Raw genomic sequence first — 144,179 nt, forward strand, 5'->3', positions numbered from 1 at the left:
CACTACCCACACGGTACAAGAAATGGTGAAATCAGTCCTGTTTGACATATGTCTATTTTCTCAGAAGAAAACAGTAGGGGAAAAAATCTTAGAAAAATGCTAGGAACCACTCTCATTTTTATTCTAGGGTCCATAACAAAAATTGCTGAATATGAGAACCATTTTTGCTTGCTCTATAGAGTTAGGTGAGATTAAGAATCAATTTAATATGGATACAATGAGCATCTAGAGAGTGTGGTGGAGCAAAAAAAAAAATTTTTTTTTTTTTACAATATAGAATGTTAATTTCTATAGGAAGCCCCAGAATTTGAATCATTTCCTGAAAAATTACTTCTGTTTTGTCAAGTTTCCTGCTACCAGTTTAGTTAGTAGGCTGTTTCTTTACTGACAGGTCTTCTCATACTTCTATAATTTAACTCTCTTAACTCAATGTGAAAGATATTAGGTGGAGATGACTGACAGTGCTATTTATTCCATGTTAGAGTTGCCTACCACAGCACAAGTCGAGAATGACTACAGATCACAGCAAAAAGGTGAGTTAACCAAGTTAGCTTGGAAGCTGTGTGTAGTGACTCTAGACCATAGATTAATAAGAAGTAGAATAATTTTGGAGTAGAGGGTACAGAAAAATTGAGGATAATCTGAAGAAATACTTTGGGTTCAGTCTGAAGTCATGAATTGGAGTATGGAAATTTGGTATATGGTATGGAATATGTTAGTAGTTCTCAGATAAACTTTTTTTCTAGCCATTTACTTCTATTATCACATCTAATGCCTGGCTAGGACAGTGCATTATTTTTTTTTTATTGCCTCTGAACTAAAGCAAGAACTGTATTGGGAAAAGTTTCTCTCTTTAATCATGTTTGGAGTAAACTTGGACCAGTTATTTAATTTCTAAACATGTTGTTTTTATATGAAATGAGGAAGAGACCAATAATTTTGCTAATTGGTAATGGTAAGATTTTGTCAGAAAAGAAATGAATTCACATTTGTAGGTGTTTTTTCCCCTCATTCTAGTATAGTACCAGAATGGTAATGAGGGATGAAAAGGTGAGAACACTACAGATAAGCAGTCCCTGTGATTCAGGGGATGTTGAGGGCAAACAAACAAACAAACAACCCCCCCCCCCAAAAAAAAAAAAAAAAAAACCTTTATGTAGAATCCTGACAGAACACTGAGACAGATAATAGGGTAAATGCCAAAATTAATATTTGATTTTATATATTAAGCAGATAAGTTCCAGAAGAATATATTCTTTAGTGTAGTTCTTTAAGCTTTCTTATTGCTACATAGTCTTATTGATAATGATTTTTAATGTTGTCTGTCAAAAGCATTGCCAAGGGCTGGGGATGTGGCTCAAGTGCGCTCGCCTGGCATGCGCAGGGCGCTGGGTTCAATCCTTAACACCACATAAAAATAAAATAAAGATGTTGTGTCCACCGAAAACTTAAAAACATAACTATTAAAAAATTCTCTCTCTCTCTCTTAAAAAAAAAAAAAGCATTTCCAAAATATGCTAAATCATTCCCATATACTTGGGCAGTTAGATTTATTTTTATTGCTATAATTATATAGCACATTTTATTTGTGTATTCTTTTCCTTCTTTTGGATTATATCTGTGCTAATTTCTAAGGACTAAAAATATTAATATACATCTTGAAGTATAAGTTCAATTTATCATATAACTGGTGATAAATTGGAACTTAATAGTTGGAACTAGTATAATATAATATGTAATTAATATAAATTAAGAAATCTATTTTACTTTCTCAAATTGGATGGTGTTGTACAACAAAATATAATTATGTTTTGATAAAATTTTATCATTTAACATAACATCTAAAATGAATGTTTATTTCATTAAATGTTCTTGTATGGTTCAAATATATTTAAAAAAAATTTTTTTTTTAGTTGTAGATGGACCTTTATTTTATTTATATACGGTGCTGAGAATTGAACCCAGTGCCTCACACATACTAGGCAAGTGCTCTACCACTGATCCACAACCCCAGTCCTACAAATCTATTTTTTTATGTCACTAGAAATCTAGTGTTTCTGGATTCATCAGTCAAAATATTTGTCATGTGGAATTCTCTCTTTCTAAAGGCATCTCTCTCTGTGAATTTCTTTTAAGCAATTCAGAACAGTTCATAGATACGCATATATACAGAATAATTTATCTAAAATTTAAACAGAAAAATGAGGTACAAATGGGCAAAATTGATTTCCTAATTAAAAGCTTATCAAATAAAGGAGTCAAAACTAGAAGTTGAATGTCTTAAGTTTACATAATTTCACTCTTTACATGTAATTCCTACAGTATCTGACTATGAGACACCTACGATTTTGAAATGAAAAGTTTTGGGGAAAATACTTCCACTTTTCAAACTGAAAGATCATTCTTAGATATAAGTTGTATGCAGCATAATTAATATGAAGTAATGTTTCATCTTTGAGCATTCTTTTTTTCTTTTCATCTTTAAACATTCTGTCAACCTAAACTCACGGTGCTTCCAATAATGGGAGTTTACAAAGCAAAAGGAATTTTTTTTCATTCACTTCTGAGATGCAAGTTATTTTATTTTTGTTTAAATTTTGTTTATTTAAAGATTGAGTAGCTAATACATTCACATGGTTCAAAATTCAAAAGGTACAAAAGAAAATAAGGTAAAAAGTCTCTGTCCTATCTCTATCCCTCCCCATTTGTCTTCTCCAGAGGCAAACAACATATCAGATTCTTGCACAAATCTTAGTACATCCTGTTTGGGGAATGATTCTTTGTTGTTGTTTTTTTGTTTGTTTGTTTTTGAGACAGGGTTTCAATATGTTGCCCAGGCTGGTCTCAAATTTGTGATCCTCCTGACACAGCCTCCAGAATAGCTGGGATTAAAGCATGTGCCACAGCTCCTGGCTTAGAATTCTTTCCCATAACTATATATTTTAAGAATCACTCCTTATCAGCAACAAATAAACAAAACACCCCAAATATTCTGTTGTTAGAAGCTGCAAACACACTTTAGGGGAATATCAAAATATATATGGCCTTTTTTAATATTAATCTTTTAGTTTTAAGTGGACATGATATTTTTATTTTATTTTTTTATGTGGTGCTGAGGATAGAACCCAATGCTTCATGCATGCTAGGTGAACACTCTACCACTGAGCTGCAACCCCAGCCCTATATTTGGTCTTTTATTGATTGGCATTTAGGTTGTATTAAATTTTTTCATTCCACAAAGATAACTGACATGAATAGCCTTGTAAATATGACATTTTGCACATGTTTACGTATCTATAGAAAAATTTTCTTAAAGAGAAATTGCTGGGCTGAAGGGTAAATACCTTTACAATTTTGGTAAATATTGCCAAATTTTCCTTCAACCTCTAAAGAGGTTATACCAACTTGTATTCTCACTACCAAAGTATAAGAACAAGTCACCCACAATTTCAAAGGAAAAAAAGTCTTCTTTAACTTCGTAAAAAAGTATCTTTCTTGAAACAGGTGTTTGTGGTACTTTAGACTTTAAAGCAAGTCCCTGAGAGATTCAGGAAAGAAATCTTTTTTTTTTTTTTAATTGGTACATTATATTTGCTCATAATAGTTGGATTTGTTCTTTTATATTCATAAATGCACACAATAAAGCAATATAATTTGGTTAATATCATTCCTCCAACCCCACCCTTCTTTTCCTTTTTCCTTTCTAGCTTCTACATTTGAGAGAAAATATATGACCCTTGACTTTCTGAGTTTGGTTTATTCAGAAATCTTCATGGCCTGTGTCTTAGTTTCCACTAGACCCAGTTACTTCAAGATCCCATATACAATTCCCTTATCTTTCTTCTGAGGATTTTGTGTTGGATTCTGTTTTTGTAGCTTCTTCCAGGCCTTCTCTTGCTTGCCTTGTGGCCATAGCTCTGGGGCTTCTGAATGCAATTCTTATGAGTTTACTGCTATACCAATGGATTCAGTGCCAGGGTAAGTGCTAATTTAAGGTAAAATTAATCTTTCATTTTATCCATTTTACATTATAAAATGGTATAACATTTGAAAAATGAAAAATAATTCAAATAAAATAAGTTGCCAACTGTATACAACTACTTCCTAAGTGTAGCCTCCTCATTTTTGACAATATGCATTTATATGAGTGTTTATTCTCTTAACAATATTGCAAACAAGTCTTTTTAAAATCTCTCTAATCCTCCCCACCCCAAAACAAGGCTTGGAATAGTTTTGACCATAGAATACTTATAATGTTGAATATTGTTTTTTGGTTTTCCATATTGTGTCATAATAGCTTCCTACTTATTACCACATTTATCATATTTAAATTATAGAATTTATGGTGTTTAACTACTCACATAAGCATTTGGTTGCTTTCATATTTTCTAAAACTAGTTTTCCAAGACTTAGTTCTTTAAGGTCCTTAAATCTGATGATTCAGAGGACTGAGTTTATTTTTTCACAGTCAGGTTCCTAACTTAGGTTTATGTAATGGGGGATAATTAATGCCAAATTACATAGAACTTATTCATTAGGATTCTAAGGGTTCAGCCTCAGGACTCTACCTCACACCAAGTCCTACTTCAACAAAACAAATGGGGAATTTTTGATACAAAGTGGGTCATGATTGTTCGGAAAAAGCACAGATCTATAAGGTGCCAATTTAATAGTCTGAAGTGCTGAACCCTCTATTGGTCCCATGTCAGGCCTTCCCATAGAGAGTCACCTGATCTTCATAGGAGAAGGGCTACCTACTCTACTCCTCTTAAATCTGGAGTAGATATGTGAGTTATTCTGCTATTATTATTATTATGCTAGGGATCAAACCTAGAGCCTTGCAAGAACTCTACCACTGAGCTACATCCACAGTCCTCTGTTCTGCAATCATACATCTACACATATGCTTATGTGATATAATGACACATGCTTGCTCATTGTAGAATTGTGCTTATATGATGAGTTTTTTCAAATATGTGTCATGGAAGTAGAAAATCAATAAAATTATGGAATCTTGTCTGAAATTATCTTGAAAGCTTATTCACTTCTCCTATTTTTCACACTTTTAAATTGGTGCATTTTAGTTGTACATAATGAGGACTTGTTGTTACATGAACACAATATAATAATATGACTTGGCCAATATCACTCTCCCTCTTATTTTTTAAAATATATTTTTTAGTTGTTGATGTACCTTTATTTTTTATTTATTTATATGTGGTGCTGAGGATCAAACCCAGTGCCTCACACATGCTAGGCAAGTGCTCTACCACTGGGCCACAACCTCAGCCCTCCCTCTTATTTTTAAAAGAACTATAATCTAATCATTTTAAAGGAATGAAGATTGTCTATTTAAAAGAACTCAGGAAAATTCTATGCTTTTCACTTTAGCATTAGATATTAGATATGTAACATTAGATATGTTTCTCTGTTAGAATTTTTTTCTTTCTTTCTTTCTTTCTTTTTTTGTAGTACTAGGGATTAAGCCTAGGATCTGGCACAAGCTAAGTAAGTGCTCTACCACTGAGCAACATCCCAGCTCTTTTTATTTTTATTCTGAGACAGGGTTTTGCTAAATTGCCGGGTTGGTTTTGAACTTGTGATTTTCCTGCCTCTGCCTACTGAGTAGGTGGGATTGCAGGTGTGCACTGTTGCACTCAGCAGAAAAAAAGGTTTAAATACCTACAGTAAATCACTTGTGCAGAAGTATAAGTATTTTGTTCAGTTTCCAATGGTGACAGTCATTTTTTTTTTTTTTTTTTTTTTTTTTTTGGTATTGGGGATTGAACTCAGAGGCACTCAACCACTGAGCCACATTCCCAGCCCTATTTTGTATTTTATTTTGAGACAGGGTTTCACTGAGTTACTTAGCACCTCACTTTTACTGAGGCTGGCTTTAAACTTGCGATCCTCCTTACTCAGCCTCCTGAGCCACTGGGATTATAGGTGTGCACCACCGTGCCCAGCTGACAATCTTTAATAATCAACCTTTCATTCTAGTTGTTTGTTCTTTCTAGTTTCTTTCCTTTTTTTAATACACCATATGGGATATCATGTTGACGTTGGATATCCTGAATGATTCTGCCTGATTTAAGAATATACATTATGAAGTTATACAATGTATGTGTCAAACATAAACAGTAAACAGATATGTATCATGCAAATGCAGATTTATTTTATCTGGTAAATATATATCACATGTGCATAGAGGTCTCTGGTGTGAATAATATGCTCTCCACAGTCCCAGGCATGTGTACTACTTTTTCTTTTCTGCTCTTCACAGGCACATCTTTGCCTGGTGAAGAGAAGGCTAGTGGTGTGAAGCATTGTGTTTGAGGCCACACATTATTACGCATTTCTCTAAACCTCAACCTGAAGGTGGTGGGACAAGGAAGACACTGAGAATGCCATATTTCCTTTTATCGTCCTTTTCATTTCCAAATCTATTTGTTCTATAAAGATATGAAACAGGTCTTCTTCCTTTCTAGGGTCCAACTGCTTTACTTATGCCAGCTGTCCTAGCTGCCCAGATCTCTGGATGAGACATGGTAACCATTGTTATTATTTTTCAATGAAGAAAATGAACTGGAATTCTAGTCTGCACTTTTGTTTAGCTGAAGACTCAGATCTCCTGATGATAACGGACAACCAGGAAATGGTAAATACAAACATTTAGAAAATGTAGTTTTTATTTTTTAATGATTGCTGTTCAAATGTGCCAGGTATCTTCTTTAAGCAGCAAAAGGAGCCTGTGATCTTGGGGGAGGCTGTATTCTTCCCTTTCCCTCTCCTCCTCTTGTTTTCTCCGGCTCCACTCTTGCCTTTTCCCCTCTCCTTCCCTACTCCTTAACTACTATCTGACCTAATTACCCTCAGATATAGCAACCAGGTGCTGTGTAGGTATATATGTGTATGTGTGTAAGTGTTGGAGGTGACAGGATTGGGAGTATTACAGAGAGGAAATAGAACTGAAGTCCGGGTCTAACTAAAACAAGCATCTGGGCTTGTAGGTTCAGTGATCTCGTGTTTGGGGTGGGTAGATCATTTGAGCCTTGGAATTTGAGTACAACTGGGCAACATAGTGAGACCCTGTCTCAAAAAGAAAAAGGAAAACACACACACACACAAAAAAAAAAAAAAAAAAAAAAGAAAGAAAGAAAGAAAGAAGAAAAAAAAAAGAAAAAAAAGAAAGAAAAAAGGAAAAGAAAAAAAAAGGGAGAAAAAGATTTGGGCATGGTAGTGCTTGCCTGTAATCCCAGTGGCTCTGGAGGCTGAGGCAGGAGGATGGTAGAGTTTAAAGCCAGCCTCAGAAACTTAGTGAGGCCCTAAGCAATTTAGCAAGATCCTGTCTCAAAATAAAAATAAAAAGGGCTGGGGCTGGGGCTGAGTGGTTAGCACCCCTGAGTTCAATCTGTGGTACAAAAAAAAAAAAAAAAAAAAAAGAAAAAAAAAAGAAACATAAGAACTAAAAACAAGAAGGTAGCAAGTTCCTATACAAAAGTCAGTGAATTTGGGAAGGAGTGGAAAAAGAAAGATCCTAGGGGTAAAAAGATCATGGCAGGGGCTTAAATGTCTTCTTTTTAAATATTTTTTCATTCATTGAAATTCAGTAAGTTTCAGACTGGGAAACAATGTCCAAAAAGTTGGATGGAAGAAAGGAAACTGTGTGTGTGTATGTGTGTGTGTGTGTGTGTGTGCGCACATGTGTGTGTGCATGTATGATCATGAACATCTTGCAGAATTCAGCAGTTGGGATTCCATTTCCTATAGTCCTCTCAAATCCTTCATATCCACCTAACATCTGTTAGTCCTATGGCATCTCAAGGCAATACAAGGAATTCATGTTCCAGGCACAAAAATCAATCAACTTCAATCCTAATATGAAGAAAATAAGAAATCCTAGCTTGATTTTTAGGATTTAGAAATCCTAGTGTGATTTTTTGATTTTTCATGCTGACTTTTATATGTTTTGATAGTCACATTTTCTTTTTTTGAGTAGAATCATGTCACAGAGAACACTTTATTATGAATTAAACTGTATTAACATCCCTTGGAGAAATCCAGAGAGGCAATTTCTCTATAGCACTTACGTAGAACATATAGCCCCTAATTTTTATAGCTTCCTATTTTAAGAAAAGATTAAAGAATTTTGATTCTTATTTTCAAATAGACAAAAATTTCTATGAAAGGAATACTCCATGATTTGAAATTCTTGATAGAATTTAAACTTCAAATCATTCCACCTCTGTGATTGATGTATCCTTTATGTCTTCCCTGAGCTAAGGCAGAATGCATTGGGCTCTATTAATTAGATGTGAAATCTTTGTTTTATGGTTTCTGATAATAATAGCCTGGTTTTCTGGACTTCATGGCAGCACTCCTACTCTCATTCTGATGTAGCTGCATCTGAGGACCTGAGCTGACTGCAGCCAATAGCAGAAGTGAGCAACGAGCTTGAAACATTTGCCCAACATTGCAAATACCAATAAACAGGAGTACTGAGTCATAATGAAACACATTGCCACAGAAAATTGTGATATGACAGCTACTTAAATTATACAGTGTGACAATGAGAGATAAGGAGGGAAAAGAATAGGGTAGAGAATATCTGGGAGTTGGAGATACTTCTGTTTCTCTGAGGTATTCAGAGGAAGAAAGAGACCTACAGGGATTTTGTCCTTCCTTTCTTTCCTTACATCCCTTGCATCTGTGTCCACTGTTGGGTAAAGTGAACAGAGTTAAATTGGCTGCATTTTCAAGATGAGACTATTTTCTCTTAAGACCTTTGGTTCAAGTCAGTATTGGAAAGGGTAAATATCTCCGTTAGATTTAATAACCATAGATAAGTTTTACTTTTGACATTCCTGAGGATTCTTGCTTGATTCTCTGTGTTCTTTTTCTCCAGCTTTTGTCATATTCTGCAGAACCAAATTTACATATCCAATTTTCAGAGTCTCTTGTCCTAGCATTGTTATTCTTTTGATCTTAAGGCAAGGTTTATATACTATTTTAGGATATGTGTGATGTTCCTAGTATTATGCTTGGGTCTGAACAGTTACCAAAAGAACATATTTTTTAAAAAAGATGTGTATCTGGCCTGGTTAAGACAGAAGTTTTTCAAACTGGCATTCCATTGGTGAATATTGCTAGAGAATGACGTGCTATATGCTGGAGGCTAAATGCCTGTTAAGAAAACTCTTTTTACACTTTTAAGTAATATGTTCAGTGTTCTTCTTCTTCAGCCTCCAGACGTTTGTGAAATACCTCTAAAGTTAAAGCAGTAGATCCAATCAATTTTAAATTTTATGAGTACTCTGTATTGTACTTTTTTTCAAGTCAATTACATTCATTACCTCAAATTGTTTACAAAAATAAGTGTCTGAAGAAAAATTTAGTAATGATATTAGAAAATATGAGACTGTTTAAAAACACATGGGTTTCTACTGTTTTGGAACATCCTGCATTTTATGTTCTGCTTTTATCACATAACATTATTTCTTCTTTTTTTTTAATTTGTTCTAAGTAGTTATAATGACATTATCTCATTCCTGTTTTTTTCTAACACTAAATTATTTCAGGCAATTTTTAAAAATTATGAAATATTTATTTAAAAAAATTATTTTTAATAATTCTGCATTACTCTGCTTTGCTTAAATATTTTCACATTAGACAAAATTCTGTCTATGCCCAATTATTATGATCTATGAGCATATTTATATAAATTATTTTTATTGGGGTCATTTATATTATTTTATATTAGAATCCCTAAAGTTAGGTTGGTTAATAAAAAATGACTCATTTAATAGCTTTGATATGTTATCAGTTATTATTTTTTTTTTTTAAAGAAAGAGTGAGAGAGAGTGAGAAAGAGGGAGAGAGAGAGAGAGAATTTTTTTTAATATTTATTTTTTAGTATTTGGCGGACACAACATCTTTGTCTGTATGTGGTGCTGAGGATCGAACCCGGGCCGCACGCATGCCAGGCGAGCGTGCTACCGCTTGAGCCACATCCCCAGCCCTATCAGTTATTCTTGATAGTTGAATAATATAGATGCTTTATATAAACCATGTTAATTTTGTCAGTTTAAGGAGTTTGTTTTGTGCCTTAATAGTATTTTAATTTCAATTTAAAATATTACTTACAAAAAATGTGTGTCTGTGTGTGTATGTCTGTGTGTATAAGGTAAAAATATCAACCTACAAAAAAATGAAAGAAAAGAAAAAATGAATCTGATTTAATTTGTTTGAGTCCTGTCTTTACCTTGCTTGTTACTTCTAGTTCTTGCAAGTTTTTTTTCAACAATAAAAATGAGTATTACTAAAGTGATGCAGCTCTTAAGTGCTCTAGTTCATACACTCTCTGGGGGATAATATTTCTGAGTTAACACCTTTATACTTTCATGCTTTTTTTTTTTTTTTGCCACACACATGCATACACGCATACATGCACCCACACACAAATTTGCTGAGTACATAGAAAAGTAATTGCACTCTGGGTTGAAGGCTCTTCCAAATAGGAAGATTTTCAAGTGAAAGTGATGCAGTAAAAATTTTCAATATATAGCCTCAGCAGTAGGAAGTAGTAAAAAGAAGTGCTCAGGTGGCTCAGAATTATATGGGTACTGAAAATTACATAGTGCAGGAATGGAGTTTGTAAGTGGGCATCAATTAATCCTAGCTTTTCAGATGCTAACTGAAAAATCTGAGAAGAGCTTTATCCATTTTGCCATTCCCCCTCTGTCTGGGAAGGTCTCATTTGAGTTGAGACTGAGACCTAAATGACAGCCACATGAGAACCTAGGGGAAGGTATTGCAGATAGAGGGAAAAGCTATGCAAAGACCCTAGAGGAAGAATGCATTTGGCATGTTAAAGGAGCAGAAAGAAAGTGCATGGGGCTGGAATTTAGTAAGTGAGTAAATAGTTGGTAAGGGCCAGACTAAGCAAGACTGTATACATAGTGAAAATTTTAGATTTTTAGGACCAAAACCTAAAGAAGAGAAAATAGAAATTATTTAGACATGGAAAATACCACAAAAGCTTCTTGTACTTCCTATAGCATCTTTTCTGGGAGTGCAAAGAGATTTCATGCCTTTCCTGACTTTATAATAGGAAGTCTTTATTTTCTGATAAGAAGTCCAATTAGTTAAAAGGAAATGGCTCAGTGTAGCCCACGAATCCTTATTGTTCAGCAATCATTTTCCAGGAGTAGAATAAAAATGACATAAAAATGGGATGTCTGCTGGTATCATAATCACTACATTGAGTTGGAATTTTACTGCTTTCTTGGTTTCTGAATAAAAAGCACTGTTTCCTCCTAAAGAAATTATCAACTGATTCAATTCATATTCGAGTGATTAAGCTGTCTTTAGAAAATATTTAAAGTGTAATCATTCATTATGCTAACAGCAATTCTTACACCAAAATTAATCTTCTTGAATTTATCTTTTATGTATAGAGGTAATTCCCATAGGATATAAACTTTAAGAACTGTAAAACCATACAGAGTAAAGCATCGTTTATCTGTTCCTTTGGAGAGCATGACACATATAAGTGGTGTAACCAATTTAAATTTGCCTTAGTCTTGTTCTCTTGAGAATGTTTTTTTTCTCGTCATATATAAGATTGATGAGGATTTGGAAAATGAGCTTGGTGAGAAAACACAAGTGTATTGCTATAGGATCAATCATAAGTTATGCATTCAGTGATGAGAAAGAGGACTGCGTCTGCAACAATGTTTGGTTTCTTTCTTTTCAGTACCTATCAGGTGTTCCATCTAATCAAGGAGGAAGTTGCAATGAAAGGTAGAGATGTAGCATTATCTTATCTCTCACATCAGAATATAATATAGACATAAAGGTCAATTGTAGGAAGCTGCTCCTCCTTGCAATCAATAGATCTCTAGAATTAGAAATTAAAAGAGGGATGAGTTATTTAGGGTGGATGCTTGTTGTAGTCAGGTTGGGCTGGTAAAATAAAATCCCTTAGCATGAGTGGCTTGAACAACAGGCATTTATTTATCTCTCACAATTCTGGAGGCTGGGAAGTTCAAGATCAAGGTACTCGTAAATTTAGTTCCTGATGGGTGCCACTTCCAGTTTACAGAGGGCTCCCTTTTTGTTGTGTCTTCATTTGGTGCAAAGAGAGCTTAGGTCTCTTATTTAAGGGCACATAAGCCACCGGAGCTCTACCTTCATCACTTCACGTAAACCTAATTACCTCTTAAAGATTCCACCTTCCCAAGCCTTGCCATTGAGGGCTGGGGCTTAAACATATGGATTTTGTGAAAGGTGGACCAAAACTTTCAGTCTTCCACAGCGGCAATGGGGGAGGTCTGAAGAATAATTATTCACCATGACAACAGAACCTCTTTAATTTGCTGCATCTTTCTCATCTTTCCTCATCATCTTCAATCTCCCCTTTAGAGCTTGCTTAAAGATTTCATCCGTGAGAATTTTCACTGGATTGGTCTGAGGAATAATTCTGGCTGGAGGTGGGAAGATGGATCAGCTTTAAACTTGTCAAGGTAAAGGGCTTCAAAGGAGTGAAACAAAATAACAAGGAGGAGGAAGCTGAGGGAAAGAAAAAAATGACATGACTCAGGGCTTGATAAATAGATGAAGGATAGCAGGTACAGAGGAGAGGAAAGGCTGTGAGGAGAAGAAAATAAGGGCCAAAAAAGGGAATGAAGAGTGGGTGGACAGCGGGAAAGGGGGAAAAAGGGTGATTTTTATTTTTTTTTATTTTTTAGTTGTAGTTGGACACAATACCTTTATTTTATTTATTTATTTTATGTGGTGCTGAGGATTGAACCCAGGTTCTTCCATGTGATAGGTGAGCCACAACCCCCGATCCCCAAAAGTGATATTTTAGAGGGAGGCTAATGAAAATTTTTAAAAATATTTATTTTTATGTGGTGCTGAGGATTGAACCCAGGACCTTGCATGTGCTAGACAGGCACTCTACTGCTGAGCCACAACCCCAGCCCTGAAAAATTTTTATTCTTCTATTGTTTCGGGAGTTGAGTGAGAAAGAATTTGCTCAATTTTTATCCTTTCATGCTTTTCAACTCCCTTACTGTACATGTTGCCACAAGTGATGGACTTTTCTGAATTCTTACAGGATTATTTCTAATAGCTGGATACAGACGTGTGGTGCCATCAATGAAGATGGTCTTCAAGCTTCCAGCTGTGAAGTTCCTTTGCAGTACATCTGTAAGAAGGTCAGACGTTGATGCAAGGCAGAACTGTACTGAATCTCTGATCTGTCATGTATATTTGAAAAGAGGGGAGTGGCCATTGGGCTTCTGGGCCATGAGAATATATTTAGTGAATGCAAAGCCTACTAACATAATGGTATTAGATGAAAGACTAATGTGGCCTCTAGAGATTGATACTGTACTGCTGGTTTCTCTTAGAGACAATTTAAGTATTATGTTAATAATAATACTTAAAGATCATATTTAGGCAAATTTATAAAATAGATAAAAGTTTGCTTTTAGTAGTTTCACGCTATCTGCTCATGCTGGTTCCCATATTCCCCACCTCTACCATCTCTGTCAAAGCTATACCTATTCTTCTATCAAAGGCTGAATGGATCAAGAAATGTTGTATACATACATAGTGGAAAATTATTCAGCCATCAAAAGAATGAAATCCTATCATTTATAGTAACATGGATGAGCCTGGAGGACATTATGTTAAGAGAAATAAATCAGACACAGAAAGACAAATACCTTATGTTCTCATGTGTGAAAACTAAAAAAGGTTGATCTCATATTTGTAGAAAGTAGAATAGTGGACCAGAGGCTGTGAAGGGAGGAGGGTGGTAGAATTTAGTTAACCATTAGATTGAGGAGTAATTTCTAGTGTTCCATAAAACAGTAGGTTGACTAGGTTAACAACAATTTATTGTGGATTTCAAAACAGCCAGAAGAGAGGACTTTGAATGTTTCTATGTGTTTGATATGATGGCTATGTTTATTAGCCTGGATTGATCATTATACATTTTATGCATGAATTGAAATATTACACTCTACTCTACAAATATGTATGATTAATATGTGTCAATTAAAAATAAAAACCAAAGACGACATAAACTTTTCTGTGTTTTATTTATTATGAGCTGATCTGAAGAAATCTCTGTAAATATGTATTATTGCTCATGTCCTAGAGAGGTTTTATGTTTTGATGGGTTACTATGTTAACTTCCTCTTGAGCATATATTTTTTGTCCTAACGCTGACCCTTTGCAGATAAAATTATATTCTAAAGAATATTGCCAACTGTGAGAAAATACACAGTGGAAAGTGGGTGAGAAGCTTTGTGTTTCTCAGCTCTTCACACTTACATAAAGACTGAGTCTGGTTTTTCTGAGCATTCATAGATGTGGTTGAATAACCCAAGGTGTGACTATCTTTTCTATGCAGCTGATATGTGATTTGTGTATTGATTTCATGACAGTTGTTAATCTAATAAGGCATTTTCATAGATGAAAGTTTACAGAAGCAGTTTATATGGTTGGGTTTCCAAATTTTTTTAGGCACTAATGCAGCAAAAATGAGAAAACTTCATTATTTCTCCATAGTGGAGTCTGGACATACATAAGGAGAAAAGGTGCTGTTTAAAGATACAAGAGACATTACTTAAATAGGCCAAAATTCTGTGATGTTTTTACCAGATTGTCATTTGTTTTGTTTCTTTCATCATTCATACTTTTTATAAAAATATTTTTTTTAAATTATAGATGGACACAATATCTTTATTTTTGTTTATTTTCTTTATTTTTGTTTATTTATTTTTATGTGATGCTGAGGATTGAACCCAGGGCCTCATGCGTGTGAGGCAGGCACTCTACCACTGAGCTATAACTCCAGCCCCTTATACTTTTTTTTTTCTACCACTGCATCTCAAACACCTAAGATAGTGCTTACATTCAGTGAATATTAAATAAATACATGGATGAATAAAAGAAATAAACTTAAAAATATCCTAGCTGTTTTTGTTAACCCATCAGTTAGAAGTATTAAAGGCAAGAAAAACAGGATATCCTAATCCTCTCTTAACTACCCATTAACTAGGTCAGTAGCTGACTCTAAAAAGGCAAAGGGTAAGATTAATCTGGATATTATGCTCACAGAAAGAAGTAGTAGAAACAAGCTGCTTATAACCTCTTAACTTTGGTTCTGGAGCAAGGGTGTCCCTGCTTTATGGATATGATCGTAATGACATCAACTTTGTTAAGGATGTAATGATAGTGATTTCATTTGGGCCACTGCTTGGTTGCCACAGGCTGCACAGTTTCATTCATTTAAATGAATGAAGGGGCATTGCTAAGCCTTTAGATTCTCACCTGAGCAAGCAGGATATATGTGCTTTCCTTTGTAAGGTAAGCTCAGACTTCTTGTAAGCTTTTCTTAGCTGTTGTGAGGTTGGGTTGTATTCATCACTGCTTAGTCTTCATTAAGGATGTTACAATAGAATTAGCAGTTGTTTATTTATTCCTTAGACTTATTACTTAGGAGCTAAGTTTAGTTATTGACTCAGCTCCTTTACTTTGCCTGATGTAATAAAGTTTGGTAAAAACTAGCAACTGAATATTTTCTCTCAGGATCTAAATTTCACAGTTGATTCCTTTGATGAACATCATACAATAAACATATCTAGGATGTGCAATATTTAGAATAAAACATTATTAAGACAGTAACACAGCAGTAACAAAATGGGAATGAAGAAAATCCAGAGAGGGAAAAAACCTCTATGGAGGCTACTCATATATTTAAGGCTCAGTAGGGAAAGATTAGATAATCCTTTTAATATAGCAAGAACCTAAGCTCTTGTCCTTTTCATCTTTTGTTATTTTATTTTACTTTAATAATTGTTTTTTGGACCTTGGGTACAGCCACTAGAGTTAATCAATCAAACTCCTCATTTTGTGAAGTCAGCTTCTTTCACATATATGTGTCTCTCAGGGTCTGTTTATCTTTCCGTTTCTTTCTGTATACCCACATCCATTCACCTTTCCTGCAAAGGAGCACACTTTGCTGTTAGATTCCTTAAGTGTGCTTGTTTCCTTATGAAATAGTTTTCATCTTCCTTTGTTTCATATTTAATTAAATGATTTTAAATATATCTCACTGTTTTCTTTTTTCACCAGTGTTAAGTTTTTGAAATCTATCCATGTTGCTCTATGTGCTTGTAATTCATCCTTTTATCTGCTGTGTAGTATATCCATTTGATGTATCCATTCTCTCAATGACAGACATTCAGTTTGCCTTTGTTTCTCTATTTCCAAAAATGCAGGAATGAATATCCTCTACATATTCCTACTCCCAACTCTTCCTCCACCTCAAGTAATGGTCCTACTCTGTTATTTAGATAACAAACTAGAGAGTTTACTGATTGATTCTTTCCTTTCTTCCTTTCCTTCCCACTCTGTTCATTCCTTTATCCTTTTTCTCTCCCTTTCCCCTCTCCCTCCCTCTCCATCCTCCCTCCCTTCCTTCTCTTTCTCTTTCTCTTCTCTTCCCTCCCTCCCTCCCTCTTTTTCTTTCTGTCCTTCCCCTCCCTCCTTTCTTTCTTCCTTCTTTTTCTTTCCCAGGAAGCCTGTTGCACTGAGCTACAAACCCACCATTAAAAAAAAAAAACCCAAAACAGTTCTGTTGAGGTACATTTGACATACAGTTAAGTGGAACATTTTATTATATATAATTTATTTTATATACAATTTTATTAATTTTAATATATATCTCTCCGTGAAATCATCAACACAATCAAGATAGTGAATGTGTCAATTACTCACAATGGGTTCCTTGTGATGTTTTGTATTTCTTTTCTTTCTCCTTCTGTCCCCTAGTTCTTCCATTTTCTTAGGAAATTCCCATTCTAATTTCTGTCACTATATATGAAATTGTATATTCTGAAGTTTTATAGTATGTAGAGAAACATTCACTATGTACTCATTTTTTTTTACAAATTTTATGATTCATCCTTGTATTTATCAATATTTTAGATTTTTATTGCTAATAATCTATTGTATGGATTTATCATATCATATTAACTGTTCAATTATTTATGAAAATTTAGGTTGTTTCTACTAAATAATTGAATTAACTGTTCAATTATTTATGAAAATTTAGTTGCGTCTACTAAAACAGTTTTATAGCTATTGTGAACATTTGGGTACAAGTCTTTGTATGGACGTAGACCTTGTTTTCTCTTTGGCAAATAACCTAAGAGGTGGGATAACTGGATTAAATATAGGTGTACATTTTATTCTATTTTTTCTTTATAAGTTGATATTATTTAAAAATGACTGATCATAATTGTATACACTTATAGAGTACAATATTTTTATATTATTAAGCTTGTTTTTAATGCAGATCTTATCTTGACATTAAATGCAAATATACTGACAGCTAACTGTTTCAATAATCCATATCACATTGGGTTTCCTTCAGTTTCTCAAGTACATTTTGCTCCTTCTCACCACAGGGCCTTTGCATCTTCCATTTTCACTGGACATTCTTTGTCCTCTGCTACATGATTTAGACATTCATCTTTCAGTGGACAATAAAAACAAACTGCCAGTTCCTCCAAGACAGCCTTTCTTGGGCTACAGTTGTATGCTCCCTGAACTTTGCTTTTCACACACTGTCACTTACATTTCCACAAATTATCTGCACTCTGGTAATTTCCTGTCTTACTCTTGCCCACTGTACGTTAGGACTGCATGCTCAGTTAGGACAAGTCTGTGTGGCTACCCCCAGTGGTTAGCAGAGTGTCTGGTACACAAAAGGCACTCAGTTTTTGCAGAGGAACCAAGGAAGGAGAGGGCAGACTTACTATCGCATTGTTAAACATCTTCAGAAGGATATCAGAAGCTGTAGGGGCTGGCGATGGTGGGCGGGGAGCAATATAGTTCAGTGACAATACTTTCCTAACATGCATGATGTTTTGAGTTTGATTCCAAGCTCCACAAAAGAAAGAAAAAGAAGGCAGAATAGTGCAGTGGTAGCATGCTATAGCTGGTAGCTCAGGGGAGAAATGGAAACTATCCTTATAAGTCCCCTTCTCTTTTCTTTCTTATAAAATGAACGTATGCAATGAAAGCCCAAGACTAGTTGCTTTACTGAGAATGCACTCAATTACAGAACTTTTAATTTACTTGGATCAAGGTATTTGTGACATTTCTTGGTTCTGTCTTGCCTTATAAAGAAGGGAGGAACAGAAAAAAAATCCCCAAACATGAAAATGAGATAATTGTCATTAAAAAAAAAAATTAAGCAGGTGTTTTTTACTTTACTATATTTCTAAAAGATACGAAGTTAGAGTTCTTTTTAAATTGTATACGTTTATTGTACAATAATGACTTTCTATACCTTGCTTCAGGCCCCACTATCTCAGATTGTATTAGTTTTCTTGGATTGCCATAACAAAGGTTACCAGACTGAGTGTTTTGAACAACAGAAGTCTATTTTCTCACTGTTTTGGAGACTAGAAGTTTGAGGTCAAGGTGTTTGTCACATGGATTTCTTCTGTGGCCTCTCTTACTGGGGTGGAGGCAGCCAGACTTCTCCCACTGTCCTCATGTGGTCCTTCTGGGTGTCTGTGTCTTAACCTTCTTTTTTCCCCCATTTTTTTTTTTTTTTTTGGTACATCGTAGTTGTGCATAAGGTGGGATTTGTTACATATTCGTACATGTGCATTTTATTGTTTAAGAAAATACGAAACTTTTTTCCAAAGTGATTGTACCATTTTACAGTCCAGTTAGCATTGTATAAGAATTCCATTTCCTTTACACCATAGAAGCTTAGACAATCTTTTAAATTTTACCCATGGTATAAGTATGGAGTGATATCTCACTGTGGGTTTCATTACCATTTTCTTAAAAAAATAATGATGTTGAGCATCTTTTCATGTGTTTATTTGCCATCTATGTATTTTTTTAAATTTCTTTTTTTAAAAATATTTTTAGTTGTGGATGGACACAGAAACTTTATTTTGCTATTTTATTTATTTTTCACATGGTGCTGAGGATCGAATTCAGTGCCTCATCTGTGCGAGGCAAGTGCTCTACCACTGAGCCACAACTCCAGCCCCCATCTATATATATATATATATATATATATATATTTTTTTTTTTTTTTTAAAGAGAGAGTGAGAGAGGAGAGAGAGAGAGAGAGAGAGAGAGAATTTTTTGATATTTATTTTTTAGTTATCGGCGGCCACAACATCTTTGTTTGTACGTGGTGCTGAGAATCGAACCCGGGTCACACACATGCCAGGCGAGTGCACTACCTCTTGAGCCACATCCCCAGCCCATCCATATATTTTTGATGAATTATCTATTCAACTCTTTTGCCCATTTGTTTTCTAGTTATTAAGCTTTCAAAATTCTTTATATATTCTCTATAAGTTCTTATCAGATATGTGCTTTGCAAATGTACACCTTTTCTTCAGTCTGTGCCTTGTCTTTTCATTATCTTAGCAGTGTGTTTCAAAGAACAGAATTTTAAAAATATTTTGGTGAAGTTCAGTTTATCAGTATATATTGTGAAATACATATTAGACCTTCTACCCTATTTCTTCACATAGCTCCTTGGAGTCTTCTGAGTGATGAGTGTGTTTCCTATGCTAATTAATTCCCAGTGGCTCTTAGATAGCTTAAGGTTGGGGGATGCTCACAAAAATGACCAAGGCATGATTAGAGGGTTGGGACTTTCAATCCCACCTCCTCACCTCCAGGAAGGAGAGAGGTGCTGAAGGTTTTTTTAATCAACAGTGGCCAATAATTTTGTCAGTCATGCCTACGTAATGAAGCATCCATAAAAACTCAAAACCGCTGAGTTCTGGGAGCATCTGGATAGCTGAACAGGTGGGGTTTCCTGGAGCATGGTACATCCCAAGAGGGCATGGAAATCCCACGTCCCCTCCCTAATATGCCTTACCCCTGTGCATCTCTTCCATCTGGAAGTTCATTTGTGTCTTTTGTAATATCCTTTACACAAATAAGCAAGGGTTTCCCTGAGTTCTGTGAAGCACTCCAGCAAATTAACTGAATGTGAGGAGGGGTTGTGAGAACCTGGTTGATCAGAAGCTCAGGCATAACCTCTGTTTGCTTTCAACTGACATGTGATATTGGGGGCAGTCTGTGGGACTGAGCCCTCAACCTGTGGGCTCTGATGCTATCACCATGTCAGAATCAAATTGAGTTAGAGAACCCCAGCTAGTATCTACTTGAGAATCCACTGAAGAATTAATTGCTTGATTGGTCTGTGGGAAATCCCCTGCCCCCTCACATTTAGTCACAAAAACTGTCTGCGGGGAAAACAAATAGTTTTTTTTTTTCTTCTCCTGATTATATTTTGCATTACAGTTTGTTATTTTGTTATCTAAAAAATATTTGCCTAGTCCAAGGTCATAAAGATTGCTTCCATGTTTTAATCTAAAAATTTTGTAGTTTTAGGTTTTGCATTTGGGTTTGTGATCAGTTTTGATTTAACTTGTGATCTGGTATGAGGTGTCAATTGAAATTACTACTTTTTTCTTATAGCTGCCCAATTGTTCCAGTACCATTTAACTACCTCTTCTACACTGACTTCCCTTGGTACCTTTAGTGAAAATCAGTTGGTCATATTCATGTGGGTCTATTTCTAATTTCTCTTTTGTTTTGTTTACTTATGTGCCTATTATTTTATTTCTTCCTCACAGTAATTTTATAAGTCTTGAGATCAGGTAGTATTGTCCTCCAATTTTGTTTTCTTTTTCAAAATTATTTTAGCTGTTCTAGGTCCTGTGGTCTTTTCCTATAGATTTTACATAAATATCTTTTTCATAAGTTACTTTGTATATGTATCAGGGAGAATTACTGGGTCATGGGAATATGCAATTTAAATTTTATTAGATAATTTTAAATGGTGCATTAATTAAACTCTCCAGCAGTGTATGATTTGAAGTGCCTATTTCTTTGTGCCCTCACAAGGCAAAGGTGAGGTGAACCACAAGTTCCTCACAATCATGATGACCTTTTACTCCTGGCTCCAACCTTGAAGAATAGAGATGAGTTTTCACTTAGGAGGAAAAATTTCAGATTCTTTACATTAGAGCATCTAGAAGGCAAATCATTCCTTTAATAGTAATGACCTCTCTGAGCAAATCTTTGATGATAATAATAGTCATTATTTCCATTATAGTATTGAAGTGGAAAAAAACATGAAAGGGAGGAGAGAAAACTTCTAGCATAAAGAAAAGAGTATTAATATGATGTGATAAAAGCTCAGGAAAACCTGATTTTCAAGGTGGAAGAATCACTCATCAGTATAAAATGTCAAAGAGCTGTGAATTAGTGTAGTGAAAGAAAAGCATTCAATGAAATTGGCAATATGGATGCCGTGGTTCATTACTCTTTATTGGTGTGGTGGTGACAGATGTACACTTTGAGTAAGCCAACTAATGAGTAGGTGTTAAGGAAGTAGAAACAATTCACTTAGAAGATTCTTTTAAATGAGGTTTGGTTATGATAGGAAGGAAGAGATAATATATAAATAGTTATATGTAGGGTCACTATATTTCAAATACGGATAGGAGACAATAACATATATTTATAAGTTGATATGGATAATTCAGTTGAAAGAGAGTTTAAAAATGCATGCAAGAGAAAGAATATTTCATAGACCAAGATCCTTGAGGCAGTGAGTCAACATGAGACCCAGCATACAACTGGAAGAAATATCTTGGGTGGAAAGAGTGCCCCTTTTCCCGTGGGTGGAGGAAGAATGGGTGAAGGTTCTAATATGTTTGTAAGTGATAGGGAAGAAATGTAGACTGTTTTTGCTTGGTAAACTTCATTTTCTCAGTGAAATGAGACAAGGTCATGTGCTAAGAATGATAGGTTTGGGGGTTAATAGCAGAAATTTGGAATAATCACGCAGGAAAAAGAAACATCTACATGGAGATTGCAATGCTGAGCAGCACTGAGCTGAGGTCAGGCGGGAGGTCACACATTTTTTAGTGATTTCAGTCTGCATTATTGCATGATTTTTGGCAGCAGCTCGTATCAGACTAGTTGTAGTAACAGACAAGTCAGATGATAGAAATGATGAAGAGTTGGGATTTTTACTGGGAGTTTTCAGAGAAAGATGCATAAGAAACTGAAGGAGTCAAAAATAGAAAAGAAACCCAATTAGTAGGCATCCTGAAGGGAAGGACATGTTGGATAGGAAAAGCTTTGGGAGTGGCAGTGTAGGACATGTGCTAAAAGACCACACTGAACATTTTTGTACCCATGTCCCGTTTCTCCACAATAGACGTCTAAAGGTGCCAATCATGGGCCAAAGTGTCTGGTAAGTTAAAAATTATAATAGATGCTACTAGACAACTTTCAAAAAGGTTGAATCAATTTTATTCCCACTAGCAATGTACAAGGATACTGCTTCTCCCTTCTTAGCTCCACATCATCTCTATGTTTTATATTTTGGCTTATTATTATTATTATTCCTGTGGTAGAAGAGGAATGATATATCTTTTTATAATTTGTATTTCTTTAAGTACCATTGGCTTTAAGCATATTCTCAGGTTAATCATTTATTGATACTTTCTCTGAGTTGTATATTTATATCCTTTGGCCATATGTTTGGTCAGGTTTTTCTTTCTTTTTCTCAGCCACCTATAGATGCTCTTTGTATATTAGTGATAATAACCTGTTTTCAGTCACACATATTGTAAACATTTTCTTTCCATTAATTGTTTTTTAAACATTATAGAGGAATTTTTCTTCCCATTTATGCATTTAAAGTTTCAAAAAACTATACTTAAAAGTTAACAAAAATTGCATATATTTTGTGAACAACATTTTTTTTTTCAAAATCAACCTATATGTAATGAATTTAAGAAATCAGGACAATATTACAATTATTCAATAGCCTATTGTTTTCAATTATGTATGACACTAACAAAAGTTTGTTAGAAGAGAGAACAGCTACTAATAATCTGCAAAGCTACCCTTCCCAAACATCTCTGAATGTTTATAAATTCTAAAACACATTTGTCTTCAATAGCATATTGTTTTGAAATAAATATAAATGCATTGTGGAATGACTGATTGAGCTAATTCACATGTATTACTTCACATATTTATCATTATTTTGTGGTGAGAATGAGTTGCTTAGGACTTTGCTAAGTTGCTGAGGCTGGCTTTGAACTCCGTGATCTTCCTGCCTCAGCCTCCCAAGCCTCTGGGATTACAAGTGTGTACCACAGCACTTGGCCCATTTTAAATTAAAAAAAAAATTTTTTTCAGTTGTTGATGGAACTTAATTTATTTATTAATTTATATGTGGTGCTGAGAATCAAACACAGTGCCTCACACATGCTAGGCAAGTACTCTGCCACTGAGTCACAAACTTAGCCCCCCCATTTAAAAATTTTTTTTTTAAAGAGAGAGAGAGAGAGAGAGAGAGAGAGAGAGAGAGAGAATTTTTTTTAATATTTATTTTTTTGTTTTTGGTGGACACAACAACTTTATTTTACTTTTATGTGGTGCTGAGGATTGAATCCAGCGCCCTGCACATGCCAGGCAAACGCATTACTGCTTGAGCCACATCCCTAGCCCCCCATTTTAAATTTCAATCAAGTCAAATCTCTTATTTTTCCTCCCATTGTAGATTCTGGTTTTCCATCTGGAATCCTGTACTTTGGATTCTACATATAGTTTTCCAAAAATTTTCTAATAAGTTTATATTTTTTATCATTATTTTGTTTTACAGTTTAATGCTTAAATAATTTTTTCCCGATATGAATAAGGAGTAGAAAACACGACAGAATTTTGGGACAGAGTCCTGAATCATTGTGAAGGAGGAAACAGGTTTGAGGGGGACAGTGACAAGAAGGAGTAGAGGATTGGTGAGTATGCTTCAAAAGAAGTCACTTTTGGGGGGTACTTTTCTGGGATAAAAAGACAGTCATGTCTTGCATAATGGCATTTTGTTCATTGAGGGACCAAATATACTATGGTTGTTCCATAATATTATAATGGCACATTCTTATTGCCTAGTGACACCATAGCCATCCTAACGATAAGCTGTAGTAGAATGTGTTACTCATTTACTTATTTTTATTGATTTTATTTTTTTAAATACACGACACTGGAATGTATTATAATTCTTGTTATACATATACAGCACAATTTTTCATATCTTTGTATAAAGAATGTTCATGCAAATTCACATCTTTATACATGTACTTGCTTTTTTTGTATTATAATTCTTATTACACATATATACCACAATTTTTCATATCTCTGTATATAAAGTAGGTTTACACCAAATCAAGTCTTCATATATGTACTTTGGATAATGATGTCCATCATATTCCACCATCCTTGCTAATTCCCTGCCTCCTCCTTTTCCCTCTTCCCCATCTAGAATTCATCTATTTGTCCCATGCTCCCCCACCCTACCCCACTATGAGTCAGCCTCCTTATATCAGAGAAAACATTTGGCATTTTTTTTTTTTTTGTGATGGCTAACTTAGCATTATCTTCTCCAACACCATCCATTTACCTGCAAATGCCATGATTTTATTCTCTTTTAATGCTGAGTAATATTCCATTGTGTATATATGCCACACTTTTTTTTTTTATCCATTAATCCACTGAAGGGCATCTAGGTTGGCTCCATAGTTTAGCTATTGTGAATTGTGCTGCTATAAACATTGATGTGGCTGTGACCCTCAGTATGCTGTTTTTAAGTCCTTTGGCTATAGTCCAAGGAGAGGGATAGCTGAGTCAAATAGATTTTCTTGGTTGGTAAGCTTTTTTTTTTTTTTTTTTTAAATATTTAATTTTCAGTTTTTCGGTGGACACACATCTTTGTCTGTATGTGGTGCTGAGGATCGAACCCGGGCCGCACGCATGCCAGGCGAGCATGCTACTGCTTGAGCCACATCCCCAGCCTGGTTGGTAAGCTTTTGATGGCTTCTTCTATTTCCTCACTTGATATTGGTCTGTTTAAGTTGTGTATATCTTCCTGTCTCAATCTGAACAAATTGTATGACTTAAGAAATTTGTCGATGCCTTCAATATCTTGTATTTTATTGGAGTATAAGATTTCAAAATAATTTCTAATTATCCTCTGTATTTCTGTAGTGTCTGTTGTGATATTACCTTTTTCATCACGTATGCTGGTAATTTGAGTTCTCTCTCTCCTTCTCTTCTTTAGCATGGCTAAGGGTCTGTCAATTTTATTTATTTTTTTTCAAAGAACCAACTTTTTGTTTTGTCAATTTTTTTCAGAATGTGTTATTCATTTTTGTCTTGATGCTGCTGTAAACAGAGTTATTGTACTGCTAGTCATATGAAAGTATAGCAACACTATTATGTATAGTACATAATGCTTGCTAATTATAATCAATTATTATGTTACTGGTTTATGTGTTTACTATACTATACTTTTTATCATTTTTCTTTTCTTTTTTGGAGTGTTGGGAATGGAACTCAGGACCTCATGTGTGCTAGGCAAGCACTGTGCAACCGAGCCACATCTCTAGCCCCTTTATCATTATTTTAAAGTGTTCTTTTCTACTTATTAAAACATTTTACCACGAAACAGTGTACCATGTTACATTGGCACTAGCCTCAGACGTTTCATGTAACAAAGGGACATATCAGTGAAAAAAAGAGTCTCTATCCCCTGACCCTCAAACTACCCAATTTCATTCCTGGTAAAAAAACATTGACTTTTTGTGTGCTTTTCCAGATACAATATGTTTATATATAAACATGTACAGATATAAGTGCATATACTCACATTTAATTCAATTTATAATATAGTGGACACACTGTTCTGAACTTACCTTCTCCTCCAATTAACAATATATCTTGATTCTTTCTGTTTCCATATTCATTAAAACTGCCTCATTTTTTGTTTTGTGTTTGTTTTTGAGACAGGGTATTACTATGTTGCTGAGGCTGATATTAAGCTCCAGGGCTCTAGTGATCTTCCTACCACAGACTCCTGTGTAGCCAGGACCAATGGCATGTGCCACCAGGCCTGGCTGTCTCGTTTTTTTAATGTACTTGATAGAATTCTGTTTTGTGGATTTGGCAATTTATTTAGATAGTCTCCTATTCATGGAAATTTAGTTCATTTTCTCCTTTTTGTCTTCTTAAAAAGTTCTGCAATGACTCTTTTTTTGAATATGTAATTTTGTGCCTTTTTTTTTTTTTGGTTCTGGGGATTGAACTAAGGGTCGGTTGACTACTGAACCACATCACCATCCCTATTTTGTATTTTATTTAGAAACACGGTCTCACAGAATTGCTTAGTACCTCACTTTTGCTGAGGCTGGCTTTGAACTCAGGTTCCTCCTGCCTCAGCCTCTCAAGCTGCTGGGATTACAGGCCTGTGCCACTGTGCCTGGCTAATTTTGTGCATTTTGAAAGTTTGGAGATATTACCAAATGGCTATATATAAATCAATGGATTATACTCCCACCAGCAACATATGAAAGTTTCATTTTCTCTCCACCTTCACCAACACACTTTTTCATTATGTTTGATCTTTGCTAATCAGAGAAGTAAAACATCGTTTCTCATGTGGTTTTAATTTGCATTTCTCATATTAAGAATGATAGTAAGTATCTTTTACCTGCTGAAGAGCAATGTGTATTTCCTTTTCTGTGGTATGTCAGTGACTGGCCTTTATCCTTTTTTTAAAAAAAAATGGATGATTGATTTTTTATTAATAATTATATGAGAAAAAATTTTCATATGCTAAATAAATTAGTCATTTGAGTGTAATATAAGCTGAAAATTTAGTTTATCTTTTTTTTTTCTTAACTTGTATATGGTAGAATTTTTTTTTCTTTTGAGAAATTTTTGATTTTACCTATCAAATTGTCATCTTTTCTTTTATAAGTCTGGATTTTATATAATTCAGAATCATTCTGTCTTCATTACAAGATTGCACAAAAACAAATCTCCCATATTTTTCTTTAGTACATGGATGATTTTTAATTATTTTTTGCTTAAATATTTCTTTTGGAATTTATTTTATTATAAAAAATGTGATACAGGATCCAATTAGACCTTTCTATCAATGACTATTGTCACTATATCATTTATTGAATAACACAGTTTTTCTGAACTAATTTGAAATGCTGCCTACATCATGTATTAAGTTCCTTAATGTATGTGAGCTGATTTATTGCTTTCTAATATGTTTCATTAACATGCTTATTCATGTATCAAACTATCCTATTTAAATTATTATTACTTCATAATATATTTTAACACCAATAGAACTATCCAATACTTTTCTTTATTAGAATTTTCTTAAAAATTCTTTTTGCTTATCAATTTTTCTATGTGTATTTTATTTATTTATTTATTTATTTATTTATACATACCAGGGATTGAACCCACTGAACCACATCCATGTCCCTTTTTATTTTTTTATTTTGAGACACAGGGTTTCATTAAGTTGCTTGGGGCCTTGTTAAGTTCTGAGTCTGGCTTTGAACTTGCAGTCCTCCTGATTCAGGTCCCAGAGTCACTGGAATTACAGGCATGCAGCACTGTGCCTGGCTCTATGCATATTTTAGAATCAAGTTGGTAGAACTAACCTTTCTTTGTTGATTTTTTTTAATAGCCCAGGACTTGCTATTTCTTTTTTTTAAAAATTACATTTTGTGTTCTTCTGTAGTGTTTTAAAGAATTTTTAAAATATAGATTTTGCAATTCTTAAAGGATTTTTTTGAGACATCTTTTTAAAAACTTGTTGTTACTCCTGTTGTCAATAGGGTAACTAAAAAGTCACATTTGCAATTGTTTTGTTTATATATGTAAAGGCCATTGATTTCTATTATTAATCAGCCATTGTTCTGATGTTTTTCTTTGAGTGGTTTATTTCTTCATAGCCCATTTTATTTTATTTATTTTTAAAAATTTTAATTTTGTTTTAGTTGTTGAAGGACTATTTATTTATTTATATGTGGTGCTGAGAATTGAACCCAGTTCCTCTCACATACTAGGCAAGTGCTCTTCCACTGAGCTATAACTCCTGCCCCCATTTTATTTACTAGAATGTAAATCTTATGAAGAACTATCTTATCTGTTTTATCACTGCTTTATTTCCCAGACACAGATATAATGTTTACCTCAAAGAAATTTCTCAAATATTTGAGTGAATATGTAAATGGGAATAATAATACCCATCTTACAGAGTTGTCAGGGATTGTTTTATATATTTTCTTCTCAAGCAGTTGGTACTTACTAGGTACTCAATATTTGACTATAGTACTTAGTTATTTATTTAGAAAACCTTCAAACCCACAGATAAGTTGAAAGATGAGTGCAATGAGCTTTGGTACCACCTTTTCTAAATTCACCTATTGGTAATGTATTGTCACAACTGCTTCTTCTCCTTTTCTTTCCTCTCTCCCTGCCTCCATTCTTCTCTCTTACCAAAGTATCTGAAAGGAGGTTGCACATATCACCTTCCTGCTCTCTAAATGCATTTGTATAAAATTTCCATAGCAGAGATATTCTCTAAACACTGTTACTACACCTAAGAAAACCATATGAAATCAATACTATTATCTTATAGTTCATTCATAAATTTTCCCAATTGTTCCAAATAGGTCCTTTAAGTACACTGAATTCTGAATAAAATCTAGATTTCAGCATTTATCCAGAGAAACAGAACCAATAGGATCTATCTATCTGTCTGTCTGTCTATCTATCTATCTATCTATCTATCTATCTATCATCTACCTATTAATTTAGTATAAGGAATTGACTTGTGCAACTATGGAGGCTGAGCTATCCCATGACCTTCATCTGCAAGTTGAAAACCTATCAAAGCTAGTTCCAGTCTGAGTCTGAAGACCTGAGAACCAAGGGTCAATGGTCTGAGGGCATGAGAAGATTGATGTCTCAGATCAATCAGTTGTGGGGTTGGGGAAAGAGAGAGAGAGAGAGAGAGAGAGAGAGAGAGAGAGAGAGAGAGAGAGATATCTTTTCTGTGCCTTTTTTCTTCTGTTCAGGCCCTCATTGGACTGGATAATGCACACCCACATTGAGGAGGCCAATCTGCTTTACTCAGTACAAGCTGAGAAGTAGAGAGAGAGAAAGACCAAAGTGTAGCAAGAGTGGGCACTGTGGGTATTTGGGACTCTTCTTCATGAAACTTACTTATGTCTTTGAGGTCTGCTTGGACTTTATCAAATACATATTATTTTCCTTGGACATTGGAGTCTTGCTGTACACATCCAACTTAATGGTTTAGTTAATGGGATAACACCCAGTATATGATGGGCTGCTCAGGTAGCATGGTAACTTGATGGCTCATGGTTAAGTGTTTAGTCTCTGCTAAAACTGTTTATGGCCAACAGCTGTTTCTCGATGAGAGAGCAGTTATTCATGGAGAATGGCAGAGATTTGCTCCAACATTCTAGGGGCTGGCTCTGCAAATTACTTAGCTAAAGGCTCCAAACAGCATCCCTATTGAACACTGACATGTCAAACACCATTGGATCTACTGGATTGTATAGCCCCAGTGGCAGAGCATCTTGAGCCTGATACAGAGCCTTCTTTTTAAACTAGCAGGTTTTTGGGTCCTTCAGCAAATGGGCTTATATAACAAATTATAGATTATGTTGTCTCTCAAATCCAAAGGGATCCCCTGATCTTGTGTCTTCTATTTGGTTGTGAAAGGGGCCACAACCAAATCCTGGAACTTATCCCTCATCTATATAGACTGAATATTTATTTCCTTTCAAATTTCACACATTAAATCCCATCTCCCAAAGTGATGGTATTGTAGGTGAGAACTTTGGGCAGTGATTAAGTAATTACCTCACAAATGGGACTAGGTCCTTAGAAAAGGGACACTGGAGAGCTCCCTTGTTCTTTCTACCATGTGGAACATAGCAAAAGATGACTGTCTAATAAACTAGGGAGGGGGCTCTTACCAGACACTGAATCTATCAGCACTTAGATCTTGTTTTTGACACCCAATTTCTAGTAATTTTTTACAGTAGCTCGAATGGACTAAAACACTTTAGGAGAAATATCTCAACATAACCCCATACCACTGGACTCCTAGAAATTTTGCTTGGATAGTTCTTCAAATTTTTGTTGGATTAATTTTTCACTCTTTGACATGTAACTATCTTGCCATTATGTTTACAGTAGTTGGTACTTTTTGCTCCCCAAGTCTAATAAGCATAATGTCATCAATGTAATGAACCAGTGTAATATCTTGTAAAAGGGAAAAGGGAAAGAGTGTCGGGAGCCATTCTCACACGTGACTGGGTGACTCCCGGTTAGGGTCTGAGGTGCTCTGGCTGTGTCGGAGCTTTCCCGGCCCTCTCCTGTTGAGAGAACCTGTCCGTGTGGGGGTGTAACTGACCACTGACCCCGGAGGCCCAATCACTGACCCTGACCTTGGACTGCGGCCCCCCTTTTAACCTTCATTGGATGGAATTATCCCCTGAGTTTCTTGCTCCCCAATAAAAGGCTACTCCCTGGCGTGCTCTCTCTCTCTCTCCTGCTAGCCCTGAGTAATCCTTGCTGCCCTGCCAGGCGGTTAGAGGAGGGAACCAGAGAGGGGAGCCGTCTCGGACCTGGTCATAGAAAAAGGTAACTGAGTCTGTGTGTTTATTTCGATCTCACTAGCTAACTTTTATGCCAAGAACCTCATTAATGAAACCATTGCGCTGGCCGCATGGTAGAAAAGAGGGACAAGATTCCTATGAACATGTAGGGCATGGTGGCTCATGCATACCTGCAATCCTAGCTACTTGGGAGGCTGAGGCAGGAGGATTGCAAGTTTGAGGCCAGCTTGGGCAGCTTTGTAATATCCTGTCTCAAAATAAAAAGCCTGGGGATATAGCTTTGGGTTAGAGTGTCCCTAGATTCCATCTCCAGTACCACCACCATAAACACACACACATCCACACACCCACACACCCACACCCACCCACCCACACACACACACACACACACGAAAAAAAAATGAAATCACAGTGAGCAAATTATAACACAGATCTAGACAGTAGAAATGTCCCTGAGTTAGACCAGTATATTCATGGTCTTGCCAAATGAAAGCAAACTGCTTTTGGTGGTTTTTACTAACAAGTATGGAAAGTGAGTATATGTTAATTTGCTCAAGTAATAAAACCATGTCTGATGCAGCAGTTACCCAATTAAGCATGTGATAATCCACTGTCATTCTCTAAGATCTATCTTTCTTCTAAACAGGGTCAACAGACAAGTTGATGGGAATGTGGTGGGAATGACCACCCCTGAATCCTTCAAGTCATTGGTGGTCATATTAATCTCCACAATCCCTTCAGGAATATGGTATTGCTTTTGGTTTACTATTTTCTTGGGTAAATGCAGTTCTAGCTGCTTCATTTGGTCTTTACCAGCATAACAGCTTTCACTCTACAAGTTAGGGAGCCAATTCCAGCCATGTGTGTCTATTTTAATTGTGGCCTAGGTAACAGGAAATAACCATAAGATGGGTTCAGGACTCATTGGGTGTACTGGGAGTTAGAGCTAGACTGAAATTTCTCACCTGACTTCCATTTGCCCATATTCTGAATGATGGACTGTAGATGTTTTTGGTCTTCTGGAATTAGTGTGCTCTCAGACTAATGTTTAATAGTCCCCCAAGCTCTAATTATTTCCTTTTCTTCTACAAATAGTTACTTTGATCAAAGGTCTTAGGTGCTTTTTTAGACAGCTGGGAGAAGGATTAACTGTATAAGTATTTGGTACCATTTCAAGGTCTTAACTCAAGAGGACCCAACTTCCTATTCATTCAATGGGTTCTGGGTCTAGATCAAGTCTGGGGATTGTTTGAAGTGCCATGATCCTGCTTTTATCATATAGCCTAGACTTTTGTTCACTTGACCTAGAACATGTCTATCTTGATCAAGTAAGAAGTTAGTGGTATTCCTATTTATTTTACATCTTGGAGAACTGTGATGAAATTCCCAATGCCATAGGTCTGGAGGTCAGACTATTCTGATGGCTATTTGACTCTGCTTTTGTTTTTTCCCCCAGCACTTGGATACTATAACATTGAGCTACACGCTCACCCTTTTAAATTTCATACAGGGTCTTACTAAATTTCCCAGACTGGCCTTGAAATTGTGATCCTCCTGCTTCAAACTCCTGAGTGTCTGGGATTACAGGTAGGTACCACTGCACTGGCTTGATTCTGCTGTTCCTCATATTAACCAGACTGCTATGTGTTGAATGTTTGTGACCTCTCAAAATTTACATGTTAAAACCCCAATTCCCAGTGGTGCTATTTGGAGGTGGGGCCTTTGGGAAGTACTTAGATCATGAGGATGGATCCCCCATGAATGGGATTAATGTCCTTTTTGTTTTGGATAGTGGGGATTGAACCCAGGGGCACTCAACCACTGAGCCACATCCCCAGCCCTTTTTTTATATTTTATTTAGAGTCAGGGTCTCACTGAGTTGCTTAGTACCTCGCTTTTGCTGAGGCTGTCTTTGAACTCTCAATCCTCCTGCCTCAGCCTCCTGAGTCACTGGGATTACAGGTGAGCACCCCCATGCCTGACCTGGATTAGAGTCCTTCTAAGAAGAGACACAAGGCCTGGCTTCAAAAGGCCATTGCTTCAATTTCAAGTCTGGATAGTCTCTACCCATAGTCATGGTTATGGGGCTCCCTGGAGCCCTGGGGTGCTGACCTCTACTCAGCATGGGTATGGGATAGGACCATTGTTCTAATGGAAGTGAAAGGTGATATTTCTGTCCCTGTGGGTCTGCTCTGGAAAGTGGGATTGCTGTCCTAGTGGGATCGGAAAGTGGAGCAAGTCAAGAGGATTATTCTTAAATATCAAGAATAGTACGCTAGTTACCTTATTTTGTGATTTTGTCATTTTAGTTTTCCATAATTATTTTACTCTTCTCCTTTTTGCTAAACTTATTTAAAGATTTTTAATTAAGTAGCAATACTAATATTTTTTAACCTTTGCTGCCACCATGTGGTTGCCTTTCATTATTGCACATTAAGAAAAGTGTCAGAGCTGCTATCAGAACAGGGACAAGGGTGGGGGGTACACATTAAAAATTTTTTAAAAAATAATAATGCAAAGTATCTGAGGAATGAATCTAGTATATGTTATATGTATCTCTTTTTTCATATGTTATCTCAAATCCCACTAGTCAACATCTTACTTTTTAAAAAAAATATTTATTTTCTAGTTGTAGATGGACACAATACCTTTATTTTATGTATTTATTTTTATATGTTGTTGAGGATTGAACCAAGGGCCTCACACATGCCAGGCAAGCGCTCTACTGCTAAGCCACAACCCCAGCTCACATCTTACCTTTTTTAGTAGTCTCCATTCTTTATTAAACCAAAATGTGTAATTACTTGCAGAAACTGACTTGTTGCCTACTGTCAATTATGTTTTTTTTTAAATGTATTTCAGAAAAAATTACATAGGAAGATGAACCTGTTATCTATAGAAGCTCCAAATCATAAAAATCTGTTAGCAGACTTTCATTTTGGTCTAGAACTTGTTATATTGGAGTAAAGCACTTTGACTTTCCCTAAATGAAAAATAGAAGAAAAAAAAAAAAAAAACAGTTTTAAAAAGTAGGATATGCTTCTAACCCATTTTCCAGTCAGAATTTTCATGAGAAAGAAAACTATTGTCCTTGCCACCTGTTTCCCCCACTATAGCTTACTTTTTCTACTTGTTACTATCCCCAAACAAATCTCAATATGCCACTGTCAAGTTTTTAAAAAATTCCATTGACTTCCAATTACTTATAGGATAAAATGCAGAATTTTAAAAAAGATCTTTAATAAATCATTCTCAACTAATCTAAGCTCACTTTTGATACTAATATAGATAAATACCATCATCATGTGTTAATCAACTTTCTGTTACTGCAACAAATTCCTGAGATAACCAGTTTATAAAGAGGAAGCATTGATTTTGGCTCACAGTTTTATAGGTTTTAGTCCATGTTCAATTGGCCCTTATTGATTGACCTCTGACTTTTGTTGTTATGACATTTTTTGTCTAATTGCAATGAAAAGATACAATTCAGGCCTAGGACAGAAAGTGGAAACAGATCACATTTGCTTTGGGACTGTGGTGAGGGAACATATCCTGGCAGCAGTGTGTGGTAAAACAGAATGCTCACCTCGTGGCTGTGAAGTGAAAAAGAGTGGGAGAAGAAGGGCCCACTATCTCTTTTAAGGAGACACCTCCAATGGGTGGAATACCACCCACTAGGCCCCACCATCTCCCATGTTGGGGACTAAGCCTTGAATACATAGACCTTTTGGGGGGCATTTCAGATCCAGACTATAGCAATATATTTTAACATTTAACCTTGTGTAATTAATTAAATACACATAGAGAAATTAATGAGCAAAAAGAATTTTAAGAAAATTCTAATAAAGAAAAGTATTGGATAGTTCTATTGGTGTTAAAATATACTGTAAAGTAATAATAACTTAAATAGGATAATTTAATGCATGAATAAGCATGCTAATCAATGGAACATATTAGAAAGCAATGAATCAGCCCACATACATCAAGGAACTTAATACATGATGTAGGCAGCATTTCAAAATAGTTCAGAAACACTGTGTTATTCAATAAATGATATAGTGACAAGTAAATAGTCATTGATAGAAAGATCAAGTTGGATCCTATATCACATTTTTATGCTACTGACAATTTGTATGACTTTGGGTTAATCATCTAACCACTAGATATCAATTCCATGTGCGACAAAGTCTAGTCTAGTGGGAAAGGGATAAGGAAGTATAGAAGCAAGGTTTCTGAAGGTACAAGAAACTGTAGGGAAAAAAAAAGAAAGAGATAAAGTTTCACTTAACTCTTATTAAAAAAAAAGCACAAAAACCCAGTAACACTAAATGCCTACCATCTGCTAGGCACCGTTCTTAGCATTTTGTTGGTGTTATATAATCAAATTTTTAATTAAAAAAAAAAGAGTCTTAGAGAAAGTTTGCAATTTCTCCAAGCTCCAAGTGATTCAGGAGGCAAGAAATGAACCTGGGCATTTTGGCTCCAGAGTCTGCACCCTTCTCTACTTCCCTGTACGACTTCACTATGGGGACAGGGAAAGTTGTCTCTTCTTTTGAGATTTCAGATTTCAGAGGAGCCTAAATGCAAAAAGAGAGATTTGTTTGCAGAAAGAAAAATGGATGTGGGATCAGAGAAAAGAGAAAATAGGGCAGAGGAAGGAAGCAGAAAAGACACCTCAGAGACCCTGGGTGAGTTTATGACAGGGATCTACTGCAATCATGTAGAGCCATTGAGGCATGTGGGAATGGTAGACTATGACCAGTACTACTCAAGATTTGAATATGCCTTTTCCCCAAATCAGACTACAGTGAGGGAAGACGTGTTAATTAGCTTTCTGATATTGTGGAAAAATACTTGGGATAATCAACTTCAAAGGATTAACTGGTTCACAGTTTTGTAGTTTTGGTCCACAGTTGGTTGGCCCATTGCTTTAGGGACTTTGGCAAAGCAACACATCCTGGTGGGAGTAAGGGAAAAGAAGAAATGCAAGTAAATGATCAAATGCTGTTAGCATTGTATTTGATGGGGGAAATCCTATTGATTGACCTCTGACTTTTGTTGTTCTGACAGTTTTTATCTAATTGCAATGAAAAGATGCAATTCAGGCCTAGGACAGAAAGTGGAAACAGATCTCATTGTAGGCCCATGATAAGAGAGTTAGACAAGTTTGAATGTTAGTGTTTAGTTTAAGGGAAATATAAACCCATCAATTGGGGGCTGGGGTTGTAGCTCAGTGGTAGAGTGCTCGCTTAGCATGCATGAGGCACTAGGTTCAATCCTCAGCACCACATAAAAATAAAATAAAGATATTGTATCCATCTAAAACTAAAAAATAAATATTAAAAAACCTATCAATTGATTTTAGAGTTGTAATAGAAATAATAAAACATGAAAGCTGTCATTATGGATGATGGTTTTTTTCCTATGGCTCTTAGTAGTTTTTACTGATTCTGATAGGTATACATGTATCATAAATAAAAGTAAACATGTCAACCACATTTGCTTCTGTAAAGGGAGATTGAAATACCTGAACTCTCTTGTTATTTTACTTTTATTGATTTTGTTCTCTGTATAATAAGATTTCAGGGAAGGCTTGGGTATAAAAGGAACATTAATTTCCTAATGCATAAGCTTGCATAGAAATCTCAGCTTTTCAAAGGGTAGTAGATCAAAATGGAAGATTGTTTTTCAGGAGTCAATATTCTTGTCCTTTTCCATCCAGGGAAGTGGATGGGGAGAAATATCACAACATATGTTTTCACCTTCTTTCACAGTGTCCTCAAGTAAGTTTAGTATTTCTTTCCTCTTGTCATAGTTACCTGCCAAGGCAAATGCATAGGCCAGCAGTGCCTTGGTGTAGACATGGCTGCCACGGGACCCTTCCTCTGTTAGTGCCCAGGCTGACTTCAGGCAGATTAGGCATTGCAGAAAACAGAGTGCTGTGAAGGGAGAACAATGTTATTCTGAGTTATGTGAAAAGAGCAGGTACTGAAATAAAAGAGATTATAGGATAGGTGATACCAGTACTTTTCAAATCAATCAATCAATCAATCAATCAATCTCTCTCTCTACTTATCTATCATCTATCATCTATCTCCATCCATGCAGTCTCTCTTTGACCACCATTTTAGAAATCAGTCCTTTTTTTGGTACTGGGGATTGAACTTAAGGGTGTTTTACCACTGAGCTATATCCTCAGCCCTTTTTTATTTTTTTTATTTTGAGACACGGTCTCACTAAGTTGTTTAGGTTCTTGCTATATTGCTGAGACTGGCCTCAAACTTATGGTCCTCCTGCCTCAGCCTCCTGAGTCACTGGGATTATAGGCACATACTACTGTTCCCACAAGAAATCATTCCTTTTTGTTTGTTTGTTTATTTAGTTTTTTTATGTGGTGCTGGGGATTGAACCCAGTGTCTCATGCATGCTAGGCAAGCTGTCTACCACTGAGCCACAACCCCAGCTTTTTTTTTTTTAAGTGCTTATATTAGTACATTGTAGTGACATGTAATAGTGGGATTTATTTTGATAAATCATACATGTATGAACTTTAATTTGCTCCATTTCATTCCTTAGTACTTCTCTCTCCTCCTCTTCACCCTCCTCTTCTTCATCTTTTTCTACTGATCTTCCTTCTATTTATCTATTTATTTTCAGTTGGTGCTTTATTGATATACATAAAAGTGAAATTCACGGTGGTATACCTGTACATGTACACAGTGTAATTTTGTCAAATTCATCCCATTTTTCCTCCCCTTTCTGATTCATCTTACTCCCTCCTCACTCTCCTTCTTCTACTTCACTGGTATTCCCTCTATCCTTGTGATATCTGCGCCTCCTCCTTTTCCCTCTGACTTTGCTCTAGCTTTCACATAGGAGAGAAAACATTTGACTTCTCATTTGCTGAGTCTGGCTTATTTCACTTAGCATGATGCTCTTCATTTTCATTCATTTACCAGAAAATGCCATAATTTCATCTTTCTTTTTGGCTGTATATACCATGTTTTCTTTATCTATTAATCTATTGAAAGGCACTTGGGATGGTTTTATAACTTGGCTATTATGAGTTGCACTGCTATAAATATTCATGTATCTGTATCCCCATAATATGCTGGAAATCACTCCTTTTTAAAAATTATTTTTTATTTAAAATGTAAGCTGATAAGAACAGAGTTAGAGGACATTTGTTTTGGGTTAGTTTTGGAACACATGCACATTTTTATTGGACAGATCCTTTTTTCTTTTCTTTCTTTTTGATGCTAGGAATTAAACGTCATGCATTGCTAGGCAAGACACTCTACCACTGAACTATAATCCCCAACCCAAGTGCCCCTTCCTGATGGAATTTGGAAAATGCAAAAAGTTATTTGGCATGTGGAGGAGTGGTGTAGCCACAGGTCAAAAGATTTCATAGTAGTCTGGGAAGATGGAGAAGTAATATTGTACATAGAGTTACTGGGAGTGGAATCTCCAGAAGGGCAGTGGTGATATAGGCAGAGAGGGTGACTTCATCTTTTATGCCACCCTCTAAATATAAAACAGAGAAAGAGATTAATTCCACTTTAGGAAACACTTTAAGATGTTTTTCTCTTCTTATGGCCAATCTTTACACTTCTATGATTCTTTGGAAGTTCTTCTTAACTACATCCTCATTGTATAAAGTATATTATCAAACTAGGTTCCATTTCTTTCTCTTCAATAGTATGTGGATTTATTTTCCTACCTGTTGCCCTTGCATATTTTTCAGTCTTTTTATTTTGGAATTATTTTCTCCCTTCTTCTTATGTATCTTCATTCTTAGAAAAATTATCAAGGGTTAGTGAGTCATTGTGTTTGTGACTAGCTCACAGAAGAAATCACCTTCATAGCATTGTTTAATAGTGATCCAGAGCTCTTGAAACAGCCATTGTCCTTCTGCTTCTTGGAGAACCAGGTGAGGGCTTGGGTAATGTGCATTTCATTGATAAAGATGAAGTCTTAAGCTTGGGCAAGAGTCTTGAGCACAAAAACTGTAAGCCTGATGAAAGACCAAAAGTGGGGTGATAAAGATATTTGTTTTCTTGGAGCATATTCATATGCAGGCTTCATGAGGGGTCCTTTCAACACTTTTGAGTCAGTATGAGGAATTCTGAGTACTTAGAATTGGGGGATCACACTATCTATCTATATCTATAGATATAGATATTTTCTAGTCTTAGTTTCTAGCACCTCTGGATTCTGGAAAATAACTTAAGTACCTAAAATTTTTATTTATGATGAATCTTTGAGAAAAATGTTGGGAGTCAATGCAGATAAACCTTGAGGTAATCTTAGTTATGCAAATTATTTGTGCAACCTAGGGACATTTATTTAATAGTCCTAGATATCAGTTTCTGCTTCTATAAAACGAGGTTCTTAATATCTAGATTACAGGTTGCCTTGAAGAACAAGGGTTGTAGAAAGTCTGGCACATGCCTTTTTCTTACCAAATATTGCCTTGATTCTTGCCATTTTGATCCCCAAAGGTGCTGTAGGAGCCATCTTGATGTTTGTATTTCAGCTATTTCTGATAACTTAGAACAGAAAGTTTTTAGATGTTTAATGAAGTATCATTGACACATTAGAGTAAGACAGGATCCCTATATGTACAGGTTGATGATGGAGAAGCCAGACAGAGCCACTGATGTGCCCTGGGTGCTTCTGCATGCAAGACCCTCCAAAAGAGTCATCACTATGACACTGAGAGGTCTTTCCCACTGAAAGGTAATTTTATTTGTGGAAAGAACATTTACAACAGCAAAGTAAACTTTCTGTCTCTTACTTACCAGCACTGAGATAGCCTATGGCTTTAGATTTGATCTCCTGGGTCAGCTGTTGGGTTTCATTGAGATATTTCAGTACATAAATGTTAGGAGCAAAAAGGACCATGTTCTGTTTTACACAATCATAGGGCATCTGGAGAAGATTTTGTGTATTTTTTTTTTTTATGGCAGAACCTAATGTCACTTGAAAATGAGACAAGACATCAGAACAACTATTATCTTCAAGAACAAAATAGCAATTTACTTAGAGTCCCTTCTAAAATATAGCTCCTGTGAAGATTTTTTTTTTTTTTTGGTACTGAGGATTGAACCCAGGGGTGCTCAACTACTGAACTATATTCCTATCCCTTTTAGAGAAGGACATACAATCAATCAACAAGTACATGAAAAAATGCTCACCATCTCTAGCAGTCAGAGAAATGCAAATCAAAACCACCCTAAGATACCATCTCACTCCAGTAAGATTGGCAGCCATTATGAAGTCAAACAACAACAAGTGCTGGTGAGGATGTGGGGAAAAGGGTACACTTGTACATTGCTGGTGGGACTGCAAATTGGTGTGGCCAATTTGGAAAGCAGTATGGAGATTCCTGGGAAAGCTGGGAATGGAACCACCATTTGACCCAGCTATTGCCCTTCTTGGACTATTCCCTGAAGACCTTAAAAGAGCGTACTATAGGGATACTACTACATCGATGTTCATAGCAGCACAATTCACAATAGCTAGACTGTGGAACCAACCCATGGATTAAAAAAATGTGGCATTTATACACAGTGGAGTATTACTCGGCACTAAAAAATGACAAAATCATGGCATTTGCAGGGAAATGGATGGCATTAGAGCAGATTATGCTAAGTGAAGCTAGCCAATCCCTAAAAAACAAATGGCAAATGTCTTCTTTGATATAAGGAGAGTAACTAAGAACAGAACAGGGAGGAAGAGCATGAGAAAAAGATTAACATTAAACAGGGACAAGAGGTGGGAGGGAAAAGGAGAGAGAAGGGAAATTGCATGGAAATGGAAGGAGACCCTCATTGTTATACAAAATTACATATAAGAGGATGTGAGGGGAAAGGGAAAAAAAAAAACAAGGGAGAGAAATGAATTACAGTAGATGGGGTAGAGAGAGAAGATGGGAGGGGAGGGGAGGGGGGATAGTAGAGGATAGGAAAGGTAGCATAATACAATAGTCAGTAGTATGGCAATATGTAAAAATGTGGATGTGTAACCAATGTGATTCTGCAATCTGTATACGGGGTAAAAATGGGAGTTCAGAACCCACTTGAATCAAATGTATGAAATATGATATGTCAAGAGCTTTGTAATGTTTTGAACAACCAATAATAAAAAAAAGAAAAAAAATATTTTTGTTTAGAGACAGGGTCTCACTGAGTTGCTAAGTGCCTTATTACTTTGCTGAGGCTGGTTTTGAACTCACAAACCTTCTGCCTCAGCCTCCTGAGCTGCTGGGATTACAGGCATGTGCCACAGTGCCCAGCTATGTGAAAGAATTTTAATTTGAATGTAGGGTCAAATATTTTGAAACCTAAATGTATACTAAGGACACAGAGATATTAGAAAAGCATTAAAGAGGTGAAATGCAATTAAAAAGTTCTACTTAGAAACAAACAAACAAAATAGATGTGGCAGGCCAATGGGTTGTAGCAGTGGCCATTGTTAAAGTCCTCCAGGAGCTGAATGAGTCACCCAAAGCAAAGAAATAGACTCTGGCTGAATCTTTCACTATTTTTTTTAATTTAAAATTTTATTTTTTAGTTATAGGTGGACCTTTTTTTTACTTTATTTTCTATGTGGTGCCGAGGATCAAACCCACTGCCTCATGCATGCTAGATGAGCGCTCTACCACTGAGTCACAACCCCAGCCCTATCTTTCACTACTTTTGGTGGGAGCTTCAGGGACAATTTTTCAGATATTCCGGTACCTTGATAAATAAACAAATCAAATGCATAAATGATTATGTGTAATGTTTATTTCCTAAGGCCAATTGTTTTATAAATGCACCTTTATATTTTTTTCTATTTTTTTAAAATTTATATAGGGCAGTGGAATGCATTACAATTCTTATTATACATATAGAGCACAATTTTTCATATCTCTGGTTATATACAAAGTATATTTACACCAATTCGTATCTTCATACATGTACTTTGGATAATAATGATCATGACTTTCCACCATCATTTATAACCCATGCCCCCTCTCTTTCCCTCCAATGCCTCTGCCCTATCTGGAGTTCATTTATTCCTCCCATGTTCTCGCTCCCTATTCCACTATGAATCAGCCTCCTTATATCAAAGAAAACATTCAGCATTTGGTTTTTTTGGGATTGGCTAACTTCACTTAGTGTTATCTTCTCTAACTCCATCCATTTACCTGCAAATGCCATGATTTTATTTTCTTTTAATGCTGAATAATATTCCATTGTGTATATATGCCACGTTTTTTTTATCCATTCATCTATTGAAGGGCATCTAGGTTGGTTCCACAGTTTAACTATTGTGAATTGTACTACTATAAACATTGATGTGTGCTGTTTTTAAGTTCTTTGGTTATAGACCGAGGAGAGGGATAGCTGGGTCAAGTGGTGGTTCCATTCCCAGTTTTCCAAGAAATCTCCATACTGCTTTCCATATTGGCTGTACCAATTTGCAGTCCCACCAGCAGTGTTATGAGTGTATCTTTTTCCCCACATCCTCGCCAACACTTATTGTTGTTTGTATGCATAATAGCTGCCATTCTGACTGGAATGAGATGATATCTTAGAGTGGTTTTGATTTGCATTTCTCTATTGCTAGTGATGATGAATATTTTTTCATATATTTGTTGATTGATTGTATATCATCTTCTGAGAAGTGTCTGTACAGGTCCTTGGCCCATTTGTTGATTGGGTTATTTTTTTTTTGGTGTTTAGCTTTTTGAGTTCTTTATATACCCTAGAGATTAGTGCTGTATCTGATGTGTGAGGGGTAAAGATTTCCTCCCAAGATGTAGGCTCTCTATTCACCTCACAGATTGTTTCTTTTGCTGAGAAGAAACTTTTTAGTTTGAATCCATCCCGTTTATTGATACTTGATTTTAATTCTTACACCAAAGGAGTCCTATTAAGGAAGTTGGGGCCTAATCTGACATGATGGAGATTTGGGCCTACTTTTTCTTCTAATAGATGCAGTGTCTCTGGTTTAATTCCTAGGTCCTTTATCCACTTTGAGTTGAGTTTGTGCATGGTGAGAGATAGGGGTTTAATTTCATTTTGTTGCATATGGCTTTCCAGTTTTCCCAGCATCATTTGTTGAAGAGGTTATCTTTTCTCCAATGTATGTTTTTGGCACCTTTGTCTAATATAAGATAACTGTAATTGTGTGAGTTAGTCTCTGTGTCCTGTATCCTGTACCATTGGCCTACAAGCCTATTTTGGTTTCAGTACCATTCTGTTTTTGTTACTATTGCTCTGTAGTATAGTTTAAGGTCCTATATAGTGATGCCACTTGCTTCACTCTTCTTGCTAAGAATTGCTTTAGCTATTTTGAGTCTCTTATTTTTCCACATGAATTTCATGACTACTTTTATCAACAAATACATGAAAAGATATTCATCATCTCTATTAATTAGAGAAATGCAAATCAAAACTACTCTAAGATTTCATCTCAGTCCAGTCAGAATGGCAGCTATTAAGAATACAAACAACAATAAGTGTTGGTGAGGATGTAGGGAAAAAGGCACACTCATACATTGCTGGTGGGACTGCAAATTGATGTAGCCAATATGGAAAACAGTATGGAGATTCCTTGGAAAACTGGGAATGGAAACACCATTTGACCCAGCTATCTCTCTCCTCGGTCTCTACCCAAAGAACTTAAAAACAGCATACTACAGGGACACAACCACATCAGTGTATATAGCAGCAACCTAGATGCCCTTCAATAGATGAATGGATTAAAAAATGTGGTATATGCATACAATGGAATATTATTTAACGCTAAAAGAGAATAAAATCATGGCATCTGTAGGTAAATGAATGGAGCTGGAGAATATAATGTTAAGTGAAGTTGGCCAATCCCCAAAAAACAGATTCCGAATGTTTTCTCTGATTTAAGGATGGTGATCCATAATATGCTGTGGGTTCGGGGGAATAGGAGGATTAAATGAACTCTAGATAGGACAAAGGGGAAAATGGGAGTGAGAGGAAGGGAGAGAGCGTAGGGGTTGGAAAGATGGTGGAATGCAATGGTCATCATTACCCTAAGTACATGTATGAAGACACGAAGGATGTGACTCTACCTTGTGTACTACCAGAGACATGAAAAACTGTGGTCTGTATGTGTAATATAAATTGTAATGCATTTCTGCTGTCATATATAACAAGTTAAAATCAAAATAAATAAATAACAAAAAAAGAAGCTCTTTCAGGTGTAATTTGATTTAAAACACTGACCTTTAGTGCATTTCTGAGTCTTTGGAGTAAGATATATAGCAATAATATGTCTCCACAATATATTCATTTTAAGGAAGAAACAACTAGTATAATACAGTTTTATACAAGTTTAAGTGGAACTATAAAAAGAGGTACAAAGTTTTTGAGGATTTATGTTATTAAATAACATCAAAGAGGCTGAGAGTGTGGTTCAGTGATAGAGCACTTGCCTTAGCATGTGGGAGGCCCTGGTTTCAATTCCCAGTACTGAAAAAAAAAAACCAAAAACTGAAATCATGTCAGGGGCCAAACATGTCTTTTATTATGTGAATATGTCCCCCCACTGTTTTGTTATAGATTTTTCTAAATGATTAATATTGCTTGATATCTGATTAAAAAATGTAGAAGAAATAAATTTATTTTTCGGTATTGCCTCTATAGCAATCTGGTTCTCTGGGTTACTGCTGCTGATTTCAGGTTAGTTGAAGTAAAAATCCCATATAGTCAACTTTTCCTTGCTCCATACTACTACTCAAACCATTGACACACAATATAAAAGACTCACCAATGCGTGCACTGGGTGCAAAGTTCTATCCACACAGACAATTCAAAACTTATCTAATATAGAGAAAATGTCCTAGTGAGATCCAGAAATCCAGGCCTTTTGAGTAACATGCTAAGAAGCACATCTCCTCATTTCTGGAGTTGGCCCACACGGAGCTTCATACCTGACTGTCCTGGCTCATACATGGGCTTGTCTGACTGGACAAAAACAAGTGCTTTCTGTGCTTTTTACCAACACTGTGGGCTTTTTCTGAATTCATGGGTTGGTCCCTTTATTTGAATAGAGTGGAATGCTTCCTCCTCAAAAGGTGACTTTACTTCAAATACAAACCAAGAAGTGAAAAATTCTGCTCCATTTGTGTACAGTGAATCAAAGAACTTTCTATTGTCATGTATAGCTAATTAGAACTAACAAGACATTTAAAAAATGAGGAAAAACAAAAAAGGCGAGGCTCTTGGTAGCTGAGAACACAAAAGGTCATGAGATCCTTTATCATGTCTCCCTCTGGAGGCCTTAGCATTTATTCTTCACCTGTCCTCCTTCTACATCACAGGAAGGTAGGTGGGGGTTCCATGAATTATTACCCGAGTAAAAGGTAAAGGATAGTAAGTCATAAAGAATTGTAATAAATAGAAACCAAATTTCTTGTGGCTCAGTAGTAGCAATGGAAGCATGATCAACTTTGTAGATTAAATATCACCTTAATTAAAAAGTAAATCCAACCCTGAAAACCATGGAAGAGGAAAAAACATAATACACTAATGATGATAAGAATACGTCTTGAGGATGGGTTGCCCAAAGGAAAAACTAGAAGTTTACTCAGGGTGTCAATTACATGTGAAAGATAAAGGCCTTATTAGTTCTGGTATTATTTCAGTTTGAACCTTCTTAATAGAAACTATTCTTATTTAGAAAGTAACGCATACTTTCTCTAGGTTTTTCTTTGAAAACTACTGATGTCTTTCTAAAATAATTCTCTGATACTGAAAACTAATCTCCCTGCCTCTCCATTAGGAATATGTACGTATGGTTAAAGAAAATAAAACTGGGATAGGTAGTTTGTACTTATAGTAAAGGAGATTTCAGGTGTGGCCATGGGAGGAGACCAGCACCATATACTACCTGGAAAGGAAGGCATTCAGGTCAGTCGAGGACATATATCATTGTCCATGACTGTGGTTTCCCATCACAAGTATTACCATCCTTTGTTCTTCCCCTGAGAAGGTAGGTTGACAGCACAATATTATGACTAGTGACAAGAAAATTGTTCTATTTCTTTCTTGGTACTGGCAATAATTCAGTTTAGTCAGTGATATCCCACTCAAGGTAGGTTCTAATGACATGATAGTTTTATGTGCTTCCCTACTAAACCTTTAGCACTCAAATTCCTGAGCTTCATTTTTTCTAAATTTAATTTTTTAAAAAGTAAAATATGAAAGGAATGATTATTTTCTGCATTAAAACATTCCAAGAAGATTATTCTCAATTGCCATATTTAATTCTTGAAAAATAACCCAATGCCCTTTTTATATTCAGATTCTCCTCATTCCTAGATTTATAACATTAAATGTTCAGTTCAGAGTTTTATCATTAACCCAATTCACAACTGAGAAATGGTGAGTTTTCTTCAGTGGTTATTCTCCAACCCCTTCCTAATATCTGAGAGGTTTTGTCCCTAAATTGTCCATTGCCGCAGTCTGGCTGGGCACAAAATCATGAGCCACTCATAGCCTTGTAGATTCAAACAGCAATTCTTTATTCCCGATCTCACACTGGCCCTCTACAAACACGTTCTGGGGAAATCCACGTTCTCTGCCCAAATACTCTCTGAATCCCGGGAGAACTCAACCGGAACTACAGGAGCGGGCATGCCTGAGGCAGCAGGATACGCCCTATTCCCAGCAGGGTACACCTTAAACCTGGAACCACCCTAAACCCAAGGAGAGCCCTAAACCCTGATCCGCCCTGGTCCTTGAGCAAGGTCACCTTACATGCAATGTCACTGCAAAATGTCCAAGGCAAGTCCATTTTACCACGAGTCCTTCCTCTAAGCAACATGGGGTACGCTGGCAAGGAAATTGTCATACCTACTTGGCTAATAGCTCTCAGCAGTCCATAATTCAGCACATCACTTCTATCTCTGAAGGATGCTAAATATCACCAGATTATTTTCTTTTTTTGCCTGCTTTAAAATCAAATATTCTTGTTTTACTGATTATAGCAAAGAGAAAAGTAATGTGACAGCAAAATTCTTGATAATGTGTTTATTTTTGACACCAATAATAAGCTGTATTGAGACCTCATATTTTTCAAGGTACTTTGATCCTAACAACAGCACACATACATGATAGTGTCATTTCATGGACACAGAGACAGGCTCAAAGAAGTCTGACCTGCCCAAAGTCTTACCTGCTTCAAGTTATAGCTCTAGTCTTAACATATAATTCAATCATGAGTGTCAAAAATTTAAATATTTGGTTTTAAAATTACTGTGTTTAGATGATTTCAACACAAAGAATAGCTCTTGAACACTGGAAGTTTAGGTCTCAGTGACAGACTATGAGAAGGTAGTCTTCCTAAATCAAATAATATCTCACTTTAGTCACAGTAATTAATAAGAGTTGGGGAAAGGACTGTATAGACTCATATAATATTAAATTTGGAAGGGACATTCAGGAACACGGATGGAGAGAGTAGAATGGTGATTACCAGAGTCTGGGTGAGGAGGTAGGGAATGGGGAAATGTTGGTCCACTCTTACAAAATTGAGGATGAATATGTTTGGGATATCTATTGCACAAAGAGTGACTAGAGTTGATTATAATATACCATATATTTCAAAATTGTTTAAAAGAGTAAATTTTAAATGTCTTACCACAAAAAATGATAACTAAGTGAGGTGATAGCTATGTTTATTGCCTGTAGTTAATCATTCCACATTGTCCACATGTATCAAAACATCAAATTTTACCCTACACATAATACAAAGGTTATTTGTCAGTTAAAAGAAAAAAAGGGTATAGATAGAGATTTTAGGGGGGAAATGGCATTGGAATGGTGATGATTCAACAAAGAGGGGATGATATAGAAGGGCCGTGGGTAGTACTTACAGTTTTCTATGGACAGAGTCAACTGTAGGCAGGAGTGCAAGAAGAATTAGGATAAGACATGTCTACCTTTCCCCATGGTGTTGGGAGAAAGTGCAAGAGAACAGGGAATGCAGGGTCTTCCTCCTCACAATCTATCTGGTCCCAGAAATGTCTCAAATCCAGAGGGATTTATTTAAGACAGTGTTCTGTGGAAACATGAAGATCCACCCAAGGCCTCCAAAGAGAGTGTAGAATTCAGCAAGAATTTCCTGTAAGGGTCACTGATCTCACTGGTGGCCTCATGATAATCCAAGATAAATCCTAACAGGCTCAGGAGTGGTACCAGAGTAGCTGCTGTTGGTGGTGGTAAAGGCTGCAGGGAATGGAAATCCATATTACAGGTAGAATTTACTTCATTTGGCTTGGAGCAGGCTTTTTCAACCTCAGCACTATTGGACTAGGTAAATCTTCCCTGTGGTGGGTTGTCCTTTAATTGTAAGATGTTTAGCAGTATCTGCTTCTACCCACTAGAAACTGGTAGCATTCACCATATAGGCATGTTCACCTTCTCCTTCTCTGACAAAATAGCCACTTAAGTGGCTATTTTTATGGCTCTTTACATAAATAGTAAAGGGGGCTGGTTGTGTATAATGTGCAGACTAATAAACTGTTTCCTGTTACATGTTGCTGTGTCTGCAGCTCCTTCATTAGAGCAGTGCTCACTAAACTTTTCTGACATTATTGTGTACAAATAAGCTGAAGAGATTTTGTGCAGCTAAAGGTGATTGTTTCTGGGGCTGAACTGATCAAGATTTGGGACACATCTTAATTCCTCAGGATGTTAATGTACTGGCTGGAAGTGCATTAGCATTTTCCTTCAAGATCAAGTGGGCTTTTCATTTTTGCAGAGATCCTATAAAAACATTCCTGAGGGGCACTGCAGGAAGGCACATGGTTACAGAGTGTGCAACAGACCCATGAGGTGGCCTCAAGAACAGCTCGAATCCCTGAGGAGACCCTGGGCCTCATCAGCTTTAGTCGTAGGGGTAGGCTGCTTCTGATCAAGCCAAGGCCTTTGGATTCAGCATTATATTTTATGACCCTTTCTTGCAGGATGGGATAGAGTGGTCCCTGGGCAGGCAGAAGATCTACACCCTGCACGACTTGCTGTATCAGAGGGACTATGTCTCCTTGCACTGCAATCTCAAGGAACACACAGCCACCTCATTAATGACTTTACTATAAAGCAGATGAGGCAAGCGGCATTCCTTGTTAATGCAGCCCACAGTTGCCTGGCCTAGGCCCTCATGGAGGGCAAGATCTGAGAGGCAGTCCTGATGTACATGAGCTTTGTTCAGGGTCCTTTGAAAGATGCACAAAATCTCATCTGTACTTCTCACAAGGCCCAGTATAGTGAACAAGCATTACTAGAGATGAGAGGGATAGCTGCCACGGAGATCTGCAGAGCAATCACAGGTCGCATCCCAGAAAGCTTAAGAAATTGCATCAACAAGGAATTCTTTGTCACATCAGCTCCTTGGTCAGTAATAAACAAGCAAGCAATTCATCCTGAGCTCAATGGTGCCACATACAGGTATCTGCAGGGCATAGTAGGCATGGCTCTGGGAGGACTTCCTGCAGCTATGGAAGGGATCATCCCTGGAGGCCTCCCTGTGACTCACAACCTCTCCATGGTGGCACACCCTTCCCAAGCTCCCTCTCCTAACCAGCCTACAAAACAGGGGGACAATGCACAGCACCCCAGTGAGCAACAGCAGAGAATCCTGAAAGGAAATCATTCAAATAAATTCCCAAAGACAGTGAAAATGGATGAACTAGGAGAAAAGGAATTTGACAGTCTTTTTAACTAATCCTGGACAGACGCCTCGTTGATGTTGCAAGGTTAAAAGCTACAAGAGCTTGAAAACTGAAGATGTCATCTGCTTACAGAAAGCTGGAAGACTAGGATGTGATTATTAATGGCCATCTTCTGTTATTGTGTGCTAAGTTTTTCATCTGTGCATTAAATCACAAAGAATAAATAGAGCTTTTTCCTTTATCCATTCCTTGGGCACAGCAAGTTCCGAGCACCTTGCTCTAGAATGTTGCATCAAGAGTTATAATCAAACATCAAAATAAAAAATATTATGAGGAACTCCCCCACCACTTTCCTCAAAAAAAAAAAAAAAAAAAAAAGTTCCTGAGGAAGAGAAATAGTAAGAGAAAGCTAATGAAAACAAAGATAGTGGTAGGGAAGGGATGCAGGGTGGGAGCCACAAGGATGAAAGAGAAAATAAAATTTCTATATCTTATTGCTTTGCCTATGAAAGCTCCAACCAATCATTGAGAGGTCTCACCAACTCCTGAAATTGTTTTTTTAATCTCCAAATTATACAATTATAATAATTATATTTGTTCTATTCACTCAGCAAATATTTATTAGGCAAGACTAAGATTGATACACTGCACTATACTTTTGGAACATATCAATGAAAAATGTGGTCAATGTTTTAAATCTTACAGGACAGTGATGAAGACCATAGATACAGTTCATGTTGAATTAGAACAGAGCTTAAAAATAAAAAAAGTTTGTGACAAGGAACTTATTGTGGGAAGACTTAAGCAATGAAAGAAGGTAATCAGGTTTGGTAGTTTGAGTGAATGACTGGAAGCAGTTGAAGGCTGGTGTAATTATTTAGATATGTTATAATGTTTTCCTGAACTAAGGTGTGTTAGGAATAGAGAGAAGGTGAAGAATCCATAAGATATTTGGAAGAAGAAAAGTCAAGGTTACATGGTGAATTATTGGATGTTTAGGATGGTAAGGGAGAAAAGAAATTAAGAATAACTTCCAGGTCTTTATTTTACTTGGTTGGGTGGATTGTGATGATTTTTTTTGTTGTTGATAGGGAGGTTTTTAGGTGTGTGTTTGAAATCATGAGGATTGTTTGAACATGATATGCCTGTGGATGTTTCACTGAGTAGGACCCTACAGGCTAAAACTCAGGAAAGAGATCATTGCTGGAGATAACAAATCTGGTAATAATCTTTATATTGGGAGGATTTTATCTATGGGATGGATAAAATTCTCCACATAGAATGCATAGAACAAGAACAGGACTTAGAATAGGATTCTTTTTTTTTTAAAATTTTTAAAGTTGTAGATGGACAAATACCTTTATTTTATAGATTTATTTTTATGTGGTGCTGAGGATCGAACCCAGCTTTCTACCACTGAGCCACAATCCCAGCCCCTAGAATAGGATTCTTAAGGAAAAAAAATATTAAAAAAAAAAAAAAACGTAGAAGAAGCCAGAATAATGGAAGAAAAAATTCAGGACAATGTGGTATACTAAAAGTTAAAAGGAAAACAAGTATGAAAATTTTGAGAGTTATAAAGATATTTAAAAATTGTAACACTGTTAAATTTTTTGTATTTCCTTTTTTGAGCCATCCATTTACCTGCATTGGAGTTAGAGAAGATAATGCTAGGATTACCTTGTAGACTCAAGGGAAGCAAGAAGTGTTTGCCTCCCCCCCGCACCATAATAATATTTCCATTATAATAATTTCTATAATCCTCAAAGGCTGATAAGGGAAATGATTACAAGTCTACAATATACCAACATCTCCAGAAAACAGATCTTCACAAAAAGGAGAGCCACTATAATTTGATGAAGACTCTACAGCTGTGGAATACTTATTTTATCACACAGATTCTCTAGTTAAGAGGAAGGGAAAAAGTGGAAGAAAGAAGGAGAGATAAATAATAAGAAGGATGGTAGAGCCAGAGACAGGAAATGCAGAATAGTTTCCATCTCTTGTAATTCCCTGCCTAAGCATCAACTTCTCATAGAGGTCCTGCATCCCTATGTAAAGCTATAACCAGCCCTCATCCTCATTTCCTATCTTTCTCTCCTTATTACCTGGAGCACTAATCCCTTGTCATATGTAATTTAATTTCCTTTTGTTTTTAATCTTTCTCTTCTATCTAGAATATCAGTCTGGTCTGTTTTATTTCCTACTGGGCCATGTTGTAGTTGCTTAATAAATAATTGTTATATAAATGTAGGATTGACTGACTTGAAAAAGAAAGCATTGGTTTTAGAGATTGGAGACAAAGTAAGGATTATTGCATTTGATGCCATAAAATCAATTTTATAAAGTGTTCTTTTTCTATAAAAATTAACAGTGGCCTAATTAACTATTTGCTTTCTTGCATACCACAAATTCCAATCTTGTATTTGAACACTAGCCAAATAAATTAGACAAGGATACATTTAACTGCATTTTAGCCAAGTACTAATTTTGAGGGACATTTTGCCTAGTTAAATGTCAACCTCCTTCAAGGGCGGGAACTTTAGTTATTCAACATGACCAGTTTCTCTTGGTCATGAACCCATCTAGGCTATCTCATTAACCCTTGTTATTAGTTTTTACTTAAAAACTAACCAGAATACACTAAATAAAAAACATAATAAATATTTCTCAAGTCATAACTCATTTAGTAAATTAGCCATAACTCTTTTTAAGTTATAACTCATTTAGTAAAAGTGAATTCAATAATCTAGGAAATTTTATTGATTTCTAAAAATGTTTAAGAAATAAAATATATGGTAAAAGTTAGTGTCTGAAAATTAAAGTCTTATGTCTTTATTGCTATACCAAAAGAATTCAAGTCCTTTGTCCAGTGAAAATAGTAACATTTATTTCCTTGCAAAATTTCTTCCTATGAGAATTTCAATGTCTATCATTTTTTTAAGAACACATGAGTGACATCTTTTAAGACTGTCCACAGCACAAGTCAGTTACAGAAGAATAAAACAAACCAAATTAAATCCAAGTCCAGACTTTATTTTTTAAACTACTTTTCCTCCTGACTTGTAAGACAAATTAAGCAAATTGACTCACTGAATATTTAAATTAGTTGTGTTCACCTTTTGCCTTAAAGGATCACATAAGCTTTCTACTGTGTGATTCTTTGTTTCTTTGACCTTGCCTGGTAAAATTTGCCCTTTATGCATAGAGATAAAGAATTTTATCTAATGAAAGAAGTGTTTCATAAAGAATCAAGTTAAATTCATAATCACATTTCACATGTGTGATAATAGCAACATCTGAACCCCTAAGTGTTGCTGAAGTGGTGAACTCAACATTAAAAAAAAAAATGGACAAAACTAACATGAATACACAATGGATAAACATGCAGAAAATTAGACAGAAAAACATTGAAAAATTTCCATTGACCACACCTTGTTCTCCAGTTTCTCTTTCCAGAGGTGACCTTTATTACTAAGTGTCTTTCCAGAAAGTTTTTTTTCACATTCTTTTAAAAACACACAAGAAATATACTAGTACACCTTAAAAATAGATAATTTCAGGTAATGTGAAAGTCTTTTTTGACTAAACTTTATCCTGGTGTCCTCTACATTCCCCAGAAAGATATTCAGACTTTTAAAAGCATCATAATTTTATATTTACATATATATACATATATATATACATATACATACATATATGTATGTATATGTATATATATGCACACACACACACACACATACACACACACCAAGGAAAGATTAAAACAGTTTTGTGTTTTTTCATACAAATGATGTCATTATGCTTTTATTAGTGTGAAATTTATTATTTTTTAATCTCAATTGTATGGTTTCATGTGTCCTTGTTGATATATGTAGAGAGTCAATTTTATTTACTGTAGAGTATAACATTGCACAATGTATTCCATTTATTTAGCCATTTTAATATCTTAACTGTGATTTCACACACTGGGTTCTGTGGCATGCTTGCATTCCCAGCAACTTTGGAAGTTGAGGCAGGAAGATTGTAAGTTCTAGACTGTTTACTGAGACCCTATCTCAAAAAAAAAAAAAAAAAAAAAAAGGAGTGGGGATATAACTCAGAGTTAGAGTGCCCCTGGATTTAATCCCCAGTACTGCCAAAAACAAACAAACAAACAAATTAAAAAAATAGATATATAATAGATTTCCATTTTTTTCTATTAAAAAGTATTGCTGTAATGATCATTCTTTTTTTTTAAATTCAATCACATTTATTTTTATTTAGTTTTGAATAAATAAATAGTTTCTCTGCTATAAAGTGTCTCTATGTCATACTCTTAAAATCATTCGATACTCCTAAGGTTTTTAATTATCATTTTTTTGTATGTATTTGTTATTTTTTATATCTTTTATTGATTTTATTTTTTAAAACTACACAACAGCAGTAGAATGTATTACAATTCTTATTACACATATAGAGCATAATTTTTCATATCTCTGTATATAAAGTATGTTCACACCAATTTATGCCTTTATACATGTATTTTTTTTGCATTACAATTCTTAATACACAGATGATCATTCTTATGATCATTCTTCGCTTATCTCTCTTTATGGTAGATACTCAGAAGTGCTAAATCCAGGATAAGTGTATTTGATAGTATATGTGTATAATTGATAGTATATGTGTATACTACCAAATGCCCTTTAAGGTATATAATTCCTCCTAGGAAAGTACAAGAGTATTCTTTTTACTGTAGTCTTGCCAAGTTTTGCCTGATGTCATGGATGCTAGTGATGTTGTTTTAATTTGCATGTTTCTGATTACTAAGAAAATTAAGTGGTTTTTCTGGGTTTATATTTTCTCTATTGTGAACCACTGTTTCAAATTCTCTTTTGCTTTATCTGGGATTGTAGATGTGAGTCACCTCACCTGGCTAATCATTTTGTCTCTATGAGTTTGCTCATTTTTAAAAATTGTTTTTTCTCCACATTTTTTTTGATTGTTGTTAAATTACACTTGTACGTAGTGATTGTTGTTACATAGTCATACATGCACATAATATAACGAGATAATTTAATTGGCCAATATCATTCCTCAGAATGCCCCCTCCCTGCCTGCCTCCCACTCCTTGGTCCCTTTTCTCTACTAATCCTCCTTTGATTTTCATGAGACCCAAACTCACCTTTCTTTTTCTTTTTCCTCTCTAGCTTCTGCATATGAGAGAAAACAGATGACACTTAATTTTCTGAATTTGTCTTATTTCACTTAACGTAGTGCTCTCAAATTTTATCCATTTTCCTGCAAGTTACATAATTTCATTTTTATCATTAAGTTACCTAGGGCCTCTCTAACTAAGTTGCTGAGGCTGGCCTTGAACTTGCAATCCTCTTGCCTTGGCCTCCTGAGTCACTGGAATTACACGTGTGCATTACTGTGCCTGGCTTATTATTTTTATTCTTGATGACTGCCATTCTGAATGGTGCAAGATAAAAACTCAGTGTAGTTTTGATTTGCATAACTGCTATTGATGTTGAACATTTTTTCATGTATTTGTTGGTTATTTGTGTTTCTCCTTTGAGAAGTGTTTGTTTAATTCATTTGTCTATTTATTAACTGGGTTATTTAATTTTTTGGTGACAAATTTTTTGAGTTCTTTATATATTCTAGATATTAATCCTCTGTCAGAAGAGTAGCTCACAAGGATTTTCTCTCATTCTGTAGATTTGCTCTTCACATACCAAATTGTTTATTTTGCTGTGCAGAAGTTTTTAATTTGATGCCACTGCGTTTATTAACTCTTGGCATTATTTCCTAAGCTTTAGGGTCCTATTGACAAAGTTTTTGTCTGTGCCTATATGCTGGAATGAGTTTCTGGTCTAATTTCTAGGTCTTTGATACATTTTGAGTTGATTTTTTTGTGCAGGGTGAGATAAGAGTCTAATGTCATACTTCTACATCTGGATAACCAGTTTTCTTAGCAAATTTACTCTTTAGATGTTGCACTGCCCAATGCATCTTAATTGCTTAGAAATCATATGAACCACTTGATCACCACCAGCCTCTGCCTCCTCCATGTAATGAGTGGTTGGACTTGCAGCCTTGCTTTTTTGTTTTTAAATGAAGTCCAGGTTGTTTGTCACATGTGCTATTTTGCTTTAGGATCTATACCTATAAATGGTTCATCTAGTAAAATAATATAAGGATTCACAGCATACTTATTGCAAAACATAACATTTGCTTTATTCCTGCAAGTAGTTTCTTTATAGTTTTCTGAAGCTCTTTTAATCAAATGCATTTGTTGTTTGACTTATTACTTTCATGTCACTTGCATTCATTCTTTCATAGATCCATAAATTTCAAAACATTGTACTTTAATATCTGACCGTAGTGGGTTTATCTGAGGATAGTAACCTAAACACTTAATCAAGTCATCATCTTCAGTTGTTTCTGAAGTATGATCTCTTAGAGACACCTGGCCTGAGTTGGCTAAATATTGCCAATAGGAATATTAATAATTGGGCTTTTTTTTTTTTGCCTGCATCATTTGGATCCAACAGCCCAAAGCGTTCTTCCTCTTTTTTTTCTCCCACACAGAAAGAGATGTATTTAGTTGACAGTTTCTTTACTTTTCTTAGATTAAAAAAATATTTCTTTATGCAAATTGCTGAGCATGATTATTGGTTTCTTCTCACAATACTGGCAACTCATTAGCTCTTTGATCTTTAGTCTTTCAGCTTTGATATTTTCATCTTCATCCATATTATTTGGTGGTTCTGGAAACTTTTTGGTTTTGAACTTTGTTGAAAAGATCCTGAGAAAGGGATCTTTTCTATTGATTTGCCCCTGTGCTTTTTCTCATAGTACTGTAAGAGGAAAATCTACAATACCTACTGCAGGTAAGGTGTTATATCAGTCCCTAAAAGCCTATTCTATGGATTGTATACATTGTCATTTTTTTGGTATATTCTTCCCAGAAACCTTTATGAAGGAAATCAGTCAAGCTGGGCACAGTGGCACATGCCTTTAGTAATCCCAGCAGCTTGGGAGGCTGAGGCAGGAGGATCACGAGTTCAAAACCAGCCTCAGCAAAAGTGAAGTGCTAAGCAACTCAGTGAGACCTTGTTTCTAAATAAAATTTTTTTAATTTTATACAAAATAGGACTGGGAGTATGGCTCAGTGACCAAGTGCCTCTGAGTTCAACCCCCAGTACCCCCTGCATCCCCACCAAAAAAAAAAAAAAAGAAAGAAATCAGTGAAACCAGAACTGTATTGACTGGAATGGCTACGCAAAAGGTATGATGAAAAATGGCTGTAACTGTGTATCGCATAGAGAAAGTTATTTTAATGATTATAATACAAGCCAATGCTGTCACAGAATAGATAAGTAACAAATTTCTTTGGTATTCCAAATTTTCTAAAAGGTGAATGAAATAATATAAGTGAACAGAATAACTGATGGAACATAACCAATAGGGCAAAAAGCCATAACAAGGAATTTTACAGCATAACAATATAATCTATAGTGCAATGCAAACAAACTTCTTAGCATCAAAATAAGAACAATAAACAAATCAGGGGTATTAACAATAGCTTGTTCAATTCAGTATATGGATGGTAAAAGACCTGAAAGTTTGAGTATAAGCTTTGATCTTATGATTCACTGCATTTTACACACACATACATATACATGTTTATACACACACACATACACACACACACACACACACACACACACATATATATATATATATATATATATATATATTTTTTTTTTTTTTTAAGTTGGACACAATACCTTCATTTTATTTATTTATCTTTATGTGGTGCTGATGATTGAATCCAGTGCCTTGTACTTGCTAGGCGAGCACTCTATCATTGAGCCACAACCCCAGCCTGTCACTGCATTTTTCACAGCAATATAAGGTAGAATTGCAGTAAATAATGCCAAGTACAGTTGCTTGAAAATACAGCTCAGTTTTAAACATGATGTCAGTAATTTGTTGAAATATTAGGATACTCCAGATATGGATGGTTTCAGTCACATTTAAATGAGAGAGATAATAGTTATAAATGATGTTCATTAATACAGGTAAAAAATAAACCATAGTGCTATTTAAAACAGCTGAAAAACAGTCATTTCTGAATGTACCACATTTAAGTCTGCGCTAGAGGGTGCAGCAGATACACAGTCACTGCCATGAAACATTGTCACTGTTCTGTTGAGATGTGTGAAAAAGTTAATAAGATCATTGATACTGGAATCAGTAGAATTTTGAAGAACCAGACTTGTTTTGTATTTATGAAGTTTATCTCCAGGTTTTAGAAAATATAAGTTTGGAAAATTTTGGTGGGAACCACAACATTTTTTTTTAAACATTTATTTTTTCGTTGTAGGTAGAGACAATACCTTTATTTTTATTTTTATGTGGTGCTGAGAATCTAACCCAGTGCCTTATGCATGCTAGGTGAGCATTCAACCTCTGAGCGCTTGGCGGTTGAGCACTGCCAGACATTTTTCATTAATTTTAATTCTTTTAAAACTGTGTGTGCTGTCATTATTTCTGAAACATACTAAGATTATACAGCCAAGGAATAGGAAAACATAATATTCAGTTAAATATTATCATTTAATAATTCATTTCTTCAGTTTTAATTATGGTTATTGGTCACCCACCATCAGTTTTGCCCGATTATGAGTAGTAAGGTTGAAGGAAAACAAAGGGATTGCACTGATATTGTACCATCACTCTGTGTCTTCACATCCATGTGATGCCTGGTAGTATCATTGACTGATGCATCATGTCACTCAATTTTTAGTTGTAGCAAAATTGTTGTAAATTGTTGGTAGTATCCAAAATCTCTTTTGTAGTTTAAAATAGCAGCTCTTGGTTAGCTTTTTCTAAAACAATAATCTTCATTATAAATAATATCAAACAAATGTAAATGAATGAGAAATAAGAATGACAAATTCCCAAGTTTTTTGAGGGTCAGGAGGGAAGGGGTATGAAAAATGCATTCTTTAGTCTATCCACAATGAAATTTTGTGTCATTTTCATAGGCTCAGGAAATGATAAAGTAGCAAGAAATCTTACAGATTTTCTATTAGTTGTGGGTCTTCCTTGATACTTCCCTACTTTAGAAAATAAAAGGCTATTTCACCCAATTTTTACTCTCTGCATCATATAGCAAAAAACTAATAGAACAATTTCTGGATTACTTTTATATGCATGTCAAATATATTTGCTGCATCATAATTATTTAGGATCAAATTTCTCCCCCTCGTACCACTAAACACTAATTGTGCAATTTATAAAGTATAAGAACACAATCAAATAACTGAATTTCTTGATCATTCATAACACTTGCAATTGGACATATATCCTGGCAGTACAATTTTTACAGTTTTGGACATCAAAAATTTAATTATGAACTGTGAATAAAGTTGAATAAATATATTTGTTTTGTAAGTGAAAAACAACTTTTAAAGTCTAAAAGTTTAATGAGATAATATATTTATAATATAGTATAATTTAAGTTTATATATTATATACATTTTTATATATTTAATAATGTTTGAATATATATTTAAAATTTTATATAATATATATAATTTTAAATTAATATAAATACATTTAAATATATATTATATATAATATCATTTATTTATTTATTTTATGTTCTTTTTTCAACTTTTTTTTTATTGGTTATTCAAAACATTACAAAGATTGCAGAATCACATCGGTTACACATCCACGTTTTTACATAATACTATATTAGTAACTGTTGTATTCTGCTACCTTTCCTATCCTCTACTATCCCCACTCCCCTCCCCTCCCATCTTCTCTCTCTACCCCATTTACTGTAATTCATTTCTCTCCTTATTTTTTCCCATTTTCCTCACAACCTCTTATATGTAATTTTGTATAACAATGAGGGTCTCCTTCCATTTCCATGCAATTTCCCTTTTCTCTCTCTTTCCCTCCCACCTCATGACTCTGTTTAATGTTAATCTTTTCCTCCTGCTCTTCCTCCCTGCTCTGTTTTTAGTTGCTCTCATTATATCAAAGAAGACATTTGGCATTTGTTTTTTAGGGATTGGCTAGCTTCGCTTAGCATAATCTGCTCTAATGCCATCCATTTCCCTGCAAATTCCATGATTTCGTCATATAATATCATTTAAATTAATTATAATTTACTTTATCAAATGTTCTTCTTACTAAAATTTAACATGCTTAAATCTCTTGTGTTTACTTTAAGACTTTCTTGTCAGTTAAAAAATATTAAAGAATACATAGATAGCATTTATGCCAATTGAAGTAAGTAAGATTTTCTTTGATTGTTCTTAACATGAATCTATACTTCTGTAAATGCAATGAAAATTAAACAATAATGTTTTATAATTGGAGGCCATTTTATGGTGGGAACCACAACATTTTTAAGAGTGATGTAACAAAAACATAAAAATCTGAACTCTAGGAAAAAAAAAAAAAGAAAGAAAAAAAGAAAGTAGGAACAACACTGATTTAGTGTCGTGTTTCAAGTAAGGAAATGAAGCTTTGCTATTGTAGACACCTGCTGTTTCCAAAGGCTCATGGTGCTCATTAGGGAATCTTTGGTTTTGGAAAGCTTACAGTTTCATGGTCATAAAAAAATTCAAATTCATTTCTTACGTTGGAGGGTAGTTTTAGTGAAATTGTTGTAATTATGTTATAAATTGTGTAAATACACTGTAATCTGCTTGATCAATTTCTGCTTCATCTTCTAGCTTTCAGAATATATCTTCCAAAGTTGTCTAGAAACATTGTAAGGAGTGACACCCAAATTTGAATAAATGTCTAGAGCAGGAAACAAACCTGAAAATTTGTCCATGTCTTTCAAATGCAAGCAATATACCAGCTGTTATTCATTCTGTTGTAGTAAAGTAGCTCCAGGTATATGTTGTTTAACCCCTGAAGAAAGAGATCATAGGCACAAAATCCGTCTATGTGCATGACCATGTGCTAGCTGCTCCTGCATTTACTTTCAAAAAAAATTTGAAGAACCAATACATCACAATATTCCTTGTGATATGACAGTTTTCCTATTAGAAGGATGTCAGCTTCATCCATGAAGTGAATATTAAACACTGTCACCTGATTGGCTTCTCTGTATTTTAAAAGTCTCTAAATAATATGATAAGAACAGGGGTTCATTCCAGCTGTTGGTTCATCTAGCAGTGACCACTTTTTTTTTCTGCTACAATATTAATTGCCAAAAATATCCAAAAGGTGAAAATGCTATAATTAGGTATATTAAAACTACTTCTCTGAGGAAAGGTATCTATTTCTGCAACAATAATTTCTCTCATAATCACAGTTTTCATTGACTCCAGCTCCTACTAAAGAGAAACACTGGTCTTAAACTGTATGATGGCAGCATCTATGGTTGCCTGTTAAACTGTGAACCCTGAGGACCAGTATTGAGCAGCCTCACATGATTTTGAACAGCCAGCTCTTGGATGCATATAAATAGAAGTTAGTAGAATCAAATCAGGAAAGAAAAAAAAAAAAAGAGTTTCATAGGACATGAAGTCTTTCAAAACCATACCATCAGGAATGATGACACTCTTTTCATGATATTGCTTGTAATATTTATCATTGGAGCATACTCAAGAATTAGGTTATAAAAAATAGATTTGTCCATAGGATTAGGATCTGTATCAGGTGCTTCTTCACATTTCTTATCTGGATGCATTATGCTAGTTAATTTAACCAAAATAAAGCCCAGGTGCTCTTTTGTGGAGATCTGGTGACAGAGGTCTGAAGTGTGTCTGAGAGCCCGGTTCCCAGAGCATGCCTGGGCATAGGCAGGTGGGCAGCATGCCCAGGAGGGGCATGCATGGTGCTAAACTTCTGAGTTGGATAATATAAACTTAGTTTCATTAGCATAAAGACACTGCTTTTATAAATCTCCTTACCTTTATGTTATTACGTTTTGAATCATTTGTTGTATTTTGTATATTATTTTTATACATTGTGTACCCATTAACATAGATTTATGATTTTCATTTTTTACATTTGCCCTTCAAATTATACAGGAAGGAAAATGATTATAAACCAAAACTAAAATAATATTGGCCTTTACAGTTTTCTGTGTAATTTTACTTATTCATATGGCTTCAAATTACTATTTGAAGGTATGAAGACACGAATTGATGTGAACATACTTTATATACAACCAGAGATGAAAAATTGTGCTGAACACGTGTAATAAGAATTGAAATGCATTCTGCTGTCATTTAAAAAAATTAATAAAAAATAAAAAATATTACTATTTGAAGTACCCTTTCATTTCAGCCTGAAGGACTCCTTTTAGCATTTCTTATAGGGCAGAATACTGGAAGCCGCCGGGGAGCAGTGGAGCAGCTGAGCATCAGAGTGGCTGCTCAGATGGACTGTAGCATGAGTGGCAAGCATAGCCCATGGCCAGAGGAACCTGCCATGCAGGCGTGGCAGGTCTGAGGCATGGCGGTGGGGCTAGTGCCTATGTGAGCCAGGGCAAGCAGATCTGTCACCCCATGACAGCCCAGCTTGCACCCAATGAAGATGCCTACTGAGAAAGCATATTCTGTGCAGGCTGCAGCTCCAGACACACCATCCAGCATGCACAATTCAATGACTTCAATCTCCCGCATCCAGAAGCAGGGAGAAAGTGGAAGTAGGGCAAACCAAATGGGATTCAGGGCTGACCAATAGCCTGTTGTTTCTCCAAGCCCTAATTAGCATAAACTTGGACCAATAGCGTTAGTAGGTTTCCAAAACCTAATTAGCATAAGTTTGGACCAATCGCAGCAAAATACATGCTATATAAACCCCTAGACTAGCTCCCTCGCTCGAAGTTATCTTGTTACTTGGCTACGTTTTCATTTTTAGGGGGCTGGACTTCATCAAATTCCTAGCCAAGAACCCAGAAAGAAGAAACTGAAGATGAGCTGCTGGGGTCTGTCTCAACGCTGGAAAACTTCAGTTTTGGTAAGACTACTTCAACTTTTATTTATCCGGAAATGTCTTAATTTTTCTTTTACTCTTGAGAGAGTTTACTGAACATAGAATTCTTGTTTGACTTTTCCCCCAGTGGCTTTGGTATGTAATTCTAACATATTTGGCTTCCATAATCTCCTGATGATAAACCAGCTGTATGTTATATTGAGGGATGCTTACATGTGAAAAATCTCTTCTTTCTACTTTCATAATTCTCTGTTTTGTCTTTTGGTAACTTAACTATTGTTTATTATGTGGATCTCCTTAAGTTTTTCCCACTTATGACTTGTTGGATGCATTGACACATCTGTCATCAAGTTTGGGAAGTTTTAAATCATTTTTTTCAAATATTTTTTCTTTTTCTGCTTTCACTTAGTAAGTAGGTTATTTATAAAACATTTTCTTTAATTTTTAATATTTGTTCTTTTTAGTTATATGACAGTAGACATGTTTTGAATTATTTATACAAGTATGGAGTACATCTTATTCTAATTAGGATCTCAGCCTTGGGGTTGTACAGGATGTAGAAATTAACTGTGGTGTATTTATATATGTACATGGGAAAGATATGCCAGAATTATGCTGCTGTTTTTCCTATACCTGTACCTTCTTTCTTCCCTTCATTCTCTTTTGTCTAATCTCCTGAATTTCTGTTCTTCTTCTCAACTCTTGTTGTGGTTAGCATCCACATATCACAAAAAATTCAACCTTTGGGATTGCCTTATTTCCCTAAGCATGATAGTCTCAAAATCCATCCATTTCCAGCAGAAGTCATTTTTTTTTATGGTTGATTAATATTCGCTTGTGTATATATACCATATTTTCTTTATCCATTCATCTGTTGAAGGGCACCTAGATTGGTTCCATAGGTTGGCTGTTGTGAGTTGATTTGCTATAAATATAGATGTGTTGCATCATTGTAGTATGCTATTGTTAAGTTATTTGAGTATATATGGAGGAGTGGGATAACTGGGTCAAATGGGTAGTTTCCTTCCAGGTTTTCTGAGGAAACTCTATACAGTTTTCCAGAGTGTTTGCACAAATTTGCAGTCCTACCAACAATGTATGAGTGTATCCACATTGTCACCAAAATTTATTGTTAATTGTATTCTTAATTGTTGCCATTCTTACTGGAGTGAGATGAAATCTCAAGTATAGTTTTAATTTGCATTTCTCTAATAGCTAGTGATGTTGAACATTTTTTTCATATATTTGTTGACTGATCATATTTTTCCTGTGTAGTACCTGTTTACTTCCTTTGCCCATTTGTTGTTTGGGTTGTTCACTTATTTATTTATTTATTTTTGGTGTGAATTTTTTGAGTTCTTTATATATACTGGAGATTAATGCTGTCTATCTGAGGTATAGGTGGCAAAGATCTTCTCTCATTCTGTAGCCTTTCTTTTTCACTTTCTTGATTGTTTCCTTTGCTGTGAAGAAACTTTTTAGTTTGATATCATCCCACTTATTGATTCTTGATTTTACTTCTTGTGCTTTAGGAATCTTGTTGAGGAATTCAGCTTCTAAACTGACATGATGGAGAGTGGGACTACATTTTCTCTAGTCTCTAGGTCCTTGAACCACTTTGAGTTGAGTTTTGTGCATGGTGAGAGACAGGGGTTTAATTTCATTTTGTTAATATGGATTTCCAGTTTTCCCAGCACTATTTGTTGAAGAGGCTCTCTTTTCTCCAATGTATGTTTATGGCACCTTTGCCTAGTATGAGATAGCTATATTTACATGGGTTTGTCTCTGTGTCTTCTATTCTGTTCCATTGGCTTACATGTTTCTTTTGGTGCTAATACCATTCTGTTTTTGTTGCTATAGCTCTGTAGTATAATTTAAGGTCTGGTATTGTGAAGCTTCCTGCTTTACTTTTCTTGGTGAGGATTGCTTTAGCTATTCTGGATCTCTTATATTTCAAGTGAATTTCATGACTGCTTTTTCTATTTTATATGAAGAATTTCATTGGGATTTTAATAGGAATTGCATTAAATCTGTACAGCAGTTTTGGTAATATAGACATTTTGACAATATTAATTCTGCCTATCCAAGACCATGAAAGATCTTTCTATCTTCTAAGGTCGTCTTCAATTTCTTTTTTAGAGTTCTGTAGTTTTCATTGTAGTTGTCTTTCACTTCTTTTGTTAGATTGATTCCAGGTATTTTCTTTCTTTTTTCTTTTTGAGGCTATTGTGAATGGGATACTTTCAATAATTTTTCTTCTAGTTGATTCATCTCTGTGTTCCTCTGTATAGGAAAACAATTTATTTATGATTGTTTGTTTTATATCCTGATACTTTGAGGAATTTGCTTATGAGTTCTAGAAGTTTTCTGGTGGGTTTTTTTTGGTCTTCTAAATATGAAATTACATCATCATCAAAAAGAGATAGTTTGAGTACTTTTTCCCTGTTTATTTCCCTTTATTTTCTTTCTTCTGTCTAATTGTTCTGGCTAGTTTTTTTTCTAGACTATCTTGAGTAGAGTGTGAAAGACAGCATCCCTGTCTTGTTTCAATTTTTAGAGGTAGTGCTTTCAGTTTTTCTCCATTTAGAATGATGTTGGTCTTGGGTTTAACATATGTAGCTTTTGCAATGTTGAATATGTTTCTACTATCCTTAATTTTTCTAGTGTTTTGAACATGAATGGATGTCATATTTTGTCAAATGCTTTTTCTGCATCTATTGAGATAATTATGTGATGCTTGTCTTTATGTCTATTAATGTGGTGAATTGTTGAGAGCCACCGAGGAAGGGGCCCCAGCAAACTTCTAGCTGCCAACTGATTGGCTCCTCTGCAGTGACGCTCATTGGGCTGTTTCCCTGCCCTTTCAGACCACAGAGCTGTTCATTGGGGGACTTTTTTGGCTCTGCCCATGCAACCCAGACAATCGGCCTCAAGAGCAGGAGGAGTGGGGGAGGTTGAGAGGCTTGTGGGAAGCCAGTGGTGGCAGTTAGGCTCTGAGGGTTTTCCTGAAGAGCTGTGTGGTGCGGTGTGTGTGTTCTAAAAATAAAGTTCGTTTCTTTTGACAAGTGGCTCCTGAATTGTGCCCAGCCAGACTGCAGCAGTGAATTACATTTATTGATTTCCATATGTTGAAACAACCTTGTGAGATCAATCCCACTAGATCCTGGTCCACTGTCTTTTTAATATATTTTTGTATGTGATTTTCCAGTATTTTATTAAGAACTTTTGCCTCTGTGTTCATCAGGGATATTGGTCTGAAGTTTTCTTTTCTTGATGTGTCTTTGTATTGTTTTGATGTCAGGGTGTGATAACTAGCTTCATAGAATGAGTTTGGAAGGGTTCCTTTTCTATTTCATGTAATAATTTGAGGAGAATTGGTGTCAGTTGTTCTTTGAAGGTGTGGTAGAACTTGCCTGAGGATCCATCTGGTCCTGGGATTTCTTTGTTTGTAGGCTTCTGATGGCATCTTTAGTTTCATTGCTTGAAATTGATTTGTTTAAATTTTCTATGTACTTCTGGTTCAATTTGGGTAGGTAATGTGTCTCTAGAAATTTTTTGATGTCTTCATTGGAGTATAAGTTTTCAAAGTAGTTTCTGATTTTCCTCTGTATTTGAGTGGAGTCCATGTTAATATTTCATTTTTCCTTGTGAATTTTAGAAATTTGATTTTTTCCCCTCTTTATCTTGGTTAGCATGGGTTAGGGTTTATCAATTTTATTGATTTTTTTCAAAGAATCTACTTTTTGTTACATTGATTTTTAAAAAATTTTTGTTTTAATTTTGGCTCTGGTTTTAATTATTTCCTATCTTCTGCTTTTAGTGTTGATTTGATTTTCATTTTCCAGGATGTTGAAATGTAATGTAAAGTATTTATCTGGTGATTTTCTTTTGTTGCAGTGAATGAGCTCAGTGCTATGAACTTTCCTCCTAGAACCACCTGTATAGTGATTTTGATATGTTGTGTTGCTATTCTCATTTACCTCTAAATATTTTTTAACTTCATCTCTCAAGTCTTCTGCTATCCATTGATCATTTAGTATTGTATTATTAAGTCTCCAGGTGTTAGAATAGCTTTTTTAAAAAATATTTTCTTAGTTGTTGATGGACCTTTATTTTATTCATTTATTTATATGTGGTGCTGAAAATTGAACCCAGTGTCTCACATATGTGAGGCAAGTGCTCTACCACTGAGCCACAAACCCAGCTCTAGAGTAGCTTTTATTTTTTATTTCATTGTTGATTTCTAATTTCATTTATTATGATCTGATAGAATGCAAGGTATTATCAGTATTTTTTTTTTTGTATTTGCTAAGTATTGCTATTTTAGAAAATATTCCATGTGCTGCTGAGAAGAAAGTATATTCAGGGCTGGGGTTGTGGCTCAGTGGTAAAGTGTTTGCCTTGAATGTGTGAGGCACTGGTTTTGATTCTAAACAAAGTTCCATCAACAACTAAAATTAATAAATAAAATTTAAAAAAGAAAATATATTCAATCATTGAATGAAATATTCTCTATATGTCTGTTAAGTCTAAGTTATTTATTGTATTTTTTTTACTTCTATAGCTTTTTGTTTAGTTTTTGTTGGGATAATCTATCCAGTAATTATAGAGGCATGTTAAAGTCACACAGTATTATTGTATTGTGTTCTTTTTTACTTGAAATTGAGAAGAGTTTGTTTCATGTGCGTAGATACTTCATTGTTTGGGACATAAATATTTATGTTTGCCATGTTTTTTTGATGTATAATTCTCTTAAGCAGTATGAAATGACCTTGCTGTCTTCTGATTAACTTTGGATAATCTGATCTGAGGATAGAAACCCTTGCTTGTTTATGAGATGTTTGGGAATGATACTTTTTTCCCCCATTCCTTTACCTTTTGTCTGTGGATCTTTGCCTATGAGGTAAGTTTCTTGGAGATAGCATATTGTTGGGTCTTGTTTTTTAATCCAGTCTGCTGTTCAATGTTTTTGATTGATATGTTTAGGCCATTTGCATTCATTGTTTTTATTTAGAAATAATTTTATTCTCTGCCATTTTGATTTATTTCTGGGTTTTAATTAGACTTACTTTGTTCTTTGATTGACTATTCTTCTAGAGTAGTTCCTCCCTTTGTTGGTTTTCATTTTCATTTCTTCATAAAATGTTTTATTGACTGTTTTGTAATGCAGGCTTTCTAGTTGTAAATTCCTTTTAACTTTTATCATGGAAAGTTTTTATTTCATCATGAAATATGAAGCTTAATTTTGGCAGATATAGTGTTTATGGTCAACATCCATTTTCTTTCAGCACTTGTTATGCATTATTCCAAGACTTCGTATCTTTGAGGGCCTGCATTAAGAAATCAGCTGAGATCTGGATTGGTTTCTCTTTAGATGTAACCTGTTGTTTTTCTCAAGCAGCCTTTTAATTTTTATTCTTATTCTGAATATTGGACATTTTTTTAATAATGTGCCTTGGTGTGGGTCTATTGTAATTTTGTATATTTGAGATCCTGAAAGCCACCTGTATTTGATTTTCCATTTTATTATTTAGGTTTGGGAAATTTTCTAGTATTATTTCATTGAAAAAGTTGGACACTCCTTTGGTTTGTATCTCTGAGCCTTCATCTATCCTGATAAAATCTTAAATTTGGTCTTTTTTGTGTTATACTATATTTCTTGAAGGTTCTCTTCATGTTACTTAACATCTTTTCTTCACGATAAACTTTGTTTTCAAGATTATTTATTTGTCTTCATTGCCTGAAACTGTCTTCCAAGTGTTCTAGTCTGCTGGTGATGCTTTCCATTGAATTTTTAATTTGGTTTATTGATTCCTTCATTTTAAGAATTTGATTCTTCTTCAGGATTTCTGTATCCTTTTTGAAGTAGTATTTCACTTCTTGGGATTTCCTCTCTGATTTCACATCTTACATTATCTTTTACTTCATAGATCAATTTAATTATGAACTTTCTCATTTCCTTCTATGATATTTCTTTTACTGTGATATCATTGGGTTCTGTTAATAAGTTATTTTGATTTGTTTATGATGGTTTGTTCCCTTGCCTTTTCATGTTTGTATGTTTACCCATTTATAAGTAGAATCTGAGATGGCAGAGCTTCTACCCTATACATTTATTGTGTTTCTGAAGATTTCTAATACCTCACATTTTAGGAGGAGACAAATAATAGCAATACTCAATGAAATCAATATTCAACATTCAATTAAATACTTAGTTCCTATTTAGGCATCTACAGTGTTAATTGGTACTATATACAGAAATGGTACGGTAAGCAATTGCCAATTGTAGATATACTATGTTCACAAAAGGGGTTTCTATTTTAAAAAGGTGAAGAGGGAGAATGCAGAGGAGATGTAGGATGTAATAATTGATAAAGGATGATGTCAGAAAGTAGTAGAAAAGAATAAAAGGAATAGTGAAAGAATAATAAAATTTGGCTGTTTGCAAAAGAAAAGAGAGGAAAAGAATCAAGGGAAATAGGAGAAATATAATATAAGACAGCAATAACAACAACACAATATAAACCAAAACCAAGGGATACTAATCAAAAGCCCCAGTTGTCAAAAGACAGAGTCAATAACTACCTTAATGAAATGCTGGAAATTAGAGGAGACGAGTATGTATATGTACAAATGTCCATGGACCATTCAGCATGCAGAAGTTAAAAAATAAAGGTTCTTTTTTTTTTTTAAATAAAGGTTCTTAATGGAAGATAAAGGAATTGTTTCTGTTGCAATGGTTGAAAATTTGTCTATAATATTACATGTTGGTTGTCAGTTCCTAATTATCTTTCTATCCTTTTTTTTTCTTGAGGTACGTTGTATGTGCAAGAGTAATAGTTGGGGGCTGTCAGTTCCTTCCTTGTGTGGAGTTCTTCAGATTGCAAGTTCTAGCATTTCAAGGTGGAGCATATTGGAGGATCTTGTCTTCTTCACTCACAGCAAGGGGTCACTGTAGTGTTCTGTGAAATGGGTTCACAGAGGTGGAGTTCCTAAAAGTGGGTTTTGGGTCTAGCTAGACCCCTTGTGCTTTGTGGTTTGGTGAAGCTTTTGAATCAGCACATTTCCAGAGCCTGGCTGCTTTCAGTCTGTGCTGGGCATCTATATTCCTTGAGTCTCCTCTGGGTTCCACTCCAGGATGGAGGAACCAGTCCTTTGACCCCCTTTGCTTCCTAGGGCTCTTGGCCATCTGGACTCAGTCCCAAAGCATACATTCACTCCTCCCCCATCCAAACAAGTCCCTGGTCATTCCTGGCTGTCCTGCAAACTGCAGGATTCAAATATTAGAGACATCCAGGATCTCTCAGGTCTAAGTGTCTTGAATTCCACTGGATGCATCACTTTTCATGCCTGAATTGCATCTGGTTTTCTAATGACACTCTGGGTCACATGGCAGACTTCTGCTAGGTCAGGTTTTTGGACCCAGCTGGAATCACACAAGTCTGGGCACCTGGGTTTGGACCCACACTCACTGGCCACTGTAGCAGAGCAGGAAAAATATGACACTTTCCCTGATCTTGCAGATCACCAGGAAATGTGCAGCATATCTCTCACACAAAAACAAAGAGTAGCTCACCTACTGGTTCAACTGTAGATGTGCGTGATTAACGTCTCTGCTTCAAGACACCCCTCAGTGCCACTTGAAGTGCAGGCTCTCTTAGTCTATCAGACCTCCCCACAGTGGATCTGCATCTGCAGCTGCCGGTGCCAGTGGTGAGGTTTTCCTTTCCTTTATTTTAATTTTGTTTTTCTCTGTGCAAGTTTCTGAGTCCCAGGCCATTCTGAGATTTCAGTATTAAATCCTTACCCTCTTGCCTGGTCACACTCCATGGAGCCGTTTGGAAAGTAACCTTTTTTATTCCATCATCTTGCTTTATTCTCTAAAACTTTTTTTTTTAAATAAGTAAATAAACATCCAGTATATAGACCAATAATCCAGTCTGTGTATCTGTATTCTAGGGGCCTGAATAAGGAATTTTTGGACCTTGAGAGGCAAATAAAACAATAAAACAACAACAAAAGACAAAAATGAAAACCCAAATTCAGGACTTATGATTTGATTCTAAAGGTTGAAGTACTGATGCCAACACGTATGTGTCAGTTTTCTATTATTGATAAAAGATTGCCATTCTGACTGAAGTGAGGTAAAATCTTAGAGTAGTTTTGATTTGCATTTCTATAATTGCTAGAGATGTTGAACATTTTTTCATATATTTATTGATTGATTGTATATCATCTTCTGAGAAGTGTCTGTTTAGTTCCTTGGCCCATTTATTGATTGGGTTATTTATTTTTTTGGTATTTAGCTTTTTGAGTTCTTTATAAAGCCTAGAGATTAGTGCTCTATCTGATGTGCAGGTGGTAAAAATTTGCTCCCAAGCTGTAGGCTTTCTATTCATCTCACTAATTGTTCCTTTTGCTGAGAAGCTTTTTAGTTTGAATCCATCCCATTTATTAATTCTTGATTTTAATTCTTGCATTATAGGAGTCTTATTAAGGAAGTTGGGGCCTAATGTGACATGATGGAGATTTGGGCCTATTTTTTCTTCTATTAGGAACAGGGTCTCGGGCTTAATTCCTAGGTCCTTGATCCACTTTGTGCTTAGTTTTGTGCATGTAGAGAGAGAGGGGTTTAATTTCATTTTGTTGCATATGGATTTTCAGTTTTCCCAGCACCATTTGTTGAAGAGACTATCTTTTCTCCAATGTATATTTTTGGCACCTTTGTCTAATATAAGATAACTGTAATTATGTGGGTTATTTTCTGTGACCTCTGTTCTGTACCATTGGTCTTCCAGTCTGTTTTGGTGCCAATACCAGGGTGTTTTTGTTACTATTGCTCTGTAGTATAGTTTAAGGTCTGATATAGTTTAAGGTCTGCTTCACTTTTCCTGCTATGTGTTGCTTTAGCTATTCTGGGTCTCTTATTTTTCCAGATGAATTTCATGATTGCTTTTTCTGTTTCTATGAGGAATGCCATTGGTATTTTGATTGGAATTGCATGAAATCTGTATAGTGCTTTTGGTAGTATGGTCATTTTGAGAATATTAATTCTGCCTATCCAAGAACAAGGTAGATCTTTCCATCTTCTAAGGTCTTCTTTAATTTCTTTCTTTAGCATTCTGTAGTTTTCATTATAGAGGTCTTTCATCTCTTTTATTAAGTTGATTCCCAAGTATTTTATTTTTTTTGAGGCTATTGTAAATGTGATAGTTTTCCTTGTTTCCTTTTCAGAGGATTTGTCACTGATATACAGAAATGCCTTTGACTTATGGGTGTTGATTTTATATCCTGCTACTTTGCTGAATTCATTTACTAGTTCTAGAAGTTTTCTGGTGGAATTTTTGGGTCTTATTGGTAAAAATCGTTTCATTGGCAAATAGTGCCAATTTGAGTTTTTCTTTTCCTATGTGTATCCCTTTAATTTCATTTTGTTTGTCTAATTGCTCTGGCCAGTGTTTCAAGAACTATGTTAAATAGAAGTGGTGAAAGAGGGCATCCTTGCCTTGTTACAATTTTTAGAGGGAATGCCTTCAATTTTTCTCCATTTAGAATGATGTTGGCCTGGAGCTTAGCATATATAGCATAGATAGCTTTGATACTGTTGATATATGTTCCTGTTATCCCTAGTTTTTCTAGTGTTTTGAACATGAAGGGGTGCTGTATTTTGTCAAATGTTCACTCTAGTCAGAATGGCACCTATTAAGTATACAGACAACAATAAGTGTTGGTGAGGATATGGGGGGAATGTCCACTCACACATTGCTTGGTTGGACTGCAAAATGGTGCAGCCAATACGAAAGCAGTATGGAGATTCTTTGGAAAACTGGGAATGGAACCACCATTTGACCCAGCTATCTCACTCCTTGGTCTACACCCAAAAGATTTAAAAACAGCATACTACAGGGACACAGCCATATCAATGTTTAATGCAGCACAATTCACAAAAGCTTAACTGTGGAACTAACCTAGATGCCGTTCAGTAGATGGATGTATAAAGAAAATGTGGTATATATACACAATGGAATATTGTTGTAGCCGAACACTTTGTATTTATGCTTTAATCCTGACTCAAATTTCCAGAAGAAGGCCTAATATAACACTCCTATTTGACTTTGTATCATAACATATATATTCTCTTTTCTTAGAAAACTTGCTTGTACATGTATCACTTCAACATTTTTAGTCTGTTGTCCATTATTGAATCTGATACCCAAAGCTGGTCACCCTTAGCAGTTGGCAGATTCTGGTCTAACTTAGGACACATAGCCCCCATGCAGGTCAGGATCTGATTTGTTATGCCGCTTTCCAATATAACCTACCCAATTTTGTATTTTACTTACTTCCCTTTATTGTAAAAAGTCTCCTTTAGTCAAGTCTGTCTTTTTATTTTCTCATAAAAATACACTCATTGTTTTTTCCTTCAGGCATTTCTTTTTTTCCCTTCAGGCATTTCTATAACCAAACACACAATGAATTCTCCTCATATATAATCCAACACTTTTTTCTTTCTCCTATGTGAAACTTACTCAGACCAACATTGCTAAGTTTTTTTTCATATTATGAACTCAGCCATTGATTGCTGTTAATTTTTGTCTCAGGTTTCTATTTGGAATCATGTAAATGGAAGAAATGATTATTGAATGAATGAGGAAGTAATGATAGAAACTAGATAAGAAAAATGTTTATTTATCAAATCTTTGAAGATGCAAGAAGAGTTTCTTTTCTGTGAAGTCCTGTGAACAGAGACTATATAGCAAAGTACTTTTTGTTCACGTAGTTCTCAGGCATTTCCATGATCTGTGATAGTGGAAAGAAAAGGAAATTAAGATAAACTTGGATTTCCATGAAAATAAAGCATTCCTTTCCTTAAATTTGAGCATCATAGTGCCTAAGGAAACCCAATTAGTAGGAAATGAAATCTATTATATATAATTATCCTATAAGCAGCCTTCTAAACCATTTGAGATTTGACAGAGTCCTTGGTTCTTCTCAAATGCATGTTTTTCTGCAACAATACACAGTATGAGCAATATAATGCCTATGAAGAATATTTAGCCAGAATTTTATGAAGGAAGAGATTTGGGAGACAAACCAGAGAAATTCTGACTTCATTTTGAAGGAGTATGAATCATTTACCTTTGCTGCAAGGAGCACTGTACTCAGCAATTGCAAACTCATCTGAAAAAACAAACATTATATGAAGTCAGTGAAAGAATCTTTGCTGTTGGAAGAACTTCATTGTATCAGAAATGTCAATGTCATTCACTTGATGCACTACTTACTACCTTATATTTTGTATGTATCAAAGACAAAAAGGGGAGAATCAACCTTGGAGACAAAATGAAGTGATAAAGAGAATTTAATGTAATAAATCACCCCTATACATTTTTTAAACCTATGTTTCTGATGAGGAATTTTAATTTCTATGTGAAAATTGCCCACACTTACCTGTCTCATAGTAATCATAGACTTTCACTATGGCTGGTTTCAGATCTCTTACTGGAATATCTTGCAGAACTGTGAAGGACAAGCTCAGTGTCTGATTTGACACCTATAAAGCAAAAGAGAGTTAAATGGACTTTCCAAGAAGCTTTCTTTTCTCCTTGGATGAATAAGCATTCATCTGCTTTTTTGGGTGGGAAAAACCCTTTATCAACTAACTACATACTATAAGATCCTTAAATTGTACAAAAGTCTTTAGACTAGAAGGGAAATTTGCCAAAACATTTCTTAAATAATGAACACAATTTATATAACTTCCATCAGTGCCATCATGTGGCTCTGTGCATGGGGGAAATACTATATGCTTTTTGTTGGTTAACTGGCTATGTCCTTTTTTTTTTTTTTTAACTATTCAAAGATTTGGTATAGTTTTGCTTTTCCATTTTTTGGAAGTACTTGTGTAGAAGAGGTATGTAAATGACATACCACTGCTGGTTTGTTTAAGTTTGTTTTTGCTTTTAATAATGATTTTGCAAAGTGTGATTCCTGTCAATATAGGCATGCATAAACTATGTTGCCATACCTATCTATAAAATCACATTGGTTTATTGGTGAACTGATTATCATTGGTGAACTGATTATCATTATCTTTATTATTATTGGTTTTTATTATTTTATGATCCAAGTCTAGCTGAGATTGACAGTGTTTTCCCCCTTTTATATTGTTGATGGGGATGCTGATATAATAATTGACTAATTGCAATTGGTTACTTCCTTACATTATCCAGTATCTTCAAAATAACTTGTGGACATAATGAAAACATTTTGTAGAAAATCCTTTGCTTATAGGGTTCAAGAAATATTTATATCCAAATATTAGAATAAGCTACTTCTACTCATAATCCCAGGTTTAAATAAAAGAGAAGAAAAACATTCATTGGAGTTCTCAGATTTCTAGTTTAGAAGGGATGTCTAGATAACGCATGAACTTACTTCCAAGACAACATCTTTAGAAGGATTTTTATCTATATTTTTTTTCAGCTACACTGGCAGGGCTCTCACCTTATCCAGGTAAATCAAGACATGATTGTTGCTGACTTCAGTCCGGTTCACATGGTTCAGTCTTTCAAGCTGAAGAAAATTAAAATAACACAATGTTAATAAAATAAATGAAACCCCTAGAGGATCCAGAGGGGGGAAAATTCTTATTCCCAATTCCTTCAAATGCTTTTTGTAAGTAAAAACACGTAGGAAAAATAAAAATTAAAGGTAATTTGGATGAAGAGTTTAATAGTATCGTGGCACATGACCCATGGTAAAATTGATTCATCTGAAAGGAACAAAATAGCCTAAACTTGGGAATTACTCCTATTTCATATTGTTTATTTGTGATGGAAATTTTTTGTTTTATTTGACTTAGAGCAATCTCTTCTCTTAACTTCTGTAATACTTATGATAGTTCATGTCAGTCATTTTCATGTTTATTCATGGGTTCATGTTTTTTCATGGGTTCATGTTCATGTGCATTAAGATTCTAAGCTCTGTGCAAGCAGGAACCTATGATATTTTTTACCGTAGCCATCATGACTTCTGACAGAATACTCTGCACTTGGTGGGAACTCATACAAACATGCCAAATTGTAATTGTGAGTCTGGAGATAATATAAATTATTGATAGAGGTTGATTTAATATTGTTTTAATAACAGTATTTTCTTAGTGTAGGTATACATAAAACATTAAATAGAACAGAGTATCCTGGGCTTATATAAACCTACCATTTTCACTGTTGGCTTCAGGGGGATGAAGCCAGAAACCATCTTTACATCAGCAATGACCATGTTGGAGGCAGGACGACTCCCAGTGTATCTAAGAACCCAGCAAAGGAAGGGATTAGGGTTTTCTATGTTATGAAATATTCCCGTTTTTCTATGTCATATTAAGTACTCTACAAGGAACACATTAAATCCTCCCAAATATGCCATCCCAATGATTAGAAAAGTGGTAGTGCATAAGAATTTTTAATAGGACCTGTTATAGCTATAGAGACCAGCCCTACTCCAGAACTGATTGAATCAGAATTTCAAATGTGTGGATTCTGAGGATCTGTGTTTTAAGAAAGCACCACAAATGATTCTTTGACTGGGGGCCTCTAATCTATGCCAGATGTTTATTACATACACTTATCTTAATCTTTTCCCAGCCAAATTATAATATTCTTACAGACAGATACTTTTTTTGTGAGGTCGGTAGCTATTTAAATGTATATAAATATATTTCCCTCCCAAATTGATTGTATTGTATGTAACTGGAGATTTATTTATTGCCCGTTGGAATTACAACCAAAGATTTACTCTTTTTTTCCTATTCAACCTTTGCAAGAATTCTCTCTTTGCCATAACTATATCAAGTACAACAGGATTTCAGGATTTCATTAGATTGAAGGAATTCAGGTCATAGGTAATGTGATATTCTTTTTTTTTTTTAATTGAGGAGAAACATTAACTTTTAAGTAACATTAGACAACAATAGGTCCTAGAGGCAGGGGATGGACAATTTAAACTTCATCACAAAGAAATTCTATTGCATCAATATAAAAGAATACATTACCTTTTAAATAAATGCAGTGTGAGCACTTACTGTCACAATGTTTAGCTTGATGAGGAGTCCAGGTAAGAAGACTGATTATTACTCCTAGAATTAGGTGATGTAGTCAAAAAATCTTACCTGATAGTCATTGAGATCTGGAAGGTGGTTTGGCTTTTGGGTCCATCACAAGTTTGGGGAAGAGTCAGTACCTCTAAAGCAAATGGGAAGTCTTCCTTGTCTGGGAGAATATTGTATTTCAAGGATGTCTGTGGAATATTAAAGACAGAATCTCTTTTTCCCTCTTATCAGAATTCCCGTCATCTTCCTCAGTTCTGATTTGCCTCCATGGTTTGCTGAGCTAGGATTTTTGGGTGATAACAGATACTGTGTAAACCCTTGTCCTCCTTTACCCTGAGGGTCTCACCTGGAGGTAGACACATCCTTCTCCCTTCACTCTTGCACTGTATTCCCCAGGCACTGTTGGTAAGGAGACCTGCTGTAGTAACAGGCGGTTGTTGTTGTCCACTTGGAATTTTGAGGAAAATGTCCCTGAAGACTGGATGGTGACCTGTGCAGCTTTCCCAGTCCTACTAAAAGTAGCTGCTCCATATTTGGACAAAGCATGGAGAGTCACCACTGTGTCCTGAAAGAGGAGTGGGAGAACCCACTTAGATATTGCAATGGTTTGGAAATGGTTGGTCCTTTTGGGATCACGTGTTGAATGTCTGGTCCTCAGAGTGGTGAAATTGAGAGGTGGTGGAATCTTTTAAGAGATGAGGCCTAGTGGGAGGTCCTTAAGTCATTGAGGGCACTGCCCTTGGAAGGGATGAAGGTAGTTCTTATAGGAATCCTTAGTAGTTCTTGTAAGGTAGGTATTATTAAAAAAAAGAAAAGCCTAGCCCCATCCAGATATATGGCTTCCTTGTTTTGAGATGTTATCTCATCTTCATGTTTAGATACATGGTTATATAGTTAGACTTAGGAAGTTGGATGGGTAAAAACAATTCCTTATGCTTCTAAAAATGAATGTGTACTAAGAGGTAGATGGGGGCCATGAAATGTGTCAGAGCACCTGAAAATGGAGATTCTCAAGGCAAGATTATTGTATTTAGAGTTCCCGTGAACAGTTGTGAAGGGATTCCTAAAACTGGAGAAGAGCTGATAGGAGACTTCCCCCTTGTTCTGCTGATGCCACACCACTACTTTAGGGAGGCAGAGTTTTGAAAACAGGAGACTGTGATAGCACAGGGACAGGGTGCCAGAATTCTATGCATTTTCTTTTTAGTCATCTTTGACTTATATAATTATCCCTATATACTGACAATATTTCAAGGTATTTTCATTTTCATTTTTTTCTCCTGTGTTTGTCTTTTTCTACTTGAAGGTTAATCGAAGATTCTGGCAAATAACCAACCTGGGTGGAGGAGAAACCACCATGGGAATTCTGTTGCTTTGTGATCCACTTTACAATGGGCACTGCAGAAGTCAGGTCCTCTTTGGTCGGGGCCGGCTGGACTGTGAGGAGAGTGAGGAGCACATAGGCTGTCATCTCCACCTCAGCAGAGGGAGCCTGAGGTTGGTACAAAAGTCCCTGTGGTGCCTTGGGTTTCTGAGGCCGTGTCCAGTGGATAGTATTATCTGGGTGGGAGAAATAGATACTCATAAGTGACTAAATATTCATATTTATTTTAAGATGAAAGTATCCAAATTGGAGCTGAAGAGATGATTTCTTTCTGATTATAATATTTCAAACCTCTTAGAGACACGTTCCCCTCAGTGAAAATATGAACTTGGTATATTTCAACCAAGTTAAGTCAGCTAATGTTGCCCGAGTCAGAACCTATTGCCATCTGTACTTTGAAATAGTCACTACAGTTGGGATGGCAGAGCAAGTTCTCTCACTGGTCGCGGCTATTTCCTGTTTCTGATGTTGTTTAAACCATATCTAGAATATGTCGAGATTTTTGTCAGGCCTGTCCATAGAGGTTTCTTGTGAGTATCACAGATCACATGAAATAATACAGTTCATACTCATTAGATTTAAAAAGAAAAAAAAATTAATCCTTAAAATACTAAAAATTGAACTACTACATGAAATATCACATGGGTGTGAAACATTGGGAGCAGTGGGAGCTGATGTTCACTACTATGGGATGTTGACTGCTCCTTTGGAGCAATTTGGCAATATTCAGAAATGGAGAAAGTGTGTTTAGCTTATGATCAAAGTATAATTTTGGGAAACACATGTACAATGAGATAAACACCTGAATATTCACTGTAGTGTTGTTTGTAATAGCAAAAGGTAACAAAGGATTCATGAGGAGAAACTCAACATATAAATTATAACCTAATTATATATTATAATATATTGTACAGCAGTGAAAAGTAATGAACTAAAGTTACAGGGACATGTGTGGAGATTGACATTAGTATAATGTTGAACTTAAAAAATAAAAGATGAACAAACATAAAATGAGCTACTTAAATGTAATACTGCATATCTAAAGGTGTGAAATGTGAAAATTATAATATTACTTAGGAATATGTAGCAGAAATATAAAGAAATCCATAAAAATTGTAATGAAAAATTCAGGATAATGACAACCTCTGATAGTAGAAGTGATAACATAGGGACTTTTTTTTCTGCATTGGTAATACTTTATTTCTTACACTGAGAGGGAGTTATATGGGTGTTTCTAAATATTCTTTATGCTTTTCGTGGTATATCTGAAACATTTACCAAATATTAAAGTACACTGCTAAAAGACAAACGTAGAATACATTTTACTGGCCATTTTAATATCTGCATTTTATTTTCTATTTCTTTAATACCTCATATAGACCACAGTATATGTAGAAGAATTTTGTGAATATGAATAGATTGGTCAACATTATTGGTATTGTGAAATCAGATTAAAATATCAGAATTTGTTCATGGGGCAAGTCCATGAATCTTTCCTTATGTTTAAGATGATATGATAACATTGTGTAAGGGTTGGGTATAAGGAACTGATATCTTTGTAATAATTGCTAGTACTTTTATAGAATTCTCTTGGCCATATATTCTACTAGTGTCTTCCACATATTCATTTATTTACTACAACAATCTTATGAGATAAATTATATTATTAGTCTCATTCTACTGATGAAGGAACTGAAACAGACAAGTTGCTGACTTGCCCATGATCACATACATAAGATACTTTGAAGCTAGTCTCCAGAGGCCAAACTTCTCACTACTAAATCTATCATCTCTTATATTTTGATGTCTGATTTTATTAAGGTATCCTGAATTTTATAAAAATATGATGTGGAATATATATAAATATGATGTGGAATACATATATGTATATATATATATTTATATTTATATATAGTGTAGATAAAAGAAGAGGGGGATAAGGATCATAAGAGGTAGGAGTAGGGAAGTTTTGTAATGTAGTTCTTGAAACAGAGAATGTGGGATGAGAGAAAGATAACAGGTGTTCTCTCACCTTCTTTTACAGCTTCCTTATCAAGTGAGTTCAGTACTTCTTTCCTCTTGTCCTGGTTACCTGCCAGGGCAAATGCATAGGCCAAAAGTGCCTTGGTGTAGACATGGGTGCCATGGGCTCCTTCCTTTGCCGACTTCCAGGCTGAATCCAGGCAAAACAAGGCATTGCGGACAACAGGATGCTGTGATAGGAGAACAAAAAGTAAAACTAAACTATGTGAACAGGGGTGCTAGCATTCCCAGGTTATCACACAGTTTATGACACAGGAGATAAAGAAGTTTTTTGAATACATTGGTTCATCTGTTCCTCATTCTAATGGATATTGAAAGAATAGATTTTGCTCTGCCATTCTCATCTACACACATATACACATATACATTTTTTGTGGTACTGAGGATTGAACTCAGGGGTGTTTGACCACTGAACTACAGCCCCAAGACTTAAAAATTGTTTTGTTTTGAGACAGGGTCTTGCTGATTTGCCTAGCCTGTGCTGAAACTTATGATCCTCCTGCCTGTAGCTGGGATTACAGGCATGTGTGACTGTGCCAGGGTGCTATTCTTACCTATGCGAGCCCAGAAACATAGACCATATCTTTAGGATTCTCTGGAGAAAAATCCTAAAGGGGGATATAGCTCAGAGGCATGACTGGGAAAGTACAAGTCTGTCTTAATAGATTGGCCAAATTCTCTATTGGTCTGGAAGTCATTGACACTGCTTAGATGAAAGGCTGACGGTTGGGTTTCGGTAGGTTAGTGTTTCAGAGAGCAGGTAAGTGGTTTTGTTGCATGCAGAACTACTCTTTACCAGGGAAATGGGGTGGTACCTACAGTGACTGGGAGTGGAATCTCCAGAAGGGCTATGGTGATATAGGCAGAGAGGGTGACTTCATCTTCTACTCCTCCCTGTGAATATGGAAAAGGAAAAGACTTGAATAATTTAACTTTTCAGAATCTCATTGAACAGCTTGTTCTATTGAGCTGTGTCATGGAATTTATTTTTATTCATATCCATCCCCAATGACCTAAAGTATCACAAAAATTCTAAGTTCCATTCCCTCTTTCTTGGTGTTATCCAGGTTTTATTTTCCTTGGATGACTTCTGTCAGGAATTTCTACATTGTCACTTCTTTTCTTCACCCTTATAGATATCCTAATGGACACATCAAAACTAGCCCTGGAATGATTCACCTTTATGGCATTGTTGAGCAGTGACCCAGAGCTCCTGAAGCAGCCATTGTCCTTCTGCTTCTGGGAGAGCCAGATGAGGGCTTGGGTAATGTGTGTTTCATCAATGAAGATATATTTTCGAGCCTGGGCAAAAGTCTTCAGTACAAAGGCTGTGAGCCTGTGGGGGAGCAAGTGATGATGATGTTATATTGTCAGAAGGATTTTATAACCACATACCAACAATAGGCTTCCTATGACACTTCTCTACATAGAAGAGTAACATAACAGGAATTTTTGTGTACTTAGAATTCCTCTCTCCTTTAGTCTCCTTGTATCTGTAGGTCTCATATTTCCTATAGGTCTGGTATTTGCCACAGGAAGTCTAAGCATTTCTAACTTATTTTTCTTAGTTACTTCAGGAGGAAGGGTTTTAGATCTCTCTTTTCTTCAGAGATTTTCTTCTATACCTGACAGAATCTTCTATAATCAGCTTTTTTATGTAATAACTTTTAACTGGTTTTTGCCTAAGGGATTTAAAGAATAATGTCTCATATTCCAGTCTCCTTAATTCTTTTCTCCTTTTAGTGATATTTTTCTCAGTCAAGACAAGCATGATCTAAGAAAACAATAAAAATTGAGTTAACGTGGTTTATCTGGAAGTAATATGTTCACTGACAATGTCATTTAAAAACTCATGGTTATAGGAGCCAATTTAGAAAAAAACGCTATGTATATTATCAACAGGGTAAATTTGGGGAACAAGTCTAACACATTGTATTTAAACATCAGATTTTTGGCTTGTTACTTTGCTAATTTTTCTGTATTTATCTAGCCAGTATATGTCTAGGGTTTCTGTGAATACAAATGTGGTAATATATGAAAAAATTTGGTACAGAAATGAGAGCTCATAAAATTGCTCTTCACTTACCAGGTGTTGCCCTGGTTCCTGCCATATTTCTCCCCAAAGGTGCTATAAGAGCCATCGTGGTGTTTGTAGTTTAACTGTCTTTGGTAACCTGGAATGGAAGGTTAGTGAAATAATATGACAGATAAATGTGTATTGACAGGCTAGAGACATTATTAAAATGCTTTGGCTTCTCTTGTGCCTTTTGCTGAATATTTCTATCATACTTTAGAAGGTTTTGAGTGCTAAAAATTTTATTGGAGATTGGATAGTTTTCGTGAAATTAACCATCAGAGTATTCATACCATAGTAGCAATCATGGTAGGATAAACTGATGTATAATACGTAGTATTGATAAGTAATTCAAGCGTACTGGGAAATAAATTGAAATAATATTGTCAGCTTTCCACTCACTCATTCAGTAACTCACCAGTGTTGAGATAGCCAATGGCTTTGGATTTGATCTCTGGAGTCAGCTGCTGTGTTTCATTTAGATAATCCAGAACATAGATGTTAGGAGCAAAGAGAACCATATTCTGTTCTCCACAACCATAAGGCATCTGGAGGAGATTCTGTGTGTTTTGCATTGCAGAGCCCAATATATCTCCTATGAAATGGGAGAGAGGGAAGTCATAAAGTTTAGAGATTATAGTCTATCTGAAGTATTAAAAGGAAAACAGTAATTAGCTGTGCTTGAAAATAATTAGGATTTTTAGGAAGGTGTATTTCATGGATAGAAGTATGATTGGAAGCAATAAACAAACCCAAAGAGGGAAAGAAGAATAACATTAAAATTATATCTGTTAATCTAAATAAATATTTATGGAAAAGAAATATAGTAGAAGCTGTTAATATCCAACTTCATTTAGGGACTGGAAACTCACCCAAGACTGAGACAGAGGCTCGGGCAGATTCCTCTACTACATTTGGTGGCAACTTCAGGGATAATTGTTCAGATACCTCACCACCTAAGGGAAGAAACAAATCAGTCATAGGGAAACTATTTCTGCAATATATGTTTCTGAAGATGCAATGTATGTTTCTGAAGATGCAATATATATATATATATTTTATGATCCGTCAGTTAAAACTATGACTTACTCCTAAATTATTCCTGAAAAGTTGGTCTTCTTTTTTGTAGAACAGTTTTTTCTTAACATCTTATACATGGCTATTGGGATTCTAAGATATTCTGAATTTCATCCCTGAACACATTTTTTCCCCCCTGTATATAGAGTTTCATTTCAAAACAGATTGATAAGGCCCTTGTAATGTTGTGGTTCAGTTGCGTTCATCCTATGGCTATGATAAGATCATCTATTTTTTTTTTGGCTGCCTTCACCCTCCTTAATCAATAATGAATTGTATAAGGAAAAAAAATCCCCCAACAAAACCTGTATATATACATAAGCAAAGGAAAATTCCCCCAAAGCACTCAAATTCTACAATAATCTTATATTCTTTCTTCAATTTTCACCTTAATGAATATAGTATTTTTATGAAGACCTAAAAATGGGTATGAGGAGATAAAGATGAATAGCATTTGACTTCTTGAAAATAAAATAATTACTAAAGATGGATATATGTTTCTGTTTAAATGTTGGTGGATTATGTGAAGATGAAAATGAGAGAAGTGTAGTATTTGCTTTCATATTACATCCCTTATCATAAAGTTAATATTGAAACTTTTGTAAGACAACAAACATCATCAGTAAACAGAAAAGAAAAATAACCAAGAGCAGGACAACATTTTGACTCATTTAAAATTAAATAATTGCTAGTGATGAACATACATCTAATGCTGTTTTTAATCTTGGTGAAGTACAAGAAGAAGAAAATTAGAAAAGTGTGGTATATATCTTCTCTTATTCATAATATTTAAGGCGTATATAAGAAATAAGATATTATAAGAAAAATTTAAAAAATAGCCACATAAATGAAAATATATGCAATATAGTCAACTGATAAAAATACCAGTGTCATGCAAGTAAGGCTAAAAAATTAAAATATTCAAAACACAAATGGTCAAGTGATATAAAGGCAATTTATAAACATGCAAAAATAAGCTTATGTTCACTTGTGATTAGGGAAATATAATTTAAAACCACAACAAAATATTTTTAATACAACTTTTTTTGCAAAAAGGTGGTAATTAATGATTAAGCATACATTATGGAAATGTATACTGTTGGAAGTATAAATGTAAACTAAAGAAGGGATTTCTTTAGTTCCATTAAAACTAAGACCATAGCATATGTCTACCTTTTCCATAGAAAGTTGAACCAGCAGATATCTGGAGACAAGAACATCTTTTTGAAACCTCTGATACTTGGAAATAAGTCTGAGAAAACTATGTGGTCCACAGAGTTGAATTAAAACCAAATTAGAAGGATAAGAAGAATTATCTCACTTTAACCACATCAACTCTCTCCTCCAGGTAGATACAATACTAGAGGAGAACTTTTCCCTGGGTCCATGGTTTCTACAGGAGGAAAAGAATCAGAGGCAGTTATCCAGCTCCCTTGGCATTCCAAGATGCTTTCCAAGGGGCCCACTCTGGCTTCACCTCCCTGGGAATCCAGGGGATAATATTACAGCTGGACCACATGAGTCAGGCAGAAATTAAAAAAAAAAAAAGAGAGAACTCATGGTGAAAAGCATATGGATCTTGGTGCCATGTATGTGTTTCTGTTCCAAAAGCTTTTTATGCAACAGCACTACCCATGCCAGACAGAGGTATTACAAGAAAAGAAAATTATAAGCCAGTATCTTTTATGAACATAGATGTAACAATCCTCAAAAATCTACTAGCAAATTGAATTCAACAACTCATTAACAGTATCATTTGCTATGATCAAGTGTGATTTATCTCTAAGTATATTTTAACAAAAACAAATCAATAAATGTTACATATCACTTTAATAAAAGGGAGAACAAACATGATCATTTCATTGGATGAAGTAAAAGCTTTGACAAAATTCAACATCCTTTCATGAAAAAACTCTCATCAGATTAAGTACAGCAGGAATATACTTCAGCAAAATAAAGGCAATGTGCCATAATCAGCAAGACCAAACTTGTGGTTGCAGCAAAGGGTGATGGAGGATTAGAAAATAAAAGACTCACACATGCAGAGTTTGAAATAAAGCTGGGATCAGGTGGAGTGCTGCCCTCTGATGGAGAAGCAGATCTAAAAAGTTATGCCAGCAATCTTTATATATATCTCAGTATCAGGTTGAAGACTATGCAAGCATTAATCTTTGTACTTAGGAAAGTTACAGAATTAGACACGTTATCAGGTCTTACCTCACAGTGAAAGGGACAAAATATACAAAATTCTTTGGACTTCAAACATTATACAAGCTGTATTTAGTGCTATTTTAATCAAAATAGTTGACTCTTACCTGAGGGACAAAGGAGTGAGTTGAATGTTACTTCCTTCTCTAGTCCTTCAGGCTTTAGGGAAAAGAAAAAGAAGTTAGAGATAATCATAAACTGACTCTCAGGGCATGTGTACTGATAAACAACAGAATTTTGAATACTAAAGAGAAGGATTTGAACTGCATTATAATATCAAGTTAAATATAAGCATTATGAAGGAGACATGTTGATAGATGACAGGATAAGGGAAAAATACAGAAAACATGTCATGAGAGAGAAACAGACAGACAGACAGACAGACAGACACACACACACATACATGAGACAGAGACTGAGATGGGGATGATAGGTAGATAGGAATAGAGAAGAAAAATTTTAAGAAACCATCATATATTATTATTATAATTATTAATTATATCCAAATATGTGTAGTATGAATGTTATTATGGACTATATATTATCCATCTCTTTTTCCCTAACCTGATTCAGTGCTGTTTTTGTATGACTTATCAAATGGACAGGTTCACTTACTTCAACCAAGAGTAGCTTGATGATTGTGTCTTTCTTTCCATATTTAGGGACCATAGCCACTTCACTCCCACAGAGCTCCTGAGACTCCAGTGCTTCTGCACTCACAGTGAAATTCACATTTCCTAAAAAAGCAAAAACAAAAAAGCGGTAGAGATAAGTACCATCTTTCCTTTCCTCTGTGCTTCTGATTTCAAGATTTATAAATGTTTAATGCTCTGTAGGCTTATATTTCATAAAAACATAAGAGCAGAAATAAAGCAACATAACCTAGAGGCCTCTGATACTGAGAATATAAGGTGGAGATGGAGGTGAGGAAGTGAGGGTATCCTTCTAGGAATCCTAGATTTACAGACCTCCGACCATCTGGAGGTCTTGGCTTGAGGGAAGTAACACTGAGACACACAATCCTTGAGTAGAGAATTAGAGACTCCAGGAGTCTGTTCCTCACCTAATGACTTTGGAGTTACTTCCCAGGACACAGTGTGCCCTCCATCACCACAGATGCAATGAGACCCTTGTTCCTTTCCCACTGGGACAGCTAGGAATGTGGGGGAGGTTTCCAGCTGTATGCGGACCTGAAACCACACAACAGACAAAAAATTTTTAAGTAGGAGACCAGAAGGATAATGGTATTGAAATAAAGGATATTGAGGGAATGGTTAGGTGTTGGGGTACTTAGGCTTAAAGATTTTATCCGTGAGCACTGAGTAACTTTAGAACCTGAGTCAACTTAATCTTAGTATTGGTTTGTTGATCTTAGTATTCTAGGGGAGCCTCTTCTTCCAGATGGTGGGACCAAAGGTGAGGCAAGGTAATGCTGGCTCCTTGCCTGTGTGAGCTCTGCGTCTGTGACCTGGAAGCTTGGTCATTTTTCTAAGCTCTCCCAGTAGAGTTTACAAGTCTATAAATAGTTATGGTTTCAGCACAGGTAATGTGCTCACAAACAACTTTTAAAATGAGGTTGAGCATAATCAATAAAGTTAACTATGAAGGAATGTAGAAGGTGAATCTTAGAAAATCTGACATGAGCAGGAAGAGCATTGATATTTGTTGTCTATGTCAGCAATCTCCATCCCCCCCAAGTGTTGGAAATAGAATTCAGAACTTTGTACATGGTAGCAAGTACTTGACCACTGAGCTACACTTCAGCCCACCTCAAAATCATTATATTTCCCAAACTATCTAACTTTAAAGGGTTATAATAAGGGTTAGAAACTTGTTTTTGCAATTCAGTACTTAGAGATAATAGCAATTATAATATATATAAGATATGAATATCTCTCTAATGGTATTCACTTTTTGTTGATCACATCTTATATAAAAAAGTTTGTCAGTATTCCTAGAAATGCAATTTTTAATTTACTTGACTGTTGCCTTATATTCAATTTAGAAAAGACATCCTTACCCGGATGCATTTGGGAAGGTAGTTCAACACAGTGGCCTTGAGTGTGAAGGCCTCTCCACGGACCACAGAGTAGGGCATTGTGAGCTCCACAAAGAAGGGCTGGAAGACTCGGAGAGAGGCAGTGGGAGAGAGACCAAGCCCAGTGTCATTAGACAGGCAGAGGGCCCCTGCCTTCCACTCAGTGATGGTGTCAGGGACAGTTCCTCCTACTTCAGCTACACCCGATGAGCTGGGAGGAAGGTAATGTGAAGAACAGGAAATAAGTGAAATAAATCCTTCAAGGAAGAGAGGTCTTATAAAATGATTCTGTTATCATGATTTGAATGCATTTAATAGAAATACCAATAATGAAGAGCATAATTCAGACCATGCATTGAAAAATTTAAGGCTTTTCTTCCAACTCTGTTTTTTCAAGGCTTGTCTCTATCAGAACCTCCTATAGATATATCATTGTAGTATAATTTTTTATAGACAATATAATTATAGATTAAATAAGTAATTGGAAAGTATCATTAAATTTTTTTCTATAAAATGCAGGTGCAGCATGGGCAGATTTATCATTTTTTTATTTCTGCTATTACTATGCCTGTTTGGCCTGATTTTGTACTTAACCTAAGATTGCTGACCAATAAAGGATCTCATAGTTGTTAATCCGCTCAATGCTTGGTTATATTTAGAACCATTCCTCTTTTTCTGTAAATCCTAGAATTAAATTTTTGTAAAATTTCTTAGTTTTGATTTAATATTACTAGTGATACTTTATAACATAAGTATGTTAAACCTCTCCTGAAAACAGCAGTAAGCTTAAAAGTGCTTGGATTTTGAAAAGTTAGCTAAAAGTTCCTACTTCTTCCTGAAATGGGTCTATCTACATGCTTTCCCAGTTATTCCTGAGGGTTGGGTTTCTAATTGGCCTTGTTTGGGAGAGAAGGGACAGGTAAACAGTAGACTTCTGGAGTACAGAATTAGAGTGTGGGCACTTCCCATGCCTTCCACTCCTGGCTTGCTTCAGTGATAAAACTGGGTCTCCAGCTTCTTCCTGGAAGAAATTGTTCAACACATCAAGCACCCCAACTTTTACAGCTCCTATCCAAGTGTCTGGCTCCTAAATCATCTACCTCTAGATTATTCTAGGATTGGATGGTGCTTTCATTCTCAAGTACTTTGAAACCACAGAGAACAAAAAGGTGGTTTTAAATGGATACATGAGCACTTTCAGCAGCTCTCTCCTAGGGCTCAGTGCAAAGAGAACAGGTAAAAACTTTTCAGCACCCAGCTTTTCCCTGGAGAAGGCTTGACTACATACTCAATGCCCCAACTTTCCCAGCTGCTCCCTGTGGATCAGGCCTTCAATTAGCCTGCATTTAGTAGCTGAAGGATCAGGCAGTCAGTCTTTCTCTAGGAACATGAATGAGTATGTGATACACTCAACAGAGAATTTTAAAGAATAGTCATAAAGCTATTAATTGAGATTGGAAGATAAATGCATGAACAAAGTAAAAATTCCAAAAAGAAAAATATAAAAGCTACTAAGTAGAAATCATAGATCTGAAGAATACAATAATTGAACTAAAAATTAATTAGAGGGCTTCAACATCAGACTGTATCAAATAAAAAAAAAAGGACTTCATGCAAACTTGAAGTCAGGTCTTGTGAAATCATTTGATCTGAGGAGCAAAAAGAAAGAATGAAAAGATAGCTTAAGGGAGCTGTGGGACACCATCAAGAAGAATAATGTACACATTACTGGAATCTCAAGAGAAGAAATGAGAAAGTGATAGAAAGTTCAACAAATATATGAAAAAATGCTCATCATCTCTAGAAATCAGAGAAACGCAAATCAAAACTATTCTAAGATATCATCTCACTCCAGTCAGAATGGCAGCTATTATGCATACAAAAAACAATAAGTGTTGGCAGAGATGTGGGGAAAAAGGTATACTCATACACTGCTGGTGGGACTGCAAATTGGTACAGCCAATATGGAAAGCAGTATGGAGATTCCTTGGAAATATGGGAATGGAACCACCATTTGACCCAGCTATCCTTCTCCTTGGACTATACCAAAAGGACTTAAAAACAGCATACTACGGGGACATAGCCACATCAATGTTTATAGCAGCACAATTCACAATAGCTACATTGTGGAACCAACCTAGATGTCCTTCAGTAGATGAATGGATAAAAAAGTGTGACATATATACACAATGGAATTTTACTCACTATTAAAAGGGAATAAAATCATGGCATTTGAATGGATGGTGTTGGAGAAGATAATGCTAAGTGAAGTTAGCCAATCCCAAAAAACAAATGCCGAATGTTTTTCTCTGATATAAGGAGGCTGACTCATAGTGGGGTGGGTTGGTGGGGGGAGCATGGGAGGATTAGATGAATTCTAGATAGGAAAGGGGGTAGGAGGGAAAGGGAAGGGGGCAGGGGATTGGCAAGGATGGTGGAATGTGATCGACATCATTATCCAAAGTACATACATGAAGACTCGAATTCGGTGTCAACATACTTTAGATATAAACAGAGATATGAAAAATTATGGTATTTATGTGTAATAAGAATTGCAATGCAAAAAAAAGAGAGAAAAACAAAGTACAAGTATAAAGGCATGAATTGGCATGAACATACTCTATATACAAAGATATGAAAATTGTACTCTATATGTGTAATGAGAACTATAATGCATTCCACTGTTATGTATTTAAAAAATAAAATCAATTTTAAAAAAAAGAAGTATATTAGAACACTGGATATAAGAAATCTGGAGAACACCAAATAAAATGAATCCAGAGAGCCACACTGATACACATTATAAAATTGACAAAATTTGGATAAAAATATTTTTGAAAGGAACAAGAAGATTTCATTTGTTACATAGAAGGGACTCTCTATAAGACTATTAGGATTTCTAGCAGAAACTTGGATGTCTAGAAATAAGTGAAGTCTTTTAATAAATCTTTGCATGTATATTGCTTTTGACATGTCCTGAAATTGTTTTTAGTGCTGTAAGTCAAGAACCTACCCTGGTTGAGTGGAGGTTCCACTGCCCACTTGGAGAGACCTATCCAGGGACACTTCTAACCAAGGGATATATAGGTTCACTATAATCTTTATCAAAATTACAATTGCATTTTTTTCATAGAGGTAGAAAAGTAATTCTAAGATTTGTATACAACTGCAAAAGATCCTGAACAGCAAAAAGCAATTCTAAAGTAGAAAAAGTGACACACACACACACACACACACACACACACAAATATTAAATAAAAAAAAAAGTAATTTGTGGTAACCTGGATGTGCTTGGTGAAATAAGCCAGGCATAAAATGATTTCACTCATGTGAAATATAAAAAGTTGATTTTATCGGAAAAAAGAGTAAAATAATGGTTACTAGAGATTAGAAACGGTGGTGGGTAGAGATGATTGGTGCCCATTTTCTAACCTCTACCTAAGGAGTTAGTTCTAGTATTCTATAGCACAATAATATATCTGCAGTCTACAACAGTACATGATGGGTTTCAAAAAAATTAGAAGAGTCCAAAGTTTGCCAACACACAAAAAGGATAAATTTATCTCAGAAGATGTAAATACTATCATGGTTTGATCATCACACATTGTATACATATATCAAATCATTGTAATATATTTCATAAATATGTAAACATATTGTGTGTTAAAAAAGAAAAAGTTGGAGGAACCACACTTCCTGATTTCAAGCTATATTACAAAGTCATAATAATAACAGTATGATTCTGGCATGAAATAAGATGTATAGAATAATGAAACGTAATAGCACAGAAATAAACTCAAGCATATATGATTAACTAATTTTCAGTAGGCCCCCAAGAAGACACAATGGAAAAGGAAAGTCTCTTTAATAAATGATACTGGAAAAACTGGAGAGAGTGTGCATGCAGAAGAGTGCAATTGGGTCTTTATCTGACCGTAAACAAAAATCATGTCAAAATTGATTAAAGATCTGAAAGTAAGATCTGAAACTATAAAATTCATGTAAAAACATAGAGAAAATCTTGGCATTGGTCTGGGCAGTGATTTTTTGAATATGACACCAAGAGCCAACAGAAGCTAAAATAGACAAATGGGATTATGTAAACTAGAAAGCCTTTCACAGCAAAGGAAAGAGTTAATAAAATGAAAAATCAGCCCATAGATTAAGAAAATAAGTGTGAACCATATATATGATAAGGGATTAATATTGAAAATGTATAAAGAACTCACACAGCTCAAAAGCAAAACCCCAATAATTGGATCAGAAAGTTGGCAAGTTATTAGACTTTATTATTTTTTTTTTTTTAAAGAAGACATAAGAATAGTTTAGAGATCTAAGAAAAAGTTCTTAACATTACTAAATACCAGGGGAAAACATATCAAAATCACAAGAAGTTATCACCTTACACCTATTATCACCTCACATCTATTATCGCCTCACACCTGTTAGGATGACTTATGAAAAAGATAAGAGATTAAAAAGAGGAATTAGCCCAGAAGTAAAAGTTGTAAGGAATCTATATTATTGCATTTACAGATAAAGGAAGTTACTTACTCTACCACCACCAAGTCCCAGATCCATGTCTCAGGGAAGTACTTTCTTACAGTCTCTTTGTGAGATACTGGCACATCTATCTCCTGAATTTGGCTTCTGTAAAGTGCAACTGATCCTATGGTGGTGAGAGAAAAGACACTAAATGTAAAGATAAAGCTTCTGAGAGATTGTAATAAGTGCTACGGAATAAATAGGGTCGTAAAATAAAGAGGAACCGGCAGGAGGCACTTACATAGTTAGGGGAAATTTGTTTGAGGTGATATTTTAGTCAAATATGAAGTATTAGAATAAATTGAGCTAGAGGAAGAGAATCACAGAGAACACAGTGACCTTGGTAGAAAGCCTTGAATTGTTCCTGGAGCAGAAAGACTCTGTGGAGTCCTATGAGACTAGTACCCATTGTGCTAAGTGGAGACCTATGGCACAGGAGGTGGCCAAGAGGCCAAACTGCCATTGGTGTGTTCCTCTGTGGAGCAAAGAAAAATTGTAATAGATATAGAGTTTTGAGAAACAGTTTTAAGTATGAAAGCGTCAGGATAAAAAGGCTTTTTATTTCCTTGTATGTAAGCAGGTCAGAGTTAGGTACAGGTACAAGTAAATATTTAGTAGCCAGGTTTTTTTTTTGTTTGTTTGTTGGTTTTTGTACTGTGGGCACATAACCACTAAGCCACATCCCCAGCTATTTTTATTTATTTTACTTTAAGACAAGGCCTAGCTAACTTGCTGAGGCTGTCTTTGAACTCATGATCTTTCTGCCTCAGCCTCCCCAGATGCTGGTATTACAGGTGTGAACCACCACACCTGGCTAACAGCCATTTTTTCTTTGCAGAAAATTTGCATAAGTATACTTACACAAGTTTAGTATAAATCTTACTGGTAAGGATTATATAATTTATAAATAATACAATCTTTAAATTCCACAAAAGAAATTGATTCAGTATTTTTGAAAGTCAAAGTATTTTTGACTTTCTTTTTTATGTCCTAAACTTATCTTCAACCATAATTTTACAATATAAGACTACAAATAAATCCTTGATCACTATTACTGATTCACCAAAGAAATAGCTTACACACATTGATGAATGTGTGTTTCCACATGAACACTGGCTGATGTTTTGGGAAAGCTGAAGAGCTTCTTTACTTGACTGATGAGAAGATAGTCTTGTGAGCATTTCTATTTCTGTTTACACTGATCTTATGCCTGGAAACTTTCTCTTCCCTTTCAACCCCATACATCTCCATTTATCAGAAGCAGATTCTTCATGAAAGACTTCCTTAATCAGATATAATCCTGTCTTTATTTTACATATCTATACCTGTCTTATAGCATTTTACATAGTCTTCCTTGTGTTCCTTCCAGATTTGCATTTGTGGGAGACTTGAGATAATCTCATTTGGGCTTTTGTTGTTATGTAACCTTGGGCAAAAACTGTAGTATATCTGAATCACAAGTTATTTTTTCTTTTTTTTTTTTGGTAATGTTTATCACTTATTGTCTTAGAAACAATACTTTTATTGGATTTAACACTTTAGGCAGTAAATCATTTAATTTTTTACCGTCATATGCTGAAAATCTCGCTTCATACTCTATAGTCTGTGTACATACTTTTGGTTTATGAATCTTTGAGTTTGTGAATACTCTTAAGCCCATATCCTATAAAGAAAATAATCACCTGATTAGTACATAACACACACATATATTTTGAATTCAATAAATAGTATAAGTAGCTTAATATTAAACTTTTAATGGTTATATTTGTAGAAGGAATATTAGTATACTTACAATTTCATTTTGTCTAAAACAGTAATTATTTTATATAAAGGAAATTTATAAATATCACAAAGCATGGGCTGGGTTGTGACTCAGTGGTAGAGTGTTTGCCTTGCATATGTGAGGCACTGGGTTCAATCCTCAGCACCACATAAAAATAAATAAAACAAATTAATTGTGTCCATATACATCTAAAAAAATTTAAAAAATTCAAAGCAATGAACTTTAATAAAAAAGGAAACTTGATTAAATTGAGTCCAGAAGTTCCAGTCCTGGTTCTGTTGCTTTTAGCAGAGCTACTGCTGTTATTGACTTTGGAGGAAGTCATTTGATACCTCTGTTCCATTAACCTCAACCATGATAAAAGGCATTAAAGTAAATAATTTCGCTATATGTGATATTTTAAGAACCTTAAGAATTCTCTGCAACATCAGGAATTTACCTTTAGGAAGCTATACATATCTTTTTCATTTGTATTTGACACTGGGGAATACAGGATTCCATTAATATAGACATTATCACGATTGACACAGTCTCCATGATCTTCAGCCTCATTCAAACTTTCAGGGAAGCCAGTGAGGTCCTTCACTGGTAAAAGCTTATAAACCTGTGTAAATACAAAGAACATGGGGGCTAACTTACTATTTTGAGAGCAAGCAGAAAAGAAAAAGAATAATTACCACTCAGTATTTAACAGTACAAATAGCTTAATATTAAACTTTTAATGGTCATATTTGTAGAAGGAACACTAGTATACTTACACACACTAAACAGGCACACACACACTCTAAACAGGCATATGACTAGGTATTGTATGCATCTTCTATATAAGACAGGATAATATTTTCTAAGGTATTATTCATAGAAGCAAAATGCTCTAGATTGACACCAGACATAAATCTGCAAAATACTGAAAACTACACTTTCAGATTCATTTGAAGGGTAGAAGTAAGACAGACATAAAAGTGATAATATTTTCTAAGGTATTATTCATAGAAGCAAAATGCTCTAGATTGACACCAGACATAAATCTGCAAAATACTGAAAACTACACTTTCAGATTCATTTGAAGGGTAGAAATAAGACAGACATAAAAGTGCTGATAGGTGCATGGCACGAAATTTATAGAAGTTTGAAATTGAATAGATGGGCAAAGTACGTGGTGTGATGAACTTAGACAGTTTCTCAAAGGCAACTCTCTTAACATTCCCCTTGCCCCTTCCTGCTTTTATTTCTCTCCAAAGCATGTATTGTCGGTTTCATCTATGAGAATGTAAATCCCACCAGATATATATATACACACATATTTTTTTGTACTGGAGATTGAACTCAAGGGCACTTAACCACTGAGCCACAACCCCAGGCCCTTTTTATTGTTTTTTATTTTGAGACAGGATCTTGCTAAGTTGGTTAGGGCCTTGCCAAATTGCTGAGTCTATCTTTGAACTTGCTTCAGCCTCCTGAGCTGCTGGAGTTACAGGTGGTGGACACTGTATCTGGCCAGACCTATTTTTTTAATCTTTCTGGTAGTTCACTACCAGACTCGCAGCATTTAACGTAGTGTCTTGAACACAGTAGGTATTAAATATGTGTTAAATGAATGACTTCTTAGTAGTAGGAGCAAAGTATTTCATTAATAAAACACTAATCACGGATTGAGAAGAACTAGCATCCTACTAATACTTGAAAGCTTCTGTGTTATTATTAATAATTTAATAATAAAGAGTTGTTAAAGTTTGGGTTGGGGTCGCTCAGCACTTGCCTAGCATGTGTGAGGCACTGGTTTGATTCTCAGCACCACATATAAACAAATAAATAAAGGTCCATTAACAACTAAAAAAAAAAAAAACCATTAAAAAAAGAGTTGTACAGTTTAAAAAAACCTTTGAGAACTTAAAGTTGCTATGCAAACATAAAACATTAATTTTTCCGTATATACTTATGTTTCCACTATTGCAATATACTTTTAATTCTTCCTTTAAAAATACCTAATAGCTTCAACTAAAATCCCACTTAGAAGAACCAAAAAAGTAAGAAATATATCCTCATAAGTTTCTATTTTAGGGAATTAAAAATATAAAATTTTCCTTTGTAAATTTTTGATAGAAAAAAACTTCAATAAGCTGTTTTTCCAGTTTGTCTCATATTGAAAATTTGAAGATATGAGCAGCAACCTGTGCATGTTATTAAGTAGTTAAGTGAAATAGCATACCATTTTGCTATTTCTTTTATTAACACTGTATTTAAAAATATTTGACTTATCAATGTCATTTAGCAGTTTACTTTTGGTAATTTTTAATCATCAGAGACTATATATGATTTTTTAGAAATTATTGAGATAGTCATCAGCTTGAGATAGTCATAATTTCAATAGATTTAATTATAGAAACATAAATCTGAAGTTTCATCTAGTCTGTGCAGTCTTAGTGCAGGAAAATGTATCACTTTCACTAGGATTTTCAAAATGTTAAAACTATTATTGGTTTCATGAAGCTGAGGGAATTCAGAGGCTTTGTGTAGTACATGGTCTCTTCTACATTAATAAATATAATTTACAAATAACTTTTCTGATTCCTCAGAGTTACTTTCTTTATTTGGGTATCTGTCCCTTTCTTTTTGCAACCTGCCCTGTATTCTCTCAGCATTTCATATATAGATGGTCTTATACAATCATATTTGGGTTTTTATTGCCATGTGACATAGAGCAAGGACTTTACTATAACTGAATCATAAGTCCATTTTTGGTTAATTTTTATTATATTTTATGTTTTAAAAAATTCTTTTATTTGGTTCAGTACATGGTGCAACAAATTTTTATTAATTCCTTTCAGCTGCAGAAGCTATTTTGTATGTGTGTGTGTACAGAGAGAAAGAGAAAATGAGAAATTATGTACAATTATCTTTCTCTCTAAAGGAAGCACAGATGAAAGAGCTCAAAATTATTAACTTATAGATAGATATAATTTTAATAATCCTGTCCGACTCAAGCATTTCTTCCTGATCTAAGCCCATTGCACAGTCCTTCGTGATCTCTGAGGCTGTCAGGAACTCACCGATGATGCAGAGAGCTCAGCCTCGGGCCTCATGAGCAGCACACTTTGGTCCACGGCTCGGAGAGCACACAGGGACTGAGGAGAAGCTGTGACTCGCAGGTGGGCATGTGAGGCTGGAAGAGTTTGTACTGGTCTGAAGCTCAAATCCACCTGTGAATTTGGTGCAGATGTCAGAAAAGCAAATTTCCAGATTAACCATGGGTTCACTTGCATTTCCTGAGTATTCCTCAATTTAATGCATAACTACTTTGTTTGCCTTCCTGGTGACTGGTATTTTGTAAGTACTAAGGCTTTTTGTCTTCTATACTTTACTTTGAATCTCAAGATTCAGTAGAGTCATTGAAATGACTTATGATTTATAAACTATAATTTTGAGGTATCATTTTTTATTCTTTCATGCACAATGAGGTGCTTATTAATTTAGAGTGGAATGCAAATGAATCTAAGTGCTCCTGTATTTTTGTTTTGGATATTTGTGGTCTTAAAAACTTGGTTGCATACTTCCCAACATTTCTTCATAGAAGAAAGGAGCAAGGTACTTTGAGCTGTGACATGTTAAAGACAATGGTATATATAGAATTTTGCAGACTTTGTCAACTGACATGTCTTCTTAGTGTGATTCTGTTGTTACTTTGCTGGTTGTCTCTGGGGAATTCATTTAAACCCTTTGGTCTCAATGCTCACACTTATGAAGTAATTCATAATTATAGTAACTATCAATTTTGAATGTTGAAATTTTATGGTATGAAGCACCCACCTTGTTTGCCAGACAATTTTCAATCTCATATTTTGCAGAATCTCCAACCATTTCCCCATCAGGTAAAATGGCATAGATTAGCAATCGAGCAATTGGAGCCAAGTCTGACTCCACAAGGAAGGTCACAGAAAAATGGCCTTTCACTGGAACAGAGAGAATGAGAGGATCAGTCATGTGTTATACATATCCCCAAAGCTGAAATAAAATCATTGTGTCACACAGTCATTTTAGGAGCTTGGTCTGGTTAATAACTGCTTCTATGAGTAGATATAATAAACAGTACATGTTAATAAGAATCCTAACTTTTGAAAACCTTCCTCTCCTACATAAATCACATGTTGATTTCTCACCAATTTTAGCTTTAGCTCACCTACATAAGATTCTGAACTAAAGGTGTGGATACATCTAACTTTGGTACCATTTGATCTAGACCTCACACTAGGAGGTCTAGATTAAAGGGAAATAGAAACTGAAATTATGCTAAGAGTTTAGCACATTGTATTTATACTCATATCTTCTCTCCCCTTCTATGAAGCAAATATTCCGTCCTTTTATCAGAGGAAGACTATGTTCCTTTGGAAGTTTTTTTTAATGCCTCTGTAGATTATTTAGAGGTTGCATTAAACATTCCTAAGTTGGTGCTTTGTGTTGGTTCAGAGATATCAAAAGAGTTGTTCATTTATAGTTTTCCAGTAACTCATTGCTTAGATTCCTTAGAATAGGAGAAAACCTCAGAGATTTATATTGTTCCATATTTGTTTATGGGGAGAGGCCCATTCAACCATGGAAGTACTCAATTTAAAATTTGAAAATCATAACTACCTTCAAAGGAGAAATAAGATACTTATTAAGATATCAATGATTTCGAACAAGACCTGGAATATAGAAGGACTCCCAGAACTTTCCTGTCCTCCTCCCCGTTCTTTATGCAATGCCAAAATGTCTCTCATTTTGAGAAGAGATCCATAAATATTTGCAGTATATGGTATGCACAATAATTTAAGTATATGGTATGCACAATAACATCAATAGTTTAAATAATTAAACAGAATACACTGGAAGAAAAAGAAAACAAATATATGATAAAGGGAGAAAATAAGAAATATTGCTTTCCTTCCTTCAACTTCCTCTTTTTACAGAGATTAGATGGAAATTATCTGTATTTGAAAATATTTCTGTAGTGTAAGGTTAAATGGGTCAGAATAGGGCAGAAATATGGACATTTTGGAAATACATACTGTCTCCCTGCTCCACAGGCAGGACGTGAGTCCCAGTTCGGACAATGCCTCCCTTTGCCATTATCTGCAAAAAGAAAATAAAAAAGGAAATTTAGTTTGCCCAAAAGAGATTTTCCTGCAGTCTTGACTTCCATGCCATATGCTTGCTTTATTTAGCCCCTGCTCTCAATAATTTGCCACAAGAAAAGTCAAACTTTCAAAATGAACATGGATAAGAAGTCAAAATAGTGGTGTTGAAAGAGCTATATAATTACTTGCCCCACAGAGAGCTCCTTCTACAGACGAGTCAATGCAGGGACCTCCCTTCTTACCAGATAATAGAAGACGAGTTGCTTCAGCTCCTGTAGGACCTGTTCATTTAGAAGATAATGTGCCTGGACTGTCTGAGATTGGCCACATGGCAGTTTACCAGGAATAGGTTCAAGGTGGATAAAGCTTTTGCTCAGGGAGAATACAACATTAGCAGTGTGATATGCATTCTCATTTTCCTCTGAGAGCCACTGGTGGTTATAGCAGGGGCTGTGATCCTTGTGTTTGACCTAATGAATAAAAAACAATGTTATTTTATAGATTATGTATCAAGGATCAATGTTCTCACAGAACTGTGTAATTTACTTTTGTACCTTAACTAGTAGTTAGAAATATTTTGCTCTACAGTAAGAGATGAGAAAGATTTGTATCAAATGCAGGCATGGTTATGCTTTTACATTACAGAGCATCCTGGGTTTGGTATTTATATATCTGAAGCGCATAAAAGGAAGCATTCTTTGTTCTGAATAGCTTGCTTGAAATTTGGATACTTTGCTATGCAGGTAGACACACTGGGCTGTGAAACCTGATTGAAGAGGGTAAATATTCTCTAGAAATTGAAGAGTTGTGCTTTATAAAGCAGTTGCTTCTTATGATGGGGTTTAAGTGAGTATTACGAATAAAGGAAATATTGCAACCTTTGGGGTCTGAAAAAACTTTCTGTAAAAAGCATTATTCATTTGTTTATTTTATTTTTTTCTTTCCACACTTTCAATACTTTTTAAAATTATTGTTTTTATTCTTTTGCTACCAGGGATTGAACCCAAGGGACTCAACCACTAAGCCAAATCCCCAGCCGGATTTTGTGTTTATTTAGAGACAGGGTCTCACCGAGTTGCACAGAGCCTCGATAAGTTGCTGAGCCTGGCTTTGAATTTGTGATCCTCCTGTCTCAAGCTCCTGAGCCACTGGGACTACAGGTGTGCACTCTGCACCCAGTTTCCAAGTTGTAAAATTGGTGCATTATAGTCATAAAAAGGATTATTTAAAGAGTTGGTGAGTTAGTGGAAGCCTGTTTTTCCAGGACTATCTTAAGTTGATTATTTTTAATGCTTCTAGTGGTTCTGGATTCTTATGCTTCATAGCTCAATTTCAGTTGTATTTTCAACTTCTCTTCATGCAGATCTTGCTCCTTGGCTCTTTCCAAGCTTCCTCAAGGTCCCAAGTAGCATGAATGAATCTTTATGCCAGCAAAATGCTTTGTTCATAATATATCTCTATGATATTTTCTAGTGATAATATATGAGAGCATCAAAAGAGGGAAAATTTTAAAATATTTTGTCAGAACTAGTACAGTGGCACATAGAAAGCATTCAGGATACTTCTGACTTGATAAATGAGCAAATATTCAAGTTTTAGTTGTTAGCAATTTTTATGTGATCCATTTAAAGCTAAATCAGTAAAATATACTCTTTATCCTTTCTTTGTACACCAACATGAAACCTTCTAAGAGGCAGAGGGTTTTATCACTATGACTGTGCAATATTTATTGTGTAGCCACATTTACATCTCTTAATGAATAGACTGCATGCTATACAAAACAAGTTAAATGGGTAGAAATAGACCACCTGGGAAAATAGCAGGACAAAAGCAAAGTAAGACAATTTATAGAGGGCGTATTTCTGAAACTAAATGCTAATTATGTTAGGGCATTTATAGAGTAAAAGTATGTAACAGTTACAGGGAGCATCACTAAATACTTTAAGATGCACTAGGTCATTTAATCTTACAGCCACCCTAAGAACTAGATCATATTTTATCTATTGTACAGCTGAAGGAATGAAACATAAATGTTTGTCCAGTTATTTGCCCTTAATATAGGGTTGAGTCAGTATTTATATCCAGTTTATTTGATTTTCACTTTAGAACCCACACTTTAAGAAAAAATTGTGGTTAAAATCACAACATAAAATTATCATTTTAATCACATTTTAGTGTACAGTTTAGTAGTGTTAAGTATATCTATTGTGCAAAGTATCTTCAGAATTTTTCAAGTTAACAAAAGTAAACCTCTACATCCACTAAACAGCAACTAGCCAGCCCCTGGCAACCACTATTCATTCTATTTTCTGTTTTTATGACATTGACTATATTAGAGACCATGGAAGTAGAATCATGTAGTATTTGTCTTTTTTTGTGACCATCTTATTTTTATTTAGTATAATGTCCTCAAAGTGTACTGATATTGTAGCATGTGATAGAATTTTTAAGATTGAAAAATCTTTTGTTGGATATATATACTGCATTTTAAAAAATTTACCCATTCATAGGTTGATGAATATTTGGGTAGTTTCTATTCTTGGGCCATGGTGAATCCCTACTATAAACAATGGGTATGCACAGTGAAATTTTACTCAGTAATAAAAGAGAATAAAATCATGGCATTTGCAGGTAAATGGATGGCGTTGGAGAAGATAATGCTAAGTGAAGTTAGCCAATCCCCAAAACCAAATGCTGATGTTTTCTTTGATATAAGGAGACTGACTCATAGTGGGGTAGGATGGAGGGGAGCATGGGAAGAATAGATGAATTCTAGATAGGGCAGAGGGGTGGGAGGGAAAGGGAGGGGACAGGGGATTAGCAAGGATAATGTGATAGACATCATTATCCCATGTACATGTATGAAGACACAAATTGGTATCAACATACTTTATATACAATCAGAGATATGAAAAATTGTGCTGTATATGTGTAATAAGAATTGTAATGCATTCTGCTGTCATTTATTTAAAAAAATCAATAAAAAAGAATAAAAAAAATGGGTGTGCGAATATCTCTTTTGAAAGCCTACGCTCAATTCTTTGACTAAGTTTAATTAAAAAAATTTAGCTCATACATAAACATGGAATAATTGTGCATATTTATGGGGCACCATGTGATGTTTATATATATATATATATATATATATATATATATATATATATATGTATACACATTGTGTGTGTAACATTTAGATCAGGTTAAACATATCTATACAAATATTTTTCATGTTTTTTATGGTAGAAAATTAGAAATCCTTTCTTACATATTTTCAAAATGTATAATAGATTATTATTATCTATTGTAACCCAAGTGTGGAATAGGGTCATCACCAATACACTCACACACACACACACACTAGTATTTATGGTAATATATTTATATATATTATTATATGTAATTTCTATTTTTTAATTTTTTTGAGGAATTGTCACACTATTTGGCATAGTAGCTGTACCATTTTACATTCCACAAATGTTGCTAAAGTAGAACCCACACTTTTCTTTTTCAAATGGCACAATTTTATGTATAGAAAATATTTTTTCAAGCTATAGACAAACTATTACCTTTTGGTTAAAACATTTTAAATTTACATAGTAATTTCTTTTCCTCCATATAGATTATAGTGAATATAATTATTTAATACCAAAACATTTGGGAATTTTATATTTATCTTTTTGTTAACAATTTACAGTTCTAATTCCTTGATGGTCAGAAAACATCTTTGATATGATTTTTTAAATCCAGAAATTACTGTTTCTTGTTTTAAGGACCAGTATATAGTTAATTTTAGAAAATTTTCTATATAAATTAAAAAATGTGACTTTGGGAATTATTTGACATTCATGGAATCAGTTACTTATATTTATTAATTATTTTGTTCACATATTCTGTCACTTTTTTGAAGTTTTCCCATTTTTTCCACCCTTTATTGGATACATGCATCATGGACTTTCTCTGATTGTGGGTTTTTCCATGTCTCTTTCAGTTTCTGTCAGTATTTGCTTTATACATGTTGAAACCATATAATTAGGTGAATATAAATTTAGAATGTTTGTATTTTCCAGGTGAAATGATCCAGACATTTTGCAATGAATCTTCTTATCGTGCATAATATTCCTTGCCTTCAATTCTATTGGCTGATATTAATGTAGCCTCACCAGATTTTGTTTGTGTTGGTTGGGATAGAGGGAGTAAAAGCAGACAGAAAACCCACACTTTTAACCACAACAATATATTAATTTTTTTCACAAAATTTTTAAAAGTTGACCTTAAATTGGTTTCTAATTTCTAGTTTGTTTCTTTTTATATGATTAAACACAATTTGTAAATTTCATCTCTTCTAGGTTGCAACTTTTTTTCAAGGACACTTCATGTCATTGGTAACTTATTTCCAGACTTACCGTGATACTAAGAGAGGTATCTATAATGTTGGTGGTGTTGATGGAGAACTGCACCAGGCCATCCTCATTAGTGGTAGCATTTGAGTTATAGTTAGCTTCATTTGCTGTGATGAAGATGATTTTATTTGGCATAGGGATGCCTTTCCCATCCACAAGGCGCACCTGAAGATTAAAAACAGCAAACATATTCATTTCATCACAAATAATTTTGAATGCCTCTTATATGTTGCACATAGTTTTCAGGTATTGAGGATATAGCAGTGAGCAAGAAAGAGTTCTTTTACCACGAGCTTACAGTCAAGTAAAAGAGACATACGTTAAATACATTAAAAAATAATATACACTTATTTAGTAGTAATCAATTCTACAAAGAGAACTAAGGCAGAGTGAAGGAATAGAAAGTGACAAGAATAATAGGGATGATCTGAAGAATGTATTCTGGGTATTTTAGAAACACTGAGAATTTTTATAACTCTTGGAGAGTTACAGGGCACCAGAATAATATAGTAATAGAAAATTTTAATCCAGGAGTCAAATTTATTTGAGACTTGAACACTTATTTTCAGGTAGATTATTAGCTTTTACAATTAGTGTCATAAAGTATCATCAGTACATAACCGAGGAATGACTAATACACTATCCTGTGTGCTTTTCTAGGTAGTTTACATATAGTATTGTCTTCTCAACCTAGATTTTTCCATCTTTTGGAAAGTAGGCAGATTTTATGATGCACTTCCCATATTAAAAATATAAAAGTGAAGTGATGCACAAAGTATTAGTGAGGTAAAGCCAAATTACCTTCTCCTGAGTAGTACAGGAGAAGTGTAGCACAGTTCATATTTTCCACAAGGTGACTTTGTTTTTCACAATGAAGTACTTCAAAAGTTTTTATTTTTAATTGACATAGTAATTGTAAATATTTATGGGGCACAATATGACATTTCATTACATGTTACAATGTGTAATGATCAAATCAGGGTAATCAGCATATCTATCACCCCAGACAATTATTATTTCTTTGTGGTGGGAACATTCAAAATCCTTTTTTAATTATAAGCTACTTTTGGTTGCAACAAGCAAAATACACTGACTTGGGTCAGTATTCATAATTGATTAACAAAATCTTAAAAGTTTGTCAATGAAATATCAGTTGCATATATAAAAATAAGAATAGGTACAAAATTCCAATTCTTTATTTTCAAATAAGTGTATTTGAAAATGATATATTTTTTAAACACAAGTAAACATTTTTAAAAGTATAATTTTTTAAAAGTAAATTAATTTTTTTGATTTGTGAGAAAATTTATGCTTTTAAAATCTGGGAACCTTAAATAGAACTTTATTCCTGTCTAATATTTTAAAAATATACTTTTAATAGAAAATTAATGTAAATATATTTACAAGTGAAATACTAGGAATAACAGAATCTTGGATACTTCCAAACAAAAAATATAAGCACCAGTAGGTGCTCATCCATTTCTATACAAAGTTAGTGTTAGAAGGATAATGTAATGGGTCATCCTGAATTTCTAGATGCTTGTGAGAAAGTAGACTAAAAATTTGAGATTGCTTAACAAATCAAGAAAAGGAGACCAAGTGACATTTTACATTGCTATTCCAAAAGAGAGAGAAAAAAACTTTAAATTTTGATAGAATTTTAGAATGATTTTATAGATTTTTGTATACAAATTTAAGATGAATAGATGTATTTTTATGTGGTTGTTTGCTTTTGGTTATATTTCCTACTGTGGTTGATTGATAACAAATTAAGTATAACTTGATCAGAAACCATATGTGGTTTGACTAGTGAACTGCAAAATACTCCACCTGTCCAAAGAAGGGGATCCCTTGTCTAACATGTGAGTCCACTGTCACAAATGAGAGCTTGGTTATGGTGTTTGTGATTTCACTGGACCCTCTTCCTGTTATTTCCACACCTGGAAAAAAATGATTTATTGAAGAATGATGTCCCTGAACTTCTTATACTACCCTTCCCTTAATTCATTATTTGGCTAAGGAAATGAATAAATGCTCATTGTCATTCTTCCATATCCACATGGTACACAAACCAGTTCCTTCTTCTTGGATCTTGGCCTCCACCTGCAGTTGCATTTCATACCCTGTCTTCTTCAGGTGGAAGACAGTGGTTTTTACTTGTTGGAAGAAGCAGCCATGGCTATTGAGCTAAGAGCAGAGAAAATAAAATACAAAAACATGTATAACTGTACTGGACAGATCAGTGCTCAGTTAATGGATTTTTTTGAGACAACTTAATCTAGGCATTTTCTATGATAAGTACAACATATATACTATCTAGGAACTAATTATTGTATTTCACAATGACATCTTATCTATATCCTTATACATAATATAAAAATATCTTAAATTCTTACATATATTCTTTGGTATCTGAAATTATCTAGAGACAATGAGATAGAATGCATTAAAATTTTGGGGATAATCTTACTATGGTATAAAGCTAACTCTTCACCACAGTTTGGGTTCTCCTCTCATAGTTGACAGTCGTGGCTGGGAATTGGCTGCCCATCTGAAGACTTTCCTACCTCCCTGGGATCTAGATGGGGCCATGTGACAGGTTCTTGCTTATAGAAAGAGAGCAGAACCTGTTCAGCAAAGGTAATTAAAAAGATGTATGTTTTTTTTTTCCCTCCTTTCATAGAAGTAAATGCCCAAAGAGTTTGGAGGATTCCTACATTCTAGAGCATTCAAGTGGGCAATTACAAAAGATAATTCCTATTGTGCTAAGTCATTGATTTAGAGAAAATTATAATATCTAGCATGGAATTCTCTTCTAGATTGTTCTTCCCAAGTTAACATCATGCTGTTATTCACTGCTTATCAATATGCCTTTATTGTTAGTCCCCTAAGAGGCAGTGTTTTCAACCTACCTTCTGGCTGAATTTCTCACAGAAAGCTTCTGACTCTTCACCAAAACAGTTAGAAGGATTATTATACTTTCTGCAAATGCTCATAGTCACATTTCCTGGGACAGGCTTCCCATATGTGTATCTGCCGTGAGAACATTGCAAATAAGTCAAAGCAGACACGGAACACCTCTATTTCTTACCTGAAACTTCTCTTAGCTACAGTATATTCACCCTCTGTACTTCCCTCTGCTTCTGAAGGGCTCAAAACCTGTTGAGGGCAAGCAAACTGAGCATTTACTCTTCTCTTTTAGAAAATCTCCAGTGGAATATGCTGAAATTCACTATATTATTCTTTCATTGTCTTTTTTGACTTTATCAATTCAATACCATGTTAATAATGTCTTCATTATTAAAAAGCTAAACTTAAACTTTTTTATGTTGACCAGTTCATATTTGCTTTTTTTATAAATTTTTTTTCTAATTAGTTATATACATGACAGCAGAATGCATTTCATTTCATTGTACACAAATGGAGCATGACTTTTCAATTCTTTGATTGTACATGATGTAGAGTTGCACCATTTGTGCAATCATCCATGTACCTAGGGTAATGATGTCCTTCTCATTCCACCATGTTTCCTACCCCCATGTTCCCTCTCCTTTCTCCTCCAAGAGCTAAAAAATACTCTTAAGAGAAAAAGCAATACCAATAAAAACAAAACAAAGAAAATAAAATCAAATAGAAGTATTGAGCACCTGAAAATTACATAGGAATCTAAACTATTAGTATGATGATGTTTCCTCAGTATAAACCTATGTTTATATTGCATTTTATTTGCTTTTATAAAAATGGGATTGGGCATAAATATATGATAGGTGATTACTGTGTTTTTCTGGGCATTTTTTCCTTCCCTATTTAGAGTATTTTCTATATTGCTATTTGCAAGAGAATTAGCTCATAAGTTATGCGGGATTGGGCACTTGGTGACCATTACCTTTAAATAGCACAGGCAGAGGGGCCCAGTTGAATAGTAGGTGCCATACATGAGTACTCTTTAGGCTTTAGGACCTATCTCTTCACTTAGCCTATTTTTTTTTTTTTTTTTTTTTTGTGCTACTGTGGGGCTACCATGGATGGGGATCTAAGACCTTGGAAACATGAATTTTTAAGGTTGGGAAGAACAATGCTGAGCTATTGTGTTCAGTTATCTCAGTAAAAATGGCTACAGAAAGATATGTGACATGCTTTAGGTAGACTGCTGAGCTAGATGAGATTTTGGTTACATGATTATCTCCATACATTCTGAATCTAGTCTTGTTTTCTCACTGTGCTTTTCAGGGCAGGTAAATGATCTTGATGATAGAATTTTCTTTATAACCATGTATTGATTATTTCCCACATAGATGTTTTGTTATTTCTGGTTAAGGTAAAGTCACTACGCTTCAACACTATTCTGTGTGTGTGCACACACTCATGTGTGGGTGTGCGCCACTTTCAGAGTCATTCCTAGCAGAATAGCCTCTCTGGAAACAGTTCTCCACCCCATGATAGCTACAGTAATTCTGAAAAAGACATGAAAGAAAATAGGAAGAGTAGAAAAACCACGAGAACATTCTAGAGATGGGGATGCTTCCAGAGTACTGAAAGTATTTGTGTTGAGGCTACTGCTAGAGAAACAAGCCAAAATATCTCAAGTGGTGAATCTCCTTTAAATAATTTTAAATAATCTCCTTTAAATAATTTCCCCTAAAAGATTGAAAAATCAACTCACAGGCCACACACTGACACGTTCACCTCTTCTTCCATGATAGTGATTATCTTTGGCATTGTTACTTGCACTTCAAACTTGGGAAGCACTGTTAATTGGTAATAAAGAAGGTTGAAGAATGTTAACTCTTGGGGCATTAATATTTTCAGATTCTCAGCAACAATTCTCTAGTGATACTTTGGGGCTTTGAAAAAGGTAGCTTTATTCTCTAATACATCTGTTATCTATTTTACTCTCAAATGAAGATTTTGGTTGAGGGACTATGACAGATACCTGAACCTTAGTGAATTATGAATGCTTCTACAAAAATAAAGATGTTTTATTTTGGATATTAAATAGCACTGCAAAAGTAACCAAGCTATATGAAGACTTATTCAAAGATCATTGGAGTCCTTGAATGTCATTAGTTCTACTCCAAGCCCAGTTTCACCCATGGGAAGTGGAAGGACTATAAATAAGTTTAAATTTTAGTCCCTAAAAGTTTAAATATGAAGAAAAATGTTCCATGATTTTCCATGATCCATACCAAATTCCTCCACAGCAAAGGGGTGTTCTGTTTTTCCACTTGATTCCTTCTGTACCACAACATTGTAGATGCCCTGAAGGGGCTCTGATGAGAGGGGAAAGGACAGCTGTTTGAGACCACTCTCTAGCTTGAGATTCTGCCATTGTATAATGCGATTTCCTTTGGGATCCTATGGATAAATTACGAAATTGCTTAGAACATCAGAGATAATCAAAGGAATCTATAAATCTATCTTATATTAATTTTTCACAAAGAGGAAAAATGGGGTAGTAGTGAGGGGTTTGGATGGGAGATGAGTTATAACCAAGTAGCCTTGTGTGAATTTGGAGGCATCTTAATGACAAATTTCTGAGATATTGTAAGAACCTGTCCCATAAGAATATTTTCCCTGAATTTATTTTTTTCCTTCTAATAATGGAATATTTCATGCTACTTACCTTAATATATAGTAGTGGTATCTGAAATACAAAAAGAAAAGAAAGAAGTTGATAATAGTTCCCAAATATTCCCTATTCTCATTTCTATGGGGTAATTCCATGTAAATGAAGAATAGCACACTCTACAATAAATCATGGAATGACTCCAGGTTAAATTTTATAAAACTTTTAATTAATCCATGTTAATTAATAATTGATGTTAAATACTAGACCATCAACAAATATATATGTGTATTGCCATTCATTAGGAATGGGATTTACTAACATTACTTAAGTGTGAATAGCATTCAGAATGAATTGCTACAACCTGGCCAATAATTTATCCAGAGGATCCCAAAGGAAATTGCATCATACAATGGCAGAGTAAAAAACATTCTTTTGCTATGCAATTTTACAGATTGAGGAAGACATACTTATGATATCTTTATTAATTTTTAGATCCTTATCTAATCATGTTTAAGTCTAATTATTAACATGGCTAACAGAATTCTTAGGTAATTTTAAGAGCTAGAAGAAATGGAAATAGTTCTCCTAGTCAATTTTTTCTTTTCATGTAATTCAATTTTTTATCCTTAGAAAGATTTAAGTGGGGGATGGGGCCGTAGCTCAGTTGTAGAGCACCTGCCCCGCATGTGTGAGGCATTGGGTTCAATCCTTAGCACTGCATAAAAATAAATAAATAAAGATATTGTGTCCATCTACAACTATAAAATATATTTTAAAAAAAGATTTAAGGGCATATAAAATAAGACTAGGCTTCTATAAATAAGAAATCATAGAAATATTGTAAATTAAAAAAGGTCAAAGTTAGAAAGCTAAATGGGATAACACGTCTGAGTATTCATTTTTTAAAACTAATATTTATTATGTACTTACTCATGTGTTTGTATCATTCTAGATGTTGAGAATATAGCAAAGCATAAAAGAACAATATATCTACTCTTATGAAGCTTACATTTCAATAATGTAAGCTTATTATGGATGGATAAAAAAGACCTTTTATATATATCATTCATATACATATATAATATAGATATAAGTGCCAAGAAGAAAGAACAAAGAAGTATAAAGCTGATAGAATGATGGATGTGGTATTTGATTTTGTATATAAGAGTGAAGGTAGAGCTTCGGAGGTGAGTTTCAAAGTAATTGCAATGAACTTGTTTACAGCTGGTATTGGCCCGGTTGTTACAATTCAGGTAGTGAGAAGTAGTCTGGATGTATTTTAAGCCAATGATTTCCTGTGAAGGGGAAGTGGATGTGAGAAAGAGAAGCAAGGATTATTTCATCATCTTTTGTCTTAGGAGCTAGAAGAGAAGAATTTTTTTTTTTTTTGAGATGACAAAATGTGAAGTTGTCAATTTGAGAGAGAAAAATGAAGAATCTGGTTTGATATCTACACCATAATAGAAAGAGTTATTTCCTATCACAAATTCTGAAGCTTCAATACTGAGGAACACATTGATTACCTTCATATTCCTTCACAGAGATTTTGGTAAATGTGTTTAGAAAAACGTTAAATCTCTGAGAAGTCAATTTGGACTTAGGCTCTTTGACAGTTTTTCTGCATCCGTTGTTTAATAAATTTTTCTAATTTTCCTAGCTGGAATATAAAGAGTAAGTTTAAGTATTGACAACTGATTATCAGACCAAGACATAAACTATGTACTCATGACCTGGGATAATGTTTTCAATGAGGATCTTGTGCTATTCTAACATCAGAAATTAGTGATATCAGATTCTTTCTTTCCCTGGTTATCATTTCAACACAAAAAAGAGGGTTCCCATCCAGTTTATACAAAGAATAGTGATTATACATAAATATTAGCAGGAGACTCACCAACTCATTCAGGGGGTGAAAGTTTTCATCCAATGAGACAATGCGAAACTTCACTGAAACGAAAGTATTTTCCGTGAGCTTCCCAAATCCTGGACTGGGCCCATAGCTTAGTGTAAGACAAGCTATTAAGGCACCAGGATTTTAGGGATTTGGGATACTAGGCAGGGGAGGAAGATCTTTCCTTTTTGATGCTGTCTTGACTGTAAATCTCTTCATACCTGTCTGTCCTGGTTTGTAGATAGGTTTATCTGTTTGGACAAAGACCAGACTCTCTTGGTTTTTAACCACCACTGTGTTCCGGTTCCTGAATTCTTGAGTTGGTCCTTTCACTTGTACAGTGAGGAACATTACCTCCTCACTGGATGAAGACTGTGGAACCTGAAATACAGACGAGATCCTGGGAACCCATTCAGCCTCTCTAGTCTTCTCCATTCCCTGTTCCACTCCTGTCTGAAGATCTTTCCCTTTTCACTTAATTTCATTCCCTCATTCCCATCTGGGAAAGTTGGCATAGACAGGAAGTGCTTCTACTTTTTGTTTTTTTTTTTCCAAATGGAAAGACAGAACATAAGGTTTTGAAAAAGTAGATTATTAAGAAAAGTTATGACTGAGAATCATATCTTCATAGAGCTCAGACCAAACAATTTTGATTCATTTACACACTAAGCTTTACAAAGTTGATGCTTTATGCTAAAATGGCATGGTAGAAGCATGTCTTAAGGTTGTGAAAATAAAGCATGATGATATTTCATTGGTACTAGGTTGCAAGTATCCTTATGTAGTTGACTCTAAAGAGATTGGGTATTTGCTCAGGGTAATTTTAGAGGTTTTTTTTTTTTTTTTTTTTGGTGAGAGAGAGTAACTGGGGATTGAACCCAGGGGTAATTTATCACTGAGTGACATTCCCAGCCCTTTTTTACATTTTTTCAGATAGGGCCTTGATAAGTTGCTGGGGGTCTTGCTAAATTGCTGAGGCTGGCCTTGATTTTGCAATTCTCCTGCCTCAATCCCCCACCACCTGAGTCACTGGGATTATAGGACTGCACCACTATGCCTGGCTTACAATTTTTATTATTAGAAAAAGTGTGATGTTTTCTTGTTAAGTCTACTACTGGTGACTTGTGTTGAACCCTGACCTGGTTTGTTTTGTAAATGTTTTCTCCGTTTTAATTTTAAGAAGTCACATTTTTTTTTCCTTTGTCTAGAGCATACTTCTTTCCCTGGTTAATGTAATTTTTCCTTGACCATTAAATTAATTTTCAACATGCCTATAAATATTTGTCTCTTATGGTTGGAAATTTATGCACTGCTCTGTAATTCCTACACTTAGTTTCTCCTTTAGAGTCCTTCCTGAAGTTCTTACTAGCCTCCCAAAGCCTTTTCTTAACAATATTAGATCCCCAGACCCTGACCAATAGAACTGAGCATATTTGAACAGACATACTCACAGTGAAGGAGATGCAGTGGAATAAGTCCTTCTGTGCCACCAGGTCAGTGAAAAGGCTCCTGTTTTCCCTTAGAGCTTCCAAGGAGACACTTACAGTCACTGTTTCATTCAGGTTGCTCAGAAGTACACAGGCCTTCTCAGAGGTCCCACTGTGGAGCAGGGAGGGGACCAGCACCATATATTGTCTGGGAATGGGGAAGTCCAGTTAGAAGAGAATGAAGAAGGGAGACATTGCTATCAACAGCACTATGTTCCTTCAGGATTGTTGTTATCATCATTAGTTTTATACTAAGAAGAACGTATTCATGAGTATGAAACTCTTGTTGAATGGCATGCATTAGAATTATTTCCCCTCTCCATTATACACCACGGCAGTGAATATTTTGAGGTGGGCCTCAAGCAGATTAAACTTTTTAAGTACCTCACTTTAAGAAACACCAAAATGTACACATCTGAATTTGAATAAAAATGTTAGTTATATTTACTTATGTTGTAAATCTGTTATACTTTAGGATTGCTATAAAAGGCAAGTAAGCTCTCAGGCATTTGAGTACCAGAAAAACCATTCAAAGCATAGTACTTTTGTGAAACGCGTGTTAAGTGTGGATTCAGCAACTCTGAAAATTACATGGCAAGTATTTGCTTTCATATTATAAATATGGAAACTGAGGCTCAAAGAAAATGAGTGATTAAAGTCTTGGTTGTGGTAAGCAGCTTATGAAATCTTGGTACTTTACCTAGCCACAGTCATTTTGATTTTAAATATTTGCTTTTCAACTCATGACTAGAGGATGGCTCCATCCGAAAATGGTCCTCTAGTGATGAATGTGGATCTTGGTAATTTATGAACAGGATAGAAAATTTCTCAATACCCATAAATATAATGTAAGGTTGATTCTGTAGTTTTTAAATAGTTTTTCTTATAGAACTCCTAAAATAATTTTTAGACATTGTGCAACCTCTTAAATACTTTCAAGTAAGCATCTATTTTCATCACAATTTTATTTTTATATTTATTTAAAAATTTTTTACATGACAGTAGAATATATTTTGAAATATTATACATATGTAGAATAAGTATAACTTCTTCTAATTAGGATCCCATTATAGTGGTTGTACATGATGTGGTATTACATTGGTTGTGTATTCATATATGAGGATAGGAAAGTTATGTCTCATTCATATTGTCTTTCCTATTCCCATCCACCCTCCCTTCCCTTAATTCCTCTTTGTCTAGTTTGCCTGTAAATGTTTAGAGCTGGAGAATATCATGATAAGTGAAATAAGCCAGTCCCCAAAAACCCAAGGCAGAATGTTCTCTGATACGTGGATACTAACCCACAACAAAGGAAGAGAAGATTATTTTTATCACAATTTTAAATGATAGCGAAGCATATTATTTTGCTATTTCAATTGATATTTACATTATATTCACAAGTTTCCCATAGAACCTTAAATATTATAGAGATAATATACCCAATATCATTTATTTAAAAGTAAGAATTTCTTTTTATGATCAAAAATTTAACATCTTTTCTTTCATTCTTATTCTTGAACTTTAATTTTCAGGCCACTTATCCACACAGAAGTTTATTTTAAGATTTTTATGCTTTAAAATATTTTATACAACACTCTTACATTTTACAAATATGTATGCATATGTACATAAATTTACATGAGTTTATATATACAATATTTTATGTGGGTATAGAAATTTAACTTTAACTTTTAAATATAATGCCACTATAAACTTGTAAGTACTAAATTTGTTCTTCTGATTGAATTATTTTCAAAAGTTCTAGTGTATGACTGATAAAAATACAATAAATATCTTACAAATTATGATTTATACACCTTAGACATGAAGTTAAAATTCTTTAGAAGCACACATTCAGTGAGAATGATGAACTTTTTCCTTCAAATGAATTTATATATCCATCCGTAGATATTTCTTATTTTAAGAAATAAATAAGGGCTGACATTACTTCGGTTACTTCTTTAGTTTATGTAGATATAAAGAATTGGTCCCAGAAAAGTAAGTAAATGTCAGATTAAAAAAAAAAAATCATGTTTTGTAATGTTTTGAACAACCAATAAAAAAAATAAAAATAAAATGAAATAAAGGTATTGTGCACAACTACAACTAAAAAATAAATATTAAAAAAAAGAAGATCAAAAAGACTTTAAAAAAATATATTAAAAAAACTTCTACTTTTGCTGGCACAGTGGCACATGCCTGTAATCCCAGAAGTTCAGGAGGCTAAAGCAGGAGGACCAAAGTTCAAAGCCAGCCTCAACAATTTAGCAAGACCCTAAGCAACTGAGTGAGATCCTGTCTCAGAGTAAAAATAAAAATGGTTAGGGATGTGGCTCTGTGGTTAAGTGGCCTTGGATTCAATCCCAGAACCAACAACAACAACAACAACAAAAAAACCCAAAAAACAACAAAAAAAATCATGTCATTGCCATTACTTCCTGCAACTCTGTATTATGACCCAAATCACCCAGTACTGTATTACTAAGAATAGTTTCTCATCATCTGTCAGGTAGTGTTTCCTTTAATTCTTTTTTCACTTTTGGTGAAACAAAGACTACATTACCATGTGCTCTGATTCTGTCAGGAAGAGTCCTTTACTTTTGCAACATTGATACCTGTATTTAACCTGTTCGTTTATTTGGAACCCTAAAGGGTTTTTTTTGTTTGTTTGTTTTGCCAGGGCCTATTGAACACATCCAGTGCTTTTCAATTTTTATTTTATTTATTTATTTAATTTTTTTTTAGTTGTAGATGGACTCAATACCTTTATTTTATTTATTAATTTTTATGTGGTGCTGAGATCAAACCCAGTGCCTCAGACATGCTAGGCAAGCACTCTACCACTGAGCCATGATGACCCTAGCCCCTTTAATTTTTATTTTGAAACAGGATCTCACTAAGTTTCCAAGGTGGGCCTAGAATTTATGGTCCGCTGGCATCAGCCTCCCTGGTCACTGGGATTACCAGTGCACCCTAGAGAGTTTTTATAGTCCCCAGGATAATGCTCCATGGTCAGGTCTGGTTAGGGAGAGTTTTGTCCTTATTTTATGACGTAGAAGATAGGAAATTAAGAAAGGGAAGGCAGAAAAAAAATAGTATGTCCTCATCAGATCTATAGGAACAAGAGTATCTGAAAATTGATTTATTTTAAAAGTATCAATTTCTGATGCTCCTTAAGCTTCCCATGTCATTGGGGGGAGGTTAGAGATTTACAGATCCAATGAGTTAGAGAAAGATGGCTAAGACTTAAGTGAAAAATAAATACACCAAATTTACAAAATCTCATGGTTGGAAGGAAACTTAGAGATGATAATGGTGACAGTTTCAGAGGAAAGATGAATGAAATAAAGGAGAATCTGAAATAAAGGAAAAAATTATTTAAGTTCCGTTGTCATGCTGTCTGAGGAACTCACGGTTTTCCAGAGATGGAGGCATCTGTGGGCAGGAGGATCAGGAAGAGGAGAACAAGACTTGGTTGAAGAAGTTTGCTCTTCCTCATGCTGCAGGGAGAAAGGCCCAGAGGAGAATAAACTCTGTCTTGGACCCTACTCCCTCCAATCGCTCTGGTCCTAAACACAGCAAAGCAATGGGGCTTTATGCTGCTCTCTGTGCAAACTTCCTGTTTGCACAGCATAAAGTTCTCTAAACAAAGTTGAGGTCTCTGAACGTTCTCTGAAAGGGTCATTGATGGTCTAATTTCAGTCAAGGTTAATCCCTGGCAGGCTAAATAGAATTCTTGGAGGGATAAAACCATATTCCCGTTAATGCTCACTTTCTCTAGCTTTTACAGTAAAGCAGCTAATCAGCTTTTCAACTACTTCTCTCTCTGTCCCCACCACCTTCCACAGTGCCTTTTACAACTCTTCTTGTGTGTCTTATATGAATTGTTGGCAAGGAAGTTTTGCCGTTTAAGTAACACTGGGAAGGCTCAAAATAGTTCACTTTGAGTCAGTGTGCCTCCATCTGATAACACCTTCCTTCAATGCTGAAGCTGTTTCAGAGCTCAGTGGTCTTCTGTGGAAACAATATTAGATCAAGATAGTAGGTTTTGACCTTAGTGATCTTACTAGGTCACAAATGAAAATCCAGGCACTGGAAGAATGATAACAGAAAATGGGATTTCATTTATTAAGAAAGTGAAAAGAGGAGAAGTAACAGGACCTTAAAAACAAGTTTCAACCCACTGTAACTAACAAAGATCTCAACTACTCATAACATCTACATTTAAATTTCCTGTCTTCTAAGTATGACAGACCTATTTTTAAGTTATATAAACAATTTTATTAATTCATCCACCCGGCCATTCATTGATGTGGCTATTTGGTTATTTTGTAAACACTTATTGATCTTACTAGAGCTAGATACCATGCAAGATCCTAGAGATAGAATGGCCAAATATAAAGGGGCATACAACCCAAACTTGGGGCCTTGGAAAGGAAATTTAGGAGAGATAAAAATGTAAATTGAGTTCTGAAGTGTGAGTGGGTATTTGTGAGATAAGGAGATGAAGAGAGAATTCTAAGCTTAGGAAATGATGTGTGTAAATGCTCAGGAGGTGGCAACAATTAAGGCTCTTTCCATGAGATGAGAGCTATTTAGTATACTTAGAAGTGTGGTCAAGAAAGCTGGCTTTAAATCAGGAAGGAATTAGCAATGTTAAGGTTTTTGGGGAGTAATCAGTGGATTGACTTCAGATTTGTTTTCTGGAGAGATGGCTCTTCCTGAAATTTGGGAGACTGACTGGAGGAGGTGCTGTGGGAGGCAGGGAGACCAGCTGGGAATTGGTGTGATTATATTGGTGAGAGCTGATGGCATTTGGAACCAGGGTAATTCATGATAGATTTGGAAAAATATTGCAAAATATTGCAAATTCATATAATCTTCAAGGGAACAAAAAATATGCCTTTTAAATTTCCAGTTGCTTACTGAGTAAAGGATATTGCTTTTAACTTAGTGGGTAAAACAGAGGAAACAAATTGGGAAGAACAGAAGGAATAACAGAGGCCTGGGGATTAGTAAAGAGCATAGTTTTAGAAAGTGCTTGTGGGATATTAACATGCATAAGGAGTTTAGCATTTGACCATAAAATGGAAATCATGTGTCCAGAAAAGCAGAACAGTAAGACACCATGGAAGTGAGCAGATTTTCTCCATCATGTGCTCCCTACTGCAAAGTTCTGCCTTACCTCAGGCCCAAAGCAATGAGGCCAAGCAACCAGAGACTGAAACCTTTGAAACCATGAACTGAAATAAACCTTTCCTTCTTAAGTTTATCTACCTCAGGTATTTTGTCATAGCAACAGAAAACTGATGAACATAAGTTTTGTCATTGTGATGTGTAGAAACATGCAAATGAAACAAATGGGTCAGTTTGGGGAGAAACACAGGAGAGTGGGATTTCTGAGTTCCAATGAAGGGGATCATTTTAACAAAATAATAATCAACAGAAGATTTTTACTAGGTCAGAGTAATTGTGACTATGCCAATACATCATTATTAATAGCATACTAAATTAAAAATTATAAACAATTGTATAATTTTATAGAGTATTTATTTAAAAATAAAAGAATTTAAACTGTTTTTAAGAAGCTAGAAATAACTGAACACTTACTTGTAAGATTAACTATTTAAAATAGGAGGGATTAATAGCATTGATTTGATGACTCATAAGTTGCCAAGATGATATAAATTATTATTGCTAAATTCTTGGTTATTCCTTCAAATGCCACTGTGAAATCAAATTATGTATTGATAATTTTTCTGCTGGAGTTAGAGACAAAAACAATGTGATCCAGTTATTTCATTGTCTCTATAGAGCAGATGCTTGATTGTAACTTCCTAAGGAATATGAAATTGAGAAACAGGCTTTGGCTTATGTGAAGAGGAGAAAAACGATAGGGCAGTATTTATTAGAGATGCAGACTGAAAGGAAGATATATTTAGAAGGAGAGATACTTGAACAAGTTTTAAAAAATGTTGCTTCTACAAATGCTGAGTGGGAAGAGCAGATAAAAAGTAGGCAGCGGAACCATGTATAACGAAAAGGGATAATCCCAGAGTGAGGCCTCTGAGGATGCAATGAACAGATGTATTAGAGAATGTGTATACAGTGGAGTATTATTCTGCTATAAAGAATGAAATCCTGTCATTTGGAGCAAAATGGATGGAACTGGAGGAGACTATGTTAAGCGAAATAAGCCAGACACACAAAGACAAGTATGGAAGTTTTTCCTCTCAATAAGGAAGCTAAAAATATTCAAACTGGAAATAGAATAGTGATCACTAGAGACTTGAAATATGTGAGGCCCTGAGTTCAATCCTAAGCACCACATACAAATAAATAAAATAAAGGTATTGTGTCCACCTACAACTAAAAAAAAAATTAAAAAAAGAACAAAGGAGGAATATTGGGGAATTGAGAAAAATTAGGAGGTAGATGGGCCTTCATAAAAATAGATAAGAAAAATATTTTCTCCTTGGATCACAATGTGTTTGCTAGGTATTGAATGTGACTTATCTAATCATTCTAGCATACACTTTGCCTGAGAAAATAGAACATTTATGATTCATCTATTTCCTGTCAGTGATGACAAGGACATTTCAGCTGGTTGCATATTAACTACCTTCAAAATCAGATTATTCAGTTGGTAACATAACTGTATTAAGCTATCAGAGAGTGTACTGGTTTTATTTTTGCATATTATCTTGGACAAAACCTGGAGTTAGGGAAGCAAAATGTATCAACAGAGATGTTCTCAAAGATCAGAGTGTTCTCATTTGTTTATCTCATTAGCATTGTTTTCCTCTAACATTTTTTCCCCTTAACTTTTAATAAGAATAATATTTTCATGTATAAAGTCAAAATTACAATAAATTCTCAAATTGTTTTTCTCTTAACAATATGCTTGCCATAGTTTCGAAAATCTTCAGAATATTAGTAAGTGTTTTATCCTTTCAATTAAAATTCTATTTGCTCTTTGTTTTTTTAAGAAGATTGGTGTTACATTGTGATACAAGGGAACTGGAAGTTTATACAACTGATAAAATCCAATGACTATCCTGTATATACATACTTTGAATGGGTAGAGGTATTTTGATTCATCTGTGCTGTGGAACTTGCAAAGTCAAAGAGCATACATATGTTTAAAAATTTTTAGATGTGCTGTCATGTCACCTTTCTTAAAATGACTTTGTGAATTTACCTTCTTGCCATCAATTCTGAAGAGTATGTATTTCTCCACAACTTGTCTTTCAAAGTTTTTATAATTATATATAATTAAGTTTGTGATTATGATGCTTAAGATCATTGTTACTTTTAGGAGCTCTGTTTGTTGCTTGCCCTTTATCTTGTTTAGGAGGTTTATTTTCTGATTAGGAAGTCCTTCTGTACACATAGCATATAAAAATGTTCTCTTGTATTTTTTCCTGTTAAATGTTTGTGTAGAAACTCTTATCTTCAACTGTCTGCAGTTTACTTTTGAATATGAAGCAATGTAGGGGAAATGCTGCAGGATTAATTTTCCTTTAGCAAATAAGAAATGCGTCTGTGTGCATGCACACAGGGTTGGTTCATGACCATTAACCAAATGAATCCCCTGTGCTCACTGTGGCTCTTTTGTTTACTGTGGAACTTTCCAGTGTCAGAACTCTCATTTTAGAGGATTCTATTTAATCTAGGATCAGACAGTAGAGTTAGATTTTGAGAATAAAGAGGGCTGGGAATGTAGCTCAGTGGTTGAGCATTTGCTCAGTACTCACAAGGATCTGGGTTTGAGCCCCAGTACCAGAACAGAAAAAAATTTGGGGGAAGGAAGGGAACAAAATTGTTTGCCAAGTTTTACTTAGATGTTGTGATGATACTGATAGTAATAACAGCTACAACAATACTGATAGTTTATAGTAATATTGTAAAAACTTTTTAAAGAAATTATGAAATACATTGTATAAAGAAACTATTGAAAGTTTGCTGGCCTGCTAATTTTGCCATGAGGCATAATGTAATAATGATTTGAGTGTTCTACCCCAAAGTGCATCTTGTACTTTCCCAGATCTCTCCAGTTCTGTAGTGGAAGTGCTTTTATCAGCCAATAGAATTTTAAAATAATAAGGAACTTGCATAGAAGGCTTTCAAGTGTCTTACTTTTCTAAGAAGAGTTTATTGTATTCATTGGAACAGGAAACATAAGCAATAGAATAATGGTACAGACAAAAAACATAGTTCTTAAGTTTTAAATGGCATAGCTCTCATAATTTATAGATTTTTGCAAAGTCAAAGAGCATACATATGTTTAAAAGTTTTTAGATGTGCTGTCATGTCATGTGTATATACTATTTTTTTAATACAAATTTAAAATTTGTAACCTTTTTTCAATTAAAAATATTGCTAAAGATGCTAATGGTCATCTGAGCTGACTCATTATTTAATTGGAAATAATGCAGCATATATTAGGTAAAATCAGATGTTATAAGTAACAAAGATATAAAAAAGACATGCTATGTAATATGTATATCAAACTCTGCTTTTGGCAGTAATCACCACTTGAATCAAATATATGAAATATGATATGTCAAGATTTATGTAATGTTTTGAACAACTAATAAAAAATAATAACATTAATTATTCATCACAATGTAACTCACTTCATGCTAATACATTTTAATTGTATTAAAAAGCAAAAATGTTCGTTTTTATTAGAAGAAATAACTGGAAAATTTCTTTTGAATTATTTTATGATATTGTTTTTATTTATTTTTTATTGGATCTCTTAAATTATACATAACAATAGGGATTCATTTTGACATGATTATAAAGCATGGAATAAATTTGTTCTAATTCTGTCCTCAGTATTTTCTCTATCCTTCTTCTCCTCCCTTCCCTTGTTCCCTTTCTTCAGCTCTGCTCATCTTTCAACTATTTACTTACAGTTTTTTTTTTAGTGTCTTGTGGATGTACATGATGGTGAGATTCACTGTGGTATATTCATATATGTGCAAAGGAAAGTTAGGTCAGATTCATTCCATTGTTTTTCCCTCAATCCATCCTTCCTTCCTTCCTTTCATTCCCTTTTGTCTACTCCATTTATATTTCTTCTCTTCTTTTTTATCCCCCTTTATTTTGAATTAGCTTCTGTATATTAGAGAAAACATTTGACCTTTGATTTTTGGCACTGGCTTATTTCACTTAGCATGATAGTCTCCAGAACCATCTATTTACCAGCAACTCCCACAAGTCATTCTTATTTATGGTGGAGTAATATTACATTTTGTATATATACTATATTTTCTTTATCCATTCATCTGTTGAAGGGCACCCATGCTGTTCCATAGCTTGGCTATTGGGAATTGAGATGCTATACGCATTGATGTGGCTGCAACTCTGTAGAATCTGACTTTAATTCTTTTGGATAGATTCCGAGGAGTGGGATAACTGGATCATATGGTGGTTCAATTCCTAGTTATTTTGAGGAATCTCCATACTGCTTTCCAGAGTGGTTGTACTAATTTGCACTTCCACCAACAATGTATGAATATACCATTTCCCCCCACATCCTTGCCAACGTTATTATTATTTGTATTCTTGATAATTGCCGTTCTGACTATAGAGATTAAATCTCAATGTAGTTTTAATTTGCATTTTTCTAATTGCCAGAGATGTTGAACATTTTTTTCATGTATTTGTTGACTGTATTTTTTCTTTTAAGAAGTATCTGTTTAGTTACTTCGGGTTATTTGGTTTTATTTATTTTTTTGATGTTAAGTTTTTTTAGTTCTTTGTATATCCTGGATATTAATGTTCTGAATAGGAGGTGGCAAAGATTTTCTCCTATTCTGTTGGCTTTCTCTTTATACATTGTTTTCTTTGCTGTGAAGATTCTTTTTAATTGATGCCATCCTACTTACTGATTTTTTATTTTCATTTCTTGTGCTTTAGGAGGCTTGCAAAGGAAATCAACTCCTGAGCCAATGTGTTGGAGTGTTGGGCCTACATTTTCTTCTAGCATTTTCAGGGTCTCATTCCTAGGTCTTTGATCCACTTTGAGTTGACTTTTGTGCAAGGTGAGAGGGCTTAAATTTCATTCTACATATGGATTTTCAGTTTTCTCAGCACCATTTGTTAAAAAGGGTATTTTCCCCTCTCAAATGTATGTTTTTTGGTTGCTTTGTCTAGTGTCAGATAACTGTACTTATGTGGGTTTGTCTTTGTGCTTCTATTCCATTGGTCTTCATGCCTGTTTTGGTGCAAGTACCATGCTGTTTTGTTACCATAGCTGTGTCGTATAATTTGAGGTCTAGTATTGTGATGCTTTCTGCTTCATGTTTCTCACTAAGAATTGCTTTGGCCATTCTGGGCCTCTTTTTTTACAAACAAATTTGATACCTACTTTTTTCTAGTTATGTGAAGAATGTCATTGGAATTTGGATGGGAACTGCATTCAACCTATATAGCACTTTTGGTAGTATGGCCATTTTGACCATATTAATTCTGCCTATATAAGAACATGGGGAGTCTTTCCATCTTCTAAGGTCTTCTTCAATTTCTTTCTTTCTTTTTTTTTTAATTAATTTTTATTGTAGGTTGTTCAAAACATTACATAGTTATTGATATATCATATTTCACACTTTGATTCAAGTGGGATATGAACTCCCATTTTTACCCCATATACAGATTGCAGAATCACATCAGTTGCACAACCATTGATTTACATATTGCCATTCTGGTGTCTGTTGTATTCTGCTGCCTTTCCTATCCTCTAGTATCCCCCTCCCCCCTCCCCTCCCCTCTTCTCTCTCTACCCCCTCTACTGTAATTCATTTCTCCCCCTTATATTTTTCCTCCTTTCCCCTCACTTCCTCTTGTATGTAATTTTGTATACCCCTGAGGGTCTCCTTCCATTTACATGCAATTTCCCTTCTCTCTCCCTTTCCCTCCCACCTCTCATCCCTGTTTAATGTTAATCTTCTTCTCATGCTCTTCGTCCCTACTCTGTTCTTAGTTACTCTCCTTATATCAAAGAAGACATTTGGCATTTGTTTTTAAGGGATTGGCTAGCTTCACTTAGCATAATCTGCTCTAATGCCATCCATTTCCCTCCAAATTCTATGATTTTGTCATTTCTTAATGCAGAGTAATACTCCATTGTGTATAAATGCCACATTTTTTAATCCATTCATCTATTGAAGGGCATCTAGGTTGGTTCCACAGTCTTGCTATTGTGAATTGTGCTACTATGAACATGGATGTAGCAGTGTCCCTATAGTGTGCTCTTTTTAGGTCTTTAGGGAATAGACCGAGTAGGGGAATAGCTGGATCAAATGGTGGTTCCATTCCGAGCTTTCCAAGAAATCTCCATACTGCTTTCCAAATTGGCCGCACCAATTTGCAGTCCCACCAGCAATGTACAAGAGTACCCTTTTCCCCACATCCTCGCCAGCACTTGTTGTTGTTTGACTTCATAATGGCTGCCAATCTTACTGGAGTGAGATGGTATCTTAGGGTGGTTTTGATTTGCATTTCTCTGACTGCTAGAGATGGTGAGCATTTTTTCATATACTTGTTGATTGATTGTATGTCCTCCTCTGAGAAATGTCTGTTCAGGTCCTTGGCCCATTTGTTGATTGGGTTATTTGTTATCTTATTGTCTAATTTTTTTAGTTCTTTGTATATTCTGGATATTAGGGCTCTGTCTGAAGTGTGAGGAGTAAAGATTTGTTCCCAGGACGTAGGCTCCCTATTTACCTCTCTTATTGTTTCTTTTGCTGAGAAAAAACTTTTTAGTTTGAGTAAGTCCCATTTGTTGATTCTAGTTATTAACACTTGTGCTATGGGTGTCCTATTGAGGAATTTGGAGCCCGACCCCACAGTATGTAGATCATAGCCAACTTTTTCTTCTATCAGACGCCATGTCTCTGATTTGATATCAAGTTCCTTGATCCACTTTGAGTTAACTTTTGTGCATGGTGAGAGAAAGGGATTCAGTTTCATTTTGTTGCATATGGATTTCCAGTTTTCCCAACACCATTTGTTGAAGATGCTATCCTTCCTCCATTGCATGCTTTTAGCCCCTTTATCGAATATAAGATAGTTGTAATTTTGTGGATTGGTTTCTGTGTCCTCTATTCTGTACCATTGGTCCACCCGCCTGTTTTGGTACCAGTACCATGCTGTTTTTGTTACTATTGCTCTGTAGTATAGTTTGAAGTCTGGTATAGCTATACCGTCTGATTCACACTTCCTGCTTAGCATTGTTTTTGCTATTCTGGGTCTTTTATTTTTCCATATGAATTTCATGATTGCTTTCTCTATTTCTACAAGAAATGCCGTTGGGATTTTGATTGGCATTGCATTAAACCTATAGAGAACTTTTGGTAATATCGCCATTTTGATGATGTTACTTCTACCTATCCATGAACAGGGTATATTTTTCCATCTTCTAAGATCTTCTTCTATTTCTCTCTTTAGGGTTCTGTAGTTTTCATTGTATAAGTCTTTCACCTCTTTTGTTAGGTTGATTCCCAAGTATTTTATTTTTTTGAGGACATTGTGAATGGGGTGGTTGTCCTCATTTCCATTTCAGAGGATTTGTCACTGATATACAGGAATGCCTTTGATTTATGCGTGTTGATTTTATATCCTGCCACTTTGCTGAATTCATTTAATAGCTCTAATAGTTTCTTTGTAGACCCTTCTGGGTCTGCTAGGTATAGAATCATGTCATCTGCAAATAGTGATAATTTGAGTTCTTCTTTTCCTATTTTTCTGCCTTTAATTTCTTTCGTCTGTCTAATTGCTCTGGCCAGTGATTCGAGAACTATGTTGAACAGAAGTGGTGAGAGAGGGCATCCCTGTCTTGTTCCAGATTTTAGAGGGAATGCCTTCAGTTTTTCTCCATTCAGAATGATGCTAGCCTGAGGCTTAGCATAGATTGCTTTTACAATATTGAGGTATGTTCCTGTTATCCCTATTTTTTCTAGAGTTTTGAACATAATGGGATGCTGTACTTTGTCGAATGCTTTTTTCGCATCTATCGAGATGATCATATGGTTCTTATTTTTAAGCCTATTGATGTGGTGAATAACATTTATTGATTTCCGTATATTGAACCAACCTTGCATCCCAGGGATAAATCCTACCTGATCATGGTGCACAATTTTTTTGATATGTTTTTGTATCCGGTTCACCAGCAGTTTATTGAGGATTTTTGCATCTAGGTTCATTAGAGATATTGGTCTGTAGTTTTCTTTCTTTGAAGTGTCTTTGTCTGGTTTAGGAATCAGGGTGATGTTGGCCTCATAGAATGAATTTGGAAGTTCTCCCTCTTTTTCTATTTCCTGAAATAGCTTGAAAAGTATTGGTATTAGTTCCTCTTTAAAGGTTTTGTAAAACTCTGCTGTATACCCATCCGGTCCTGGGCTTTTCTTAGTTGGTAGTCTTTTGATGGTTTCTTCTATTTCCTCAATTGATATTGGTCTGTTTAGGTTGTCAATATCCTCCTGACTCCAATTTCTTTCTTTATTGTTCTATAATTTTCATTGTAGAGGTCTTTCACCTCTTTTGTTAGAGTGATTCCCAAATATTTTTTGAGGCTATTGTGAATGGGATAATTTTCCTAATTTCTTGTTCAGCAGATTCATCATTGGAGTAAAGGAACACTATTGATTTATAAGTGTTGATCTTGTATCTTGCTTCTTTGCTGAATTCATTTGAGAGCTCTTCTGGTGGAGTTTTTTTTTTGGGTCTCTGTATATAGAATCATGTCATCAATAAACAAAGATAATTTGAGCTCTTCTTTTCCTATTCATATCTCTTCAATTTTCTTGTCTTGCCAGATTGCTCTTATTCGATTTTCAAGGACAGTGTTGAATAGGAGTGGTGAAAATGAGCAGCATTGTCTTATTCCTGTTTTTAGAGGGAATGCTTTCAGTTTTCCTCCATTCAGAATAATTTTGGCCTTGGATTTGTTACATATAACTTTTTTACAATATTGAGATAAGTTCTTTCTATCCCTAGTTTTTCTAATATTTTAAATATGAGTGGGTGCTCTGCTTTGTCAAATGCTCTTTCTGCATCTATTGAGTGATTATAATCATGTGATTCTTGACCTTAAGTCTAGTTATGTGGTGAATTACATTTATGGATTTTTATCATGTTGAACCAACCTTTCATCCTTGGGATTAAAATCTACTTGAACATGATGCACTATCTTTAATATATTTTTGTATGCAGTTTGATAATGTTTTATTAAGAATTTTTGCATCTATGTTCATCAAGGATATTGTTCTGAAGTTTCCTTTTCTTGATGTGTCTTTGTCTAGTTTTAGTATCAGGGTAATACTGACTTCATAGAGTGAGTTTGGCAGAGTTTGCTCCTTTTGTATTTTATGAAATAATTTGAAGAGGATTGGGATTATTTCTTCTTTAAAAGTCTGGTAGAGCTTGGCTAAAAATCCATCCAGTCCTGGGCTTGTCTTTATTGGAAGGCTTTTGATGCCTGCTTCAATTTCATTATTTGAAATTGATCTGTTGAAGTTTTCTATATCATCATGGTTCAATTTGGGCATATCGTATGTCTCTAGGAATTTGTCAATATGACACCATTTTGTAATGGATTTTAAATGACCTTATTTAATCTGAGATACTATATTTTTTTCCTAATGCACATCCTTAATACATTGAATATATTTCTAACTCCAGTTTCTCCCTTGCTTGTGAAGAATTGAAGAATCTTCCTAGATTTACACTTTCCCTTAAAATTTATAGTTATTTCCTCTATGCCTAATTCAATGACATTTTAAATTTTTTGCAGAAAATGCAAGATTAGCATCTTATCATACCAAATAGAAGGAACACTACCAAAGACTACTAGAGTAATGTCAAAGGGACTCAGTTGCCAATTTTAAAGGGTTTATATTGGCAAAAGATGGGGTACCTTGAGTTTAATAAAGAAATGCATTGTATTTATAAAAATTCCATGTTTAAATTTTTGAGTTCATAATGACATCTTTTTGAAAACTCTAATTGATCACTTTATTTTTAATTGACAAAATTGTATTATTTATAATGTATAACATGCCATTTTGAAATATATATACATTGTAGAATGGTTTCAATGACATTTTTAGGTGATTCTTTTCCATTAAGTCCTTCTATAATCTTTAAACTTAGTTTTTATATAAAAAATAATTTTTTTGTTTATATTTTATCAGTTCATGCAGTGTATTACTATGTATTACAATGTATCATTGTAATAGTACAACTAGCATAATAGATTTGAGAATAAACCACAGTTTTCTGAATAAGCATATAATACAAATGTTAGCAAAAGTATGTAGGGATAGCAGAGATTATAATTAGCTACAAGCATTTGATATTTTACTGATTTTATTTTCTGGAATAGAGAAAATTATTTTATCTGTTGTATCTTTTTTAATATTTATTTTTCGGTTTTAGATGGACATAATATCCCCATTTTACACTTATGTGGTGCTGAGGATGGAACCCAATGCCTTGTGCATGCTAGGCGAGCACTCTACCACTGAGCCACAACCCCAGCCCTAGTGTATCTTTTAAATGAAGATTAGTTAAGAAAATTTTACTGTAATTCATTTAAATTTTATATAAAATGGTATTCTACTGAAATTGTTTTAGAGCAGTAACAACTTTAGATTTCAAATTTAGAACAAAATGTATTCTGTCAAGCAGCTCCTCACGTGACACAGGGATTTTTGAGAGGAAAATTCAAGTTTTTCTGCTGTTTTTTCTATGGCTTATTTTTTTTTATAAACCAGGTGAGTCCTGGTGTAGACCCCTTAATTTTTCTTTTTGCAGAAGAATATATAACTTTCCAGCTGCCCATCTGATTTATGATTATGGATCTCCCCCACATAGTGATTCAGAATACTGGAACTCCAGATCCTCCAACAGGTTAACTCCCATCAAAAGCTTAGACAAGGATGATGTCTATGAAAGCATCAGACAGCTCCAAATGTGGAATTTTACCTTCACTATTGATGCTGCTTCCCTCTGTTCTTGTCTCTAACTTGGAATACAATGGTCTACAGTTCCTGCTGATCACTGCCTGAAGCTTCTGCCTGAGATTCTGTTTATCCTTTCATAGAACAGTCATGATTTCTTTTACTCCTCTGTTCACTTAGTCTGTATGTCATCAACACGTAACCTTGTACAAACGCATTAGACTTTGCTGAAAATGTTAGAGCGATTGATTCAAGAGAGCATTATAATATGAAAGGAAAAATACAAAGCTACATAGTTAAGTATATCTTTTCCTACAGTCTATGAGTAGTAAATCTAGGATATCAAATTCTTTATAAAAGGCTTGTCGTGGGTATACTCAGCTGTTAACTTCACTTCCTTGTTCTCACCTTATTTTCTCTTCCTCTACTCTTCTAGAATTCCTTTTATTTATTTCCCTGTATGTATTTTTTCCATTGGCACATTATAATTAAACATCAAAGTGGGGCTAGTTGCAGTATAACCACACATGCACATACCATAATTGGGTCTATTTTATTCCCCAATTTTCTACATTTCCTCCTTTCTTCCCTCTCCCTTGATCATCTACCTGTCCCCCTGCTTATCTCCCTTCTATTTTTATAAGATTTCCCTCCCTTTTTAAATTCATTTTTTCTCTCTAGCTTCCACCTATGAGGAAAAACTTTCAACCCCTGACTTTCTGAGTTGGGCTTATTTCACATAGCATGTTTTTCAGTTCCATTCATTTACCTACATATGACATCATTGCATTTTTCTTTATCTCTGAACAGAACTAAATTGGGTAGATGTACCACATTTTTAAAATCCACTTGTCTGTTGACCTATACCCAGGCTGGTTCCATAACTTGGATATTGTGAATTGCATTGCTGTAAACATTGAAATGCATATGTCACTATTGTATGCTGATTTCAGTTTTTTGGATAAATACCAAGGAATAAATAGCTGGGTCAGATGATGGCTCCATTCCTAGTTTTTTGAGGAAACTCCAGCTAGATTTCCACAGGGATTGCACTAATTTGTAGACCTACTAACAATGCTTAAGTATTCTGTTCTCCCCACATCTTCATCAGCACTTATTTTTATTTATAACTTGATAGTTGCCATTCGGACTGGTATGAGATGAAATCTCAGTGTAGTTTTCAATTTGTTTTCCTGATTGCTAATAATGTTGAACATTATTTTCATATGTTTGTTGGCCATTTTTATTTTTCTTTGTCTGTTTAGTTGTGTCTGTTTAGTTTATTTGCCCATTTTCTGATTGGGCATTTTTTGTTTTTTGTGATGAGAGTTTTTAGTTCTTTATATGTATTTTAGATATGAATCCTCTATCAGAAAAATAACTGGTAGATTTTCTCTCATTCTATAGGCTCTTTCTTCATGCTCTTGTTTGTTTTGCAGAACCTTTTAATTTGTTGCCATTCCATTTATTGATTCTTTGTCTAACTTCTTGCATTTTAGTTGTCTTATTAAGGAAGTTGTGCCTGGACCTGTATGTTGGAGAATTCCCCTATTTTCTTCTATCAGTTACACAGTTTCCAGTCTAATTCCTAGGTCTTTTGTCCACTTTGAGTTAACTTTTGTGTAGAATGATAGATAGAGGCCTAGTTTCATTCTTCTACAAATGACTATCCATTCATCTGTTAAGAAGACTATCGTTTATCCATCTTATATTTTCAGCATCTTGGTAAAAAATGAGATGAACATATCTGTATGGGTTTGTCTTTGTGTCTTCTATTCTTTTGATTTTTCATGCTAGTATCTTCTTGTTTTCATTACTAAAGCTCTGTAGTATATATTGAGGTCTGGTACCATGATGCTTCCACCCTTGTTCTTATTGCTCAGGATTGACTTTTATTCCTCCATATGAATTTACAATTATTTTTTCTAGTTCTATAAAGAGAGTTATTAGAATTTTGATGGATCATCCATTGAATCTGTAGATCAATAGGGTAATCTGGTTATTTTAACCATATTAATTTTGCATGTCCATGAACATGGGAAGTCTTTCTATCTTGTAATGTCATATTAAATTCCTTTCATTAAGGTTCTATAATTTTCATTGTAGAGATATTCCTCCTCCTTTGTTAGATTTATTCCCAGGTTTAATTTTTTTCTTTTGAGGCTACTGTGAATGTTTTCCTGATTTCTCTTTCATCACATTTGTTATTGTATAGGGAAGTTGTTGATTTTTTGATGTTGATCTTATGTCTTGCTACTATGATGAATTTGTTTATCATCTCTACAAGTCTTTTGGTAGATATTTTTTTGAGTGGTCTTCTATTATATAAATTCATCACAAATATTGCTGAAATACAAAGCACTGGTAGAGACTGTTCACTGGAGATGGATGTGAGATGCTTTCCAAAGTAAGGCTACTGTGAAGATTCCAGGCTACTTATCTAAATGCAATATGTGAGGATTTTGAAATTTTTCAGTAGCTAGGATTTCCAGCACTGCATCTTCACTGACACTTGTTATTTTAAATTTTAATTTTTATAGTGGCCATCCTGAAGAAAATGTGATATATCATTGTGGTTTTGATTTTAATTTCTCAAGTAAGTAGTAATGATAAATATCTTATCACATGCTTATTAGCTATTTGTACATCATCTTTGAGGAAATGTTTATTGATGTCCTTTGCCTTTTAATGAAATAAGCCTAACTGATTTGTTGTTGAGTTGTATGAATTCTTTATACACTAAGGACATTAACTCTTTATCATGTATATGATTTGCAAATATTTTCTCCCATTCCATAAATTATCTTTCGCTCTTGATAACTAAAAGTTTTACAGTTGATGAAATACTATTTGTTGATTTTTGCTTTTATTGCCTATGTTTTTGATGTCATATTCTAGAAGTCACTCACAACTCTAATATCATGAAACTTTCCACTTTTTTCTTCTAGAAGTTTTATAGTTTAATAGCTTTATAGGTCTCAACTTTACATCTTTAATTTATTTTGACTTAATTTCTGTTTATGAAGGAAGAAACTTCATTGTTGCACATATGAATATCCAATTTTCCTAACTCCTTTTCTTGATGAATCTGTCCTATTTAGTGATCTTGGCACCCTATTAAAGATTATTTGGCCATATATATTAGGTTATATTTCTGGGCTATTTTATTCCATTCGTTTATTTGTCTGTGTTTATGCCAATATCACCCTGTTTTTATAAATATCTTTGTAATATATTTTGAAGTCAGGAATATGAGTCTTTCAACTTTGTCTTTCTTGTTTCAAAGAACGACAAAACAGTGGTGACTATTGACTTTTTTCAAAGAGGAGCAAAGTTGGCAATTTGGGGGTTCCATGAGATTCCATATGAATTTTAGGATTTATCTTTTTTATTGATATAATGCATTTCACAGTCATTTATTTTTTATATCAATATAAATCAATATACAGAGATATGAAAAATTGTGGTATATATGTGTAATAAGAATTGTAATGCATTTTGTAGTCATTTTTTTTATAATTCTTATTACACATATATACCACAATTTTTTCATAGTCTCTGTATATAAAGTATTTTGACACCCAATTCATGTCTTCATACATGTATGTACTTTGGAGAATGATCTATCACATTCCACCATCCTTGACAAGCCCCGCCCCTTTTCCCTCCCATCCCTCTTCCCTATCTAGAATTCATTTATTCCCCCATTCTCCCCCTCCCTTCCCCACTATGGGTCAGCCTCCTTATATCAGAGAATATTTTTGGCATTTGTTTTTTTGGGGGACTGGCTAACTTAGCATTATCTTTTTCAATGCCATCAATTATCTTCCTCAATCCAATGCTTTCCACGTTGGCTGTACCAATTTGCAATCCCACCAGCAACGTATGAGTGTACCTTTTTCCCCACATCCTTGCCAACACTTATTATTGTTTGTATGCATAATAGCTGCCATTCTGACTGGAGTGAGATGATGCCTTAGAGTAGTTTTGATTTACATTTCTCTAATTGCTAGAGATGATGAGCATTTTTCATATATTTGTTGATTGATTGTATATCCTCTTCTGAGAAGTGTCTGTTCAGGTAGTTGGCCCATTTATTGATTGGATTATTTGTTTTTTGGGTGCTAAGATTTTTGAGTTCTTTATATACTCTAGAGATTAGTGCTTTATCTGACTGTGAGGGGTTAAAATTTGCTTCCAGGATGTAGACTCTCTATTCACCTCACAGATTGTTTCTTTTGCTGAGAAGAAACTTTTTAATTTGAATCCATTCCATTTATTGATTCTTGGTTTTAATTCTTGCACTATAGGAGTCTTATTAAAGAAGTTGGGGCCTAATCCCACATGATGAAGATTAGGTCCTACTTTTTCTTCTATTAGATGCAGAGTCTCTGGTTTAATTCCTAGGTCCTTGATTCATTTTGAGTTAAGTTTTGTGCATGGAGAGAGAGAGGGATTTAATGTCATTTTGTTGCAGTTTTCCCAGCACCATTTGTTGAAGATGCTATCTTTTCTCCAGTGCATGTTTTTGCCACCTTTGTCTGATATAAGAAAATTGTAATTTTTGTGGGTTAGTGTCTGTGTCCTCTATTCTATACCATTGTTCTACCAGTCTGTTTTGGTATCAATACCATGCTGTTTTTGTTACTATTGCTCTGTAGTATAATTTAAGGTCTGGTGTAGCAATCCCACCTGCTTCACTCTTTCTGCTAAGGATTGCTTTAGCTATTCTGGCTCTCTTATTTTTCCAGATGAATTTCATGATTGCCTTTCTATTTCTATGAGGAATGCCATTGGGATTTTGATCAGAATTGCATTAAATATGTATAGTGCTTTTGGTAGTATGGTCATTTTGATAATATTAATTCTGTCTATCCAAGAGCAAGGTAGATCTTTCCATCTTCTAAGGTCTTCTTTGATTTCTATCTTTAGTATTCTGTAGTTTTCATTGTATAGATCTTTCACCTCTTTTGTTAGGTTGATTCTCAAGTTTTTTTTTTTTTGAGGATATTATAAATGGTGCAGTTTTCCTTGTTTCCCTTTCAGAGGATTTGTCACTGACACACAAAAATGCCTTTGATTTATGGGGGTTGATTTTATATCCTATTACTTTGCTGAATTTATTCAATAGTTCTTGAAGTTTTCTGGTGGAATTTTTTGGGTCTTCTAAGTATAGAATCATATTGTTAGCAAATAGTGCTAATTTAAGTTCTTCTTTTCCTATACATATCCCTTTAATTTCTTTCATCTGTCTAATTGCTCTGGCAAACATTTCAAGAACTATATTGAATATAAGTGGTGAAAGAGGGCATCCCTGTCTTGTTCCAGTTTTTAGAGGGAATGCCTTTATTTTTTCTCCATTTAGAATGATGTTGGCCTGAGGCTTAACATAGATAACTTTACAGTGTTGAGATATGTTCCTGTTATCCCTAGTTTTTCTAGTGATTTGAACATAAAGGGGTGCTATATTTTGTCAAATTCTTTTTCTTCGTTTATTGAGATGATTATTTGATTCTTATCTTTAAGTCTATTGATGTGATGAATTACACTTATTGATTTCTGTATGTTGAACCATCCTTGGATCCCTGGGATGAATCCACTTGATCATGGTGCACAATCTTTTTGGAATGTTTTTTGTATTCAATTTGTCAGAATTTTATTGAGAATTTTTGCATCTATATTCATTAGAGATATTGGCTGAGGTTTTCTTTCTTTGATTTGTCTTTGCCTGGTTTCATTGATTTCAGCTCTAGTTTTAATTATTTCTTGCCTTTTACTGCTTTTGCTGCCTATTTGTTTTTTTTCTAGGGCTTTGAGATGTAATGTGAGGTAATTTATTTGTTAACTTTTTCTTCTTTTGGATTCATCCTTTTTTAAACTGGTATTTTACTATACATTTTGCTTCACATTTTTCATTAAAATATACATTTGAGATACTTCTCATGTCTGTTTAAATATCTACAGTTAGAAACATTTTGATAGTTATACTATATTATGTGTATCATAACTAATAAATCACATACTGAAGTTATCAATTTTTGTTAATCTAATTATGCTTCAATGAATAATAATATTATTGAAGTACAATTAGATTGACAAAAGTTGATATTGGGTAATTTTTAAGTCAGTTGATATTGACCAAATTGATATTGGTCAATTGATATTGGTCAATATTTGGTCTTTGAGGAGAGTCTCTAAGGTAAATTAGTAGGTATAGAAATAATGACTCACAAGGTAAATAAGAGGATGTAATTCCACAAGGGAAGAATTTCTTTCATTGTATTATGCACTAGGTTCTATATTAATGTTCATGTAATGATGAGCAGGCTATATATCTATCTGTATCTATATATAGCTGAGTCTCAAGAAATGAGAAGACATTTGCCTAGCAGATTATGGTAAACAGAGATCAAACAGCATCCTTCTACCAAGCCACCTATAAACTAGGGGTGACTCTTTAATATATTATGGCCAATCAGATTCAAGTAGAAAACTGCTGCATGGGGTTCATGGGAAGGGGCTTTATGTTTGCTTAGTTAAAGATGAGAATTTCAGTGGGCATACCCCTGAGTATTCTTTCTTATTCTTCCTGCATGAGAAGTAGATATGCTGCTTGAAATTTCAATCACTGTGTTGCGATGCTGAAGCAACAAGCATGAGAATAAAGGTTTGCTTGCTAAGCAAATTCAAAAGATTGAAACTGTCTAGGTCCTGACCATCACTGGGCTATTGCATCAACCTTGGACTATTAACCTATGGACTTTCCTATTTGTTCAAGCAACTCTTGGTTGCTTTTCTGTTATTTATTGCTCCCCCGATTACTAGCTAACTTCCAAACAGATGCAAAACATTCTAGAGGAGGGATATCAGTGAGACTAAAACACATGATTTTAAAATAACATGAGGTGTTAGATAATCTGCAACTAAAGACAGGACTTCAGATACACTGAGGCTTAGGAATAAAACTAGAGAGAGAACTGGAGCCCTTATACCATGATGAAGAATCTGGATTTAGTTATGTAGAGAGTTGCTTAGGCAATGTAGTAAATTTAGGCATGGGAGAAACATAATCACTCTGGCAGGAATGTGGCACATACATTGGAGAAAGGCAATGCAGGAGGAAGGGAGATAATTCAGGAGACAATTTCAGTGTTCATCTGAGAGAAAACAAGTGTCCAAAAGTAGTTAGAACTGTGGATAGAGGCAAGAAAGTATGAATTTGAAGCACATTTTCTATGACTTAATTAATACTTTAATATTAATCAGTATATTGGACAGAGAAATCATTTTATTGCATTTTATAACATCCTAGACACCATAAATAAAAGGACATGGTTATAAAATATGCTATTTAAAGGAGGAAATCACATCACTTTCTGATTGAAAAACACATCCTGATTTCAGAGATGTGAAAAGACATATATCTTAGAATTGACAAAAAATCTAATACTTGAAAATATTGTGTTCCAGGCATCCTGATAAGCACTTTGCCTGGGTTATTTCACTTAATGCTTCTGAAACTTTATAAAATAGGTATATAGGTATGGGCCTTTATTTTCCATGTTAGATATCATAAGTGGAGGATAACTCTGGGTTTCTCACTAGGACAAGTGCATGGCTAGTCTTGCTAATGAAAGATATAGGGAAAGTAGTAGGAGGAATTTTAGATACACTGAATTTGAGGTTCTTTTGAGAATTCCAGTGAAGTTATTAAGAAGTTGAATATAACATTCTGAAGTTAAAGAAAAGAGATTGATTAACCAAATTATTTAGTCAGTCAGTCCTATTTAAAAGACTATAATGAGCCAGGTTCTTCATTAGGTACTGGTGATATTATTAAAAATAAAACAAACTAGTCTATATTGTTGACCTATACATTTATCTGTATGCCAGTACCATACTATTTTGATGAATGTGACTTTGTACTATATTTTGAATTTAGGAAATATAAACCTTTTGGTTCTGTTCTTCTCTCTCAATATTGTTTGTGTGCATTTTTTTTTGGTGGTTGTGAATTGCAGAATTGTGTTTTTCTCTCTGTAACTAATGCCATTGTGATTTTGAAAGAGATTGCATTGAATTTACAAATCACTCTGGGTAATATGGGCATTTTAACAATAAAAATTCTTCCAATTCACTAGCATAGGCAGTCTTTCCATCTTTTTATATTTTCTTAAATTCTATCATTGATATTTTGTAGTCTTCAGACACAAGTCTTTAACTTTCTTGGTTAAGTTTGATGCTAAGTATTTTATTTTTTGGTGCTAATGTGAATGGAATTGTTTTCTTGAATTTTAAATTTGGTTTCTTGCTAACATATAGAAATGAAGATTTTGGGATGGCTGAATAGAGCTGCCTAGCACTCACCTCTTTGTGTGTGTGTGTGTGTGTGTGTGTGTGTGTGTGTGTATGTGTGTGTGTACTGGGGATTGAACTCAGCGGCACTCAACCATTGAGCCACATTCCCAGCCCTATTTTTGTATTTTATTTAGAGATAAGGTCTCATGAGTTTCTTAGCACCTTGCTATTGCTGAGGTTGGCTTTGAACTTGCAATCCTCCAGCTTCAGCCTCCCAAGCTGCTAGAATTACAGGTGTGCACCACCATGGCCGGCTAACACTTATCTCTTCCTCCCCAAAGAAAAACCAAAGTAACAAGTGTGTAGCTGTGTTTTAAGATTAATGACTAAGAAAAAATATTCGGAATCAGCAAGAGAGACACTGGAACTTTGTAAGATTGATGGTTCTGGGAACTCAGAATAGAAAGAGAAACAAAAGATCCCAGTGTCTGCCACCCTGACTCCACAGATGTGGAAGGGAAAGCTTTTCCTCTATATGAGTAAGGATGAAGGAGGCAGTGCTAGAAATCCTAGCTATTGAAAAGTTCCATAATCCCTACATACTGGCACTTATATATTGGCACCTAGATGAGTAGGCTGGAATATTCACGGTAGCCTTACTTTGGAAAAACATCTCATATCCATCCCCAATGAACCCTCACACGTGAATCCTCAGGGATTTTGAGAAGTGAGTTATTGAGTCCACCGGATATTCTAGGGGTCAGAAACTCCTGGATATTCCCATTTCTGGGACTCCACAGTCATTCCACTGTACTATCTCAGCAGTAGTTGGCTCATGAACCAAACTTGGCTCAACAGAATGACTGTGATGCAATTCTCCTGGCTGCCTTCCACTTTAGGTGAAGGGTGTTGTGACATGGAGAGGAAGTAGAGGATGTAGCTCTTGAGACCAAGGTGATTGCACCATGGATTTGCACCATGCCAGAGCTGAAAGCAAGTGTCCATGCAGTTCCCACTGCCTGTACCCCTGTGCTGCACTAAGACACCAGTTAATAATGGGAGGAATACCTAGGTTCTGCTGCCGCCCACCCATAGGGGAGTAATGAGGCAGACTTGAATAACACAGCAACTTCAGCTGTCTCCCTGTCTCTCCCACACTCCTGTGAACACAGCCAAAAGAGACACTTCTGAGATAAAATTTGTCATGCTGTGTCCAACTCCTGCTTGCTTCTAGGCAAGTCCTATAGTGGAGTTATGGGAAGAATAGCTCTCACCATTGCCTCATCCTGCATGGCTGTGGGGTGAAGTCTTACTCCTAGGAGGGCACCCCTCTTGTGGCAGCAAAGAAGGCTCCACTGCTGAGTGATTACATACCTTATCTGAAAAACTACTGACAGGACTGTATGTGAGTGTAACATAGGGGCTGCTCTTCTTACCATTGCCTTTCCTTGTGTGGTGTCTGGGCTCACACTACTGTCTGATTGTAGGTCAGTGCTACAAGGCCCTTCACTACTACTGTTACCACCAGTGCCAGAGGCCTTTGATAGCAACAGAGCTAATGTCAACAGTGCCTGAGGAAATGCCCATCACAATAGGGGGCAACACTCCTATTGTAAGATTATACACACAGTGAGCACTACTACTCAACACAGTACTTGTTAACACAATGCCTGCCTGCCTGCCTACTTGTCTGAACTGATACAGTGTTTCCACTCTTGTGCAGCCTAGAGAGGCAATGGGTTCCTGGTTCTGTCACTATATGCACTATGCCCAAACTTACTAGTTACAGCCAAAGAAACTATAGAGCGTATTTTATGAAGTCTAGCTAGAATGAAAGCCACATTGTATAACAAATGAACACCCTAAGATACATCTTCAGGAGAAGTTTACTTACTAGGAAAGCCATCCTGTGAAATTGATGGTGATATTTGATCTATCCAGTTGTACAAATATCAATGTAGGAACATGGGAAATATGAAAACATATATCTCCTTAGGCTGCACAAGAATGGAGACATTCTATTAGTTCAGGAAGGCATTGTGCTGACAGTTGTGTGTGGAGTAGTAGGTGATATGGCATTTATAAAAACCATAATTCTCTAGTGATAGGTTTCAAAGAAATTGAAATGTATGAAATACTGGATATGTAATTTAAAAAATGATTATGAAAAGGGTGAATGAGATCCAAATAGAATACAGAAAGGGAGTTAAATGAAATTAGGAAGACAATGCAAGATATGAATGAGAAATTCAGCAAAGATATATATATATATATATATATATATATATATATATATATATAAACCTCTCTCTCTCTCTCTCTCTCTCTCTCTATATATATATATATATATATATATATATATATATATATATATGGAGGGAGAAAAAGGAAAGAAAAAAAAGAATATAGAGATCATTCAATATTTCTAGGACAACATTTAGTGAACCAACATCTACTTTATTGGAATATCCAAAGGTGAGAAGATCAAAGGTAAGGGCATAATAAATGTATTTTAGGAAATATTAGAAGAAAACTGCCCTAATCTTGGGAAAGACATGGACATCCATGTACAGGAGGCTTATACATTGCCAAAATAAACATGACCAGAAAATATCACCACCATGACATATTATAGTTACACTGTCAAAAATACAAGGAAAAGTTTGAAGTCAGTAAGGTAAAAGCACTGAATCACATGTGAGGGTAGCCCCATTAGACTAACAGAAGATTTCTTAGATGAAACTGCATAGGCCAGGAGGAAACGGAATAACATATTCACAGTCCTGGTAGAAAATAACTACAAGCCAAGATGATTATGTAAAACAAATCTATTGTTCAGAAATAAAGACCTTTCATTACAAATAAAAACTGAGGAAACTCATGAGCCCCAGACCAGCCTTATCAAAGATGCTCTAGGATGTCCTATATTGAGAGGTGAAAGAAAGATAACTACCCTTATGACAGCATGTGAAAGTAAATGTCAAAAAAAGATTAGATGCTGAGAAGAGAAATAGAAAATAAATATTATGAACAGAAAAACCAACAAACTATAAAGAAGATCAATAGAAGCACACATATAAGGAATACTCAAAATAACTAGAAAAACAAAGGAACAAAATGACAGGAACAGGTCCACAGTTTTCAATAAGTGCAAATGGATTAAATTCTCCAATTAAAAGATACAGAGGCTACCTGAATGGATTAAAAAACAAGACCTAAAAATATGCTGCCAACAAGAAACTCACTTCACAAGTAAACACACACATAGACTGAAAGTGAAAGAATAAAAAATAATATTTCAGGGATGGGGCTGTGGCTCAGTGGTAGAGCGCTTGCCTAACACATGAGAGGCCCATGGTTCCATCCTCAGCACCACATATAAATAAGTAAAATAAAGGTATTATGTCTACATACAACTAAAAAAAATTAAAAAAAATATTTCAAGCAAACAAATCTAAAGTGAGAAGGCATAGGTATACTTATAGTTGACAAAATAGACTTTAAGACAAAAACTGTAAGAAGAAACAAGAAGGTCAGTATATCTAATCAAAGGATCAATTAAAATGAAGATATGATGATTATATGCTTCTAATGTTAGAACACCCAATTTTATAAAACAAACATTGTCATTGAGCTAAAGGAAAAGATAGGCCCCAAATATAATAGTAGTTGGGGATTCCAACTTTATTTTCATCAATGAACAGATCATCTGATGAAAAATAGTCAACAAAGAAACATCAGAGCTAAACTATACTAGAGATCAAACAGATGCAACAGGAATTTATGGAATATTTTACCCAATAGCTATAGAATACACATTTTTTTTCATCAAGAAATAGAACTGTCTCTAGAAAAGTTCATATATTAGTTCATAGTACAAGTATTAATAAATTTGAGAAAAATTAAATCATATCCTGTAACTTTTATGATCACATTGGAATAAAACTATCAATAACAAAATAAATTTTAGAAATTAGACAAATACAATAAAACCAAACAACATACTTTTGAATGAACAGTGAGTGGATCATTGAGAAAGACAGAAGGGAAATTCAAAAAGCTTTCTCAGCACAAATAACAGTGGAAGTACAATATACCAAAAACCTGTGGAGTTCAGAAAAACAAACAAACAAACAAACAAGCAAAAAAAAAAAAAAAAAAACCCACAAAAAGCAGTATCAAGAGTATTGAGTGCTTAAATAAAAAAATGGAAAGATTTGAAATGATTTCTGGATTCATTTTAAACTTAGTAAAGCAAGAAAAAACCCAAAATTAATAGAAGGAAAGAAATAATAAAGAACAGAACAGAAATAAATTTTTATTTTGATTTTATTTTTTAAATGCATGACAATGGAATGCATTACAATTCTTATTAAACATATAATGCACAATTTTTCATAGCATGTATTCATACATAAAATTCAAAAGATCAATGGCATGAGTCAGTTATTTGCAAAGATGAACAAAATCAATAAACTTTTAGATAGAAAATCAAGAGTAAAACTAACTCCCAAATCAGTAGAAAACAGGAAATAATTAAGATCAGAGCCAAAATTAATATCACCACTTCTATTCAATATAGTCCTCGAAACACTGGCCAGAGCAATTAGACGAAAGAAATTAAAGGCATAAAAATAGGAAAATAAGAACTTAAATTATCACTATTTGTGGACGACATGATTCTATACCTAGAAGATCCAAAAGGGTCTACAAAGAAACTACTAGAACTAATAAATGAATTGAGCAAAGTGGCAGGATATAAAATCAACATGCATAAATCAAAGGCATTTCTGTATATCAGCGACAAAACTTCTGAAACGGAAATAAGGATAAACACCCCATTCACAATATCCTCAAAAAAAAAAAAAAAAAAACAAAAACAAAAACAAAAAACTTGGGAATCAACCTCACTAAGTTTCTGAGGCTTGATTTGAACTTGTGATCCTTCTGCCTCAGCCTCTCAGGCCTCTGGGATTACAGGCATACACCACCATGCCTGACTTTGCTTCACTTTTCTTGCCTAGTATTGCTGTGGCTATTCTGGGTGTCTTATTCTTCCAAATGAATTTAAAGACTGTTTTTACTAACTAAGGGAAGAATGCCACTGGTATTTTGATGGGGACTGCATTGAATCTATATATTACTTTTAGTAGTATGGCCATTTTGACAATATTAATTCTGCCTATCCAATAACATGGAAGGTCTTTACTTCTTCTGAGGTTTTCTTCAATTTTTTTCTTCAGTGTTCCACAGTTTTCATTGTTCAAATCTTTTTACCTCTTTGATTAGATTAAATCCCAGGTTTTTTTTTTTAGGTTATTATGAATTGGATGGTTTTCCTGATTTCTTTTTCAGCTAAATCACTGTTGGAATATAGAAAGCTATTGATTTATGAATGTTGATCTTCTATCCTGCTACTTTGCTAAATTCATTTTTCAGCTCTAGAATAGTATTCTGATGAAATTTTGTGCTTCTAGATATAGCATATGTCATCAGCAAACAGAGACAGTTTGACTTATTTGTATCTATTTAACTTCTTTGTCTTGCAAAATTGTCCTGGCTAGAATTTCAAGAACTATATCAAATAGAAGTAGTGAGAGTAGACATACTTATCCTATTCTGATTTTAGAGGAAATGCTTTCAGTTTCTCTCTATTCAGAATGATGTTGACTTTGTGTTTGTCATATATAGCCTTTATAATGTTGAAGTAAGTTTCTTCTATCCCTAATTTCCCCAGTATTTTTAACATGAATAGGATTTTATCAAAGGCCTTTTCTCCATCTATTGAGATAATCATGAGATTCTTGTTTTTAATTCTACTAAAGTAGTAAATTTATTGATATACATATGTTGAACCAAACATTGGATCCCTGGGATGAAGCTCACTTGATCATGGCATATTATGTTCTCAGTGTGTTTTTTAATTTGGTTTGCTAATATTTTATTAAGGATTTTTGCATCTATGTTCATCAGAGATATTTTCCTATAGTTTTTGTGATGTGTTTTTGTCTAGTTTTTGGTGTCAAAATTATACTGTCTTCATAGAATGAATTTGGGAGTGTTCTCTCCCTTTCAATTTCATAAACAATCTGAGGAAAACTGGAGTTAGTTCTTCTTTAAAGGTCTAGTAGAATTCAGCTGAGAATCCCTTTGGTCCTGGGCTTTTCTTTGTTGGTAGGCTTTAATTGCTTTTTCAATTTCATTACTTGATATTGGTCTGTTTAGGGTTTCTTTTTTTTTTTTTTTGTCTTCCTGGTTCCAATTGAACAGATCATATGTGTCTAGAAATTTGTGGTTGTCTTCTAGATTTTCCAGCTTATTTTTTATTAGTTATTCATGACAATACAATGATCTTGACATACCATACATTTGAATCAAATGGGGTTTGAATTCTAATTTTTCCAAGTGTACAGGTTGCAGAATCACATTGGTTATACAGCCACGTATATACATACAGCAATACTAGTGTCTATTTTATTCTGCTGTCCTTCCTATCCCCCACTCCCCTCCTCTCCCCTCCCATCACCTCTCTCTACCCAATCTAATGTGATACATTTCTCTCTCTTTTTTTCTTCCCCCTCACATCATCATACATATATTTTATATAACGATGAGGGTCTCCTTCCATCTTCTGTGCAATTCCCTTTTTCCAGCTTATTGAAGTGTAAACTTTCAAAATAATTTCTAATGCTACTGTGGATTTCAGAACTGTCTGTGGTGGTATCTCATTTTTTATCTCTAATTTCGTTCATTTGGGTCTTCTATCTCTTTTGGTTAGTTTAACTAAGGGTTTATCAATTTTGTTTATCATTTCAAAGAACCAACTCTTTGTGGCATTGATACTGTGTATTGCTTTTTACTATCATTTTTTATTAATTTTGGCTCTGATCTTAATTATTTCCTGTTTTCTACTGATTTGGGAGTTAGTTTTACTCTTGATTTTCTATCTAAAAGTTTATTGATTTATACAATGAAAACTACAGAACCCTAAAGAGAGAAATAGAAGAAGATCTTAGAAGATGGAAAAATATACCCTGTTCATGGATAGGCAGAACTAACATCATCAAAATGGCGATATTACCAAAAGTTCTCTATAGGTTTAATGCAATGCCAATCAAAATCCCAATGGCATTTCTTGTAGAAATAGATAAAGCAATCATGAAATTCATATGGGAAAATAAAAGACCTAGAATAGCAAAAGCAGGAAAAACTCTAAGCAGGAAGTGTAAATCAGGCGGCATAGTGATACCAGATTTCAAACTATACTACAGAGCAATAGTAACAAAAACAGCATGGTACTGGTACCAAAACAGGCGGGTGGACCAATGATACAGAATAGAGGACACAGAGACTATTCCACAAAGTTACAACTATCTTATATTTGATAAAGGTGCTAAAAGCATGCAATGGAGGAAGGATAACATCTTCAACAAATGGTGCTGGGAAAACTGGAAATCCATATGCAACAAAATGAAACTGTATCCCCTTCTCTCGCCATGCACAAAAGTTAACTCAAAATGGATCAAGGAACTTGATATCAAATCAGAGACTCTGCATCTGATAGAAGAAAAAGTTGGCTCCGATCTACATATTGTGGGATCGGGCTCCAAATTCCTTAATAGGACACCCATAGCACAGGAGTTAATAACAAGAATCAACAAATGGGACTTACTTAAACTAAAAAGTTTTTTCTCAGCAAAAGAAACAATAAGAGAGGTAAATAGGGAGCCTACATCATGGGAACAAATTTTTACTCCTCACACTTCAGATAGAGCCCTAATATCCAGAGTATACAAAGAACTCAAAAAATTAGACAATAAGATAACAAATAACCCAATCAACAAATGGGCCAAGGACCTGAACAGACACTTCTCAGAGGAGGACATGCAATCAATCAA

At 34.8% G+C, this 144,179-nt stretch overlaps 2 protein-coding genes and 3 pseudogenes across 2 annotated transcripts; 2 read left to right on the forward strand and 3 right to left on the reverse strand.

The window, feature by feature from the left end:
• The first annotated feature begins 451 nt into the window (after positions 1–451).
• On the forward strand, positions 452–13,232 carry Klrg1 (killer cell lectin like receptor G1). The gene is made up of 6 exons (XM_076855319.1): positions 452–533; positions 2,895–2,897; positions 3,877–3,978; positions 6,489–6,658; positions 12,424–12,524; positions 13,121–13,232. Exons 1-6 carry the CDS (start codon positions 452–454, stop codon positions 13,230–13,232), a joined length of 570 nt encoding a protein of 189 aa, XP_076711434.1.
• A 23,241-nt stretch (positions 13,233–36,473) lies between these two features.
• On the forward strand, positions 36,474–49,370 carry LOC143398344 (C-terminal-binding protein 2 pseudogene; annotated as a pseudogene).
• Positions 49,371–49,555: 185 nt separating this feature from the next.
• On the reverse strand, positions 49,556–61,976 carry LOC143398345 (cholesterol transporter ABCA5-like; annotated as a pseudogene).
• On the reverse strand, positions 55,246–60,516 carry LOC143397346 (cholesterol transporter ABCA5-like; annotated as a pseudogene).
• Positions 61,977–69,633: 7,657 nt separating the features above from the next.
• Positions 69,634–115,556, reverse strand: LOC143398346 (alpha-2-macroglobulin-like). Its single transcript, XM_076855321.1, has 36 exons — positions 115,426–115,556; positions 111,977–112,160; positions 110,747–110,906; positions 110,529–110,581; positions 108,689–108,709; positions 108,252–108,420; positions 107,729–107,813; positions 105,978–106,098; positions 105,138–105,252; positions 104,896–105,005; positions 103,069–103,230; positions 98,908–99,135; positions 98,597–98,660; positions 97,359–97,501; positions 96,602–96,751; positions 93,991–94,155; positions 93,335–93,431; positions 91,778–91,892; positions 87,206–87,434; positions 86,249–86,375; positions 85,801–85,922; positions 85,293–85,344; positions 82,773–82,856; positions 82,319–82,495; positions 81,913–82,000; positions 81,006–81,162; positions 80,646–80,720; positions 79,816–79,996; positions 77,736–77,959; positions 76,746–76,964; positions 76,460–76,587; positions 75,511–75,601; positions 74,797–74,865; positions 73,741–73,843; positions 73,429–73,470; positions 69,634–69,767 (listed from the first exon to the last, which is right to left on the reverse strand). The coding sequence occupies exons 1-36, from the start codon at positions 115,509–115,511 to the stop codon at positions 69,634–69,636; spliced, it is 4,530 nt and encodes a 1,509-aa protein (XP_076711436.1). The 5' UTR covers positions 115,512–115,556.
• Between the last annotated feature and the right edge of the window lie 28,623 nt (positions 115,557–144,179).

Source organism: Callospermophilus lateralis, chromosome 4, assembly GCF_048772815.1.
Source record: "Callospermophilus lateralis isolate mCalLat2 chromosome 4, mCalLat2.hap1, whole genome shotgun sequence".
Classification (NCBI taxonomy): Eukaryota; Metazoa; Chordata; class Mammalia; order Rodentia; family Sciuridae; genus Callospermophilus; species Callospermophilus lateralis.

Coding starts and splice junctions, on each gene's coding strand:
- Klrg1 (XM_076855319.1), top strand. CDS start 452: ATGACTGACAGTGCTATTTATTCCATGTTAGAGTTGCCTACCACAGCA. Junction 3,979..6,488: donor CCAATGGATTCAGTGCCAGG/GTAAGTGCTAAT, acceptor CTTCCTTTCTAG/GGTCCAACTGCTTTACTTAT. Junction 6,659..12,423: donor TAACGGACAACCAGGAAATG/GTAAATACAAAC, acceptor TCTCCCCTTTAG/AGCTTGCTTAAAGATTTCAT.
- LOC143398346 (XM_076855321.1), bottom strand. CDS start 115,511: ATGAGGAAGAGCAAACTTCTTCAACCAAGTCTTGTTCTCCTCTTCCTG. Junction 97,502..98,596: donor GCCTGTGGAGCAGGGAGACA/GTATGTATTTCC, acceptor TCTCTGTTCCAG/TGAAAGGCCATTTTTCTGTG. Junction 82,001..82,318: donor CATTGGCTATCTCAACACTG/GTGAGTTACTGA, acceptor CTTCCATTCCAG/GTTACCAAAGACAGTTAAAC.